Raw genomic sequence first — 121,896 nt, forward strand, 5'->3', positions numbered from 1 at the left:
AGGAATCCAGTCCTGACCGCAGGCATGTCCCTCCCTGCTCCCTGCCTTCACACCCCCTCCCCAATCAGGAGGATTTGCCCCTTCCCTGGCCCATCCCTCTAGGGTGACCAATGCCTACTGCTTTCCTTCTGCACCAGTACATCAGAGACCCACGCTCCTGGAGGGCCATCTAAGTTCCCAACTCCACCCACCACCTGCCGCAAAGTTCCCTTCCACTGGAACTGAAACAAAGGTCCCTTCATGCAGTTGATTCCTTTTCTCAAATGACCTACTTTGTTCATAAAGATATGCTCCATGCCAGATGTAGAGCTAAAGGCTGAACGGCGTGGTTACACCATTCAACTACGTTTGGTCTCCAAACGTGTTGCATATTTGGGGAAGTGCATAAGCAGTTCTGTGTCAAGCCAGCTAGCCATATCCCTGGCCATTTGGTTATTGTTAAGTCCCCTGGCTAATGTTTGATGCAGATTTACAGTGTGGGTCATTTCAGCCCTCGGTTTCCATGGTGGTGGTAGCCCTGCAATATTGAGGTGAGTCGCACATGTCGTGTGTCAGAGAAACAGACCTGGAAACTTTGCCACATGTGTGCACAAAGAATTTATAGTGCATCAGTGTGTGCCGGCCCCCAAAGAGATCTCTGCAACCTCTTCTGGCAGGAGGGGAATCCAAATCTGCCACAAGAGATGGCCACCATCCATCTGTACACTGGTCAGGCTTTGGGTCAAGATAACAGACACTGACCACCACCAGCCCCAGATGGGATGCAGAGCCACAGTCCCATTCCTGAACCTGCCATGGAACAGAGGATGAAGATGATGAAAGTCATTTGAACAAAATACTCAGGGCGGTCCCATTCATTATAACAAGAAATTAGACGCCTTTCGCACACTTCACTATGAGGGAGTGACCAAACAAAATGAGGATCCGTCCACATGATGGAATACCACAGGGTCTTGAAATGACAAGATAGTGGGCTTTGCCCTGCAAATGCCTGTGATTTGTGCTAGCTGTGGATCCCGGGCTAGCTGAAAGCAGGACATTCAAAGGCAGGGCAAGCACCCCCACAACCTTCAGCCAGAGAAAGAACTGGGTTCAGATCTGGGTTCGTCCATTCATGAACCTGAGTTGTCCCATTTTCAGAAAGAGAACAGTACGGGGCTGGGGCTGTAGCTCAGTGGCAGAGCACTCACCTAGCATGTGTGAGGCACTGGGTTCCATCCTTAGCACCACATAAAAATGAAACAAATAGGGCGGGGGTTGTAGCTCAGTGGTGGAGTGCTCACCTTGCATGTGGAAGGTACTGGGTTTGATCCTCAGCATCACATAAAAATAAAATAAAGGCATTATGTCCATCTACAACTAAAAAAAATATTTTTAAAAAATGAAACAAGGGCCGGGGTTGTAGCTCAGTGGTAGATTGCTTGCCTGGCATGCGTGAGGTACTGGGTTCGATCCCTGGTACCACATACAAAATAAACAAACAAAATAAAGGTATTGTGTCCATCTATAATTAAAAAATATATATTTTTTAAAAATGGAACAAATAAAAGAAAGGCATGCTGTCCTTCTACAACTATGAGAGAGAGAGAGAGAGAGAGAGAGAAACAGCACCACTATTCTAGTGGTGTGGGAGGCTAAACCAGGCCACAGATGTGAAAGCCAGTACTTAGTGCTCAGTACTTTCAGATACTTAGTAAGGAAAATGCCCCCTGAAGGCAGGGAAAGTCTGTTCAGTTCCTTGGCCCATTTATTGATTGGGTTATTTGTTTTGTTGGTGTTCAGCTTTTTGAGTTCTTTATATACCCTAGAGATTAGTGCTCTATCTGATGTGCAAGTGGTAAAAATTTGCTCCCAAGCTATAGGCTCTCTATTCACCTCACTGATTGTTTCTTTTGCAGAGAAGAAGTTTTTTAGTTTGAATCCACCCCATTTATTAATTCTTGATTCTAATTCTTGTGCTATAGGGGTCTTATTAAGGAAGTAGGGACCTAATCCAATATGATGAAGATTTGGGCTTATTTTTTCTTCTATTAGATTCAGGGTCTCTGGTTTAATTCCTAGGTCCTTGATTCATTTTGAGTTGAGTTTTGTGCATGGTGAGAGATAGGGGTTTAATTTCATTTTGTTGCATATGGATTTCCAGTTTTCCCAGCACCATTTCTTGAAGAGACTATCTTTTCTCCAATGTATGTTTTTGGTGCCTTTGTCTAATATAAGATAACTGTAATCATGTGGGTTAGTCTCTGTATCCTCTATTCTATACCATTGGTCTACCAGTCTATTTTGGTGAAAATCTGGATATTTTGGTTAGGAATGTGAATGTTTTGAAATCTAAGTTTTTTGGGATCCTTTTTGAAGAGGGAAGGAAGGAAATAAAAGAAGTAGGGAGAGAGGGAAGAAGAAAGGAAGAGAAAGAAGAGTATAGTGTGTTCACATTTGTGTGTGTTTAGGAAGAAAGAGAATCAGTCTGTGTATAAATGTTATTTATTTGAAAGATATCATGGTAACAGGATAATGTCCTCACCTATATCCTAGTCCCAAACTCTGGGATCATGTGTTACATGGTGAAGGGACGTTAAGGCTGCAAATGGAATTGAGGTTGCTAATCAGCTGAACGTAAAAATGGAGCAAAGCTGAGCCAGCCTGGTGTGCCCAATGTAACCACGAAGGTCCTTAACAGCTGAAGAGGGAAGCGGAAGGCAGGATGAGGTAATGTGGGAGGGACTCCACCTGCAGGGACTGGTTTTGAAGATGAAGGAGGACAGCCCCAAACCACAGAAGCAGGCAGCCCCTAGAAGCTAGAAAAGGCAAGGGGAACCGATTCTTCCCTCCAGGGTCCACAAGGACACACCTCAGTTATAGCCCAGTGACATCCACTCAGGGCTCTGGGCTGCAGAAACATAACATAATAAACGTGTGTTGTTATATTTGTAGTAATTTGTTGTAGCAGCAATAGAAAACTAACACAGATCTACAAGAAATTGTCAGTGGCAATTAGATCCAGCAAGTGGTCTCAGGAGGATGGGGTGCAGGGGGTCTGGAGGGGAAGGGGAACTTGGGAACGCATTTGTACCTGTCAATTCTTTTGCATTGATGGAATTTTTTTTTTTTTTTTTACAATTTATATAATAAAGATCCTCTCCACCTCCCTCCCTCCCTCAAAAAAAAAAAAAAAAAAGACAGGAAATGGTTTGGAAAGAGATACTCTGGATTCTCCATAGAGGATAAGTTGGTGGCCCTTTGAAGCCAGCTAGGCTCTGGAAGATTGGAGGGAGAGGGAAACATAATTCCCCAACCTTTCCACTCCAGTCCCTCAAAGAGGACCAAACCCAGACCTCAGTCAATGGACATGAGAAATCCCAAGCTCAGTCTAACATGAGAAGGAAGAAACGTCACCCCCACCCAGCACATTCCCTGGTAAGCAGATTGGAACCCAGGAGGTACCTGGGCTTTGTCTCTCCAGAAAGAGGGAAAGAAGGCAGAGAATCAGAGACAGAGACAGAGGGAGATAGAGTCAGAAGCAGTGGGGGGACACACACCCAGCTCACTCCTCTTTTGGGTCCTGTTGTCACCTCCTGCCTGCTGAGGTGGGTCAGGGACTTCTGGCTTTGCCAGTCCGCTCCAGGAACAAGAAAAATAAAATAATTAGCTCCTGCTCCACCGGCTGGCTGCCTGCGCCTCCTCCTCCCTCCTCCCCCTCCCTTCTCTTCCTTCACTCCTCCCTCTTCCTCTTTTCTTCCTTCCCCTCCTCCTCTCCCTCCTCCACTCCTCCCTCCCTCCCACCACCATCTCCCAGTATTCCCTCAAAGAGAAGAGAGGGCTGTGCGTGCAGGGTAATGTAAATCCCTTTCAGGACTATTTCTGGCAGGGAACAGAAGCCTCCCAGTGAATCTGCTCTTCTAGACCCAAGGATGAAACCTGAGTGGCCCTAACACCCAACGAAGTTGCCCCTCCTCATTACCTGAGGACCCTGTGGGACCACAGCTTCCCATCCCCCCCCCTTCCTCCAACACCACATTTTTTCCCCTCTGAGGAGTGGGAATGGGTTAAGATAAGCTGAGGAAGAAGGGAAGGAATCTTTTCGAGGGGACATTAACCATCACTGTCCTCCTTAAGCAGCTCATTCTGGAGAGGAGAGATGGAGGAGGCAGCCATTGTGAGGGAACAAAGCAAATCCAGAGATTTGGGGGGAAAAAAAATTTGAGCAACTGTCCACGTCATTGAGCCTACCTGCCCTCTGCCCACCACTGTCCACACTGGCTTTACTAATCCAGGAATTCGGGACAGCTCCCTTCCGCTCTGAGCCCACTCACCCTCTGCTCCAGGAAAGCAGCCACTGTGCGGCTTAGTAGGTGTGTCCCCTGCTGTCCTCCCAACTTGTCCCCCAGGACACTTTTTACCTGATGAATCAATCGATGAGCTGAGAAAAGCAGTAGGAGTGGGGAGTTGGGAGGCCACAAAATTGCCCAAGTTCCCGTTAATTGACCCTCCAGACGAGGCTTGAATTCACAGTTCTGACACCATGACCCCTAGAGGCTGCCTGTCCACCCATGCAGGAGGTCCTTTCAGCATCCCATCTTGCCCTGCTCAGGGGAATCCCACTGCCACCTACCACTGTTCCTGAGACAGAGGGTCAGAAATGGATATATGGCACCCATACACACACTCCTAGTGCTCCCGGATGGGAGACCGCCTTCACGGTCCTTCCTTTTTCAGCCCTGGTTGCAAGCTGAACCCACTCACCTGGCTGGTTGAGTGGGCAGGGAGGGCTGGGATCGGGGCCCCAGGTTCCAAAGAGACTGCCGGGAGTGACCAGATACCTTCTCCTCCCCACACCAGCAGCCAGGAGTTGCACACATCAGTAACCTCTGGGGCACACACCTGTAATCCCAAGGACTCAGGAGGCTGAGGCAAAACGATCAGAGGTTCAAGGCCATCCTGAGCAACTCAGTGGAACCCTGTCTCAAATAAAAAAATAAAAAGGGCTGGGATGTAGCTCAGTGATAGAGCACTTGCCTAGCCTGTGCAAGGTCCTGGGTTCAATCCCTGTAACTGTAAAAAGAAACATTTAAGATAATCCCACATACACACACACACACACACACACACACACACACACGGAAAAAAAAAACAAAAAACAAAACCTCTAGGGTAGCAATCCCTCTGGGCATAGACTCAGAGGAAATGACATCATCAGTTCATAAAGACAACTGCATGCCCATGTCCACTGCAACCTTATTCAAGACATGGAGACTTGGGGGCTGGGGATGTGGCTCAAGCGATAGCGCGCTCGCCTGGCATGCGTGCGGCCCGGGTTCGATCCTCAGCACCACATACAAACAAAGATGTTGTGTCCGCCAATAACTAAAAAAGAAATAAATATAAAAAAAAAAAAAAGACATGGAGACAACCTAAGTGCCCAACCACAAGTAAATGAATATAAAACTGGAATACACGCACACATGCACACACACACACACACACACACACACATGCACACAATGGAGTATTATCAGCCTTAAAAAAGAAGGAAATACCACCTTGTACCACGACATAGATGAACCCGGAGAACATTATAATAATAAAATAAGCCAGATATAGAAAGAAAAATATTGCATGATCTCACATGTAGAATCTTAAAAAAAAAAAAAAAAAACAGTGGTGCACACCTGTAATCCCAGCAACTCAGGAGGCTGAGGCAGGAGGATTGCAAGTTCAAGACCAGCCTCAGCAACTTAGTGAGGCCCTAAGCAACTTAGCAAAACTCTGTCTCAGGATAAAAAATATGGCCTATGGGTGTGACTCAGTGGTAGCGCACTTGTGTGAAGCACTGGGTTTGATTCTCAGCACCACATTAAAAATATATAAATAAAGATATTGTGTCCATCAACAATTTAAAAACATTCTTTTAATTGTAAACATAAAAGGCTGGGGATGTGGCTCAATGACTGAGTGCCCCTGGGTTCAATCCCCGGTACCAAAAATACACACACACACACACACACACACACACGTGTGTAGAGATAGAGAATCAAACAGTGGTTCTCAGGATGAGGGGAGAAAATGGTCAGAGGAAACGAAGTAGCAGATTACGTGGGGTAATCAAACCTAGAGATTTAATATGCAACATGAGTGTTATAGGTAATAAACTTGTACTATATTTGGGATTCTTCCTAAATGAGTAAAACTTTAGCTGCTTTTGCCACAAAAACAATAATATAACTATGTGAGGCAATAGACATGTTAATTTACTTTAGCATAAGCACCATTTTACTACCCATGTGTACCTCTAACATCAAATTGTGTACCTTAAGTATACACAATAAAACTTATCTTGTATAGGCTGTAGCTCAATGGTAGAGCACCCCTGGGTTCCATTCCCAGTGCCACTAAATAAATAAATAAATAAATAAACAAACAAAACACACAACCTCTGGGATAGAATCCAGCTGTATTGTTATTTTTCCCCGGGTTGTTCTGTAATTTGACAGCAGGAATTAGTTCTGGTGAGGGAGGAATTGGAGGGCAACGGGAGGAATTGGAGGGCAACGTGAGGAAGAGTGTACCCCCAAAGGGGAATGAGACCCCCTAACTTGCTCAGCTCCCAGCCCAGAGTCAAGCAGGGAGAAAGGGTGGATCCCCTCTCAGCTCTGAGAAAGCTTTATTTTTTGACTTCCCTAAGGCCTCCTGCTGGCCTTCATCTCCACACCTCCACCAGCACCTGAGTTCCAGCCTCATAGGCCTCCAGGAAGAGATTCCCGATGTGACCTGCCAGGGTGCAGCACATATGTGTGACATTCACCTGAGCCCAGGCAGCCCGTGAGAAAGATGGAGCACAGTTGCTGGGAGCGTTGACACTGGCATGTGTACCCCGATTTAAACAGGCACTTCCCCTCTGTATTTGCAGCTCATAAAGCCCCCCCTTTGGCATTACTGAACCCCACAACCAGGTCTCAGGGGCACAGGGCAGATGTCATGAACCTATTTGTCAGAATGAGGAACCCAAGGTTCAGGGAAGGTGAGAGATCTGCTCAAGGTCACATGCACCAGACATAGTGATAATAATAATACTGCAAAATTCATAGAAGTTCAACAATTATTTAAAGCCTGGCCCCCAGCTAAGTGCCTTCCATGTACCTAACATTCACAATAATCCCACAAGGGGGGCATTGTTATCTCCATCTTACAGATGATAAAACAGGGACTTAGAGATGGTAGAAGAATTGGGAGGCCACTTCCCCAAGCCTCCCAAACTGACTCTGGAAACTTCTGTAAGGGAGGTATCTTGTTTATCTAGGCCCCCCAAGTCCCAGCAGCCAGACTGGGGCCTGGCCATGTGAGGTGCTGGCTAAATATTTGTGGAATATTTGTTAACTGAATAAGTCTGTCCCCCTGCCTTCCTCCTCCACTTACCCCTCCCAGACCTTTCCTGCCCAACTCTCTCCTGATTCTTCATACCTCTCCAGCCAGCCACTTGAGGCCTCTCCGCTGGGAGTTCAGAGTAACAGGTTCCCTCCAAGGGAACTGGGGAGTCAATCCACCACTCCATTCCCCATTCCCAGCAGCATTCAGAGATCTGTGCTTTGTTCCTGTGTCAGTCAGCTTGCTGTTGCTATAATAAATGCCTGAGAGAACCAACTTATAAAGAGAAAAGGTTGGTTTGGGGATGTAACTCGGCAGTAGAATGCTTTTCTAGCATGTGTGAGGCCCAGGATACATCCAACACCGAAAGAAGAAAGGAAAGAGAGAGAGAGAGAGAAAGGAAGGAAGGGAGGGAGAGAGGAAGGAAAGAAAAAAGAAAGAAGGAAGAAAGGAAGGAAAGAAAAAAGACGGAGAGAGGAAGGAAGGAAGAAAGGGAGGGAGGTGGGCAGGCTGGTTTATTTTGGCTCACAGTTTTAGAGGTTCTAGTTCATGATCAGGTGAACCAATTGCTTTTAGACCTCTGGTGGGGTTCCAGATAGCAATGGCAGGGAGTTAGTGCTGGAGCAAACTCTTTACCTCAAGGCCAGGGAAAAAAAGAGACAGAGACAGACAGACAGAGAGGAAGAGGACGGGGCCAGGGTTCCACTACCTACCCCTCTTGCGAGATCACCAGTGACCTAAAGACCTTACATTAGGCCCCGCCTCTCAGTTTCTACTGCTTCCCAGCAGCCACCCTGGGGATCAACCTTTAACACATGGACTTACAGGGCACATTCAAGGTCCAAATGACAGCAGTCCCATGCTTCCCCGTGCCCCAATGTCCCCACCTGCACTAGATATGAGGGAAGTAGGCCCACAGACTTCTGAAAAAGAGGCTCTGGGGCAAGTCTACCCAGTCCTTCCCTCTGTCCCCAGGGGGGTGCTGAGAATTCCTTTCTCTCCTGATCCCACCGAGTCCCAGACACACAGAGAGGGGCCTGCAGGGGATGAGATGCTGGAGCAGCCAGGCCCCGCTCCCAGATGTGCACTTCTAAATAGGAAAAATGCTAAAATCTAAGGCAGGGTTCTCTCCAGCAGGGGCCCTGCAGGGTGAGGTGTCAGGAGGCCCTTTTGGAATGCTGCCAACCCCAGCTGCCTCCAGCCCTGGGCGTTCATCAGTCAACAACAGAGAGTGTTTGAGTACTGATGGGACCTGCAGGCAGAAGAGACCCGAGATGCCGCTGCCACAAACTCACCAAGCAGGAGGGACGCCTCCTGTTTGGCATACTGAGTACCCTGCAGGGCATGATCTTACTCAAGCTTCCCAACTACTGAAACCTGATGTCATCATCCTCACTTCACCAAGAAGGAAGCAGAGGGCTAAGGGACTTGGCCAAGATCATATGGCGGGGATGCAGCTAAATAGGGACAGAAAAGCCTAGGCCTTGGGGTCCTAGGCCTGTGTCCTATCCTTGGGGCAAAGCAGGCTCCTCACCAAGACTTCCTTTAATAATAGCTGAGAAGTTATAAAGGAACCGCCCCCCAGCCTCTTTGCTCAGGCTCCAAGGGCAGGTATCCCTCCAGTGGACCCTGGGTTCACAAGCCTGGGCCTTGGTGGCCAGTAAAAGGACAGTTCCCATGCCCTCGCTCAGATCAGGCTGCTCAGCCAGTCCTGCAGACGTGGCCCTCCCTCCCACCTCCGGCTCTGATCTCCCTGTCGCTCCCACTGCTGTTTCAGCCCCAGCCAGTAGGGACCCCAGAAGTGACCAGCAGCCATGGGTGGGAGGTGCACAGCCTCTGATACCTAGCCTGGCATGGGACATCCTGATGCCCTTCATCCAGCCCTACCCCTGAGTATCAGGTCCAGTGACAACAGCCTCCCTTCAAAGCCACCCTGCCCTCTGGCCATAGTGCAGCCCCAGGGACATGAAGATTGACCAATACCAGAGCGCCACCTAGTGGGCATAGAGGAGACCCCCATTGCCGGCCTGTTCATTCCATCCAGGGATGGGACCTCTTAACTGAAGAATGGAGTAGAATAGAGGGGTGCCTAGTCTGGGACTCGTCTTCTATGAAGACATTCAAGTCTAGACTTCTGGCATAATGTCAGGGTGACACCATCCCTCCAATCACAGACTCCAGACTCCAGTGAGGACAGTTCCCTCACAATTTGATGAAAGGTTTGCTCTGTCACAAGCAGGGGCCTGACGTAACAGTAAGGCTTAAAAACGACCTTTCAAATAGCCCCATCACATTGTATTAGTGTTCATTGGTGAAAAAGTAAACTTTCTAAATTGGCCACAATTTGGGTAACCCCTTTTGTCAAGTCTTCCTCTTAACTAGAGCCTCAAATAGGGATGGCTCCCACCTCAGAGAGACACCACTCCTGCTCTTCCCACCCCCTCCCTCTCTCTCCCTCTCTCCTTGATCGTCCCACCAACTGAGGAAGTCAGATGCGCACTGAGCACAGACAGGAAAATCAGACAGATCTAGGTTTGCATCCTGACGCCACATCCGTTGTGTGACCTTGAGAAAATCACTTCAAGTTTCTAAGCCTTCCCTTCCCCATCTGTAAAATGGAGCAGCATCGCATGAGATACATGTGACCCTCTCAGCTGGAAAGTCTCAGCCACTGGCCAGAGGTTCAATAACTGCCAGCCTCGTCCTCCTCACCTCTCTCGGTCTCAGCACCGATCAGCCTACCTCTTGCAGCTCCATTTCCTGTAGATATGTCCCTCGGCTCCTGCCCCACTCCACCCCTGACTTGGAGCCTCCTTGAGGTCCTGTCCCTGTCTTCTCCTCTGGAAGCCCTGCCTAGGGCTGAGGCCATGGCAGGTGTGTGTCCACTAGGGCAGCCCATTCTGCCATCCAGTGGTAGGACAGACTCAGGCCTCTAATCCTGTTAAAAAATACATTTGGGGGGTGGATCCTCTGTTTTCTCACCTGTAAAATGGTATTGAAGCTTCTGGCTTGCACAATTGGTCCAGGAAATAGATAGAGGACGTTTGCAAAGGCCTTTATAAGATTGGAAAGCATAGTAGATCCTCAATAAATAGATTTAGCATGATGATAGCTTGGAGGCCTAATTGGGTCTCAAAAATATGCATAAGGAAGACAAAATGAGTAGAACCTCTCAACTGCGCAACCTCAACAAAGACATTGCTTAGGTAAGGAGGCAGAAGATGAGAGGGCGAGGGGGGGCATGGTCAAAACTGGCAAAGCGTAAAACCCAGGAAAGATCGCAGCCCACAACTTATTGAAGAGTGCAGATGCCACCGGCCAGGGTAAGAGGCTGGGAGAAGCTGCTCTTGCCCCGGGTGGGGAAGGGAAGCAGGCCAAGCGGGGTGGGGGATGAGGGGCGAACAGCCTCTTTATTAACACAATTATTTTATTTGCCGAAAGGTAATCATCCTAAGTGAGGTCAACGCGGCTGGCACGGGATCGGCCCTGCAGGCAGCTGGCCCACGTAGCCATGGCAACGGAGCCCAATCACTTCCAGCAGCTTCTAGGGCTGGAGGCTCCTGAAGAAGGAGACCCCCAGATTGCCTTTCCTCCCCCAGAGAGGGCTGAGTAAAAGCCGGGGGCATTTGTATTCCCGCTCCCAGCCTCCAAAGAGGCAGACCAAGAGCACCTGAGGGAATGTTCGAGCCCAGTTTCACAGGGGGTCCATCCATCCCAGGATACAGGGGTCTCTGCTGCCATCATCTAATTCATCCCACAATGACTCTGTCAAGAAGAGACTAAGCCTTACCTGACCATTTTACAGAAAGCTGCGGCTCAGAGGGCCCCAGGACCTGTCCATAGATGCACAGCACATGAGGACTTGGGAGCTGAGATCTGAAGTCTAAGGTATCATTTGTAGTTGCCTTGAAGCCAGGGGATGTGACAGTGACAAGAAAGGATTAGACCAGAATCTCCAATGATCAGAAAAACTGGCATGGAAGAAAATACACCAACCTGGAAATCAGAGAGGCCTGGGTTAAAGTCCTCTCCCTATCAGGCCACAGTACCTACAGCAATTGCTCTGAGCCTCAGTATACCCACTGCATTCAGTACCCATAACTCGCCCATCTCTGTGAGATACAACCATGACCAAGGTGAGTCTTCCATCCATAACCTGGGCCAGCTCAGCCTTGCCCTGGGGAGCAAGGACCTCAGGGATGACTGGCAAGTTCACTGCACCGCGCCAACGTCAGAAGCTAGTTCCACCATTTTCATCCAAATCTCAAACATGTGTCCTCCCTGTTAATGGGACACAGCATCCCCTGTCCCCACATCCTCTCACCTCGAAGTCCAGCAGTGAGGACCCCAGGGGACAGGATGGGCACAGTGGCATATGCCTGTAATTCCCGCGACTTGGGAGGCTGAAGCAGGAGGATCACCAGTTCAAGGATAGCCTCAGCAATTTAGTAAGAGCCTAAGCAATTTAGTGACACCCTGTCTCAAAATAAAAATTAAAAAGGGCTGGGGGTGTTGCTCAGTGGTTAGCCCCACCTGGGTTCAATCAATCACTGGTTTAAAAAAAAAAAAAAAATAGAGCAAAGGCAGGAGGCCCAAGAAGGGTTGCAGCCAATCCTGGGTCCATTTGACTTTTGCCTGCGGTGTCTATCGCCCTCTGGTGGAAGAGTCAGACAGTGCAAGGGACTGCTGTGCAACCAGGGAAAGCAAAATGGGGGTGGGGGTGACACAACTAGGAACATCAGGGAAGTTTGGGGAAGGGATCAGATTGTGCAGGAAGGCGGATGTGGGGATAGGAGCAGGAGGGAAGGCATTTCAGGTCATGGAAACAGCTCTAATAAAAGCTCTTGGATGCTACAAGATCTGGAATGACATTTGAGGGGTAGAGCAAAGGGACTTCAAGAGGTCCAAGAGGAAATGGGAAGCAGACTGGGGCCGACTGCAGACAGCTTTGACCATGAAGCTAAGAAGTCTGTGCTTTATCCTGGAGGCACTGGGGACCCACTGAAGGTTTCTGAGCAGGGACAGGAGAGGATCCGATTTACATTTGGACCTGTGGGGAAAGACAGCAGAGTAGAGGTGACTGGGAGCCACCTCCTTCCTGCATGTTATTGTTATTCATTAACGATAGCAGCCCTCTGGCCTCAAAGATGACCTTTACTAGACCCCCTTCTTACCTCTGCATACCAGGCCTCCAGCAGATGGGTTCCCTGCCTGAGTGCAGAAGGAAGGAGAGCAGTGGGTACATCTCCCAACTCTGAGTCCAACCATGGCATCCTTCCTGCCAGGGCCCAAGTTTTGATTAAAAAGTTATGCAGATCCGGCATGGTGGCACACACCTGTAATCCCAGCAGCTTGGGAGGCTGAGACAAGAGGATCAGGAGCTCAAAGCCAGCCTCAGCAAAAGCAAGGTGCTAAGCAATTCAGTGAGACCCTGTCTCCAAATAAAATACAAAATAGGGCTGGGGGTGTGGCTCAGTGGTCAAGTACCCCTGAGTTCAGTCCCCAATATCCAAAAAAGAAAAAAAAAATGCAAGTCCACCTGCAAGGCATAGGACTGGGGAGCTGGACAGGAACAGGGAGTGGAGGGAGAGGGGCCTCATAGTGAGGGCCTCTTCAACTCCCAGCCCTTCTCTAGAGGTCTTTGGGGGTGAAAGGGCAGTAACTCTGCAGTAATTATCCCTGTTCCACAAGAAGGAACCAAGACGTGACACGGTTAAGAATAGCCCAAGAGGGCTGGGGTTGTGGCTCAGTGGTAGAGCGTTTGCCAAACAAGTGTGAGGCACTGAGCTCGATTCTCAGCACCACATAAAAAGATAAACAAGTAAAATAAAGGCATTGTGTCCATCTATAACTAAAAACATTTACAAGAAGAAGAAGAGGAGGAGGAGGAGGAGGAGGAGGAGGGGGGCAGAACACAAAAGCCAGGCACAGTGGCACATACCTGTAATCCCAGTGGCTTGGAAGATTGAAGCAGGAGGATCTCAGGTTCAAAGCCAGACTCAGCAACTTAGTGAAGCTCTAAGAACTTAGCAAGACCCTGTTTCTAAATAAAATGTTAAAAAAAAAAAGGGCTGGGGATGTGGCTCAGTGGTTAAATGCCTCTGGATTCAATCACTGATATATAAAAAAATATATATGTATTCGATCCCTGATATTAAAAAAAAAAAAGAAGAAGAAGAAGAAGAAGAAGAATAGCCCAAGATCCCAAGGTGCTTCATACTGAAAGCAGGAAGAAACTGAGGCCTCAAAGAAGCCTCCACCTCCTGTCAGAGGGAGGACCACTCTGGCCCAGAAGCCTCGGGAGACATCCTGGAGGCCCTGTCCTCCTCCTGCACCCCCTCCCTGCAGTTCTCTTGACTGGCCACAGCAGGGTCCTAGCCTCCAGTGACACACACACTGGCACACCCACCCGCTCACTCACACTCGCTCCGAGTTGAGAGCTCTGGGTACCTCTGACTTCCCATTTTGGATTCATCAACTTCATCTGATGCTGCCAGTCAGAGTCCCTGTCCTGTGGCAGATGACATTGAGCAAAAACAGGAGGTGGCATGAAGGCATCTTAGGATTGGCTTAAGGGACCCTGTAGGGATCCCAGAGTCAGGAGAACCTCAGAGGCAAGGATGGGTGGAGGAGGGGAGAGTTCTTGGGGTCCCTCCCTCCCCGCAGCAGGTCAAATAGAGACCCCTCTCAGAGAGGGCTCTTGAAGGGTGACAAGGACAGGAGGTCTGAGAGAGGTTTCCAGGACAGGATGAAGGACAGTGCGGAAGGAGAATGTTCACAGCGGGGCTTGGCACTGGTTCCCAGGTGCCGGCCACACTCCAGCCAGGCAAAGAGCCCAGCTCTGTCTAAACTTGATCCCCGAATCTCAGGCATGACCACGAATGACAGCAACAAAGATTAGCAGAGCCTGGAAGGGGCTTGGGAGGGAGGCCCCGGGGCACAGAGGGTGTGCATGGGATGCATGGATGGCAGGTAGGGTGAGATTCAGCACCCCTTCCCAACCCTCTCTGCCTCAGTCCCAACAAGTCTCAAGGTGAGACACCAAGAAGAACTTACCAACCAGCAAGAGGCCTGAGCAATGGCAGCTCAAGGTGCTCACACCACCCTTTGCTGGAGAGGGGTCTCAGCTGAGGAACAGGAGAGGCCCCATTCTTCCCTTGAGGCCCAGCTGTCCTGAGGGAAGAACTGAATGGGTCACATCCTCACCCCCCAAGAGCTCTGGAGAAAGGGTGGGAAGAAGGCAGGAGGCGAACCGGGTATCTTCAGCCCCATATAACTTATTAGCACCCAGGCAAGATTAATCAAGCCCAGAAACCTCGAGCAGACCCCTAATTAGTTGCTGCTGATAACTATATTTGTCATGCTCTCCAATTATTCCACTGTAAATTTCAGAGTTTAATTGCACCTTGTTCTTCATTGAAGTGTCACTGTTTGCACACGCTCCCCTAATTCTTTAGCAAATTTGACAAAATTCAGCATTAAATATAGATTATCTTTAGATTTCCATAATTAACACAACCAAACTGTCTCAGGCCTAAATATTTCTCCCAGCACCATAAATCTGGCCTGTCCCTGGAACCCAGAGAGCTGCTTCCAGCTCCCAGGCAGAGGCTGCCGGGAGAACACACATGCACATCCGTGAAGTTGCATGACGCACCTGTGCAGGCTGGGCAGGAGGCGGGCTTGGCTCCATCGATAGCACAGACCTGGAGACACATCCCATCCCCCAGACTTATAGAAGGTTCCATCAAGATACTCAGGTGGGTGTGGAGCCTCTCAGCAGTGTCCAGGGCTGAGACCAGTCCAGCACCACAGCTGACCTCCTGCCCTCACAGGGGTCTAGAGACAAGTGGTTCAGCCTATAGCCAGGCAGCAAGCCTCCCCACCCCCACAAAGGCCTGACTGTGATTTTCTCTCTATTAAGGCTGACCTTGATGTTTGACACTGCCCCAGGAATATCACCACACCCCCCACACCAGCCCCTCCACAGCCTTCTTTCTCCTGGGCCTCTCCTGGTCCAGTGAGGCACAGGGAAGGAATTCCTAACCTCTCCCCCTCCGGATTGGAACCTTTTCCATCAGACCTCAGAACGCCAAATATAATGCTTGTTGTCTTGTTTCCAAGATGACACAGGGACAGGGATGAGTGGGAGGGGACACAGAAGCCTGAGCCCCTTTAAGAGCACTACCCAGTCTTTGGCCCCTGGGAGGGAAACAGAGCCTGGGTTCATCCCAAGCCGAGCGCCAGGCTCGCTCTCTCGGGGCATCAGAGCGCCAGAGTCCACGGCTAGCCAAGCCCCTGCACTCACACACAGACAGGTGTCCAGAGACAGACAGAGACCACACACACACACACACACACACACACACACGGACACACATACAGATACACCCAGGAATGCCCACACCTCCGCCCAAGTCCTGCAGGGAGGGGAAAGCCAGACAGGGACTCAGTCCCCAGAAATCCAAGACATATCCAAGGTCTTGTCACCAGGGGGCAAGGGGAGCTGGGAGCTCCAGCAGACCCCCATCCCCAGGCCCTCCACACCACTCCCCAGCCCTGGCAGTGCACAGTATCCCCAGCGACACTGCTGTGACAGTTGGCAGGGGCAGGGGAGCTGGCAGTGGGCAGCAGTACACTGAGGAGCCTCAAAGTATACTTGCTGCAAATTTGGAAGAAAATCAATGGAGTTTAATGAGATTTGATTTTTCCCCGTGATGGGTTGGGCTGGTAGCTATGTGGGAGATCTTAGGGTGCAACGTTCAAGAAAATGAGTGAGGCGCATAGGTAGCAGATTCAAGGATAGGTGGAGACAGAGGGACATCCTCCCCCTGGGTCACTGCTTCATCCCATGAAAACCATTCTGTAACTTGAGTACCGTGATCTCTGTCTCCCCCAACCCCACCACCACCGCTGGGAGCCTCCAGTCTCCTGGCCAAACACCTTTATTCCCTCAACCTTTGCAATACCCCCCCAGTTTCCTCTCACTCCCCTAAATGTGTTGGCAGAATTATTATCAGCATAGAGGAGTAGGTAATGGCAATGGGTTTGTATGGATTTGGAAATGATTTCTTGGCTATGACACCAAACATATAGGTAACGACAATAATAGACAAATGGGATTCCACCAAAATTCAGCACCACAGTGCATCAAGGGATACCATCCACAGGGCAAAAAGGCAGTCTACAGAGTGGGAGAAAATATTAGCACAGCATGCCTCTGATAAGGAGTTAATACCCAGAATATAAGAAGTCCCTAGTAACTCAATGGCAAAACATAATAACCAAACTCAAGAGTGGGCAAAGGTGCTGGATGGACCTTCTTCCACAGACGATATACAAATGGCCATCAGATGCTCATTGCCACTGATCATCAGGGAAATGCAAATCAGAACCAGGATGATTCTTCTCGGCTGCTCATGGAAATCTTCTCCAAAACAGATCATGTTCTAGGCCACAAAGCAATTCTTAGCAAATACAAAAAAACAAATTGATATAATTCCTTGCATCTTATCAGATCATAATGGAATGAAATTGGAAATCAACATGACAAAACCCTACAGAAACTATACAAATACACGGAGATTGAACAATACACTTTTGAATACTGAATGGATGATAGAAGAAATCAGGGAAAAATTTAAAAATTCTTCAACTTGAAACCAGAATGAAGGTCTAGGGGTGCAGCTTAGTGCTAGAGAGGCCCGGGATTCAATCTCTAGCACCAAAATCAAAAACAAAACAAAACAAAAACCCAAAGAACATTTACTGAGAGATCATCTCACACCCATTAGGATAGCTACTATTTAAAAAAAAATAGAAAATAACAAGTATTATAGTAAGGATGTGGAGAAATTGGAACTCTTGTGCACAGTTGGTGGGAATGTCAAATAGTGTCACTGCTGTGGAAATTCCTCAAAAAATTAAAACTCAAACTCCCATATGATTAGACATTCCCACTTCGGGTATATAGCCAAAATAATTGGAAGCAGGGTCTTTTTTTTTTTTTTTTGTACTGGGGATTGAACTCAGGAGCACTTGACCACTGAGCCACATCCCCAGCGCTGTTCTGTATTATATTTAGAGACAGGGTCTCACCGTGTTGCTTGGCACCTCAATGCTCACTGTTGCTGAGGCTGGCTTTGAACTCACGAGCCTCTTGCCTCAGCCTCCTGAGCTGCTGGAATTACAGGCATGTGCCACAGCGCTTGGTTTTAAAGCAAGATCTTGAAGAGATTTGCACACCCTGTTCACAGCAGCATTATTCACAATAGCCAAGCAGAGGAAGCAACCCAAGTGCTCAGCAATGGATGAATGGATAAATGAAATGTGATGTGGACATCCAACAGGGTGTTACTCAATCTTAAAAAAGAAGGAAATTCTGACACATATGACAACATGGATGGACTTTAAGGACATTATACTAAATGAAAAAAATCATAAAAAGATAAATACTTACGACTCCACCGGCAGGAGGTATTTAAAGTTGCCACACTCAGGGCTGGGGGCATAGCTCAGGGCTAAGACATGTGCCCACCACATTTAACCCTCAGCATCAATAACAATAATAATGATAATAAAGTTGTCGAACTCATACAAACAGGAAATAGAGTGATGTTTGTTAGATGCTGGGGTGGAGGGGAGCTGCTATTTAAAGGTGAGGCCCGGCATCATTGCACACGCCTGTAATCTCTGACTCAGGAGGCTGAGGCAGGAGGATGGCAAGTTGGAGGTCAGCCTCAGCAACTTAGCAAGTCCCTGTCTCAAAAATAAGATATAATAGAGTTATATAATATCAGTTTTTTAAGGTGAAAAAGATTACAGATCTTAACTCTAGTCGACTAGACACTTAAAAAATGGTTATACTGAGTGGTAACAACAGCAAAGACTTTGGGGTCAGACAGACTTTGGTTTGTACTGTAGCTCTGTGGTTTCCTAGCTATGTGACCTGGGACTAGTTGACACACATCTCCAAGTCTCCCCAACTCATAGGGTTGTTGTGATCATAATGTCGCTTAAAAAAGCAGGTGACCTGCCTAGGACATAGACAGCAGTTTTATGAAATTCTATCATGTTCTAGAAAAAAATTAAAAACAACATGTGTAGGGGCTACCCAGGTCGGAGCCCAGGGTTGGGGCAGCTGCCCACCCTGAGCTGACTGACCAGCCCCCTGCCACTCTGTATTCCCACTACCTCTCTGCCCCATTTCCTCCCACTGTTCTACCCTCCCCCACCCCCTTTTTTTTTTGCCGACTTCCTGCTGTATCTGCAACACATAGTAGGTGCTCAGTAAATACTTGTTAATTGACAATATGAGCTAAGCCTTGCCCTTCTGTCCTCAGAGGCCCTCTATCCTCAACCCTACTCCTATCCTGATGGGGTCTGCCACTTTAAGGATCCCCACTCCCAGGTCCTGGTAGGGGAGGGGGAGCCCCACTTTCCCTGCAGCCCCAGGGTCCCCAGCTGTCACTCCACCCCGGCCTCAGCACCAATTCTGTCCATCAATACCAGCCTCTGGCAGCCACACTTGGACGCCCACCCCAATCAATAACCAGCGGCTGCCATCGATCAGCCCCCAGGGCAATGGGAGCTGGGGAAGAGGCAAGGAAAGGGACAGGCAGGAAGTGCAGACAGGGCCCAGAGAAGGGGCAGCCACAGGGAGCCCCTGTGACCCAGCCAGGCAGCAAAACTCAGAGGCAAAGATGAATGAATGAGGAGACCCCAGGCATGAGACGAGAAGGGCAGAGCAGCAGCCTCGCCTCGGAGGAGGGCTCCTGAGAAGGAGGAAGGAGGGACCAAGGGAGGGTTGGTGAAGGCCTACCTCAGACCAGGGACACCTTGGGCAAGCTCCAGGGCCACCCTGGGAGAAAGCAGTTCCTGGCTCCTCCTTACAGGGGGGACACTAAGCTCAGAGGTTAAGAAAACTCATGCAAAGCCTGCACCTGGAGGGTTAGTATCAGAGCCAGGATTTGAACCCAGGTCTGGTGTCAGGAGTCGAGACTCTTGGCAGCATCCCACAGGAGCCCTGAGCGGTCACGGCCATTCTCCCAGCCTGGCCCCCCTCACCCCCATGCAGCCTAGCAGGAAGCCCAGCACGCCCCCATGCCCCACTTAGAGCTTGTCAAGATGGCTCTGGGGAGGAGGGCTGGGTGGGGGATGCAGAGGGCCTGCATAGGGAGGAGTGGAATGGGTGGGGATGCAGATCTGCTTGGTCTCAGCAGCAGCCTACTAGCTGGGGCGATTCTCTCCCCCCACTCCACTCCCTGCTCCCCTGGGCAAGTCACACATCCCTGCTGAGGTAAGTTGGTGAGAGCGCCTACTCCAAGCATCCCAAGGATTAAGTGAGATACCATGGGCATGTGGCCAGTACATAATAAATGCATGTCCCATCATCGCCATCATCATGGCCATCACCAAATGGCTTCCCGGACTCATACCCACTAAGGTGACATTGTCTTAAGCATGTGTGTCAGCCTGGGGGGTCAGGTTTAGACAATCCAGCCCTGTGTGTGTAGCCCCATCTGTGGGAGGAGCCCCGCAAGGTCTGGGTGCAGATGGTCTCAGCAGAGCCCAGGGGCTGAGGGGGGTCTACAGAGCATCCCCTCAGCCCCCAATTAGCTCCCTTGTTCAGGAGAATCAAGAGCAGCTGTGGCTGCTGGGTAATTTGACGTGCCTCCTCTGATGCTGTCTGGAAGTGGAAGGTCAAGGCCAGCTGGAAATGGGCTGAGAGACTTCCCCCTCCAACCGGATATAGAGAGGAGGAGGGCGATTCCATTAGTCCTAACCTCAGGATTCACTCCTGTGTCCAAGTGTCATTTTTAAACACGGGATGTGAGCCCAGCCATGTGCTGGGACCTGGGAAACTGATTCCCACCTTGATAATGGGGCTGGTGTGTGTGGGCGTGGCTTATGTGTCTGCAGGGCCTGAGCGGTAGGGGGCCTTTTAGACTAGTTATATGGAGGGACCAAGTTCACTGTCTTTCCATTTTTGCTTTTTTTTCTTTTCTTTCTCTCTTTTATTTTTTTTTTCGGGGGGGGGGGCGGTGGAGTACTGGGGATTAAACTCAGGGGCACTTGATCACTGAGTCACAACTCCAGCCCATAAGTTTGGTTTTTTAATACTGGGATTGAATGAAGGGCACTTCACCACTAAACTACATCCCAAATGCTTTTTATTTATTTATTTTTTATTTCTTTTATTGGGTACTGGGTATTGAACTCAGAGGCACTTGACCACTGAGCCACATCCCCAACCCTATTTTATATTTTATTTAGAGACAGGGTCTCACTAAGTTGCTTAGGGCCTCACTTTTGCTGAGGCTGGCTTTGAACTCATGATCCTCCTGCCTCAGCCCTCCTGAGCCACTGGGATTACAGGCATGCACCACTGCACCTGGCTTCCATTTTTGCTTTCTAAGGGAAACGGTTCATGGACTTTATTTGAGGTCTCAGATAAACCACAAAAGGTACTCTTTCTCCTGGAGACTCCCTTCTGACACCCACAAACCATAGCAGAAAAGCTAGAAGCCTGAGGGGTCAGAGGTGCAGAAGGCCCAGGTACCACCTGTCCTCCCTCCCCAACAGCTGGGGAAGTGTGTCCTCTGAAAGTAATATCATGACAGCTGGGCAAGGGCAGGGGTAGAGGACAGGCGTTTTCATAAAAATCCTTCTTGGAGTGTAGTTCAGAGAAACCTTGTTTAGAAGCAGCCCCTGCAGAGCCCCAGGTATAAATCTCCTGGTCCCATTCAGCTCCTGGCCCCTCTTCTCAATATGGGAAAGAAGCTGGGCTGATCACTGGGATCGGAGCTCATGCCTTCCCTGCTTCTCGGGGACTTGCTAATGGTCCTCCTCTCTAACCCTGCCTCCCCTCTACCACCCCAGGCGTCTAAACAAGTTTCTGCATTTTAAAAGATGTTTCTGATTGCAGTTTGCCATAGTAAAATAATTGTTATCAGTTATTGAGGATTTACAATTTGTAGGGCACTCAGCTAACCCCTGAGGTACAGCATCAGCATTTTACAGAAAAGGCAAATTAATGTCCTAGAGGATAAGCAACTTGCCATCTAGGTAGCAAGAGGTGAGAGGGGATTGGAACCCAAGACAGGCACATTCGCACTATGTCATGCAGCCTTCCGTGGCCGGGTTGGGATGATAGGACCCATGGACAGAACTCGATGAGGACTGGTAAAGGATGGGCCACGTGCGGAGGCGCGGTCCCTGACCAGGCCTCTAGGACCCTCAGAAGAAGGGACAATGATGGCTTCCTGGTCAGTAGCTGCCTCTCCTGGCATAAAAACCCCTCCATGCACATCTGGAGCATAGACCCCAGAAAGTGAGGGACACTGAGCTCAGGGCTGGGAGGGAGGCAGTTAGAACTTTCTGGACGCCTCTCCTAGCAGGATGAGCCAAGACCACCAGGGAGGTGTTAATGAAACAGGGAAGCTGTGAACAGACCCAGGAGTGATTCCAATCTGACACCTCTACCCCAGCCCCCATCAGTAATGAGCTGGGACCTGCCCTTCTCCCCAGAGAGGGGTGAGGGAAGAAGTCCATCTCTGTAGATTCAGAAGCACTGACCCCTCCCCCACCCATCACCATCATCTTCATTATTACTACTTGCACTGCAGTAAATAGCTCACATTTATTGAGCACCTACTAATGTGTCCCAGGCACTGCTGATCTTTTTTATAATCCTATTATTAATCCTCACCTATAAACCTTAAACCTCTATGGTAAATAGTATTCTTATCTCCATTTTATGGATGAAGAAACTGAGGCTCCATCAGGTTAAGTGACTCTCGACTAAAGCAGAACAGACACTGGGACCCGGGACTGACTCAGAAGTCTGTGTTCTTTGTGCTTTTGGTAAAGCCCCTGACACACGCCCACACGGACCCCACAAGGAAGGCACATCTGTGTGGCTCCATAGCTGGAGCTGGAGTGGTGGGGAAAGGCAGCATGTCCACTGTGTGTCCCCCATCTGTGCTCTCAAGTTTCTTTTCCACATGTGTGCAGTGAGAATTGGGGTGGGGCGGGGGACTCCAGTTCTGCCCACTTCCGGGAAAGCAAAGAGAGAAGGGTTTTGACTGGGGAGGGCTGAGGAAGAGGGCAGGGGCTGCTGGGCAGATGCATGCCTCCCAGCTGCAGGAAGGAGCCAGGCCTCTCTATGAGTGGAGCGCCATGTTTGTAAACATCATTAATCAGGGATTAGCAGATGGGCGTGCTAATTGCACCTGTGCAAGTGAGAGACCTCAAGGTTGATTACATTTACAAACTGTGGGGCTCCCTGGCGCCTGACCCTGCGGGAATGATGTGTGTGTGAGAGGGTCTAGTTTAGCCTTCTGGCAAAAGATCCCAGCTCTGGAGGGGGCTCAAGGTGCTGGCCCCTCTTCAGCTGCTCTGAGGATACCAGAGGCTCTTCTCTTGGGGGTGGGGAAGTGATGGTGCATTTTGGCTGAAATGGGCCCCACCGCCTGGAAGAAAAGCACAGCTGCTCCCTGACCTCAGAGTCTGCATTTAGGTGTCCCAAGGAAAAGCTGCCATCCTCCTCCAGGCTTGGGGTGGAGGGCTTTCTGTAATGACCTCTTTGAATCCAGACCAATTTGAAGTGGATACTGTTGTGATCTCCATTTTTGTAGATGATGAAAACAAAGGCTGCCAACTGAGGGGACTGTCCACATCTCCATGACTGCGAGTCAGAGCTGGAACTCCAACAAAGCCCTGTTGAACAGCCATTGCCCTGCTCTGAACCAACGCTGTTCTCTCTGATTTTATCTCAGCCAACTTCTAGGTTCCGTGTGGGGCTTGGTCAAGAGAGCAGAGCGGACTTTGTACCCCACAGGGAGGGAGCACTGGGATATCTGTGTTCTTTTTTGTCACGTGTATGGCAGGGTTCTGCAGAGAAACCAACAGGGTGCATGTGTACCTGTGTTTAAAGAGATTATATGGAACTGGCTCATGCAATTATGGAGGAGGGCAGGTCCCAAGATCTGCAGGGTGAGTCAGCCAGCTGGAAACCCAAGAGGTCGATGGCATAGCTCCCATCCAAAGGTCAGTAGGCTGAAAAATCAGGAGGAGTTTTTCCCCCTGAGTCTGAAGGCAGGAATTCTTTTGCCTGGGGAATGGTCAGCCTTTTGTTTTATTCAGGCTCTCAACTGACTAGATGTGGCCCACCACATTAGGGAGGGTAGTCTGCTTTACACTGCTGATTCAAATCTTAATTTCTTCCACAAACACCCTCATAGAAACACCCAGAATAATGTTTGACCCAAACCTGGGTAACCCATGCTCCAGTCGAATTGACACAAAATCAACCATCACATCAGAGTTTGTACTAATGTGTTAGTCCTGGGTTAGTCCTGGGGTGCCCAGTCCTTTAGCCTACAGATCATCTTTGTCCCCCCTGGTGCTGGGATCAAACCCAGGGCCTAGCACACTCTAGTCAAGCGCTCTACACCCCAGAACAATAGGACATTTTTACTGATAACTTTTATTTCTAATTTCCCTCCTGGGAAAGGGGTAGAGAGAGCTGGTCGGAATGGCACCATCCCTAATCTACAGATGAGGAGTCTGGGAAGCTAAGTAGTATGTCATGGAGCCGAGACCGGAAAGCACATCTTCCAAAGACCCTAAGGGACAGATGAAGCATCATCCTGGCCCAAACTTTCAAGCATGAGCTCAAAGACACAGGCGTGAACATGGAGCATTGCTTGGACATGAAGCGTGGTGCAAAGCGCAAGGGAGTCTCAGACCCCAGTGGTACACTATCAACTGGGAGCTTTAAGAAATACTGAAACCTGGTTCCTTCCCCAGAGATCGTTTCTTAGAGGCTGGTCCTTCTGGGTATTTAGAATGCTAAGAGTTCTCTCTCTCTCTGGCCCCATGGCTGCAAGGTTCCACCAAAGTAAAAAAATTTTAAATAAGTAAAAATAGTAACTTAAAAAGTTAAAAATCACTACACCTGGCTCTTGGTCAAGGGTGCAGGGGTGGCAGAGGCATCCTAGTATCTGCTGCGCTCAAGCTCAGCAGAGGTCAGAACCTGTGTGGCAATTAGGATCAGAAAGTTCCAGAGGGGACAGATGCTAGTAGGGAAGAGTCGAGCTTATGAAGGGGCTTTGTCCTCTTTCTTGAGATGAAAAACTATGGGCTGGGCATGTGGCTCAAGCAGTGATGTGCTTGCCTGGCATGCATGGGGCGCTGGGTTCAATCCTCAGCACCCCATAAAGATATTGTGTCCATTGAAAAATAAATATTAAAAAAATTCTCTCTCTCTCTCTTCTCTCTCCTCTCAAAAAAAAATTAAAAAAGAAAAACTATGACTTTAAAATGATCTTGGGAACTTTTTAAGGAAATTCAAATCTTGTTCTAAATTGGCATTGCCCTCACAATTGCAAGCTAAATCCACAGCAGATGGGAGTCCAGAAGAAAAAGATGGAACTATTTATTGAGCATCTACTACATATGAAATACTGAATTCCTGTTGCTCTCCATATCCTCTCAGGAATCCAGCAAGTAGTATTATTTCCATCATGGAGGAGTTGACTGTTGCTCAGGTGTGTAGGGAACTTGCCTCAAATCACAGTGACCAGGATTACAACTTAGGGATTGCTGCTCTGCCAACCTGTGCTCCAGTGCAGTGGTTCTCAACCAGAGATGATGTGGAGATGTTGAGACAGCTCCGTTTTCATAACAGGGGACAGGAGGGCAGTGCTACTGGTGTCTAGTGCCTAGAAGCCAGGAATGCTGCTAAATGTCCTATAATGCTCGGGACAGTTCTCACGGCAAAGAATTAATTATCTGGTCCCAAGTGGCAGTAGTGCCAAGGTTGAGAGGCACTGCTCTGGTGGCCCTTAGCCATGGCTGCAAGTTAGACCCATCTAGGGGCAGGGGGACAGTTTAGAAAGCCTGATGATCAGGATGCAACTAGACCTCTGAACGGGTACTCTGGCAGCAGTGTTGGGCTTGTTTCTTTCTTTCTTTTTAAAGAATTTAACCTTTATTTATCTGTTGTTGTTTTTATGTGGTGCTGAGAAGCGCATTCTGCATTACTTAGGCTGTGGCTTCTGCACCACTTGTGGGGCCTCGGTGAAGGCACACCAAATCTGTCTGGCTTGCACAATAAGTAGCAATCCCATCCCCACCACCCCACACTCAGGGCAGGGGCGTTGCTTCTATGAGTGGTGTGTATGTGTATGGGGGAGGGGGTGTCACTGCTAATTTTTTGATTCTAATGGAACTGCAGCCGGGAGTCTCTCCAGGTGGCTGCAAAAGCTTTCCAGAACTGTGGACCAAAGAGCGAGGCTGCCACCTAATGGACGAATTGGGACAAATCAGCCCATTCATGGAGTGCTTAATGGATGATACCAGGTGATGTTTTATTTGCTCCTCACAACAACCCTGTGAGGTAGGTAGGTGCAGACCAAGGTCCTGGGCACCACAAGATGAAGACATGTACTTAAGGCCCACATGGGGACTGTCCTTGATTTGTACTTCGTCTATCCCACAGGAAGGCCTCGGCCTCCCTCCACATCCTCACACTCAACATTCACCACAGGCAACACCTGGTCAGGAGCAGTCAGACCCTGGACTGGGCTGCCTGATTCCCTTCTGAAGCCTCAACTTCCACTCGACTTTTGCCATAGCCCATCCTGGAAATCACCAAACTACATCTTCAACTGCAGGTCCACAGCAAAATAGGAGACTGAACTCCTCCGGTCTTTACTGCAGGGTCCCCGGCCATACAGTTAATGACTGACATCAAGGAACAGGGGCTTGGGTGTACACTCCAGAAGAGGTGCCAGCAGGCCAGACCTGGGGATGTGTGTGCAACTGTCCTGGCACCATCACGTGCACTTCGTGGACAGCCCCCTAAGCCCCCATTTGCCTCTCTTTTTCTGATCCTGAAGACGATTCTGGGTGCTGAGCGACTCAGAGTCCTTTGGACATAGCTGGTGGTTCTTGTGGGTCTTTGAGGGGCTTCTCTGTCTTCTCCACTGCATGGAAACCTTTCCTCTGGCTGCAAATGGAGTGAAGAAGAATTCCTGCACCGACAGACGAGGGAAAGAGACTGAGGAGAGGAAGGTATACGTACGGGGAGCCTTGACCCATGCCAGGCTCTCCCTCACTTCATCCCTAAAGGAAGTATTCTCCCCATTTTGCACACGAAGCAACTGACACAGAAGGACCAGGTAGCTTGTTTAGAATTCAGTCAGAAAATGGTATGGGAGAAAAGCAGCACTTGTGTGGTTAGAGGCCATCAGGAAAGGGAAGAAGCTGACTCACCTGCAGCCACGGACACATTCAAGGACTCGAGTCCGGGAGGCAGCTGGCGCCCTGGCAGAATGGTAAGGAGGAGCCGACAGGAGGCCTGCACCTCCTGGGACAGACCAGAACCCTCGTTCCCTGCAGGGCACAGGGCAGAGGGTTAGGCAACCCAGCTAGACACCAAGTGCTCAGGAAACATGCATTGGAGCAAGAAGAGCAGGGACATCTACCTACCCAGCACGAGGAGAGTAGGCTGGTCCCAGAGGAACTCTAAGCAACTCATGATGGGGGTTTGGGAGGACTGCGAAACCTCAGGCCCCGGGCAGCCCACGGTGCCTGCCACAAGCCAGCCTTGCTGGGCTTTGGCCTGAAAGAGAAAACACTGTGTTTTAGCTCACAAATCTTCATCAGAGCCCTGGGGAAATGGAGCCCAGTCTTCACCACATGTGCCCTTGCTTAAAGATGCATTCAGTTCTGTCAAGTTATTAAACACCTCGATCTGTGCAGGCTATTGTAGGCACCGAGAATGAGGCTGTGAACAAAAGAAACAGAACAGAATCCCAGCCTGTGGAAGGCCTTGTTGAAATGACATGTGAGTGTAGACCTGGAGAGGATGAGGGGCGCCACGTGGACATCTGGGGGAAGAATGCTCTGAGCATTCTAGGAATGCAAAGGCCCAGAGGCCTTGCTTACCTGCACATGTGAGGAACAGTAAGGAGGCCACAGAACAAGGCTTACGTAAGGGAGGACCTTGAAAGCCACTGAAAGGACTTGGGCTTTTACTCTGAGATGCAAAAGCTTTGAAAGGTTTGGATAGAAAAGTAATATGGTCTGACTTACATTTCAACAGTATCACTCTGCCTGCCATGCTGAGAATCAGAACAGACGGAAGACCAGTGAGGCTTCTGCAATGAGTCAAGAGACAATGGTGCAGCCGGCAGTGGTGGAGGCTTGGGAGGCTGAGGCAGGAGGATCATGAGTTCAAAGCCAGACTCAGCAAAAGTGAGGTGCTAAGCAACTCAGTGAGACCCTGTCTCTAAATAACATACAAAATGGAACTGGGGATGTGGCTCAATGGCTGAGTGCCCGAGTACAATCCCTGGTACAAAAACAAGAGAGAGAGACAATCGTGGCCTGGACTATGGTAGCAATGGAGAGTTTGAGCAGTGAAACTTTCACTGGCAATAACTCCAAGATAAAGCCAATAGGATTTGGCCACAGGTGGAATGGGGGCATGGTATGAGAGCAGGAAGTCAAGGATGGCACCATGGTTTCTAGCCAAAGGGATGGAGTTGCCACAGTTGGACTGGGTAAGCTTCAGAAGGAAAGATACTCAGTTTTGAACATGTTGTTTGAAATGCCCACTAGGAATAAAAAAGAGCTTCAGAGGAGACAGGTAGATGAGTGAATCTGGAGTTCAGGGGTGAGAGCTGGGCTAGGGTACACATCTAGGAGATGGTATTTAAAGCCATGAGACAAGATGAGATCAACAAAGTGAATATTCAGAAAGGAGATCCAGGGACTGAGATCTGGGAAAATTTAACGTTTGGGCACGAGGGAGTTGAGAAGGAATCACCAAAGTCAACTTCAAGAAAGAGCACAGTAGCCAAATGCAGTGGTGCACACCTGTAATCTCAGCAGCTGGGGAGGCTGAGGAAGAAGGACCGCAAGGTCAAAGCCAGCCTCAGCAACTTAGAGAGGCCCTAAGCAACTCAGTGAGGCCCTGTCTTTAATAAAATATAAAAAAGGGCTGGGGATGTGGGTCAGTGGGTAATCACTCCTGGGTTCAATCTCCAGTACCAAAAAAAAAAAAGAAAGAACACAGTGATGGGGCTGGGGTTGTAGCTCAATGGTAAAGCACTTACCTGGCATGTGTGAGGCACTGGGTTTGATTCTCAGTACCACGTATAAATACATAAGTAAATAAATTATAAAGATCCATTGACAAATAACAACAAATTAAAAAGAAACAAAGAACACAGAACAGGAGAAAAATGAAATAGAATGGGCTGGTGGTACGGCTCAATGGTACAGCACCTGCCTCACATGGTGAGGCGCTAGGTTCAGTCCTCAGCACCACTGAGCATTTTAAAAGCCTAGGTGAATAAGGGGAGGAATATCACATGGAGGAAAGAGTGGTCATCTGTGCCAGATGTTGCAGATGGCTTATGTCAGATAAGGACTGAAACAGACCCTTGACTATAGCAACATGGAGGACACCGGTGACCTTGTCAAAGGCTTCAATTCAGCATGGGATTGAGGTCAGGAGAGAATGAGAACATCTGTGAATGTGACGAGAATGAAAGTGAGAAAATGGAGAAAAAAGAACTTGCTGGAGCAGTGTCTTTTAAGTGGGCAGGAAGGTCCGGGGCCCAGCACGGCCTTTGCTTGAGGCACCTCCAGTTCTTCCATGGTGACAGAAGGCAAGACAGCCCTATGGGCCAAGCTGCTGGTGGGAGGAGGCAGATGTCCTGAATGGAGCTTACGGAATCAGAGTGTTTGTGTTTTTTCAAGAGCTACTTGTTGAGAGGCTGGGGGTGAGGAAGGGAAACTTCATCTCCTACTAGGCTTGGCCAGAGTTCCTCTGAAGGGGACTCCCTGTAAGAAGGAATAGCCAGAAAACACTTCTGGGGATGTGCTGTTCAATGTAGTAGCCATGAGCCACATGTGACTACTAAGCAATGGAAATGTGACTACTCCAGGTAGATATGTGCTGTATGTGAAAACTGTTAAATGAGATGTAAAATATTAATGATATTTAAAATGATAATATTTTGGATATAATAGGGTAAGTTACTAAAATTAATTTCACCTTTCAACGTGGCTAGTAGAAAATATGAAGTTACTACGTGGCTGGCATTGTCTTTTTATTGTGCAACTTTGTTTCAGAGCTCTCCTTTTCAAGAGGGAATTTCTCACAGGACGACCGTCAGAGGGGCTGCCAAATGCAGTGCAATACTGCCCTCTTGTGGCCAGCAGGGGGAACAACTGAAAACGGACGGATAGAGGGACCACAGAAGTTCCTCCCTCAAGTTTACCCCTTCCTAGAAATCAAAGGCATACAGGTCCCCTTGTTCAATGATCCTTTCAAGCTGTGCCCCTACTCAAGGACCACAAATCTCCTGTTCCCCAGCTCCCCAGGGCTAAACAGCAAGCATCGCTTAAGACCTACATAGCAATGAGACACTGAAGTACCCTTAAAGAAGCGGGAAAGAAGACTGCCTGGGGAAGCGTGCTGGAGATTGAACCCAGGGCCTTGTGCTTGCTAAGCAAGTGCTCGACCACTGAGCCACATCCCTAGCCCAGGAGTGCAGCAAAGGGAACGATGCCAGAAAGCCCCTAACTTCAGAACTTTTCTTTTGGTGGTTTTGAAAACTCCAGGACCCTTCCCTTCCCAATGGGATTTAGAAGGCCGTAGGAATCAATGCGCACACGCACCCTTCTCTCTCCTTCCACCACTCACTGCTTAAAAACGGTGGCTGAGCTAAGCTCATCTCTTTCTTTCCCGTTCCTTCCCCCTCTCCATTTACCTGTAAAAAACCTGCCAGGTCGTCAGTAGAGAACACATCCATCACCTCCATAGCCCCCGCACTGGCCTTGCTGACTACTGGAGTGAGCGGGCAGCTGTAAAGATTCCCGGCCCCAGCATTAGGTTGGTCAATCTCAAACCTGGCGCCCCACCCACCCCCGGGCTCCCAAGGGCTAGGGGTGCAAGTTCTGGCAAAGGGGAGGAACCACCCAAAGGCCAAGGTGCTTAGGAACTCGACTGCACCTCCAAGTTGGGTACATGGGGAATAAGGAGTGCCCGTGCCTGTTTCTCTGGCTTATAATGACTTTGTCCACTCCGAGGAAGTGAGCGGAGCGCAGGACAGCACCAAGATTCCGGGGATCCTGGAGCCCCTCAAGGACGAGGCACAGTCGCTGGTGGTTGTCGCCTGGGCTTACTTCCTCCGCTTCCCTGCAAGGCCGGGGCCGCAGCGGGCTCACCTCCATGCAGACGCCCTGGTGCACGTGGTGGCGGCACAGGGCGTCCAGTTTCTGCCGCCTGGGCCGCAGAACTGGGATGTCCCGCGCCTCCGCTTCCCGGAGCAGCTCGGCCCGCTCTCCCTGTAGTCCAGCCCTGCCGGCTTGGAGCAGGAGCCGGGCCACTCGGCGGCGGGCGGCTCGCAGAGCCAGGAGACACGGGGACAAGCCAAACAGCAGCTCTAGCCGCGGGGTCGGCGCCAAGTCATCCAGCCTCAGGCGGCTTAGTTCCTCCCCGCCAGGCCGCACCCCACGGGAGAAATGACGGGCCACCAGACGACCAGAGCAGTAACAGGTAGCGACCGTGAGGGTCGAGAGCAGCCCCATTGTGCGGGCCGTGCCGGGAAGCCCCCAGCTGCGTCCTGGCGAGGAGTCACCGCCACGTGCAGGTGAAGAGGACACAACGGCTGCTCTCAGGGACGAACAGACCCCACTACCAGCTCGAGGACTCCCTGAACCCGACAGCTGAGCCACACAGTGCCCGTCCACCCCCCACCCCTCCGCGATTTCCACGTGGGTCCTGCGCTTCCGGGTTCCGGCAGCCCCACCCCCTGCCCCACGACGCACTGCGCATGCCGGATCGCCAGGACGTGCCCACAGCGCTCTCTGCAGGGCTGGATGAGCCGAGAGCGCTACCCACAGCGGAGAGCTGGCGGACCCGCAGTGAGGCTGAGCCGGCTTTGCGGCTGTCCCCCGATAAGTCCCAAGAGCGCGGGGGGCCGGCGCGTTCGGCCACACACTAGCAAATGAGAATTCACGGAACAGGTTGGCCTTCCTCCTGTTCAACCAAGTCAGTCTTGATGCCTCTCTCCCCACATCCAGGCGCGTCCCATTTGGGGACTTTTCCCAGAGGCTTCTCCTTGTCAGACCTCATCACCAATTAATAGGACCCCAACCATACTTCCCAAACCTTGGCCGCTCATTCTCTTCCCAAGTCATATCTCGGCCTCTCATGTCCCTGATGACTAGCCCAACTGATGCATTACTACAGGTAATGGCTGGACTCCTTTGCTCAATGCTCAGATCCCTAGTGACCCAGGACACACCTCTTCTCTCTCTCTCTCACACACACACACACACACACGCACGCACGCACACAGGACCTTTTTTTCTCATTAATTTTAGTCTTGCTGTGTTGCCCCGGCTAGCCTCGAACTCATCTCCTCCTGCCTCAACCTTCCATATATTCATTCAGTCCCATCTTGCTCCTACACTGTTTGTTGTTTCGTTTTTGATACCAGGGATTGAACCCAGGGGAGCTTTACCACTGAGCCACATCCTCAGCCCCTTTTATTTTTTGAGACAGGGTCTCATTGAGTTGCTCAGGGCCTTGCAAAATTGCTGAGGCTGGCCACCAATTTGCCATCTCCTGCCTCAGCCTCTGGACTTGCTGAGATCACAGATGCTCCCACTACATCCGTCCTGTTCTTAGTTTTTAGCGTGCTATTCACACAGCACTGCACACCCTGTTTGTCTTCTCTTTGTCTTTAGCAAACTCCTCTCCATTTTTAAAACCCAACCCAAACTTCTCCTGCTCCCTAAGGTAATCCACAGTCCAGAAGTGATGTCCCACATCCACCCATGTGAAAGAAATTCTGAGACACAAACCATTTGGATCACAGAGGAGGAAGAATTGAAAGACATTCCTGAAGTTCAGGTTGGTTGTGATTTTCCTTTTTTAATTATCACAGTGAAATCTACTGGGAGCCAGGCCCTGGGATTCTGCTCTTATAGTCAGAGTGGAGGGATGGTCCCACTCGAAGCACAGAAACCTAGATTGGGCTGGAGAGCTGGAAAGGGGAAGGGAAGGGGAAGCAGTGGGGCAGGGAGAGAAGGAAAGCTGGAGCCCTGGGTAACCATTCAGATGTAAGGTGAGGGCCTCTCTCTGCCACTCCAACCTTGAAGGGCAGAGATTGGGATGCAAGAAGATGGGGGAGCCCCCCTTTTGGCCATATCCCCTTTGCCAGTTGAAAGGGAAGCCTGAGGAGAGCAAAGGTGAAGGAGACCAAGGAGGAAACTCACAGCGTGTTAACAGGAAAAGCAATGAGGGCCCCCACCTCCTCTCCCCAGCCCATTTTTCACATTTGCAGTGGAAATGATTTGACAAGATATTAAAACTTCAAACAAAATTTCTAGCCCTTGGGGTAGAGACAGAAATCAACACCTAAAATCCAGAGGCAGGAGCCAAGCCATCAGGAGTAGGGAGGGAAGGAAGAGCTCCCACAGGACACTAGACCACCTGCTCTGTGGGCCTCATCTGGATGTCTCCAATCTGTGGAAGGCACAAGGCTTGAGGCAGCCAGGACACTCCCCACCCCTTAAAGCCTCCCTGCTCCCCTCCTGTGGGGATGGATGGGCTCTTCCAGGGGGTGGACAGTCAAAGCCAAACTCACCTGGACATGTGGGGGGCTGCTGAGGACATAGATGACAGCCTCAGCCACATCCTCAGGTTTGAGACACTGAGAGTACCAGGGGAAAGGTTGAGACAAGGAGAGAACGGACCCAAGTTCTTTCCCACCACTGAGGTCCTCTCCAGTGTCCACGTTCCCACCCCAACCCTCCAGGAGGGGTAACAAACTGGACCGAAGGGTGGAGACTGAGGCCAGGGTTCCCTGTCTTAGGGATTGGGTGCCTTTACCAGGCCCAGAGGGAAGCCCACCTTCATGACTTCATAGGTAGCAGCTGCTTTTTCAGGGTCCTTGTCATGGAGTCTGAAGGCAAACTGGGTCTCCACCACACCTGGAGAAATGCACTGGGCCAACAGAAGGGCCTAATCAGAGGGTGAGCTTTTCAAGGCCTTGGGGAGGTTGGGAGGAAAGGATGGAGGTCGCAGGGCCCCAACTTCCATGGTGATGGCAGCCCAGTGTCCAGCAAACACACCCTCCCTCCAAAGGTGCCACTGTCAAAGATCACATGTTCCCTACCATGAACAGAGCCCTTCCTATATCTCAGCTAAATGACTGACAAAATGGCATTTCTTAAAGGCTCCTAAACATTAGGTGGAAAGAGGGAAGGAGAAAGAGGAATGAAACTCCACATTTTACAAATAAGACTGAAGCTTGGAGAGATCCAGTGACTTGCCCAAGATAATGTAGCCTTCAAGGAAAGAGCCTAGAGTTGTGGCATCCAGCCATTGTGTACCTGGTTTCCCACAATCCCTGGCTTTCCCCTAGTTTCACTCAAGCATGTTCCCAAGTCAGCCCTCTACTGGTTACTGGTGAAATGAAGAATCTCAAGAGCTGAGCAAGGCCATGCAAGGAGCAACAGAGCCCAGGGGTTCTGTACCCAGTTCACTCCCACAGACTTGAAACACCCACCCTGACCATGAGCTTCTGGGCAGCATGTGACAGGAGGGCCTCTGCCCACCCCATCCCCACCAAGCCTAGGCCACAGCCTCACCGTGGCTCGAATGTGGGTCTGGGCCTCCCGAAGCTCTTGTCTCAATCCCTCAGTCAGCGCAGTGACGGTGTATTTGGTTGCACTATAGAAATGGGTCGCAGAGTTGGGTGGGACTCGGTGACCAGACATGCTGGGTGGAAAGAGGGAAGGAGAAAGAGGAGTGAAACTCCACAGAAACAGGCAGTGAATGCCCTCTGCCATCCTGGTCAACCCCATACCCAGAGGCCAATGGGAAAACATCTAAAGTGGAATTCTGTGGTAACCCCCACAGCCCACTGAATCTAACTTTTTTTTTGGCAGGGGGTACTAGGGATTGAACCCAGGGGCACTTGGCCACTGAGCCATATCCCCAGCCCTTTTTTGTATTTTATTTAGAGACAAGGTCTCACTGAGTTGCTTAGCATCTCGCCATTGCTGAGGCTGGCTTTGAACTTGCAATCCTCCTGCCTCAGCCTCCAGAGCCTCTGGGATTACAGGTGTGTGCCACCATGCCTGGGTGAATCCTGGAATATCTCCAGAAGCAGGAATAGGCCATGTCACCACTCAGGATGGGGTCTCCCCAAAGGTTGAGCCTATGTAGTCTTTCTCTGTGCCACCTGCCACCTGTATAGGATATTCATCCTAGCACCTGAAGACAGGATGTGTGCAGTCCCAGGAGAGTTCCGGGGTTTGGCTGCAGAGGGAAGGGGCTAGACTGCCCATTCTGGCCAAGCAGGGACTAGCACTTTCTCTCATTGGAATTGCACCTTCTGGATATTTTCCCACCAAGGAAACTGAAGTCCAAAGAGGTCAAGTGAGCAGCAGCAGATCACCCACCCTGGAGGGCAAGTGATGACTTCAGTTTTCTGTGTAGGCCACCAGCCCTCACCTGTTGATGTTAATGATGTGCCCGTCATCCACATTCCGCTCCTTCATGGACTGGTAGGCTTCCCGTGTACAGATGCTGAGAGCCAGCACGTTTACCTGTAGGCCAGGGAGGGCAGTGGGGTATCTCCAGCTTGGGCCTGACAAAGCAGGTGACAGAACCAGAGCCCAATGGCAGGCCAAGGGCACCCTATCTTCTCCATAGGTTCCCCTCCACTAAAAGCTGCCTCCCGCCAGACGATGGCAAAGGTAGCTCCTCTTGGTTGGCCTCATCACCCCCAAATGTAAATCCCTCAAACCCATCCAGACCTGGGAGACCATTTTGGCTATCCCTGCTGTACGAGAAAGAACCTGCCTTAATAATCATTTCCTTTTCTTCCCCCAAATAGCCAACCTTCTCAGGGACAGTGTCCCTGTCCCTGCTCCTTCCCCAACCAACTGAAAACCTTCCTAAAATGTCTTTAAACTCTCTTTCTCCAAGAAGGCACCCCAGCCTTTCCTGCCATCCACAGCCATCTTCCTCCCTTGAGACCATGAGTGTCAAGGAGAAGCCCGCCTTTTATACCTGTCTTTAACCTGGGTCCCATCCCAGAGCCCAGGTGCAGAGACTCTTCAGAGGGTGGGGTCACTGCCACTCCTGCTCTCTATGGCAGAGGTGACCCCAAGTCCCCACTTTCATGGAGCAGAGGTCTAAAGCAGTGTCTGCTGTGGAGCGCCTGCCTGACTCCACCCTTTAGCTTCATCCCCAGGACAAGCAGAGTTTTCAGCAACTCCTCACACCTCCCCTCTTGCACAGAAAGGGAACAGCTGACAGATTTCTTTATCAGGTGTCTGAGTCAAAAATCAGGACAGACCACCCTTAGTGTGGACCCCCCTTGGTGCTTAGGGCAGCAGGAGGAGTTGGAAGCAGGAAAATCAGCCTTGTTTCTCCCCTTCTTATAAGTGTGGGGTTGTGGTTTAGATGGAGGAGGAAAAATGGATTCCCTGGGACCATGTGAGGAAATCTCCCAGGTCTTTGGGTTTTGGGGCAGGGGAGAGAAGATGCTTTCTTAGGATGATCCTAGTAAACTTAGGCAATCTTCAAGTTGAAAGGGACCTTTGGGACTTAATAAGTCCCTTCTTTAACAGATGGGCAAGTTGAGGTCAAGGTTTAGAGACCCACTTGCTGCAGGTTAAGAGCCATGACCATGATCTCCCCGGAAGACTCTGAGAACAGGGCTTCATTTTTATTGTTCATTCCTTCATTTCCAGATCCAAGCATCTACTAGATACTAAACCTATTGATACCAGACGTGGAAAGGATTGTGGGGGAAAGAAGCATCCTGTTTAGACATTGCTTTCAACTTCTCCAAACACTGTCATATTCTAATGTCATCCCATAACATCACTCTTACTACATAGATATCCTATCCCCAACAGCCCTCCAGCTCATAGGCCCCTGGCTCTGGCTCTCCTCCCTACCCAGACCCCAGGCCTGGACCCCTTACGTTGAACATGTTCTTCCAACCGCTGGTGCTGCCTGAGAGCAGGGTGTCAGGCCGGGCCAGGCCAGCATTGTTGATGCAGATGTCCACACCACCATGCTGAGAGCGCACAGCTGAGAACATGGAGAGGATGTCCTCCTCATTTGACAGGTCACATCTGTAGGGGATCAAAGTCCCGGGGTAGCCTGCACTCTTACATTCAGCAGCCAGCTCCTATGAAACCCAACAGGGGTCTCACTGGGGTGAGCTGCACATTCCCATACCCCCCCACCTGGAGTTGTACCTCCCTCCTTGTCACCACTCATAGGACTCTGTCCTTTGGCAGCCACCTTTTGGCCACATAGATGGGCTGCCCATCCCCCAAAGCTTGTCCTCCTTGGTCAAAGTCCAGAGGGTGAGGGCACTCCCTGAGTGAGGGAGGGGGAAAGTTGAGTGGATCATCAGAAGAAGGAACCTCACGTATAAACTCAAGTTTTCAATTCTAAGGAGGAAGAAACAAGGCAGGGATCCTAGGAATGGGGTGGGGAATCCTCTTTTCAGCCTCTTCACAAGAATACCTCCTCTGCCCGCAAGTAGGATGCACCTTTTGCCCTACTTCATGCTTCTTCCACAAGTCACTGAGCTGGCTATCCAAGGTGTCAGTTCTCTCCTCCCCACTGATATCAATCGATCCCTCTCAGAAAGGCTCATCTCCGAACCATTACCCTCCCTTGCAGTCAGTTTGGCAAAACTCAAAGGTGTGTTCTCACACCTACACCTTCCATTGAAGCCCAGCTGCCCACCTCCTCTTTCCCTCTACCTCCAGAAGGGGTAAGGATGTCAGGACAGATTGTTTATTCCTCTAACCCCTGGTACACCTCCCTCTACCCCCATGTTTCCCTGGAGATTATGAGGCAAGTAGGTGGCAGGTGGTAGGTGACAGGTGACACAGGGCACCCTCTACGCAACTCCAGAGGATGTACCTGAGAAAGCAAAGCCAGTGAAAGACAGCTGTGAGGGAGTTGGTATTCAGAAGAAAGAAGAAAACAGGCTGGACGGCCTAGAAGGCATTTGAGATTTGTGAAGGTGACATGTGGTGGGGGTAGTGGGTACCTAGAGGAAGGCCAGCTTGGCCAGCTGCCTTAGCCTGGAGCCCCTTCCTCCTCCCAAACCAAGCTAGGAATAAAGGGTTGAATCAGGTGACTGGAGAAATTCATTTCTGCTCTTTCTGTGAGTCTTCTGGGACTCAAACACCCTCTCTGCCTGATTTTATTGCTCAGAACCACCTCAGGAAATAGAGTTTCTCTTTGAAGAAAGCCAAAACCCAAAGTCTGCTCTAATATCCATGAATTAACCAATCAATAAAAGCAGACTATGGGTAAGAAAGCCTGGAATTTGGGGATCCTCTTTAGAAAAGTTTCCACACCAACCCCAAACCTCAGTCCTGGGTCAAACATTCAAAACCTCTAGCTCCTGCTCAGCAGAGGACCAAAGGAAGCCAACCTGCCCCAGCACACAACATCCCCCTTTTTTCAGGGGCTGAGAACTGATTTCTCTATTGCTGTCTTCTCACTGCGCCTCCTTCACCTACTCTCAAAACCAAACTGAAACCCCTCACAGCAGGAGCATTCTCCAGTCATGATAGAGAGTCATTCTTGGAGCTGCATGATCAACCTGGGGATCCTCTTGGGATTCAGGGTTCCCCTTTCCTGCTAGCTTGGGGTATATAAGAAAGCAAGAATGGCTTCAGAATTAGGGGATTCTGTTCAATCCCTGATCTCTAGGTTCCAAAGCTAGGGCTGGGCCCTGAGCTTATTCTAAGAAAAGAAAGGGAGAGGCAGAGTGGGGCAATGATGGAGCCAGGTGACCTTAGGATTATCTGGGAGGTTATAAAAAGTACCTTTGATCAGCAGCAGGGGAGGGGAACCTTCCTTCCTGTATACCTTCTCCCTCTGTCCCCACCCAAGGCCTCCTGATCTTCTTTCTACCTGGAGACTTTGAGCGATGGTGGAGATAGTGTCCTACAACTAAGCACTAGTCCACGCCTTGAGAGTGGTCTTGCCAGGGCAAATCCAGATAACCTGTAATGGAAATTTCTCGTCTCCTTCCTCCCTGCCCCAAATAGCCAAGTTCATTTCCTTTCTGAGCCCTTGTCACTCATAACTCTGGGGGTTTCCAACCCCATGTTAAGAGAAAAAACAGAAGTTCTGCTGGATCTACATTGTTTTATCCCCTCAGAGTTTACATATTTGACACCCTGTTTCATCTACTCAGTCCCACCTGGGGAACTTAACTGGAGAAAAGTGTACCAGTAAATATTGCATTCATCCCTCTTGCCTGTGGGGCATGGGTTAACTTTCAGACTTGGGGGAGGTAGGGCGTTCTTCAGAAGAGACCCCACCCTAATCCTCCTCAGTCCTGGATCAAACTTTCAAAATCTCCAGCTCCTGTTCTTCTTCAGGCCAGCACTTTGCCTGGTGCGACGGGTGAGGTCTGGAGACCAGAAGCCAACCAGCCACTAAGGTTAGAAAGCTTGCTATTCTTCTGCCTGCCTACCTAGCCCCTGACCTCAGGCTTCCCCCTTCCCTCAGGCCAATATTCTGGGCCGGAGGGTGCCCAGGAGGGGATAGCAGAAGAGAATACCACGGGTGGCTCAGACTCGGTACAATGGAGCAGGGGGTTGTTAGGAGTAACTGGCCCCTTTAAAGACCGGACTTAGAAGGTAGAAGCCTCCCATTAGGCATCTGAGAGACCTCTTCTACCAGGCAACTCCTGCTCCCAAGCCTGTTGCAAAAGGTCCCTTGATTTCAGGCAAGTGAGGATAGGGTCATAGCCAGGCTCCGGCTACTCCTCTTCACCAACCCGGAGTCCTACCCCGCGGAAACGATGTCCTCCAGAGTCTCCGCTCTCCGGCGGGCCTTACCTCAATGTTGCCCACGGTGCGGGCACAACCCACCACCTTCAATCCCTGCTGGACCAAGGCCCGGGCTACCGCTGCGCCGATGCCCCCAGAGGCTCCGGTCACCAGGGCCAGCCGGCCGCGCCACCGCTCCATGCCGGCTCTGGCCATAATCCCTAGCTTCCCGCCCACCTCGCTCGGGGAACAGGGCACTAGAATCTCTGAGCTTAGTCCCGCGTCGCCAAGGCTCTGCCGCTCTTCCGTTATTGCGGCGGTAGCCGCCTCCAAGCTGCGGGCGTCGGCGCCGCACTTCGACCCACCCCCAAGCGGGCCGGCCGCGGGCCAGGACTCCGCCCTCCAGTCCTCAGCTCCCGGCCACATCCTGCCGGAGGTCGGCCGAGGCCTGGTCGCCCCGCCCTTCCTGTCCCGCCCCCTCCGCGGCCTCCGGAAACTGTACGTTCCGCTGTGCGGGCGGGCGCGGGAGGGTCTTGCTTCCAGTGTGAGCTTTACCCGCTTGCGTCAAGAAAACTTAAGCCAAACGGGGAATTTCTCTAGACCAGAGGACACATACATACATGGCCTCTTGTTCAGTCTTCTTTCCCTGTTCCTGATCCTGGGAAAGCCAAAATGAGGCTATAAGAGCGCTTGAGGTGACTCCAGCACCCTTCCCAACAGTCTATGACTGATGGAGATGATGGAGTCCCGGAAAGGTCAAGTGTCCCCCGCTACCCGATACCTTGGCTTTATAGCCAGGGAGAACTAAATGATTAAAAATTGAAATAACCGCAAGGGCCACTTGGGGGATTTTGCTCCCAAGTGGCCCTACTGTCTCCAACTGTCCTGGAACTGCCTTCCCCACATTGTAGCAGTTGTCAAGATGCATACCACAGATTACAGCAAGAGATAACAACTGTACTGAATGCTTACTGTGGCAAATTTTTAAAGCACTTTAAATATATTAACTAATCTGCACAACCACTCTGAGATAGTACACACACTACTCAAAGCCAGGGCCTCATGCATGCCCTGGACCACTGAGCTACATACATTTGCATCCAATATCCTCATTTAAAAATCTTTTTTTTGGGGGGGTGGGGGGGGCGCAGTGCTGAAGATCATCAAACCTAGAACTTCATGCATGCTATGGAAGCATTCCACCAGAGCTACATCACCAGTTAGTAAATGCTTTAAATTTTTTTTTTTTTTTTTTAGTTTGTGTATGGACACGTTTTTTTATGTGGTGCTGAGTATTGAAAGAACCCAGTGCCTCCCTTGCCAGGCAAGTGCTCTTCCACTGAGCCACAACCCCAGCCCCAGTAAATGCAGTTTTTAACCAGGGTGTCCCTATGTTGCTCAGCCTTCCGAAGTGGCTGGGGTTACAGATGCACACACCTGTTTCCCATGTCTCCTTTTTTGGGGGGTGGCAGGGTTGGTGGTACTGGGGATTGAATTCAAGTGCATTATTGCTGAGCCACATCCCCAGTCCTTTTTTTTTTTTTTTCTTCTTTTTTTCAGAGAAGGTCTCACTAAATTGCTGACGGTGGCCTCAAACTTGGATACCCCTGCCTCAGCCTCCTGAGTCACTGGGATTACAGGCATGCACCACTGTACCCATGCGTTATCCATTATTTTAAAGATAAGTATATGGATAGAAAAAGGGGTAAAGCATGATATAGACCACAGCACTGTAATCTCAGGCCAGTGTACTCCTAAACCTTCTCAAGTTGTTGGTTTTATTCAGAGTAGAGCTCACTTTGCTATCTGCTCACTCAGGGTACTCCACCAAAGTTCTGAAAACTGCCTCATTTCTGCATTCTTTATATCCTTCCAAAGAAAAAGGGTCTCTGGGGCCCAGGATGTTGCTCAGTGGATTGCCAAGCATGCACAAGGCCCCAAGATGATCCCCAGCACTGCAACAGAAAGAGATAAAGAAAAAAGATCTTTGAATATTAATTCAAGGAACATTCATTTGCCTATCCTGTGTTTTGCTCCAAGGACAAATATTAAAGCAAAACCAGCCATTGCTTTTAGAGATCTCAAAAGGACACCTAATTATAATGGTGGTGGAGAGGGGATAGGCCTCAGAGCCAAGTGCAGCCTTCTGATCCCAGTCACACATGTTGAGTAATTACTTATTATATAAGCCTTAACTGAAATTCTGTCAAGTGTTGTTTTCTTACTTTTGGGTCAGTAAGAACCTCTGAATCTAAGAGGTGTTTTCTGTTACCACTTAGGGGATTTTAAATAATAACAAAGTTTTATGAAAAAGATGCTAGCCAGTATTTAAAGGTATTGCAGCAAATTTATTCTTTCAGAGCAAAAGACTAGAAACTGCTTTTCTCAATTGCCAACTCTGATCAAGGGAAAATTTTGTCTTCAACAATCCATATATCTCTATCCTCATATGCATTTCATCCTTACATAAACACTGGCCAAGTACCAAGTACAGGCAGCAAATATTAAAGTACTGCCACACATGAAGTAGAAACATGTACACCACATTCTACTATGCGTATTAATAAATATTCTTTATTTTAAATTTTGCACATCGCGCTTTAACATTACATCCAAACATTTCGCAAGTGGATGTCTACTTTGTAAAACCATATATTCAGCTCATTGTCATTTCTGTACAGAAGTATAAGTACAACATTACTTTTTGCCACTAAGTTGCTTTAGTAAGTCTCACAGGAAGAGAAACATTTAATGAAAAGAGATGGCTTAAATCATATGGCAGGCCTGCGCAGCCACAAAACTAAGGACACAAGCCTGAAGAAAGAACAAACTAATGAAGTTACCTCCACCATCTCCCAAAACAAGAAAGAATCACATTGATTTAAGATAAAATTTTGCCATAAGTCACTAAATTAAGTTTTTTTGAAAGAGAAGGCGCAGTAGTCATCTTGAGTGTTTCATTGAAAGACAGAGCTATTTTATTTATTTAATTTGCTCCAGCCGTTGTCAACCAGCCACTACAAATGGGCCTCTTGTGGTCATTTAAGCGGCAGTATTTGTTAAATTTCTCCTTCAGATGCTGTCGGTATTGTTCTCTATTGCTGTAGAAAGACTGATTATTAGCCATAAATGACTGTATTTCATCTTGTGAGATAAAGATTTCCTCATCTGAAGTACATTCAGACTCATCCTGCAAATTAAAGCAGTAGTTAAGATCATGACTTTAAGAATGCAAAATGCTATGCTGACAGACTAGAAGGACAGCTGAAAATTAAAGCTTTTTAGTTTCAGTTCAGTCACACTAAGTCTTTAGTTGGAGTGTTTAATAAGCATCATATTCTTCTGTCTTAGAAAGTAATAAGTGAGAATAAAATCTATCTATTTAGAATAAAACCTAAATTCTATTTGGTTTGAAACCCCAAATCTACAATTTATCCTAGATGCCTCTGAGTCCAGAGTATCACCATAGGTATCTGCCTTTGAAAAAAATGATTAATTAGAGATGGTTGCAACAACTAGTTAAGCAAATCTGAACCAAACTTGCCATGCATGTGGGACCCCCTCACCGACTCCACCCCCATCACTTATGGATCTGGTATAATTAAAATATCAGGAGTTGATGTCAATTATAAAGAGTTTTCCAAGCTCAGTTCTGCTTTTATATCACATGACACCTAAAGGAAGTAAACTAGAATGCAAGCTCTAGTTCAGATTCTATATTTTCTTTTCTGATCTCAAAGGGTAGCTACTAAAAATTACCACTCAGGTGGAATTTGCTTATAGAACACTTTACGGAGGCAGTTCCTAGATTAAATGTTACCTCTATCCTGTTCTCCTCCCAAGTAGTCTCTCATAACTTTGAGATGAAGAAGAAAGTGTGCTCTACAGCAGTTATGTAAAACACCAATGGGAGAAATAGTCACAAAATAATGGAATATTACCCTACATTTTTTAAAAAGTGTCTCTCTATGCCCCACCTGAAACCCTGAAATACTATCCCCTTATCCACAATAAGGCATAATGTACTACTTACAAGGAGTTCAACTAAGCTCTTGGCACCTTTTCCGGAATCAGGACCAAACAACATTTCTGTGGGTTCTGCAAACTGTGGTACATTTTTCCTATGCTCACACCAAGGCAGTGGCTGCCCACCCTTTTCAGCACTGCAACAGCTTTCAGGATGTGCATCTTTGGTCTTGTCGCGGTGAAACACTGTGTGCACGGTATTTCCTGAGGTCTCTCGATTACCTGGATCTGTAATACAGCTTCCAAGCTTTTGGATCTGAAACCACAACAAAAGATTTCCCAAGTAAAAAGGCAGAGAATAGAGGCTAGGGTTGTGGCTCAGTGGTAGAGTACTTGCCTAGCACACGTGAGGCTCTGGGTTCGATCCTCAGAACCACATTAAAAAAAAAAAAAAAATGAAATAAAGATATTATGTCCACCTACAACTCAAAAAAATCGAACCCAGGACCTCGCATGTGCTAGACAAGCACTCTACTGCTGAGCTACAACCCCAGCCCCGGTGTTAAATCTTTAGAAGGAAAACTCAATAACAGCAACAGCTGCCAATTACTAAATACAACATATCTTAGATGCTATGCTAATCTGCCATATAATCTCATTTCCTCTTCATAGACCCTAGAAAGATAGAAAATAGAAACTATTACCCAATTTTACAAATTAGAAAAAACTAAACAAATTTCTCAAGACTACATAGCTAATAAGTGAAAAAGTATTATGAAGAGAATGAATTAGATTTATAATTTGTAGACTTGTGGACAAATACCCTCATCCCCCGCTTGGCCCATAACCCTTTCATACACACACAGACAACCACAAGATGAGCAACCAATGGAAGTGCATGAAATACTCATTCTTAAAAAAAAATACAATTCTATACTCAGCCATAAAGAAAAATGAAATTATGGCATTTGTCAGTAAATGGAAGGAATTGAAGATTATCATGCTAAGTGAAATAAGCCAATCCCCCCAACCAAAGGCTGAATGTTCTCTCTGATAATATGGATGCTAACACACAATAAGGAGGGGAGTAGAGAAGAACAGAAGTTCTTTGGATTAGACAAAAAGGAATAAAGGGAAGGGAAGTGGGAGGGGAATAGGAAAAAGCAAAATGAATCAGACATATGTGAAAACACCACCAGTGAAACTCCATATCATGTACAACCACAAGAATGGGAAGTTATACTCCATATATGTATAACATGTCAAAATACATTCTACTGTCATATATAACTAAAAAAAAAAAAACAAATTTAAAAATTTTTAAAAGCAACAAAAACAAAACAAATCCTAGCAGCTAAGGTGTACATTTACTTCAAGGAAAACAGATCGTTCAACAGCAAAGGTTTAAAATTGCAATTTATGACACTTACATGTTCATCACATTTCAACAACTTGCTTTTCTTTTTCTTCTTTTTATTTTTTCCTTTTGTGTTGTTCTCTTCGGAATTTGCCCAACATTCAACGCAACTATCACCATCATCTTCTTTGTCTTCACAGTGATGAACACAGGAGTCATCACCTGCAAAAATCAATAATCATTCTTATTTATGTTCTTAAGTCAGCCATGTAGAAATAATTGGGAAGATTAATCTGAACCTACCGTGTTCATCATGATTACAAATGCCTTCAGTGCAGGCAACATCTGAACCCTCCCGGGAACCTGTTTCACTCCCCTCCATGCTAGATGAATATCCACAATCACTACCATTACAGTGTGGAGATATGCCTGAGAAAAAAATGAGAGTTAAAATTAATATACCAGGATTTATATTAGGACAAGGAAAGAACCAACTGGGAGCCACAGAAGATCTTCAAAATTGGTGGTATATTGAAAATGAGTGAATAAATGAAAATGTGATTAGGGATTTACAGCTTTGTGCTTGTGTCAAACAATAACAAATTAAAGAACAAAGAGAAAAGAAATATTAAGCATCTGAATAAAGTATATGCTTTCAGCAAGAATATAAAGCAATTTTTTTCTTGTTGTTTTAAATTTTGAGACAGGTCTTATTAAGTTGCTTAGGGCCTCTCTAAACTGCTGAGGCAGGGGCTGGGGATGTGGCTCAAGCAGTAGCGCACTCGCCTGGCATGCGTGCGGCCCGGGTTCGATCCTCAGCACCACATACAAACAAAGATGTTGTGTCCGCCGAGAACTAAAAAATAAATATTAAAAATTCTCTCTCTCTCTCTCTCTCCCTCCCTCTCTCACTCTATCTTAAAAAAAATAAATAAATAAACTGCTGAGGCTAGCCTCGAACTTGCAATCCTCCTACCTCAGCCTCCTGAGCACCTGGAATTATAGGCATGCACCACTATACATGGCTATAAAGCAATTTTTAAATTCTGGATTCCAAAATCTCTAAAAAGTTCTTATATTTAGGGTCGGGGTTGTAGCTCAGTGGTAGGAAGCTAGCCTAGCGCATGTAAGGCACTGGGTTCCATCCTCAACACCACATAAACATAAATAAAGGTACTGTGTCCATCTATAATTTAAAAATATTTCTTTTAAAAAATTCTTACATTTAAAAATATTTTTTGGTGGTATTAGGGGTTGAACCCAGGAGTGCTCTATACTGAGCTACATCCCTAGTCCTTTTTATTTTTATTTTGAAATAGGTCTTGCTAAGTTGCCCAGGCTGTTCTTGAACTTGTGATCCTCCTGCCTAGGCCTCCCAAGTAGGTGAGAGTACAAGCATGTGCACCACCACATCCAGCAAACTCTTATATTTAAAAGAAAGAACAAACTCGGTAGATTTTTTTCTTGGGGGGGGCTGGGCAGGGGGAGAAGGGGGCACTACCAGGATTGAATCAAGGTTGAATCAAGGGGCACTCAGCCATTGAGCCACACCCCTAGCCCCTTTTTTTTTTTGTATTTTATTTTGAGACAGGATCTCACTGAGTTGTTTAGGGCCTCAGTAAATTGCCTAGGCTGGCCTTGAATTTTCGATCCTCCTGCTTCAGCCTCGTGAGTCACCAGGATTACAGACATGTGCCACTGTGCCCAGCAAGAGTTAAATTTTAAAAATAAATTATTTACTTACCTTTTTTTATTTTAGGGGACCCCAAAAGATTGCCACTGCTAGGACAGGTACATGATGTATTTTCGTTGGTAACAATTACTTCTACACAACTATTACCATCTTCAGTGCTGCCACAGGCTTTGCAGCTATTTTCTATGAAGTCTGCTTCCTTTAAGTATGAACATTAAGAGACGGTAAAAAGATTAATCTCCATAATGGCTACATTTCAATTTCTTTTACTAATTAGGAGTTACAAAGTTACCAATTGAAAATATTCTTCTCATGAAAAATAATCAAGCCACTTCAAGACAGTAAACTATCAGAGAATAAGTTAAGAGTTAATAGTACCAAGCAAATTTAGGATAGCAGCTATCTCAAAATGTGGTCTACTGACCTGAGGGCGGTTCCCTAGGTCAAAACTATTTTTATTATTAATACTTAGATACTATTTGCATTTTCACTATATTAACACTTATACTGACATATTAACACTTATACTTTTGGTGTCAGTACACCAAAGCAGTGGTGTACTAAAAAGTACACTAAAAGTCATCATATTCTTCACTTGTCATGTACTTGCAGCAAAAATAAATAAAAGATATTTCATTTATGGTTTTTTTTTCTCCCCCCATCACTGGGGATTGAGCCCAGGACCTACCACATGCTAGGCAAGGACCCAACCACTAAGCTAAATCCCAAAGTCATTTTTTAAATTCTGAGACAGGATCTCACTAAGTTGCTAAGATAGGCCTTGAATTTTTAATCCTCATGCATCAACCTTCTGAGTAGCTGGGGTTACAGGCATGTGCCACTACACCACCTTATGAATGTCTTTGATGAAGCAGTAAAAATATTCATTTTATTAGATATCAACTATGAACAGAGGTCTTTTATACACTCTACATGACCGATGAAAAGTATGCTTAAAGCACTTATGTTGCATACCAAAGTACAATGGCTACCTCAAGGAAAGATATTTGTGCAACTGAGCTGCAAGCTAAACTAGTTGCTTCTTTCCTGGAACCTCAGTTTCACTTGAAAGAATGACTGAGAGAACTATGGTTATTCAGACTTGGATATTTAGCAGGTATTTCCTTGAAAATGAATGAAGTCTGTTACTTCAAGGAAAACAATGAAGGGTCTATTATTGTCAATGATAAATTTTAGCCTTTGAAATAATTGTCAGAAATTTAAAAATCTGCATATAATGTTGTAAACTTGAAGCTTCCTAATACAAAGATTTCTCTTTTTTTGTGTGTGTGTGTGGTGGGGGGTGTGGGGAGGAGTACTGGTGATTGAACTCAGGAGCACTCGACCACTGAGACTCAGCCCTACTTTGTATTTTATTTAGAATCCGAGTTGCTTAGCGCCTTGCTTTTGCTGAAGCTGGTTTTGTACTCGCAATCCTCCTGTCTCAGCCTCCTGAGCCACTGGGATTACAGGTCTATTTTTCTCTTTTGAGATGGGGTCTTAGCATGTTTCCTATAGGATAGTCTCAAATTTGTGGGCTCCCATGATCTCAATTCAGCCTCCAAGCAGCTAAGGCTACAGATGTGCACCCCACACAGCTCTACTACTTAAACACTTATCTAATGAGGTAAGTAGTGATTTTTAATATATGTGATTATCCAACATTATGTAATGAAATGTCAGTATCTGGATGGTCTGTATAACTCAATGAACCAGTATCTTTCAAATGAATTCCAATGCACATTACATGCATGAGTAAAAGACCTATTCAAAGTGTAACACAGTCCAAAAGATTTTAATTTAACAGATTATGAAGGCTGGGGATGTAACTCAGTGGTAAAGGACTTGCTGAGCATGCACAAGGTTCAATACCTAGAACCACACAAAAAAATAAAAGAATATGTTTTAAAGGGCATTTATAAAATGTCCAATCCACATTACAACTAATCTTTCAGAAACGAATACTTCTTGAGTTGAAGTATCAAAGAATATATTCAACTATATGAAAAAGCTATAGTAAAATAATCCTCCTATTTCCTATCATACACATATGTCTGTGTGAGACCAGACTTGATTCACATGCTTCCAACCAGGCTAACAACACAAACCAAGTGAATGCAGAGGCAGATAAAACAACTTAACTGATCCTTCTAAAGATATTTGCATTGAAGATATTTGCAAAAATATAAGAATATTCTTTTTTCCCCCCAAATAGCTATTAAAAAAAAAAAAGTCAATTGATTAACATACAATGGGCTTATGGTTTTTTGTTGTACTAGGGATTGAACCCAGGGGCACTCTACCACCGGGCTACATTCCCAGCATCTTTTTCAAATTTTTAATTTAATTACAGACAATGACTTAATAAGTTGCCCAGGCTGGCCTCAAACTTGTGGCCCTCCTGCCTCAGTCTCCCTAGTCACTGGGATTAGAGGCAAGTGCTACTACCCTAGCAAGGATTATGGTTTCTAAATTAATAAATAACTTAAAATTTCTGTTTTACTTTCTAATTCAGTAAGTATTATTAAGTATTTTTTAAAAAGCTCTTTGAGTACCTTAATTTTTAAGACTATAAAGGGATCTTGTGACCAAAAAGTTGAGAACTGCTCTAGATCATACACAGAGCTAACATTCAACATTTTGACTTTGATCTAACAGCACAGTAAAGTCAGGTAAAGAGATAACTATTCAACATTGTATAAAACAAATGCAACACATTAAAAATTTGGCTTACACAGAAAAAGCCAACACACCATCTGCAGGAGCTCACATCTGGAAAAGCACAGTAAAAAATGTCCAAATCTAGCCAGGGATGGTGGCGTACATCTGTAATCCCTGTGAGTTGGGAGGCTGAGGCAGGAGGATCACAAGTTCGAAGCCAGCCTCAGCAATTTATCAATACCCTGTCTCAAAATAAAAAATACAAAGGACTGGGGACAGTCAGTGGTAAAGTGCTCCTGGATTCAATGCCCAGTATTAAAAAATTTAAAAATGCCCAAATCTAGCAAAAAAACAATACTTCTATCCAAAGCAATATCTATACACATATGAATTGGTACTAAAGAATACTACCTTCTCTGGGCTTACTTCCTTTTCATCTGCTGTTTGTAAAGGAGTAGGAATATCACATACACACTTATTTTTTCGTCTATTCTTCCGTTTTTGGCGTTTCTTTTCTTGCTTGAGTTCTCTTACTCGTTCCTCTTCTGAAAATTCCTCACAGAGTTGTTCCAAGCGGCTAATACCCTGTACTTTTTCCACAGTCATCTATTATAAAAATAATTTGAGAGTAAATATTGATCATAACTTCATTATTCCATGGGAATTCCCATTTGTTAAATTTCAATATCACACACATACAAATAATATTTCATGCTGCAATTTTACCAGTTTCCATAAAGAATTTTAAACTTTAGTACCATTGTTTTTCCCTTTTGCAGTGGTAGGGATCAAACACAGGGCCTTGGCCTTGTTTTAATATTTTAAATAATGACAGTCTTAAAAAACCATTCAGAAAGTCAATGTACGACTAATCCCTCTTGGGAAGTTATACTTAACATAAACTCCTATTCCAAACCAGCAATCTCTTACTTTTAAATTTCAGAATTTCAATGATGTAGAATGAATAATAGTTCATTTCTTTACACAAAGAAAAGAGTATTTAACCTAATTAGATGATCTAATCTCTTAAGACACCAAACATTCAGAGAAAAAGAACTAAAAATCTGTTGCACGAAAATTAGTATGAATCTCAAACTCTCCAGAACAGGGTGCTTCAAAGTTCATGGGCTTGTGGAATTGTTTCCATCCATTCTCAAAAGGAACTAGTGAGCCAGTTAAAACGCTACAACTATGCTTTGGCATATACAAAATATTTGCTAGCCAAATACGTATGTTGTATTAAAAAAAACATTACCAAACACAAGTACTAAATTCAAGAGTAGCATTATAAAAAGCCTTCAGTATGCTTCCAAAAATATTTATTTTGTGTGTGGTACTGGAGATCAAACCCAGGGCCTTGTGCATGCCAGGCAAACAGTCCACCAGTGAACTATATGAACTATACCTTCAGTCCCTAAAAGTTGCATCATGGCATGCATATTCCATTTATTTCAAACAACTGGACATCAGACAAACTGGAACTCATTAAAGGTTTCTAATTTTGTTGCTTACTATTTGTTGTTCTTAACTTTTCATTAGTTATTTTTCATAGTAGCATCTTTTTAATCAGCCACTTCAGTTTCTAACTCTAAGAAAGTCCAAAAACCAAGGCTGGTGAAATAACTGGATTAAAAAAATAAAGAAAAATCTACAAACTTCTAAATTGCAGTTCCCTAGGGCCCCTCTCTATTCAACGCCAAGAAACTTCAGAAGTGGATCAAAGCTCTGAGGCACAAGTGATTTAAGATTAAGATTAATTAAGATTCAATTAATTAATTTTCAATCCAGTAACTTGACTGAGCACTCTTGGACATGGAAGCAGCCTACTATTCCTTTATTTTATTTTTTGGTACAAGGGATTAAACCCAGGAGCTCTTAACCACTGAGCCACATCCCAGGCCTTTTTAATATTTTATTTAGCAACAGGGTCTCACTAAGTTGCTTAGGGCTGCATTAAATTGCTGAAGCTGGGCTTTTTTTTAAAAAAAATATTAATTTTTTAGTTGTAGTTGGACACAATATACTTATTTATTTTTATGTGGTACTGAGGATCGAACCCAGGGCCTCCCCACATGCGAGGCGAGCACTCTACCGCTGAGCCACAACCTCAGCCACTGAGGCTGATTTTAAACTTGCAGTTTTCCTGTCTCAGCCTCATGAGTTGCTGGGATTATAGGAAGGCACACCTGGCAGTCTACTGTTTTTACCTCAAAGCTTTTGCGTAAAGCATCAACACCAAGATAGAAAAGCATCTGCCATGTCTGTTCTTCTGCCCGTAATTTTTGCCAGATTCGATGCAATCTTTCATAAAGATGAATTCCCAAGCAAGTTAGAACTTCTTCTTGAGCTATATCTATTGTCTTAGCATGCCTTTCTCTTCGCCTAAAAAGGAGAATAAATCACACATTAATTCCTAACACCCTTAACTAAAATAATAAGAGATGAATAATACATCTTCAAGTTTAGATTTAAACAAAATCTACCAAATAACAAGACAGTTACATGTTTAAATTCAATATAAACATAAATACACAAGCACGCAAGAATGTAACCAACAAGAAATATATATACAAGTAGAACACAATCATAATATTGCTAAAAATAGTAATTCAGGAACTGGCTCTAAAGAGATGAGTTTTAGGGCACAGAGAAGTCATGTGAGTGTCTACTTCACAGTAGACATGACAGTTCCTTTCACGTTCCAATTGTAGTAAAAATGCCTATTTGTTGTTTGGTTGGTTAGTTGGTTTTGTAGGAGAATAGAGAAAGGCAATGCCAAGGTGATTTAATCAAGGGCAAAAAAAAAAAAAAAAACCCTCTAGGCTAGTCTCAATAGAGTGTTCATAGTACTACAGTGATAAAAGAGGTCTCTGAATTCTAAAATGCCTGGTTGAAAGTAGGCACTCAAATGAGGTTTCCTAGACCACAGATATAAACCACACAAAGGATTTGATTTATGCTATGAACAAGTTCTTCTGATTTTATTTTCACAACAAAGTCAGATATGACATGTTAGAACCTAACATATAAGAACCTTATATAATTTAACAATAATATAAAGTACACAGTTCATGAATTACATTCAATAAAGCATTTCTTAACCCCCTGCTGAAAAGATCTTACTTCTATGCAAACACCATAGTGAATAAAACCTAAACAAGTGAATAAAATCTAAACATGATAATGCATGAAGAAAAAAATCCTTCTAATCATTTTCAAGTGAAAATGATAATTTATAATAATGATAGCCAAAAGAAGCGGAGGGGGGGGCTGCCTCCCTTCCCTTCAAGCAAGGAGCAGAGGACTAAACCACACACCACAGTTTTTCCATACTTTCACTCAATCAATTAAGAAAGCACAATCAATATAGGCATACTTCATACATATATGTACTGAGGCAGAAGATGAGGGAAATAAACTTAGTAATAAAATGAAGCAAAGCGCTAGATAACCCATTCTAGCAAACTACATACTCATACCCTCCTGCGAACTCTGGCTCGGCACGACCCAAAAGATGAGCAATGAAGTCTGTTTCACAGCAAACATGTATGTGTCGCTCATGTGGACAGCACCGCAAGCCTTCATAAAGTGCAGCACAGTAGCCCTTTTCTTTGCTGCAATCAAGCTCACCAATAAGGATATTGTATGCGCGAAGGACTTTATTTTTGCAATCAGTGCAAAACCTGTTGAAAATAAAAACCTCGAAATTAAGAATTGGCTATGTAATTATTTCATGCAGCATATAACAGTATACTAGATGATGGCACTCCCCTCCCAGATATAAAAAAGCCTCCATACACACATTAAAAACATACACACGGCTGAGCACACTGGCACATGCCTGTAGTCCCAACTACTCAGGAGGCTAAGCAGGAAGATCGTTTGAGTCCAGGAATTCTAGGCCAGCCTGGGCAACATAGCAAGATCCCATCCCAAAAACCAAACAAACAAAACAAAACAAAAACATATACATGTAAGATAAACACAAATTTGGGATTACATGAATATAGCTAGATTGTCATTTGGTAGTGATTTTTTTTTAAAGTAAAGAAGCACATCGCCTAAAAGAATGAGGCAGATATTTACTTATTATTTCATAAAATACATGCCCAAAATGTATTAGTTACCAAGGGCTAGCATATCTCTCTTTCAAGGGCTATTTGTACAGATCAGAAATAAAACAACAGAGGCAACAAACCAATGACTCTTAGCCAAGTTCTCTCTTCTTCCCATCTCTTAAAATAATTAGTTATCTTCTGCCAATAAACTTTGATATAAATTTTTATTACAACATTTAAGCACATCACTAGTTAAGCATTTGGAGGTGAGGCTAGGGATGGAGAGAAGAATGACAAAGTGTTACAGGCATTTCAAATTTTACTTATAATTTCCAAAATGTCAAATTATTTCTTCCAAAAATGTATATATCTCCATACACAGACATAATATAGAGAACATATACACAGAAACGTGTTTAAACTTAAGTGTATATAATGTATCAAAAGTACAGAAGAATTATGTCAATTTAGAGGAGAAAGAATGTTTTCACATTTATCAATCAGAAATAAAACAATAAAGCCTGGTTTCTTCATCTTTGAATTCCTGAAACAAGAACTTGGTTTAATTAAAAAAAAAAAAAAAGAAAGAAAGAAATCAGGCTCACAATATTACTAACTGGCTCTCTAAGAACAGCTGTGATAGAACTAGGAAATTTTGATCTTTTTGACTTAAATTCATCTTCCAAGTGAACTCAACAACTCCCATGACTTTAGCCAACATGTCTATAATGACTCATGACACTATAGCTGTGTTCAAGTCTCTGTTCTTGCCTGAAGGCCAAACCCATATTGAAAATAGTGAGACAGCAGAGATAGGAAATACTGTCTGTTCTGTGTTCTCTCTTGATCCCTCTTAAAAGTCAACCAGTCTAGAAAAACCTCAGTTAATTCTAAATTCTCCCCCAAGTCCGCCAATTAAGGGTGGAGTCAATTAACATTCATTCTGTCTTTTCTACATCTCTTGTAAGTCCCTTCTTTTCGATTCCCTCAGCCCTGGTTTTAAAAGTTGAACAAGAAGAAAGAAAACAGTAAAATAAAAATAAAAAGCTTAACTGGCTTCCTTGATTCCACTCTTCCTGGTGCTAATGCATTTCTCACACCAAAATAATATTTCTAAATATTATTTTGTTGTTTATTAAAGTGTTGTTTCTCCGTTTGAAAATGAATTCTCCGTTTTGCTCTGAATTCCTATTATTTCTGTTTTGTTCTTTTCTTTTGTGGGAAGGGTGTAGGTAATGGGGGTTGAACCCAGAGGTATTTACCACTGAGCTACATCCCCAGTCCTTTTCAATTTTTATTTTGAGACAGGGTCTTTACTAAGTTGCTGAGGCTGGGAACTTGTGATCCTCTTGCCTCACCCTACTGAATTGATGGGATTAGAGGCATGTGCCACCTGCCCAGGATTTTTTAAGAAGGAAACAGGGTTTTGTTACATTGCCCAGGCTGTCGCCAAACACCTGAACTCAAAGTGATCCTTCTGCCTCAGCCTCCTGAGTAGCGAGGAATAGCTAAGAGTACAGGTACACACTACCTTGCCAGTCTGCTATTATTTCTGATTTATGCTTCTTACTACAGTATTTAGTCTTATAATTGCCACACATTACTTTGGTGCATATGTCTTTCTGACCTGATAGTGGATAACTGTGCTTCTTTAAATGTATACAGGTTAAATTAGAGGCCCCCCTGGATAAACAGAGGCAATAATGCTGACAAGCAACATTAAATCATTTTATTTACCTAACACTTTAAAAATGAATATAGGTGCAGTGGCACACACCTATAATACCAGTGACTTAGGAGATAGAGGCAGGAGGATTGCAAGTTCAAGGCCAGTCTTAGCATATTACATAGGGCAATGATTTCTTGTATATGACACCAAAAGCAGAGGTAATTGACACAAGACAATAGGGATTTCCTCAAACTTTAAAATTTTTGCACAGCTGGGAGTGGTGGCAGGCATATGGTCAGTAATCCAAGCTACTCCTAAATGCTAAAGAAAGAGTACTGCAAGTTTCAGGTCAGCCTAGGCAACTTAAAGAAACCCCGTCTCAAAAATAAAAAGGGCTGGGAATATAGCTCAGTGGTAGTGTTTTTGCACAGCATGCACAAGGCCCTGGATTCAATCCCCAGTGCCACAAATATTAAATAAATAAAGGTTAGGAATACAGCTTATTGTTAGGAATATAGCTTATTGGCAGAGTACTTGCCTAACATGCAGGAATTCCTGGGTTCAATCCCCAAAACCACTTCAACAACAAAAAAAGACTTTGTATAAGAAAGGAACCAATCAGCAGTGTGAAAAGACAACCACGGAATGGGAGAAATATTTGCAAACCATATATTGGATAAGGGGTTAATATATAACTCTCACAATTCAGTAAAAACAACAAAAATCAAATAACCTGATAAATCATAATGGCAGAGCACTGCTCTAGCAACCCTATAGTACTAGAAGTCCTAGTTTTGGGGTTTAATCCTCAGCAATGAGGGGGAAAAAAAAAGATAAATGAATTGAACAGACATTTCTCCAAAGATGATATACAAATGGTCAACCACAATTAGAAAAGACCTCATACCTATTAGAATGGGTTCTATTAAAAAACAAAAAATAACAAGTGTTGGCAAGGATGTAGAGAAATTAGAATCTCTGCACAATATTGGTGGGAATACAAAATGGTAGAGCACCATGGAAACCACTATGGAGGTTCCTCAAAAATAAAACTACCATATGATCCAGCAATCCCACTCCTGGGCATAAGAAATATATGCAGCAGTATTCACAATAGAGATTTGGATCCTATCTCAAAGTTTTAAAAAAAAGGGCTGGAGATATGGCTCAGTGGTTAAGCATCCCTGGGTTCAATCCCAGGTACCAACAACAAAACACAACAACAACAAAATTTGTTAGGAGGGTAAATTTATGCTTTTTGTTCTTTTATAAAGAAAGAAAAGGAAATTTTTCCTTTCGGTGAGGAAAAATGAACACAGAAAAAATAATACTTCTGCATTTTTCAGGTTAGAAATGGTAACTTTAGTCAAGTAAACAAATAGAATAAAACTTGAAATATTTCTCCCCTATCTTATTGCCTTAAATCCTCAGAATAGTTTAATAGGTTTGATTATACAACTATAATTAAGTATGCAGCAAGTGCTTATCCAACATCAAAAGGCCCTGGGTTTATATGGGACTTGGGGCATAGTTCAGTGGTAGAGTGAGTGCTTAGCATGCATGAGGCCCTGGGTTTAATCCCTCACACACACACATCCCCCCCCCCCAAAAAAAAAGAAAGAAAAAAATTATGGAAGCAGAAATGAAAGTGATTTTTCCCATATGCAAAAGAAATATTGCCCATGAATTTTAAAACTTTTAAAGCAGAGGGTTCAGTTTCCTAACACCTCATTTCTAATGATGTACTATCATAATACTTAACTAGCTAAATGGTGTTGTTAAATCTTTATTATAAAGCTCTAAAAAAAAGTACATACTGCCAACAAAGTATATTAGACATTCTGAAATGTCTAAATGATGATGGTGATGATTATATCTGATTATACCTCAAAAACTCAAACTGTACCTGAAACAGGAACTAGAAATAGGAATGATAAAGATCTGCAAATCCAGCATGCAAGCGTTCACTGATAATTCTTCCTACATTGTCAGATACCATTCCAAGTAAACCTTACTATGTATCATCTATCCTGACAAATTCAACTTAATCCTATAATAAATTCTATAAGATTAATACCATAATTTTTATCTTAAGGAAGAAAAAAAAAACAGGCAAAGAAAAATAACTGTAGAAAGTTAAAATGGATAGAACTCAGAATCAAATCAATCTCCCTTACTCTCTTACCATACTTTCTCTCCATCCTGAAGATATTTATAAAATAGACTCTACTTTCTTATGAATATAAAACACTGCCCCAAAATACAGGAAACTCTAAAACATTAGTTCTGAATAGTAACTTATCACAACCCACCAAAAAGCTATCTTTTGGGTAAACCAAATCATATATAAAGAGGAAGGATGTATGTTTTATGTCTCTATATAGTTTCCCCCAGCTCCAAATAATTGACGTATGCTTTACTCTTTGGAATATAACCAAAGAAAAAAGCAAATAAACAAGGAAGTTTGTAACTGAAAAAAGAAATGAACTTTAGTATGTAGGTTAAGTCATTAGCTCATTGCCATATCAAACACCAATCTTGATAACACCAGTTGTTAAAAGCATTTACCTATGTTTTTTAGAAGTAGCCCCAAAGTAATTGTGTGTATCTGTCCCAAAGTCAAAGAACACATAACCACAAACCCAACATGTGACAAATTCATAACAGTAGAACTCCCCCCAAGAATGCCACCTCTAGATGGCTCCCTTACCAGTTTCCTTTCCTACTGCACTCTCCCTCCCTACGAATTTCCAAATGTTAATGACACTTAGAAAATTCCTTTGTAAAAGTAGTATTCTAAAAAGAAAAATCTGAAGTTACTTTTATAGTACATGAAGCACATGAATTCCAACTCTACTTAAAGGTATTGGCAAACAATTATAGGAGAAATACTTCAAAATATTACAAAGTAAAAAGTACTAACTTAACTTTAATTTTGAAAATGCCATCATAAAATGATTTTATCATAAAAACAAGTGATTAAGTATACTTTGATTCAGTCAATCTGTGTTTCTTGAAAGGCTGGTCCAGAACAAATAGATAAAAAGTATAAAAAAGGAGACACTGGGTCAAACAAGGCTAACACTAAAGTCATCTCATAAAAGAACTGCCTACCCTAACAATAAGCTCCGCCTACTGCTAGGTATTAAAGGGAAGGCTGGAGTGCTATCATACAAAGGAGGGCAGTGACAGGCCACTCTTGATGACTGACAGCTAAGGCACCTTCCACACTATATCACAAGGACCTTTAGACTTACCTGTGTTTTCGCAGATATGTTTCTAGTGTTTCTAAAAGACAACTAGAGTCAATTAAAACTACTTCATCCCTGCATTCTTGGGACATTAGTTCCCATACATCCATCCAACAACCTCTGCAGAAAGAACAAACATATTAGTGAAAAGGAGGAATACATAAGGGTAAAACGTTAAAAAAGGCAGAATAAAGGATTGCTTGATTTTACCTGGCTGTTCCCTGGAAAGGTCCATAATGGAAAATGATCCTACACTTGCTGTCCTTCCTGTGGTCTTCACTACTTCTCTTATCTGTACTTAACTTCTCTGAACTGACACTGCTACTGCTCCCTTCACTGTAGTACAGTATAGTACAAAGCTTAGTGACACTGAGATAATCTGAAGGAATAATTTCTACAGTCTTAAAAGCATGAACTCATTAATATATTTAAGTATTAGTAAGGTACATTTACAAATTTGTATAATGATTACATACTTAATCATATTAAAATGTTATTTAAATATGTGCTCACATCTTTATATAAAAACTTGAGCTTGACTATAGTTTACCTAACATAAGTTAACAACAATATTTACAGTCATCAAGATAGCAATTGGTTTATAAACTTAAGCATTTTATGAGCAAATATACTTGGTATGTTCTAAAGATGAAAGGGCTGAAAAAATTATATTTTTACCTATAAACATGGATCAACCTTCCACAAATTGAAAATTCTAATAAGTTTTAATCTACTTAATGTGATTGAATTTTTTTAAAAAAGCTAGTCCATGACAACAAAACTTGTATCTACTTTCATATTTACAATTAGAGGGAAAGTCATAGATTAATTTTATTATAGTAAATAAGCTTTACACTTATTAAAATAAAGATGGTATACTAAGATGAATACTTTACATAGTCTAAATTAGTACTATATGATAATTATTTTAAAATCGACTTAAAATTTCCCCTCCCCCTCCCCCACTGGTTTCAATGTAGTATCTGGTCATGAACTTTGCTTTGTCACATGTGTGCATTCCAAGAGAAATGGACGTCTTATATTCCACTTAAGGAGAATCGATTTTTCTTGAACAACTAGCAACTCTTCTGCAGGACTTGTTACAGTCCTATTTCTCAACCCCCAGCCTAAATCAGAAGCACATTCAGCACATCTGACCAGACCACCTTGGAATGCTCTAGAAATTCATTGCCTAGATACTTATGATAGAAAAACCTCTGAATATGTATTTACTTAAACTACTTTATATAGCTAAATAGGTATTTCTCAACCCCCAGCCCAACTAAGTTCACACAAATAATTCAGCTCCCTACTCCCTCACAAGGGCTCAGGCCAAGGTTCAACAAAAACCTCAACTCCTGCTCTACTTTCTATGTTAAATCCTTCTACTCACAGCCCTAATATTTCCTCTTTTTCTAATTATGTTTTCGTGAACAACAGCTCAAATCAGGAAATTAGCCATAATCTCTCTATTGTGTCCTATGAATTCAATTCTTCAAGATCAAACTTTCAAGCCAGGCATAGTGGCACATGCCAGGAATCCCAGCAACTCAAAAGACTGAGAGCAGGAGAATCATGAGTTCAAAGCCAGCCTCATCAAGTTAGTGAGGCCCTAAGCAACTTAGTGAGACCCTATCTCAAAATAAAAAGGGTGAGGATATGGCTCATTGGTTAAGCAACCCTGGATTCAATCCCCTGTAAAATAAATAAATAAATAAAATAAAACTTTTAGAAAAAGTAGTCTTCTTTCTACTTTGTTCTATTCTTATCTTTTCCATTCACAGCTTAATCCATCACAAGCTCACAGTGTATTCACTTTTCCACCTACACCAATATAGACTCTGCTTTCACTCAACCACTGCTCTTCTTATCAGTTCCCAAATCCAGTGTCTACTTTGGGGCCCTCAATGAATCATTTCAGCACAGCTGACCAGACCACCTTGGAATGCTCTACCATTTAGCTACATCCTCAATACCTTCACTTTTAAATTAATTTATTTATTTAATTTTGAGACAGGGCCTTGCTAAATTTCTGGGACTGGCCTTGAACTTGACATCCTCCTGCCTCAGTCTCCCCTGTGCCTCAGTCTCCTCTCGTGCCTCAGCCTCCCAAGTGGCCAGGATGTACATAGATATGTACCAACCCACCTGGCTCTGGCCACTCTTTCTCTAGTTTCTTTACTAGCTTCTTCTTTTCTACCATTAAATCAAATTCCCTGATATTCTTTTCTCTTAACCTACTCTTTCTCCAGGTGATTTTACATATCATTCTCTAAGATAATCCTCAGCTACAGACATACAAGAACTCTGGACTAAACCTTTCTTTAAGATCTCAAACTTACTCCCAGATAGACAATAACCTGGTTACTTGCATGGATATGAGAACACTCTCAGAAAAGATGACATAGATTGTTGCCATTTATTACGCTAAAACCTAATGAGTCATATTATACTTTCCCTGGAGAAAGCATTAAAAAAATCAGGGAGGTATAACAATGAAAATACATAAAATGATGGTGACCAACCAAAGTAGAGAGGGTGACTTGATTAAAGAGACTATACTCACTCAATGGCCTGGTATCCACATAGCATGTTAGAATAACTAAAAAACTACCTGAGTGGAGAGATTTTGCTTAAGATCAATTAATTCTATTCAACTGATTCCATACTTAGCAAACAACTTTCAAAAACATCTGACTTCCCATATATTGAGGATATAGCTAGAGGGGGATATGAATTCTGTGGAGATTTTTTGTTTATAAGCTAAAATATAGGAAAACAGCTATATGTCAATTAAATAAAAGATTAACTGACAAAGCAAAGTCACTGGAGAACAAAAGAGTAGATGAAATCCAAAGCAAAACTGGAAAGACTGGTCTTTAAAGGAAGGCAGCAATGAGTACAGATGTATAAGATATGGGGTACCTGTTGCTTTTTAGTTCCTCAATGAAGAATATGCATAAAGGGGCTAAAGTGTAGCTCAACAGTACAGCACTTGCCTAGCATGTGTAAAGCCTAAGGTTCAAAAACCAATATAATATGCATTTTAAAAAAAAAGAAGCAGAAAGCAGGCTTTTTACTATCCTATACTACTCTGTTCCTTCAGTCAAAAGATCACTCTCTACATGAGAAAACGTTGACAAAATTCTGCATTTAGAAAATCAAAAATTCTCTAAAGATATTGATAAATATGTAAAAGAACAAGTATCCTTAGGAACTACTTTAGGCTATATAAAGCTTTGCTGCTTTTAGCATATTCCCATGTTTAGATAGCATGCAATGTGTAGTCCTTATATGGATACTGATTCAAACAAACCAAAGCAAAAAGACACTTAACAATACTAAGGGAACTCTTGAGTACTGACTGCATAATGTTAATTCCATGGGTATTATAATGGCATTGTGATTATAAAAGAAAATGTCCATGTATTTGGAAATGCACATAGTAAGAGCCGAGTACCATGATGCCTTGAACTTCCTTTAAAATACATCAGCAAAGGAAAAGGTATATAAATGAAACAAATGTAGAGTTTGGTAACTATTAAATCTGGGTGAAGGTACAAGGGTTGGGGAGTCTTTGTACAGTCTCTACTTATACTGGGGAAACTGAGGTGGGAGGACCACTTGAACATATGAGTGTAAGAACAACCTACACTACACAGAGAGCCCATGTTTCAAAAAAGAAAAGAAATATATGGTACTACTTGTATAGTCTTCTCTTCTGAATTTATGATGGATTTCATGATAAAAATTTAAAAACTTTTCATTTCCAAGTATAGAGAGAGAAAAAAAAAAAAAACCTAATACAGATCAGGAAGAGGAAGGAGGGGATAAAAGTTACTGAGGAGTAAAATTAATCAAATTATGTCATATGCATGTACAAATGTGGCATAACAAATCCCACTATTATAATGCACCAATTAAAAAAAAAACTCCTAATATACTATATAAACATTACTATCACCTGACCATCCAGGTCTTTATATTAGAGAGGAAAATGTCTATACAGTAGTACCAATGATACTGAGATATTAAAAACTTAACTTCAAAAACTAACTCAGAATCAGAATTTTATATCATCCCATTCTCTCCAAAACAAAAAGTTACTTCTTAGAAACTCCCTTCAAATTCTGTGTCTCCTCCTTAACAATCCCACCCCAAAGAATTTAGTGAGAGACAACTGTGCTAATATGCCTGGAGATAGGGGGTGAAAGCACCATTGGATGAGGTAGCATCCAACACCATGAAAAAAAGTGCACATCAGTTACATAGATATATACTGCCATAACTGTCGTATGTGCCATAACAAGGCACATTTTTAAATTCTTGACGCATTTATTAGGGAGATATAAAAACAAGATAGGAAAAATAATTTATACATTATGACTGTTGATCAAAGAATGATACCACTATGTTGAGAATCTTAATATTAGTTACAGAAAATCCCTCAAAAATCTCAATCTCGTTCTCCTAAAACATATTTAATGTAAGGAAAAAAATTTTAAAAATCAAAACTACAGAGACACTATATGGTTTCAATGCAGAAAGACCTACAGAACCAGAGGACATACTTATTTTGACAAATATTAGAGTGTAACCAATTAATGAATTGAAACTAGCAAGGTATTTACTCTTTCTACTAAATATAATCTACATTTATAATATTAACAATGATGAAGCACTTTGGTATTTAATTCCACTTACCCCAAAGGTTTTGGTTTGTGCGTATCTAAGGAGTGCAACTGACATCTCTTGTTCTTCTTACTTTTTGGAATAGCATCTATCATGTCATTTAGTTTGGACCTAATGAAAAATAAATGTTTAAAGGTTAATAGTCATTTTTCTTTCAAATTTTAGAAATCTCTACTTACTTCCATTTCATAATAAGGGCAATGTGAGAGATACTTTCACTTACTCTGAAAATTTCTCATCAAACATATGCTAGTCCAAAAAGAGTCTGTACACTCATTTTCCCCTTTCCATTCCCAGCCAGTCAAAATGTTGAAATAAACCTGCTCTATTCAATGCTTCCCCCAGACTATACCTGTTTTACTTATCTAGCAATGTGCTTGGCACTCCAATATTTTATTACTGCTACAACATGACTCTCAGCTATCTTCCTCTGTCCAAATGTTGTCTAAATACATAACCTAAATGAAGATCCATCAACAAAAATTTTATGCAAATACAGAATGTATCTCTAATGTAATTTACAGAATGCCAGGTAATGCTACTGTGTATACCCTACCTCCAACTTGTCAACTAACTTTTAAACCTATCTAGAATTCTAATACTCCCCCTATCCTTGTCTAACACACCCACCTCTAGTTTATCAACTGCAAATAGCTGGCCTCCTAAATGGTCTACCACCTTTTGCCTTTTACATTCTAGGTTTCACTTAGCAGCCAGTGATCCTTTTCAAACATAAAATCAGATTATGTTGTTCATCTGTTCAAAAACTCTCCAAAGCTTCTTTGGAGAAGAAGTACCCACCACCATCTTCAAACAGGAAAACCTTAGGGTTTGGCCTTCAGACCTCTTTTCTCACTAATGACCCACTATTATAGCTCTATACCATCTCTCTGTATGTGGATATCCAATTGTATTTCACACTTAACAAATCCAAAAGTGAGCTCTCATCAAACTGTTCCTTGCAGACTTGCCCATCTCAGTAAGGGACACAATCAGTCAGTCCTTACATGCCCAAAGGTCTCTTCCAATTAATCTATCTTAAATCCTGCTGACTATTTCCTCAAAATACTGCCAGGATCCTACCATTTCTCACAATCTCCATTATTACTACTGTAGCCCAAGTCACCCATCATCTTTCTCATGAATTATTGAATAGCCACCATTTCTCTACTTCTACTCCTACCTTTGTACCATACCCCGACATATACACTGTATTCTCAATAAGGAGGTCACAGCAGGCCAAACTTCAAGTCAGACTACGTTGTTCATCTGTTCAAAACCTTCCAAGGCTTTCCACCTCACTAAAAGTAAAAAGACCTTAGGATGATCTACAAGGTACTACATGATAGGACCTTTTATTATTCTTCTGATCTCATCTTTTATTTTACTGTTCGTTTCATTCGACTGGTTGCTGCCACAGTGGCTTCTTTGCTGTTCCTCAGACATGACAAGAAAACTCCAACCTCTAAACCTTTTTATTTGCTATTCCTTCACTTCCTTCCCCTAGATATCTATATGGTTCCCCCACTTCCTTCATTCAAGTCCATACTCAATGCATTTTAGCAGAAGGGCCTTCCCTAACCACCTTTCTTAATAATTCTACATACTCATTCTCTATCCCTCTCTACTGGTTCTACTATGTAACTTATAAATTGCAAATTATATGTTTATTGTATCCCTCTCTTAATTTCTGCCCCAACCAAATTTAGGAAAAAAGCTACCATCACTGTTAACAAATTGTTTAGAAGTTAACAAAATCATTTCTCTTAATTTATTATACTTACCCATGTACATAAAATAATGTATATAGCTTCTTTGCATCAGTCATGCAGCTTCGAGTTACAGATAGGACTCCCTTGGGTCCTACTGTCAGGGGTTCAAGGGCAGGATTTCCAGACTCTACAAGCTGGGAAAAGAGGCGCTCCACACTGCGACGACAACCAACACATGGGACAAGCTGAGAAAGTGCACTCAAGACTTCACGTGATGTTACAACCATGGCAATACTTAGATCTTGTTGCTTAAGCATACTGTGTCGCTAAGAAAAAGAAAAAAAGTAAAGTGAAAAATCCTTAAGACATAAAATGTACTCTTTCACCACTACTGGGGTTCCTATCCTTGTACAGTAAGTACAACCTGCCAAGGGCTTACCACTTTTATCTACAACTGAGTTATAAAGGCAAAGTGATCAGCCTTGTCTGTGCTGCACAGAATTTGCTCCACAAACCACTCTGCTCTAGAATCCAGAGTGAAAAGAACTGAACTCAATCTACAGTATAAAAACGGTAGTATACAAACTTCTAAAATACCATTGAGCAAGTATGCCAAGGTTAAGGAGTATGCACCCTGACATAACAAAAAGAAGCCCTGCATCTGCTGCATCTGGAAATTGAGGACTTGTTCAGTGAATATTAAAAATAATAATAATAAGAAGAAGGTGACAATGCAGCTTTACCATATCTTCTCTTCAACTTTAAACAACACACTATGTTTAGCTATAGGAGTCAAATTAGCATGGTGATCATGAAGAGCAGCAATTCACAACCTGGAGGTATAGACACATGTGTTATGAATTAGTGGGAGAGAACAGGACCATCTTACTTATGAGGGAGCCTGCAGTAATATGCTGGTGCATACGAATATTATCTGATGATTATGACAAGGTAGAAAAACGATTAAAAACCACAGCTGTTCAGAAATGGGCAAAACGCTAGTAAATAACTTCTACCAAATGGAGTGAAGAGCTACTCTACAATAACACTTTCAGATTTACCAAAAATAGATGGAGGGGTAAGACAATTAACAAAAAGCACTTTCTCACATTTACCTTTAACTTTTCATTTAAAATTTTCTCTAAAGGTAGAAATCGAGTTCTGAAGTAAACTAACAAGTAATCTTCCATTATCTTAATTATATGTTATATATTTAAATGCATTTATAAAATATCATATTTCCTAAGAATAAAAATCAGAAAGCTCATTATAATAGGATTATTTTTTAAACTTGAACAAAATAATCATACAGAAGAAACCCTACAAATTCTTTTTTTGTGTGTGTGCAGTGCTGGAGATTGAACCCAGGCCCTCATACATCCTAGGCAAGCTCTCCACCACTGACCTATATCCCCAGCCCCCAACAAGTTCTTGATGAAAAGCTATGTACCCTATCTTTAAAAACCAGGAAAAGCTGGGCACAGTGCCACACACCTGTAATCCCAGCAGCTGGGGAGGCTGAGGCAGGAGGATCACCAGCCTCAGCAAGAGGGAGGCACTAAGCAACTAAGTGAGACCTTATCTCTAAATAGTGGTCTAGTGCCCCTGAGTTTAAAAAAAAAAAAAAAACAGGAAAGAAGGCCAGGTGAAGCAGAACCTTACGGACATGTAAAATGTTAGCACCACAGTGTCTCTTTCACATGACAGGCACATATATCAGTTATGTAAACATATTCACCACAGCAATAGTAAAAACTAAAACATTTCAGTTTAACTATAGGTAAAACAAAACTTAAACTTAGTTTAATTTTATTTATTACAGCTAAATTCTAAATGATTCTTTAAATACACACACTACTGAAAACATCGATTTTAAAAACTATTACCTGAATGAACTGCTTTAGTTGTGCACCATTATTCTGATGCCCATCGAGATTTAACACATTGTCAGGAAACTCCATCACCATCTTAAAATGCAAAAAGAACAGGAATCAAATATTTTATTCTCTTCAAACACATTATACAGCCTTTTTTATAAACTCCTAGACAGAAATAAGACCTCAAAATCCCATCCCACACAAAGAGGTTTTTTAAAAAATCTAAATATACTACCAGCTTGGTGGCACATGCCTGTAATTCTAGCAACTGGGAGAATAAGGCAGGAGGATCACAAATTCAAGGTCGGCCTCAGCAACTTAGCAAGACCCTATCTCAAAACAAAATTTAAAAAAGTAGAGCACTCCATGGTTCAATTCCATGCACAAAAATAAATAAGTAAATAAATCTCCTCCCCGACCCCTCAGTTCCAGAGATTGAACCCAGAGACTTTTAACCACGGAACTATATGCCTAGTACTTTTTATTTTGAGACAGAGTTGCTGGGATTACAGGCGTGTACCACGGCACCAGGCAGTATACAAACTTCTAAACCCAGAATGGTATATACCATTAAAAGCATGGACAATGAAGTCAGACAGACATGAGTTCAAATTCAAGCTATGTCACTTAACATTTATTTTATAACTCATGAGTTAACCTGATTCTTAATTTCCTCATCTGCAAAAGAAAATTAAGTAATAATTTCCAATATTTATCTCTCACAGAATAGTTGTGAGGTTAAGTTATATTTTAAAGTGTTTGTAGCCATATAAGATAGTTCATGCCAGTAAAACCCAACAACTCAGTTCAAGGCCAGCCTTAGAAACTTAGCCAAGACCCTGTCTCAAAATTAAAAAATAAAATGGGGGCTGGGGTTGTAGTTCAATTGTAGAGCACTTGTCTCGCATGTGGTTCAATGCCCAGCACCAAATAAAAATAAATAAATAAAATAATGGCATATTGTGTCCATCTACAACTAAAAATATTTTTAAAAATAAAATAATAAAATAAAATGGACTGAAGGTGTAGCTCAGTGGAAGAGCATCCCTGGGTTCAATCCCCAGTATTGCAAAAAATTATTGTTGTTTTTGCAGTAGCCAATAACAGTACTTAAAAGTCAAATTACCTGATGTTTTTAGTTAACTCCTCATGATTATGAAATAAATCTTTTTAAATACTTTAAAAATATATATATATATCAGGATTCAGATACAGCTCGGTGGTATAGTGCTTGCCTCACATATGAGAGGCTCTGGGCTCAGTTTCCAGTAGTGAAAAACTGCCCGCCTCCTGTCCACAAAATACCTTATATAGGGCTGGGGTTGTAGCTCAGTGGGTACAGCGCTTGCCTAGTATATGTGAGGCCCTGTGTTTGATTCTCAGCACCACATAAAAATAAGTAAATAGGGGCTGGGGTTGTGGCTCAGGGATAGAATACTTCACATAGTAGTGCAAGGTGCTGGGTTTGATCCTTAGCAGCACATAAAAATAAATAAGATAAAGGTATTACATCCAACTACAACTAAAAAAAAATATTTAAAAATATATAAGGATATTGTGGAGCTAGGGTTATGGCTCATTGGTAGAGCACCAGACTAGCATGCATGAGGCACTAGGTTCAATCCTCAACAGTACATAAAAATAAAATAAACATATTGTGTCCATCTACAACTAAAAAAATATATATATTAAAAAAATACCCTACATATTTTAGAACAGTATCTGATGCATAGTAAATGCCTGCTCTAAACATGAACTAAAAGCGTACACTGAAGTAGTTACTCAGATATCAAAATTTGGCAAGGCATGGCAGTGCAGGCCTGTAATCCCAGCGATATGGGAGGCTGAGGTGGGACAACTGCAAGATTCAAGCAACTTGGTGAGATCCTATCTCAAAATAAAAAATAAAAAGTGTTGGGGATGTGCTCAGGGGGAAAAAAAAAATCAAAACACTAACAGGGGAAGGAGGATATAAAGCTTAAAGTTTAAGGATGTTTCAGTATGTCACATAAAGGGAATTAGTAATTAGTAAATTCCACTGTGCTGTAATGCTACACATTTCAAGAAGAATCACAGTTAATGTACAACCAAGAGTCATTTAACTGTTAAGATGTCATCAGTTACAGAAGCATCCCAAATCCAGAGACACAATCTGGATAAAACTTCTACCTTCATAACAATGAAATAAAATAACACATGTATATCTTAACTAAAACAGCTTTAAAGATATCGAACATACTGTGCTAGAACAAACTATTTCCAGATGACAAGGGCCTCAAACTGCTACATACCCAAAGAGTGAAATCAGGACAGAGAGACCTGTTTAAGGCAAAACCAAAAATAAAAACAACAAAAACAAAAATCCCACTTGGCTGCATGTGGTCTTCTCTCCCTTCTCCATCCAACACCATGAAAACCTGCTTCTTCAGTGGACGAGACCATTCTCTTCCTTCCACATTAGAAATAAAAGATTTAAAATATACCTGTTCTAACAATAAATAGGACCTCATCAACAACAAAGGAAAATGTAAGCAATAAATACAAAATCTTTTCTTGAATTGCTAAGGAATGAAGAAGACTGAAATAAGTGGATTCTTTTTTTACCCCTCCAGTCCTGAGAATTGAACCCAAAGCTTGCACTTGCTAAACAGATACTCCACCATTGAGCACTAGCCTGACAGTGCATTTCTAAGTACAGTATTTATTTTGTTTTGTTTTGCTTTTCCTGTACAGGGGATGGAACCCAGGACATTGCACGTGCTAGGCAAGCGACCATTTTATTCTTTGTTTTAACAGGGTCTTCCTCCTGAGTTGCTGGGATTAAAGGTGCACACCACACCTGAAAGAATGGACAATAATACAAACATCAATTTAACAATCCAAAAGATTATACTATAATTCATAGGATCAAAACCTGCATGTATAATGAGTCATTTTTTATATGTGTATATTTTATCTTACAGAGAAAGAAAATAAATATATGTGATTAGATAGTAGGCCAATACATGACTTTTTTCTTTATGTGTTCTAAATTCACTACAATGCACATGTACTATTTATTATTAGGGGAAAAATCAGTGTTCCAGGCTTCCAATTCTGTAATTGTTATCCCATGTTCAGAGACATGTTTCCATCTCAACAGATTTTACTGTTCTGGAAGTTTCTTCTTCAATACATATAGATAAACTGTCCAAATCTCACTATCTGAAGAACCAAATATCCAATTTTCAGGCTTATCAATCCCAATATGTTGTTTCTAGATTTCTTTCTCAATCTTCATTAACACCTCCGAAGGATGAAAGTAATAATAATACTTAATACAGCTTCATACACACTAGGTATGTTCAAGCACTTTCATGTATTAGTTTTACCAAAACCAACACTATCAAATAAAATTGAAGTCACTAGTGTAATCCTCTAGCTCTAAATATTCAGGAGAGGAAGACTGAATAAATAAATGGTCGAAACAATACATTGTTCAATGTATTTATTATAGGTAACAACCTACTCAAATTTTTTAAAAAATTAATAATAGTGGTATTAGAAATCCCGGTCCAAGGACTAGGGATATAGCTTAGTAGTAGATCGCTTGCCTAGCATGTGCAAGGTCCTGGGTTCCATCCCCAGTACAGGAAAAGCAAAACAAATACTGTACTTAGAAATGCACTGTCAGGCTAGTGGCAAAGCACCTGCCCAGCATGTGTGAGCGCCTAGTTTGATCTCCAGCACCATGAAAAGAAAAAAGAAATCTAACTATAAAGTCATAAAAAGGTGTAGGATAAGCCAGGTATGGTCCAACTACTTGAGAGGCTGAGACAGAAGGATCATAAGTTTGAGACCAGCCTCTGCAACTTTAATTTTTTTAAAGATTTTTTTTAGTATTTATTTTTTAGGTGTAGATGGACACAACACAATGCCTTTATTTTTATGTGGTGCTGAGGATCGAACCCGGGTTCAACCGTGCTAGGCAAGCGCTCTACCACTGAGCCACAAACCCAGCCCAAGCAAGACGTTCTTAAAAGAAAAAAAAGAGCAAGAGATTAAATTCACAGAACCATATAACTCAACAGAACATACCAAGTCACTCCAAACCTACCATTTAAGCAACTAACACTTGTTTTGCATTTTCACTCACTAAATCCAAATATATACCATTTCAATACAAACCAATTGCAACTATGACAAAAAATTTAAGACAATTACCTACACTATTTTAACATGAAAGTCCCATCAATTTAAGAAACAAAGAATATTACTTTTTTAACCAAACTGAAACTTCTCTGGCCGGGTTGTAGGTATAACTCACTGGTAGAGTGTTTGCCTACCATGCATGAAGTAGTATTTGATCTCTAGCACCCACCTCACAAAAGTCTCTCCAACCTGTTTTAAGTGAAATTCTAACTTTAGATTTAGTATAAATGAACTATTTCTATTCCGATCAACTTTTTTTTATTATTTTAAAAATTATAGGTCAAAGAACACATCTAACATATTGAGACTTATCAGTTGACCTTTAAAGAATTACAATTACATGGATAATATCTCTTACCTTTGTTAAGAGGTAAGAGTTAAAAAAAAAAAAAAAAAAAAAAAAAAAACTCATTTCAGATCACTTTATTTTCACCTAACTAGTATGAATATCCAAATCTTATCTAATACTATGTGTCTCACTTGGGTTTCATTGGCTTGAATAATACCAAATATTCTCTTGTTCTTGAACTTACTCTATACCATGCTGGCTAGAGACTCTGACCTAAATAATTGATCTGTCCTTGCCTTTCAAATGTTTAGGACAATGGCTTTTTACCTTACTATTTTGTAGTCAATCACTATATGCTGTTCAATGGCTTAAGAAATGACAATAAGAAAACAGGGAAGGCAAAGAGACTAGTAGCACTATTTTTCTTCACTATTTAAAACTACTTCCTTGACTCAATCTAAGATTCTTGGTTACCTAAAGGAAAAGTGTCTTGTAAAGTATTTCAGGTGTGGTTTCACAGAGGAATCACTAATATTCAGCTTCATGATGAGGTTGCCTATCCTAGCTAGCCAAAAATAGAACAAGTCATTGGGCTGCAATTACCGCTTTGTAAAGTTTATTGAATCCATTACCCACTTTCACTCTTAAGTATCTGTCCTGGTTTTTCCTGACCATAAAAAAAAAAAAAAAAAAAAAAATCCGTTTTTAGCTCATTCTCACAAGCTCTAACCAATAGTATTTAAGTTTGTATTTATCAAAATTGTCACTTTGATTTCACTGTTACTTCTGCATTCACAAACATTTGTAATATCCAATACCTCTGGTAAAATTAAATATTAAATCAAGTGTTGAAAAAAATTAACTACTAAACTTTTAACAATTGCCAAACACCTTATCCCCATGACTCCCCATATGCTACCCTTCTTTTAAAGTCTCAGACAGTTAAAAAATTCTTATCATGGTTTTTAGCCTATTTAGACTGATTTGAATTGGAATGGTAAACTGTTTTCCAAAAATATTATAGCACCAGGACAATATGCACCCAGACCTTGTGTTCTTATCCTCCAATCTAGTAATTCTGCTTCCAAAAGCCTAAGGGGGTGGGGGGACTTTAATGCAAAGATTTAACTCATTATTTCTATCCTTACAGTATTATTCATAGCAAAAACTAGAACCTCTTCTATGTTCCATAATGGAATGATGATTAAATTATGGAATATCATACAACATATTACACAATCATTAAAAATGTTAAAGAAAGCTGGGTATGTGGCAAACACCTGTAATCCGAGCAACTTGGAAGGCTGAGGCAAAAGGATCACACGTTCCTGGCCAGCCTCAGCAACTTAGTGAGGCTCTAAGCAATTTAGTGAGAATCTGTCTCAAAAAAAAAGTTTAAAAATGACAAAAAGCCTAGTGTGATGGCTCAGCCTATAGTCCCAGTATTTGGGGGGCAGAAGTATCACTTGAATCCAGGAGTCTGAGATCAGCCTGGGTAACACAGCAAGACCTCCATCTCAAAACAAAAAAAGAATGAGAAACTACAGTGCTCTCATTATTACATTTAGTGAAAGAAAGTTACAGAATGTTACAAAAGATAACTCTGTATCTATATTTCATAAAAGTGAAATTATATCAAATGCTGCTAATCTCTGGGGAGTAGGATTAAGGGTAATTTGTGGTTATTTTTCAAGATTTTATAAGGAGCGTGCCTTTTGACTACATTAGTTCTTTTAAAACTATTTGCTTAAGAAACTATAATTCTTCAAAGGTATCTCTAATCAGCTAGTAACACTGAACAGCATTTGGCTACCTACGTCAACACTTTCCTAAGCATTCCACCAGTTTACTTACTTGGGATTTTTCTCCAATACATTTATATCAGTACTATACTCAAGTGTTCAAAACCACTAAACTACCACAGGAATCTTTTTAATGTGGATATAACATAAAAGAGGAGACTTCTTCATACACAAGTTTCTTAATTTCATTTTATAAATACAAGTTAAAAATCACCAGTTTATTAAGGCTAGAATTTTCAGCATGCTGGTTACTAAAATGATAAAATTTGTAACTGCCTGTAATCTGTAAACATTGTAACTAGAATAACATCTAGCTGTTAACAAGAGTCTAAGACTACTGTGCTTGAAATAAACACAATGTTTCCTCAGTGCATTACCTCTAGACCCTAGGAACAAAGATCAAACCAAACATTAAATTCAGGCACACACTGCCTTCAAACTATCAACGGGCCAATGCAGAGCATAAACCTCAGGCGTCTTCACTTCCTCTTCACAGTTCTCTACCAACAGGTGTTTTGCCCTGCATTCACTCTTTATGTGATATTTGGTAGAATGGTCCTGAAAGGAACTTGTTTTCCTAAATACCATGTCCTTGACAAAAATGTTCCCTAAAATTCATTTACCAACAGCACTCAAAGACTGTAGAAGTGTCCAAGACAAATAAAATTTAACTCATTCCCTAGGGATAAAAACCTATTCAAAAAATAATTGCCCAAAATAAAATATCATTTTTATAAAAAGCTTAAAATTTATTTGTCTTGGCTACAAGTCCACAGAACAATAAAAGCAAAACTCAACCATCCAGTGCAATGTGAAGTAATCATCATACTAAACCACAGTGCAAGGTTACATCTTTTTTCTACGGAAAATTTTGAAATTCATATCATTATGGAAAATGCATCATATATATTGGTTACTTTAAAGTGCTAGATGACAGGTGTATTAATGTGCTGCACTCACATTAAGAGTGATCATAAGGAGAGAACAGTATCTTAGAATTTTATAAATACTCAAAATTTACAATATTTTTCCCCATGTTTTAACATTATATACTCAAGATACCAAAAGAGTATCTTATATTTAAGTCCATAGGATTTAAAAAAAAGTTTTTGTTTTTTTTTAAAAGCCATTCTGGGAAATAAACCTACAAGGTTCAAACTGTGCCTCTGAAGTGTTTATGTTGAAGAGGGCGATTAGGGAAAAAAAAATTATCAACAAATAAACTCTTGATGTCAAGAGTTTTCACACTGAGAAAGGCATCATTTAATTTGATCAAAAGTGCTATTTTTCTTTTTTAACTATTTAAAATACAAGTCCAGAGCTGGCAAGGGTGAATGTGCCTGTAGTCCCAGTTACTCAGGAGGATTTCTTTAGCCTATGAGTTTGAGACCATCCTAGGCAACACAATGAGACATCCAACTCAAAAAAATAAAAATAAAAAAAAAAGAATAAAATAAAAGTCCATTACACTCCTAATGCAAAAAATGCAGAAACCATCATAACCAGGACATACAAGTAATTTCTAAAGCATCAACACAAATTCTATTTACTTTATGTCAGGCCAAATCATGCTTTCTCCATGAAGGGAGGGGAAAAAAAAAGGACTTGGATAATTATAGATGCTTTTGCTTGAAAAGTTCTAACAAATTAAAGTCATTCAATAGCTCTTTTAAAAGTACTGCAGCTCTATCAAGTCTTAATTGATATTGGCAAAAAGAAAGGCATAGACTGGCATCTCTACAATGACTTGCATTTTATATAAAATGTGAAAACCTTCAGTAGATAAGTGCAAAAGAAAAAAAAATATTTTTCCAGGAAGAAAACTGATCAATTGCCCTTGAATGGCAAAAAAGTCAAAGGTGCTAAAATAAGGAGTCTTATCAAAATAGGCAAATGTTTAATTCAAGGCTTCAGCATCATCAAAGTGCAGATTTCAAGAGCTATTCAGAAAAGGTTTATTTCATTTCTTAATAGTGACAAGCAACTGCACTCATTTCCTGTTCAGATTCAATTCAAATTTCTGCCATTTCCTTTTAAAGGAAATAGTATAGAAATAGAGGGCAGAGGGTGGGCAAAGCTATACCACCAACAACTCCTATTAAAAAAAGAAAAAGAGGAGAGGAAAAAAAAAAAAAAAAAAACCACCTACCCAGGACCGAGTCTTTATACTCCAGATAAGCAATCAGCTTTTTTTATATTAGTCTTATGCTTTAAAAAAAAAATTTTTTTTTTAATCTACCTGTAAACTAAAGAACTAATGCCAAGAAAACCCATTTTGAAGAGTCATGGCCTAGCAACACAATCATTTCAGGAGTTTTCATGTATCAGGCAACGAGACTACTTACAACGACATCGAATCATTCTAGTGGAATCTACACTGAGTAAGAGCATGTCAGTCTGCCCTCGGTAATTATGCTCATATAGTGAGAGCTATGGTATTAAAATTAAAAAAATACAGGTAGCAATGCAGCTGCGACATTTCCAGATAATTAAGTCTCCCTGAGGGTAGGTGGTTTCTGTAAGGGATAGGCCCTAAACACCTAAGATCCTTCAAACCCTCTGTAAGGAGCGTGCTTTGCCAAAAGCAGCGTCTCCTGAAAGGAAAGGGTAACGCGAGAAGGTTCAAAAAGGAAGGAAAACCTTGGAAGAGGGGCTCCAAATGCGTTCGGAACACTAGGCTTGGGGCAGGCAAAGGGTGCCAAGAGACCCACTGCAAAGGCGAGTTTACGGGGCCTGCCGGAGAGAAGGCCTCGCCTAGGAGTTGCAACACACTCTTTCTCCAGTGCGCAGCGCTCGGCCTGGGGGAGGGGAAGGAGGGGAAACAGCTGCCAGGGGAGCAGCGGGCCCAGCCCGGCCCGGCCCGCTCACCGTGAGTGTGTCGTCTATGTAGAGGGGAATCTGCCTCCTCTCGAAGGGGAACTCCTCCTCCCCGTCCCTGCACACTGCCACCAGTCGCGCCATCGTCCCCGACGCTGCCGTTGCCACCGTCACCACCTCCTCCCAGCTGCCGCCGCTGCTGCTCCTGCCGCTGCCGCTGCCGCCTCCGCCTCCTCCCAGCTCCTGCCTGCAACAGCCAAACCCCGCGAGCGTAAGCACCCGCCGCCGCGCAGCACATTCGCCACGGGGGGGAGGGCGCGGAGCTGGAGGGGACCGGAGAGCCGCGCTGCGTTTCCCATCACCCGATTCCACACGTGCTCAGCCAATCAGCGCCAAGTAGCACCGGGACCCGCCCCCTCGCGCCGCTCTGCCTCCCTCCCCCCCGCCCGCCGGCCTCCAGTCAGGGTCCAAAGGAGAGGCGGAAAGGATCCGCTGGCCCGGGGGCTTCCCTGCCCGTCACTGGAGTCCAGGCTCCAGGACTCTTAACACCCGGCTTCGGCTCCACAGCCCACTCCCCGCTTCCCGCCGCAGGGATGCCCTCAGCCCACAGCTGACCCTTTCTCCCCTCTCGCTGCGCCCCGCCCAGTCAGTCCCCAGGCTGCAGTTGCCCAGCGCGACCCCGCCCCTGGGAGGGGTCGACCCCGCCTCAGCTCTGCGGAGACGGGGTGGGGGCAGGCCCAGACCCTTTCCTCACCCTTCACGGAGGAAGGTTCCCGGTTCTGACCTTCACCGTTTTCGCGGTCGCCTCCCTGACCCCCACTGCTCCCCGTTACCGGCTGACGAGGCCCGCGTCAGGGCCGGCCGGGGAGGGAGCGCGGCTCCGAATGCCGTTTCCTCTCCAGGCTCAGTCAGCCGCTCGCGCCACGGGGAGTGGGGGAGGAAGGAGGGGGACATGGGGAGGGTGGAGCAGGGAGGGGCCCAGAACTCCGGGCGGGGCCCCGCCTCTTATCGCGAGACTACAGGCCGCTGTTCTCTGGTCGCTGCCTTCGAAATCCTCGCAGAGGAGACGATATGAGACGGTGGGTGCTCCCCGAGTTTAGATACTTAAATAAACCCAAAATAGTGCTGGTACGAGGATTATGTAGATCTAAACCTCAGTCCCCTTCTGCGCGGTACTGGGAACAGCTCTCCCCGGGGCCTGGAGTAAAGGGAGCCAAATGTAGCAGACTCCAGGCCGACCCACGGGTCGAGACCCAGTGAGGACTTGGGTAAGTGGTAAACTGAGGCTTCCTTGGCCAGCAAAAGCGGACAACGACAGTGAGGGAAAGCAAATGGGCGCTCAGAGACAAACTCTGGCCTTGGTTTCCAGGCTCTTGACCACTAGGTCGCCTTCCACGACAGGAAGATTGGAGGAGGAAAGGGCCCTGCCAACCCTGATTCATCCCGGGCAGCCGCATTACTATTTCACGGACTCATCGAAATCCTGCCAGGGGGTGAGGAGTAACGAAAAATACTCATGTGCTGACAGGTTTTTTGTTGTTGTTGCACTAGAAGCATATTAGACTGGACAGTGGCTTTTGTAGGTGGCCTGGCCAAAGGAACTAATTAAGCTGAGTTAATGTTAACTTAGGGATTCCCTTGGGCAAAGTACCGGTGATGGCCAAAGGCCCTTCCCTTACCATCTTCCAGAAGCAGCCCACTGCCATGTACTCAGTTCCTACCTTGCAGTCATTAATGCTTGTTGTAAAGCCAGAATAGTTGTTGGGAAGTATCTTGCCTATGAAAGTCTTGATGATTTTTAAGGATAGAGCCATTTGCTACAATTACAACTGATTAATCTTTAGGACAGATCTATGCGTCCTGGTAGAATGAGCTAGAGCTGTTACTGATCTTTAAAAAGTATTTTGGTCATCACACGAAGTCTAAGAAATTCACAACAATAAAAATACCCCATAATGCATCCTTAGCCATGTTGACTTAATGACATTGTGTGGTCACTGTTAAGGTAGGTGACATAATAAACTGGAAGAACCATTGTTAAGTCCCAAAGGTATTTTATACCTTCACCATGTTAGGAAAGAACAGTGGATCATTAGCTTAAATCCATTAAGCATATAGGATGTGAGTGTGGCTTCAGACAGTTAAGAGTACATAGTCAAAATTTGGACATTTTTAGAGAATCGTGTTTTATGTAAAAACATTCAAGAAAAATATTGTGGCTTTTCTAGAAGTGCTCCTTTAGACACTACCAATTAATGTTAAACTTCATTTGGATTATGTTTGAGAATGAAAAGCTGAAGATGTAGTAGCCAATTTTAATTATGTTCATTACTAAACACACACCAGATACTAGCAAAAAAAATGATAGTTGATTAGAATACTTTGTATTGTTTTCACTGATATCTACATTGTTTGATGTGGTAGTAAATGTCAAATACATTTAAATTACTAGTTGTCCAATTCTGAGGATTTATAAATTTTCTTTTTCATGAGCTGACATTAGGAGGATATCCTGTCAAAAATAGAAACACATGCAGGGTGCAGTGGCAAATATGTGTAATCCCAGCTACACAGGAGGCAAAGGCAGGAGAATCACAAATTTGAGGCCAGCCTCAGCAAATTAGTGAGACCCTTTCTCAAATTTTACAAAAGGGTTGGGGATATAGTTCATATGCTAGTGGTAGAGCACCCCTGATTGAATCCCTGGTACTGCAAAAAGGAAAGAAAGAAAAGAAACAATTTCCCTTAAATAATTTTTAAGGAAAATAATATTCACAAGTTAGAATGTAAGCTCCTTGAAGGCAGGGTCTTTGTCTTATTTTCTGTTTGTATCATAAGCATCTATCCTGATACATTAGAACCCAGTAAATCATTGCTGATCTTTTTCTTCTGTAAACTAGAATCAGGTATGTGGCTTTGCATACCAATTCTCATTTTTATAAATGCTATTTCATTAGCTTTTTCTTACATGACTTTCAGAACTGAAAGTGTGGTGGAAAAAAACAGTACACTTTGTTCTTGTATGATTCAGTATATGTAACAACCAAGATGTAAACTGAAGCCAGAGACTGAGACAGGAGGAATGCAAGTTCAAAGCCAGCCTAAGCAACTCAGTGATACCCTGTCTCTAAATAAAATATAAAAAAAGGACTGGGGATGTGGCTCAATGGTTAAGGGACCCTGAGTTCAATCCCCAGTACCAAAGGGGAGAGGGGAGACCTAAACCTAGAGACATGTAAGAGCTAGAAAAGTATGAAGGACCAATTAGTGAGAAAAAGAAACAGACCAATTATAAAACATACTCATAAAGTTATAACTTACTTTAAATTACTTTTTCTAAATGAGCAAATAATATGGTTGAGCATTTCTCCCCTCCTCTGATTGCTTGAACAGATAAATTGTGGAGTATTGGCTCTGTGACATAGTTAGCAGGAAAACCAGTCCCCTTTCCTAGTCCTGCTTAATTTACATACTGTAATATTGTTGATTGAACTTCAAAAGTCTTACTTTTTAATTGAAAATAAAATCTGGTTTTTATTTTAATAGCTCTATAACTATTCCACATACTGATTTCTTTTGGGGAAAATTCATCTCAATAATACATTAACTCCAAATGTAATCGGTTGTAATTAGCAAATATAAAGTGCCACCTTAATGTTAAATTAGCCATACATGTAACAATTTGAAATGAACTAATAGTATGATAGTCACATTTAAAACATATATTAAAATAAATTTGGGGACTGGGGCTATAGCTCAGTAAGAGAACTTTCCTAGCATTCAAGAGGACCTGAGTCCAATCCCAAGCACTGTAAAACATTTTTTAACTAATTCCAGAAGCAACAAATTAAAACAGTGATCTAAAATTTAATATTAGGGGAAGTTCCAGCTGTTCTACACTATATAAATAATCCAAATTGCTTACCAAATATAAACTTCTTTCTGACCATCCCTTAGCTATTTTTGTAGTAGTCAGATTTCTACTTGAAAATGGAATTATAGGCAAATTGTAATTGATTTTTTGCCCCCTCTAAATGATATACATAGAACATTAGAACTGGAAACTAAGGATTTTTAGGATTCTTAAAATTTTAGATTTTGAGCATAGGTCTACTTGGAGTAGACTTATGAACATGACTCCAAATCTCAGACATTAGAACAGTATAACCATAGTTTTACTAAAGTAAACCAGGCAGTTGATGACTTTCACTTTTCCCACTGGTTCTTTTCCCTTTAACATAGTCAATGATCTTCCTTGCTACCTTCTCCAGCTCACTGCCCACATCTTCCCTTTTCTTGAGTTCCAGCCTTCTTTCTATTGATATGCTGGATTCCCTCCTCCTCATGGACTTTTGCTGAAAGATTCATCCTATCTGGAATACTCTCTGCTGTTTTACTGTCCCCCACACCAACCCCATCCCTCAGACACAGATAAATTTATCCCACACATCAACTTTGATTCCGTACTAAATGGGTTCTTGGTTTGATACTCAAGGCCACCTATACTTTTTTTTAAAATCACTTAACAGTTCAGTTGTTTAATGTGTTTTCCCCAACTACATTGCAAGCCCCAAGACACCAGGAAATGTTTTATCATTGTCTCCCAAGCACAAACTAGGCTAAAATATTTGAAAGCAAAAATTGTTTCATAATTATGGTGCAAGCTACATCATACAATATAGTCTATTCTTTGGAGCATTTATTTTCTGATTTCATAAGTATTTGATTTAAACTTCTTATTCCTAGGCTTTATTAAAAGACTAAAGTTAAGCAGTAAAGGAGTATTGACAGTCCACAGCTCATACTGAAATATTTTAATGTAAACATTTCAATTAACAAACACTATAAAAAGTAGTACAACCAAAAATAGACTGGCAAATGCGAAGTTTTTGGAAAATAAAAGTTCTCACTGTCCAATCTTCCAAGCGTCAAAACTGTGAAGTTTCTTTAAAATACTGGCATTTAATAAATAAACTCTAACAAATCAGAAGTCTGTATTTCTTCCTCATTGGTGTTTTATGTAATTTTGAGATGCATTAATGAAGCAGCCAGGTGCAATGGTACATGCTTATAAACCCAGCTACTCAGGAGGCTGAGGCAGAAGGATCTCAAATTGGAGCCCAGCCTAAGCAACATAGAAACCCCATCTCTAAAAAGTACAAATAAAAAAAATATAAGCCAGGCATGGTGGCACATGCCTATGATCCCAACTTGGGAGGATGAAGCAGGAGGATCACAAGTTCAAGTTCAGCCTTAGCAACCTAGCAAAACCCCGTCTCAAAATTTTAAAAAGCACTAAGGATGTAGCTCGGTGGTAAAAATGTCCTGGGTTCAATCCCCAATACAAGAAAAAAAAAAACTTTCATAGAGGATTGGAATTCTTTATAACAAAGTATGATTAAGACTGGGTTGCTAACAGCAGATTTTCTCCACACTTATTCTTCCCTATTAAAATCATGTTGCTCAAATATCATCCTGTCACTACTGATTACCAAAATTTTATAGTTTTACCTTGCAAATTAAGTAAATATATAATTAAACAGTTAGTAAACATATAGAGTTTGAGTAAAAATAAGGCCCATGAGGTACTGCTGTGTAATGTATCTACTGTTAGGTTGATCAGACCAGTTGTTATATTTGACAGCAAGAAAAAAATCAGCTGGTTTCTGTTCAGAGCTGTGATTAAACAAAGACTGGATTCTTTTCTTTCAGCTTCTGGGACTAGAGAGTCTGAATGCTTTTTATTTGTAGAAGATGCTTGGGTAAGTTTCCAAGAACATGGTACTAGAGCCCCTTTAACTAGAAATTTGGCAAAACTCAAAATTATATCACTCAATACTAAAGAACTAAGAAGGATCAGGCTAGAAGCAACTATCCACACACAAAAGGCTAAATTGGCCATTCTTCGGGACACTGCTTCTACATTTACTTGAAGTATGTAGAGAGAGATGAAGAGGCTAATAGCTGCTAGTAGAAGACAACATGCTACTTTGAACCAGTCTTTTATATGTGTTCTATTCTTAAGAATATGTAACCCTGTTTGTACGCCAGCCATATATATCGCCACATACCCCAAATTAGAGATTATTCCTTCTCGGTTGGCATTTAAGAAACCAACCCTTGAGCCACTGCCATCAGTGCCATATAAAATTAACCTCCTCAGGGGGGTAAAGTCAAGGGCTAGCTGGTATAACATGGCAATGCTGACTGCCACCATCCAGGATTTATTTAGGGGAATAATCATTAAAAGCAATGATGTTATCAGTTTCACAACTATTATGGTAAAGAAAAAGTTCCAGTGAACTCCATACTCAGTTAAATGTTCCTGATAGCCTATGGATTTTATAACAATTAACCGTCCTAGTCCCAGGAAGAATAATGGCCAAGAAGAGTACAATGATTTTGTAACATAATAAAATCTGGACCCTTTGGTATATTTTCTCCTGACCTCTGGACAAACCATTGCAGTCCCAAAAACAAAGCTGCCTACTCCCAAATCCATTGCCCCTGTTCCATAGAGCTCAGTTTTGGCAAATCTTCTGGGAAAAAGTGGGAAGTCCACAGCCAGAATGGCAATAGCTGTAAATATACTGTTAATTACACGGTAATAGGTAATGGCTGGATTGTATTCTGATTCTAGACTGATTTTCATGAATTTTTCAAGGATTTTCTGGGCAGGCATTCTGGCATAGCAAGTTCTCCTTTGGTAAATTTGATAGAGCAGCAGCCCTCCGCAACAGATCAATATAGTGATATGCTCAGGAAGGATAATTGAAGGCAAAATGGTCAAAGTGTACACCAGGGGAACTATTAAGACAACAAAGTCAATGAAGAATCGAGTTCTCCAGGTATGTGAAAAGGAACACAAGTGCTGTGAGAAAATGAGCAGAAGCCCTCTGCACAGGATACAGAATGCAGGAAAGCACAAGCCCTGGTTGATTTCCAACACGCTGGTTCCATTGAGGTTACTGACAAAAGCTTCTTTCATCTGTTTTTGAGACATTTTTCCCTTCCTGTGAAAACAAGAGCAAAGATATAGAATTGTGGAAAGCAACATTCTTCAGAAATCGGCATACATATGTACCCAATTTAATTTTACTCATTTCCAGATTTCAGAGCCAAACTTTAGGCCCTAGTGATTTCAAATCAGGTGCAGAACCTAAGACTTGTGATGATTCCCCTTCCAAGGACTGTGGTAAGTTGCCAACATGGATGCAGTAGGATAGGCATGTCATACAAGAGAGAAATTATTGGTGGAAAGCTCTTCTCAGTATACACTCACAAAGGTGAACTGGGGATCAAACTGTAAGACTGGCATCAAAGGCAGAAATTTCTAGGACAGCGCATAGTACTCTACACTGTTTAATGAACATTGTATACACATGACTAATCACTTTAAACCACAGGAAGAGGGAGAGAAGCTGTAAGTACACTTTGTAGTTGAGGTCACTAGTTTCTGTTGAGAACCTCCGTACCTACAGCCTCTGGAACAAAGGGCGAGACTTCCTGAGCCCCAGGTTGCTCCTTCCCTCATTTAACGGGCAGCCATATTTTCAGGTTAAGATGCATCACGCTGCATATACAAGGGCTAGCTGCTGCTTTAAAAAAATATATATTTTTTAGTTGCAGGTGGACACAATACTTTTATTTTATTTTTCTGTAGTGCTGAGGATCGAACCCAGGGCCCCACACATGCTAGGCAAGCGCTCTACCACTGAGCCACAACCCCAGCCCTAGCGGCTTCTTTTTAAAGGCATAAAGAACACCTCTCTGCCACTTATCAACGTCTCAAAGGTGGCACACTGGAAGAACACTTTTGTTCGCCAAACACGAACCATATTAATTAAATGGTTATATGCGCGCATTAAAGCCTGTCGGGTCCTGCAACAGTATCACCTTAACCGGTCCGAATCGGTCAGCCTGCACAAGTCCTTTTCCTGAGAGACGCCCGCCACCGCCATGCCCTGCCCTTTTACCTCACCTGCTCCAGGTGCTGCAGGCGTCCCTGCAGGAGGGTCGTCCGCGCCGCCAGAGAAGCAGGCTCCCATGGAGCCCGCTGCTTCCGCCTTCCGAGCGGCGCTTCCGGCCGGGGCCTACTCTTCCGAGCGGCAAATTCCGCGCGGCCCAGCCGGATGTCGCATGTTTCCCCGCCCCGCCGGCTCCCTACGCCTGTCCTCTGTAGGGCTTCTGTAGCCCAGACACTCGAGTCGTGGCCATGGGCGGGTCAGTGAGAGGAGCGGGAAAGGCGCGTGATGCGCCTCATCCCGGCCCCTCAGACCCCACAGCGAAGCCCTGTCAGGGAAATCGGGTTCCAGGAAACCGCGTGACGCTTGGCTACGGCGACCTCCACCAAACGGGCCCAGGCACACGTGTTCCCCATGCCCAGACCCCCGGAACGGAGGCTGCCGTAACACCCGCTTCTACTCTAGGGTCTCGAGTAGTCCCTGGTGGAGCCCGCAGGCGGGACCCCCCAGGCCACGTGCGCCCCGCGTCGCGTGTGCGCGCCCCGCCCCAGGGGAGGAGCCGGCGGGCTCCCGGCCACTTAACCAGAAGAGCCGCGGGCCGGCTGCGATCCGGCGGTGCGGACTTTCTCTCCCAGGCTTTTGCTCCCGGCTTTCCTCCCTCCCGCTCCTTCCTTCCCTCCCTCCCCTCCCCTCCCCGGGATCTTCCCGCCAGCCCGCCCGTCCTTCCAGTCGGCCCGGGCGGGGTCTGCACGCTCGCCAGTCGGGCCGTGGGATCGGTGAGTGCCACCCCCAGCCCAGATCCGAAATCTCTAGCGGCCCTGAAAGGTCAGGGAGGCCAGTTTTTCCTACAGGGCCATGGTAGAGGGGGCATCTTCCCCTCTCCTCTCTAAATCGCCGTTTTCTTTCCATCTTCCCTTTTCTTTTTGACATTCTCGTGTCCCAGGAGGAGGCAGCCCAATTCTCCCGGTCCTTGCCTAAAACAAGGACCTTTCACGGTCACTTTCCACCTTGCCTGCGCGGGGCGGGGGAGGAGTCCCAGCACTGGGTCCCGGCGCCTGCTCCTCTCCCAGCCCTATCCAAGCACTGGGGAGGGGCGTTTGGTCCCGGGAGGGGTCAAGGGAGCCACGCCCTGGCCGAGGTTGCGTCCACCTTCGTGGGAAGGACACACTCTGCCGGTGCCAGGTGCTTTCGGCGCGGCATCTTAGCCGTGGCACCATGGGCATATTGGCCAGTTCCCGCCAGGAACCTGGGGCGGGGCCAACTGGTCTCTCAAGACCCTTACTCAGCTGTTCTCCGCGGCTGCCCTCCCACTGCTCTTGGAGCCAAGAAAGAAACTGAGGCTGGATAGGAGGAGGAGCTGGTGATCAAGTTGCCACTTGCCTTGACTTGGTGTTTCACCTATTCATTACTCCCTTCTGCCCACTGTGGTCACGCCCTTTTCAGAAATTCGTGGTAACCACGAACTGAGCGAGCGAGCTGAAGCAGCCCGCAGAACTGGAGAAAACCGCTCTAATCTGACGACTCCAGCTAAAAGCTGACGCTACATGGTAATAACCAACATTTGCTAAGTGCTCTCATAGGTAGTAGCTTATTTGAGCCTTAAGTTAGCACTGTGAGGTCTGGATATTATTATTATTTCATTTTGCAAATGAAAATAATAAGGTAGCTCTTGTGATCTGCAGTAGTGGGGTTGTGAGCTTTGGATTCCAACCCCACACCCTGGTATGCTCCCCCAATGGAGCTCTCTCAAGATGAGCTTTCAGTTTAGGGAGCTTTGTTCTCCTTGAGCCTCTAGAGACCTGTGCCTGGCTGTCTCTTGGAGGGGTACTGTCAGTGTTCAGAGTAAAGGTGTCCAACATAATCATGCTGCCCCTTTCTACCCCTTTTTCCAGTTTCCAAGGAAGTCTCTATCTCTAGGTTCTTTGAAATTTAGATGTATCCAGAGCCTTCAGAACTCTCTACCAGGATTAATCCTTTCCAGGTGCCCCTTATCCTCATCTATTCTTGTCCGAGGTATTGAGGCCTGGGAAATTCCAAATCTGAAGATAATTTACCTTTCTTCAGAGACTGACATAGGCCTAGCCTTATAACACTCCTCTCACCTTGAAGTTGACACTGATTCCACCTGAATTCTACCCAATTAACATTATCAACCCTCATTTGCAGTGCTAACAATATTTATCCTCTGTGTGTATTCAGATTTGCACTTTGAATGGTGCTTTCAAACCATGATTTTATTGACCTTCACAACCACTTGTGATGTATCCCTATTTTCAAGTTGGGGGTTCCAGGTAGGTATTATAGTTTACCCAAGGTCACACACCCAATGAAAATGGCTGAACTGTGATTTCCCTTTCACATAGCAGCTTTTCTGGAGCTTCAGGTGTTGACTCCAGTCTCTCTCCTCCGTACCAGCTGAAATTGGATGTTTCCATGTAGGGTGAAGAAAATAGGGCATGAGGCTTTCTGACACCCACGTATCTTCATCCTCTGTGGCATACTTACCCAGAAGATTTACATCCCCACCACAACTCTAACCCTAAAGCTGTAATAAAACTGGCCCTGACATTTTACTAGAAAGGAAGCATCAGCAGTTAGCCTGGGGAATCTCTGGAGGCTCTCATCAAAGTTTCTCCTGTTCCCTAATTGGCAAAAGGAAAGGACAGACTCTCACTCTCTGCCCAGACCTGCCCTGGTTCTCATTTGATTCCTCCTCCTCAGAGGGAAGAGAAGGAATGAGTCACCCTGGAGAAGCTCTCATCTGTGCGTGGCCCTTGTCTTCTCTCTCATGCCACAGACTTTGGGATGACTTCTCTGAGATCCCTCCAGACCTGAGCCCTTTGCTAGAGCCATGCTGGTGGCCCAGTGACCAGGTGATTAGCACTCCGTGTGCCTGCGACCCAGGACCCTGGCTCACCACAGTGAAGCAGGATGCTCCAGCAGGTAAAACCTCAATCTTTTGTAACCCAGGCCTTTGCACACTTAAGACACCTTCCCATCTTTTGTTTGCCCAAATGAAGCTTCCACTGGCCTAACCTGGAAAAACAGGAAAGATCCCTTGAAGGCCTTTTTTCTTTTCTGTCTTCAGATAGTATTCTAATGCTTTTCCTGATAACTCATTTGAATCAGTTCTGTTATAGTTTTTAGTTCTTTTCTTTAGGGACTCCTTAGGCATTTTGGTGAACAGAGAGGGAATCCTGAGAGATGCCTCTACCAGCATGTATTGTTGAAGAACAGTGGAAGCCTTAGGCTTTCTCGGAGTGTTCTTTGAGACTGAGTCTTAATAAGAAGGAATTAGGTAAGTGGAAAAGGAAAAGAAGCAGTCCAGGCAAAGGGATTAGCATGTGTAAAAAATGTGGGCAATGACTGTGGATATACAGAAGGATTCTGATTAATGGATCATGGGGTGCATGAAACCTCTTACTCCAGGCCTCTGCTTCTCTGAAAAAGCTACTGTCACCTCTGGCCTATAGGATTCCAAATCACCCTTCACTGTGAAGCATCTTCTCATACTAGTGTCATTCTTCATATATAGTTCCTGATCAGAGAGAATGACAGAATATATTTGCTGAAATTTTGTTTTATTAAGTGTTGCACAGCACTAGACTGAGGCAGATGTTTAAAATGGTACCTGTTCAGGAATTTATGGTCTAGTGGTGGTCTAGGTAGATAAATGCCTGAGACTCAGCAATATAACCAAGTGTGGGGCAGGCCAGCCAAAGAAGCTGTAGTAGATACTGCCATTTGACCTTTCTGCTGTTTGGCTCATGAAACAGGCTTGAAGTTTGAAAGAAGCAGGCAGGACCGTTGTCTGCTCTGGGTTTTTAATTTTTTTTTTTTTTCCATTATTAAAAAGTAGTAATGGGCCAGGCACAGTGCTGCATACCTATAATCCCAGCAGCTCAAGAGGCTGAGGCAGTTCAAAGCCACCCTGAGCAACTGCAAGGCACTAAGCAACTTAGGGAGACTCTGTCTCAAAATAAAAATGGCCAGGGATGTGGTTCAGTGGTTAAGTGCCTCTGGGTTCAATACCCAGTACCCCCCGCCAAAAAAAAAAGGAGTAATGTTCACTGTAACCATTCTAGCATCTGCCCTGTGTTGAGCCGTTGTTGTGTGCTCAACACTTGTAGGCACTGTGCTACATGCAATTTTGTTTAATTCTTAATAACATCTCCATGAGAAAGATATAGTATTATATACTATACAATGGTATTGTATCCCAATTCTGGTACTAAGACTCCAAGAAGTTAAATGTCTTTATCAGAAATTTGGAAAATAAAGATAAGGAAAAAGAACATTAAAATTGTCCATAAGCTTAGAGATAATTAACATTTAGAGACTGTTCTAGATTTCCCCCTCAAGTATATATATATTTTAAAACTTATAAGGTATTGTGTTTTCTTGTAACCTGCTTTATTTCATTGTATGGTGTTCCAAAATTTAAGCAGTCTACCCTCTTGATGTTGTGATTACTGTCCATTTTTTACAATCATAAATTCTAACTAGGAATGGTGGTACACGCCTGTTAACTCAGCAAATCCCTTTCCTTCACTACGGCAAAAGAATTGCAAGTTTGAGGCTAACCTAACCTCAGCAACTCAGAAAGACCCTGTCTCAAAATTAAAGGACTGGAGATTCAGCTCAGTGGTAAAGTGCCCATGTATTCAATCCTCAGTACAAAAAAAAAAGAAAAAAAAAAAAAAAGACATGTATAGTTTTAGGGCCCTTGCTCTATTGCCTAATTAGAAGACCAACCTTTATAACAATAACAAATGTGTCATATTTCAGATGCCTTTCTAAACACTTTTCTATGTTTATCAGTATCTATGAGGTAGGTTCAGTCCCCATTCCATTTTACAGATAAGGAAAATCAAAATGGAAAAAGTTTAAGAAACATAAGATTGTATAACTACTAAGTAGAATCAGGATTCAGACCCAGGTGATCTAGCTTTCAAATGCAGGCTCTTGATCATTTTACTCCACTGCCTCTGGTTGGATCAGAGCTTCTCATAACTTATAGCTATGTTTGTGAGTGAGGTTTTTTTGTTTTTCACTAGAGAGAGGGGTTTGCATAGATTCAGCTGTGCTGACTATGTTACCCTAGAGGGAATGAAACTGCCTTGCAGATTATGGTGGGCCCAAAGTTCAGAGAACTGGCAGCATCTTTGGAAGAAACTCATTGCTGGGCTTCTCAGATGAAACTTGCCACCATGGCTTGACTCCCTGAGGGATCTGAACTTCTGGGGCTCACCAGTCTCATTGGAAACCCACACGTGTCATGTCACAGACCTTGTCCTTCAGAAGCAGATTTCAGCCAAGGGTCTGTCTTCTCCTGCCACTCCATCCTTTCTATTCCATTCTTACCACCACCCTCCGCCAGGTGACAAACAGGAATGACAAGGGAGGAAAGTAGGGAGATGAAACATGGAAAGTGTTGGCATCAAAGATAGGCAAAGATAGAGCCTGTTCCCCTTGGTGCAGGTTCTTGACCTGTTGCAGCCTTCTGAGCCAGGCATCTGCTCAAGCAGACCCAGGTTGGAGGGAACCAATTCATTGACTAGGCCAGATTTAGTCTCAAGAGGCAGGTGACGAAGGCATGAGGCTACTTTTTTGAATGGTCTCTTTAAAACAAGGTCCATCCATGTTCATTTGTCTTTCCATACTCCTACAGCAGCCCCTCTCTGGCTTCTCCAAACAGACTCAGTAAGTCTGATACCATAGAAGCTGACTTGGCTAAAGCTTTTAGCAGAGGAGATAGCATAGTATTTATTGAACATTTACTGTATGCAAGGCCCTGACTAAATGTATGTCTCCTCTTCCCCAGAGCCCTGAGTTTGTTTTACATTATCTACAAATAAAGGTTTGGCAAGGTTAAGTAAATTACCTAGTTTCATAGGACCAGTAAGTGGCATAATTGAAATCTGAACCCTGCTAGACTCTGATTGTAGAGTCCTGTTATTTTTCTACTCGGGAAGCTCTCAACATATTAGCTGCTAGCTGGTCTGAGTCCCAGCTCTCATGGTCCTTACATTGTTCTTTTCCAGTTGAATGGCCACAGTTCCAGCTCTCATGACCAAAGCAGAGTGTCCCTCAGAGAAGACATACAAGAGTTCCTGAGTGGGGAGGCCCCACTGCACCAGTTAGATGACCTCACCAAGGTGAATCCTGTGACACTGGAGACAGGTATGGGCCTCCCTCTCCTGTAGAGTGCAGTCTCCAATGGGCAGAGGTGCAATGAGAGTATCCAGCACAGCTTCCCCAGTTCAGACCAAGACAAGCAAGGCTTCTGACCTGGAGCCAGGCAGGCCACTCCAGACTTCTGCCCAGGGGAGCCTGGCAGCTACACCTGGGCTCCCCAGGGCAGGCTTGGTCCAGATTTGGGGCTCGTCTTAATTAGATCTTGTACCTATTCATCAGGGAGTTACTAGGATCTAATAGAACTTGATTAATCACAGAGGGAGGGCTGATAAGCAGATGTGGGTCTGTCTATGTGTGTGGAATTATCTGTATTTGAGGCAGACTTTGCTAAAAGTATCTCCACGTCAGTTCTAAGGTGCCTGCAGGCCCGGTACATGGTGGACACATTCTACACCAATGCTGGCTGCACCTTGGTAGCTTTGAATCCCTTCAAGCCTGTCCCTGGGCTCTACTCTCCAGAAATGATGAGAGAGTACCATGCTGCATCTCAACCCCAGGTAAGGCTCAGCTGTTTCCTATGGCCTCAGGGCTCCTATGAGCCTATCTGCAGATAGGCTCTTAGACCTATCTGCAGATTCCCCATCCTTATCTATCTATTTACCAGCCATATCGTCATTCAAAACTGGGTGCCATGGCTCTGCCCAACAGGCACTCTCAGAAATTTGGACACAAAAGAAATGACTATTGAAAGAAGGTATGAGTTGGGGAATAAATATTTAGCTAAATTTGGAACCTAAAATAGGCATATAGATTGGAGGATGTTTTTTCCCTTAATTTTGGGTTTATTCATAGGAAAGGATTTTCAAAGACATATATTTAACTAACCATCTTTTTAGAAAAGAATAAAATCATACACAAAAGGATTGCCCTAGAAAATTCAGCCCATGTTTATAATAATAAATTATTTGGGGAAATGGAGGGGTGGGGGTGTAAACAGAGAATGGGCTCCTTGTTGTTAAAGTATTTGATATGTTCAGGGAGAGGCAAGAACAAACTTACTGGCAGGAGGGAGGCTGTGGGAGAGAGGCAGTAGATGAGAGTAGGACTAGGAGAAAGTGGGGACTGTTTGTAAAGAGTCTGAAGCCCACAGCAGGCAGAGTCCACATGGCTGCTTCATCTGGGTGGAGGTAAGACTGCAAACAGAGCCCACTGGGGAAGCAATTACTCTGGGAATTGAGTTCAGGAAGGTGACAGGAGGCAGAGAAAACAGTTGGAGGCTTTGTAATAGTCCAGATGAGAGGTGGCTGGGACAAAGACTGGTGGCTGATGATAATTCTGAAAGCATCCTCAGTGCTCCTTCAGGAGGCTGTAAGTGACCATTGCTGGCTGGACTGGCCAGGCATCATGTAGATGGCTAGGCTCTCCAGAAGTTCATGCATGGGGAGTCATCCAGGTAGAATCCAGGGAAGTCTGTCCTGATATTAAATACTGTCATCGTTGTCTCAAAGGGAAAAGTCAGGTCATGGTCTGTTCTGTTTCCCCAGTACCCAGCACACTGAGGAAAATTAATAGTTGTTGAAGGAAAGGAGAACAATGGTTTTGGAATTCAAATCACATGGAAATACTTACTTACTGAATGGCCTTGGAAGGTTATTTAATTCCTCTGAACCTCAGATGCCACATCTATGAAATATTAGCTATTCAATCTTACTTATGTACAGATTTCTTAGTAACTTGTAAGAAAGTTTTTTGGTTTTTTTTTTTTTATAGATTACAAAGTACAATAACATAATAAGCAACAGAATAAGACAAATAAAACAACATAAGGGCCAGGTGAAGTGGTGCACACTTGTAATCTCAGCATCTTTGGGCGGCTGAGGCAGGAAGATCATAAGTTCAAAGCCAGCCTCAGCAACAGTGAGTTGCTAAACAACTTGGTGAGACCCTGTCTCTAAATAAAATACAAAATAGGACTGGGATGTGGCTCAGTGATCAAGTGTCCCTGAGTTCAATCTCTAGTACCCCCCCCCCAAAAAAAATAATAATAATAATAAGATGGGAACATAAAGTGTCAATGTCACTGACTGCTAACTGCTTGAGACCAGCACTGCTTCCAGGCAGAGAGAATGTGAATGAAGTCACTATAGAAGTTCCACAGTTGGACTTAACACTGTTAAATCCAGGAAGTTTTTCTGGAGAAAGTATCCTGGCATTTCTGTTGGCAGCCTCCCCATCTCAGCCATCATTGGCTCAACTACTTCTTGAAAACACATGACCATTCCCTTTTTGATGTTTCAGAAACTGAAACCCCACATCTTCACTGTGGGTGAACAGACCTACAGGAATGTCAAGAGCCTGATTGAGCCAGTTAACCAGTCCATTGTGGTCAGTGGAGAGAGTGGTGCTGGAAAGGTAGGAGGACCACTTTTCTACCTTGTCAACTCATAACTGTAGAGAGGCAGTGGTCTTTCCTTGTGGAGTCATTTGCTGCCTTGTCATTCACAGATAGGCTGGCCAACACAGAGAGTCAGTATACCATAGTGGGTAAGCATTGGGCCAGAATTCCAGAGACAGGTTCCAATGCAGGCTCTTCTACTAGCTCTGCTGTCACCTGGGGTAAAATACTTTCCCCTTCTTCTTGAAGTTCTGTGCTAGCACTGAAAATAAAGTAAGCTGATGGGAATTCCAGTATAATGGTTATGGGCACATCAGAAAGGTTCTTAAGCCAAACTGGCATGTTGGCGCTTGCTTGTAATCCTAGCAATTTGGGAGGCTGAGGCAGGAGGATAGCAAGTTCAAAGCCAGTCTTCTCAGCAATTTAGCAAGGCCCTGAGCAACTTAGTGAGATCCTGCCTCAAAATATAAAAAGGGCAAGGGTGTAGCTTAGTGATAAAGTACCCTAGATTAAATCCCCAGTATCAAACAAAAAGGTAGGGGGGCTTTAAGCCAGGCATGGTGGTACATGCCTATAATTCTAGCTATTTGGGAGACTGAGGCAAGAGGATCACAAATTTGAGGCCAGCCTCAGCCATTTAGCATGGCCCTAAGCAATTTAATGAGACCCTGTCTCACTAAAAAGGGTTAAAGAGAGGGAGAGAGAGAGAAAGAGAGAGAGAATTTTAATATTTATTTTTTAGTTTTCGGCGGACACAACATCTTTGTTTGTATGTGGTGCTGAGGATCGAACCCTGGCCGCACACATGCCAGACGAGCGCGCTACCGCTTGAGCCACATCCCCAGCCCCTTAAGTCACAGTTTAAAAAAAAAAAAAAAAAAAAAAACTTTCTACAAAGAAAGCTTCAGGCCCAGGCAGCTTTACTTGTATTCACCAAACATCTAAGGAAGAAATGTTACTAAATCTACCCAAAGTCTTTCAGAAAATAGAAAAGAGGGAACATCTCCAGCCTCATAGAAAGATCTAAAGAATTTGCAAAAAACAAAAATCACTACTACAGCTAAAAAATTATAGAGAGTTTAGTGAAATGATAGGACATGAGGTCAATATATAAAAATCAATTATATTTCTATGTCCTAGCAACAAATAATTGGAAATTTAAAGTGAAAATTTACCTCATTCAACTGATTGAAACTAAAGAATTTTTATACTTGGGCTGCCTGCATTTAATCAGAGCTCTGTCATTTACTGATCTTTAATAAATTAAATTTTTTTTAATTCTGCAGTTTTATCATTTTAAAAACATGTGCATAATTATATCTGTCTCTTTAGGGTTTGTAAGAAAACACAGAAAACCGCTGTAGTTCAGGGCCTCCATGGAGTATTCAATATTAGCTGTGACACTGCCCAGGTCCCCTCATTCTTAGTGCATTCTCTGGAACTGAGATGCACCCTCCCATTTCACAATTATAATAATGCATTGCCAAGGCCAGAGCTGAATTCAGTAGTCATTCATTTGGTCAGCAACACACATAGTGGTTCTTAGAAGAGCATTCTTCTTCTTAGAAGAGCCTCAGGCAGGCTTGGTAATAGGAAAGAACATGGACACAGCTCCCATGAGCCTGTTTTTTCCTGCAGACATGGACGTCCCGCTGCCTGATGAAATTCTATGCTGTCGTAGCTACCTCACCCACTTCCTGGGAGAACCACAAGATTGCCGAGAGGATCGAACAGCGGATCCTGAATTCCAACCCTGTCATGGAAGCTTTTGGTGAGTTTAGCAACCTCTGTACTATACTTCAGTCCCATTTCCTCTCTAGGGTTTGCCACCTGGCATGAAGAGGAACACTGCTCTAAGACCCTCTCTGGGGGTTGGAGGATGAGTGTATTCTTCACTGCCTTGGACCCCCAGCCTTCTCCCAGTTCCCCCCAACCTCCTTCCAATAAAGGGGATGTCATTTGGTCATCTTGCCTTCATCCTAGACACATGTAACAGTGTTGAAGAAGACCTGGTGACTCATCTAGTCCAAATCCTATCTTTCCATTCAGTCTCCAGATGGTTTAAAGGAGATTTGTCTAAGGAAGCATAGCTATTGGTGTCCTTGATGAGACTGAAGCCCAGATGATATATCTTGCTGTCTGAAGCCAATAATGACAGTGTGTTGTTTTTGACCTCCCTTCAAACAAAAAAAGTTCCTGATGCGTACGCTTGCTCATTCCACCTCCTTGCCAGGAAATTCTAACTCTTCTGCATTTTGCTTGCCAAGGCCTGAGTGCCCTTTCCCTAGTCCTGTCCCCCATGATGTAGAAACCAACAAAAGGGCTTTTAGGTGACTTGAGGATGGGCAGCCATGCCCATCCTTTTGTCCCTTTGGGAACTCTAAAACCTAGGGGAGTTATGCAAACATAGGTGTTATTTGTAGGGAATGCATGTACACTGAGGAATGACAACAGCAGTCGCTTTGGGAAGTTCATCCAGCTCCAGCTGAACAGGTAATTACTGTTGCCTCCTTGGCCCTGGTGGTGGGGGGGGTGAGGGGACTGGCCAGGGTTTGGAAACTGCTGGGGCTATCACCAGCCTTGGCCACCTCTCTGGGCAGAATTTATCATGTATGTGTATGAGAATATTTAGGATCAATAAACTCTATAGTGATCTTTGAACCTTGAGAATCATAGTTGCTCTCACCTTAGGAACTGGAGTGGTGTTCTTGACATGGCCTTTGTATTCCTTGGCTTATAGCCTTGCTCAGGGACTTCTAAATAAATTGCTACCTCTTTGGGCCATAACCCTGAGCTTTAAGCTACAGCTTCTGCTCATGCCTTGGGATGGGACAAAAGCCATATACAAAAGCCATGGCCCTGCCCACCTAAGCTAGATGCAGGGGAAGTTCCCAGAATACCTAAGGACATTCTAAGTGGTTCTCAGCCTACTAAGAAGAATAGGTTGGCAGGGAGTTGCTAGGTGGCAGTCTGGTACACGTTAAGTGCTGAATAGATGGCTATTGAATAAATAGACAACTAATGGGCTCCTACCTTTTTGTGCCAGGGCCCAGCAGATGACAGGAGCTGCAGTCCAGACCTACCTCCTAGAGAAAACTCGTGTGGCCTGCCAGGCTTCCAGTGAGAGGAACTTCCACATCTTCTATCAGGTCTGTGCCAAGAGGGACCTATAGTGCCCACCTGCAGGGCAGGGCTGGGTCTGTCTCCAGGTCTCCATAATGTTCCATGCCTGGCTCCTTCATCTGATTTTTAGTAGTGCTGCTTATTCCTCAACTTTTTCTTTTTTTTTTTTTTAATGTACTAGGGATTAAACTCAGGGGTACCCTAATACTGAACTACATGCCCACCCCTTTTGTTTTTTTGTTTGTTTGTTTTTTGTGTTTTGTTGTTTTGTTTTTTGAGACAGTCTTGCTTAGTTGCTGAAGCTGGCCTCAAATTTACAATCCTCCTGAGTAGCTGAGATTATAAGCAAGTGCTACTGTGCCCAGCTTATTCCCATAAACTAATATGGAACACTTCTGCTTCATATGAGACCTGGGCTTCCAGCACAGTTTTGGCTGAAGAGTATGTTCTGCCTCTTTGTCAGACTAGAAGATTTCAAGGTAGTCTGTTTTTAGGGAACTGTGTCCTTTACTAGAATGAGGCTTCCCTAGACTTGTGCCCCTTTACTAGACCCCAAAGTATGGATTGGAAGTCTCCTTGTTTTAAGAAAGGGAGCATCCTTAGGTAGAGAAGTACCACTCCAGTCAAGATAGGGGTTCACCAGACAGGAGCTGTAGTTCTTCACTGAACTAAAGGCTTTCCCAGAGCAGGATTTTTTGTGTGTGTGCATCAGATGGGAGATATCCAGGATGACATTTGCTTCTTCTTTTGTTCTCATTCCTACCCTGGGCTCTCTCAGTTTTGTGACATTATATCCATTTCTCCTATTATCCCAACCCCAGGCCTGTGGAGCCTGGGCTACCCTTGCACTCCCAGTTCACCTACCCACCCTTCCACAGATATGCAAAGGAGCCAGTGAGGAGGAGAGGGTCCAGTGGCACCTCCCCAAGGGATCCACCTTCTCCTGGCTGCCCAACCCAGAGAGGACTTTGGAAGGTAAGTGGAGCTTCACTCCACACCCTGGATTAGCCCAACAGCACATGCCCACTCTGCACAGGGTCTGCTTCCCTTGCCCTCCTGCTGCTCCTGCTCATCACTGGGTTTCTTTTTCAGAGGATTGTTTTGAGGTGACCAGAGAGGCCATGCTCCATTTGGGCATCGATACCCGCACCCAGAACAACATCTTTAAGGTCAGAAGAGAGCCATGCTGCTCATATTGGCAGAGGTGCCAAGCAGCCCCTTCCATAGCATCCTTCCCTGGACTTGAAACTCTTGCCTTTCCCTGAACATCTAGGGCTTTGGGCCCTACCACATAGTCTCCAAGGAGCCAGTCGGTCACCTCTCCAGGGAGATGAGTAGTGGGGCTAGATGGCCATAGAGGACAGGATAGTACATAGTGCTTGAGTACAGAACATAGTACAGTGACCTATGTGACCTAAGATGGCTTGGGTCAGTTATTACTGCAGTTATGAGAATAGAGAAATAATCCTACCACATGTTTGTCTTAACAATTTAAAATTTAAAAATCATAATCATACTTCTTAGCTCACTTGTTTTTTTTCAACAGTGCCTTGTGTGTGGAGATTATTTTCATTTTACTCTTAAGAAAACCAGAGAGGTAAAATGACCTACCTAAAGTCAATATCACTCTGTAATAGAGTAAATTTGTTTTTTTGTTGTTTTTTGTACTGGGGATTGAACTCGGGGGGCACTCGACCACTGAGCCACATCCCCAGTCCTATTTTGTATTTTATTTAGAGACAGGGTCTCACTGAGTTGCTTAGCACTGCGCTTTTGCTGAGGCTGGTTATGAACTTGCGATCCTCCTGCCTCAGCCTTCTGAGCTACTGGGATTATAGGCGTGCCCTACCTGTCATAAATTTATTCAGACATAGTAATTCCAAAGTCCAGCCTTTGTTTTCCTCTCCTCTCTCCACTCCCATCTCTGCTCCTCCCTCTTGGTCATGTGCTAACCCCATGCGTATCCCCACAGTGGCTTCCTCCTACGTTCACCTTTGCTGACAAGACTGACTGCCTCCCTCCCCCTCACATCCTCAGCCCCCAAAGCAAGAGAACAGGCTAAATAGGATAGGGGGACAGCAGGGACAGAAAAGCTACTTCAGGGAGATGACAGTGCAATGGAAATTGACTACCTCCAGATGGGGGCTGCTCAGACAGGGAAGGTATTATACCCAGTATGGACACTGCCAGGTAAGAGGCTGGAGAGAAGGACATCATATGGGAACAAGACCAGGAGTGGACAACACTAGGAGTCCAGGCAGGAGTGCTGCTGGTTTGGGGGTGTATCATATCACCCTCTACCACAGCCATACTGCCCACTGGGCATAACAGTTCTCACCTGGATAGGTTGTGGCCAGTAGTAAAAGGAGGTGACTTGCCTAGGAACGGCAGAAAGGGCCCTTTTCTTCTAGTCCGAGGGTTTTAAAGTTGCTGGGCCTGGAGGGGTTTTCTTTCCATAGCTCCTGTGGGTTTGTCCATGTATTTGTGTTCAAAGGCAGAAGGGTGGCACACACTATGGAGACCAAGATCTCAGCTGCTCTCCAGGATGGGAATCCTAAACCCTACAGGGCTGAGAAAGGGCCCCAGGAAGCCAGAGCCAAGCCCCCAGCAGACACAGAAGTAATCCTGGCCTATAACTGACAATCAGTTTTCCCACACAGTCTGGTTTAGAGAGTGGAGGACAGAGGGACAGGTGGTTGGTACACATGGGGGCCCACTGGCTGCTCTGTGAAGCATCTGAAGACAGACGCCCCCCTGGGTTCTAATCCTGCCTTTCCCCCTCAGAGTATCCTTGGGCTTAGGAGTCAGCCTCTCCCACTCCATCTCTCCCATCTCCAGCACATGCATCATCATAGCACATGCCTTCTAGGGCACTGGGAAAATGGAGGTGATGCATATACCTTGTACAGATCATGGTTGGGTGTAGTCGAGAGCTATTCTTCAGTCTTGTCCTGATTATATTCAGAAGGAGGGCTCACTTCAGTCCTCTCCTGTTTCTGACCAACCCTTTTTGCCCCCTCAGGTCCTAGCTGGACTGCTGCACCTTGGCAATGTCCAATTTGCAGACTCAGAGGATGAAGCCCAGCCCTGCCAACTGACGGAAGAGGCCAAGTGTGAGGGGCAAGGGAACAGGAGAGTAGGGTGGGCCCTGGCTAGAAACTACAACATTGGGGGTTAGGAGGGAAACTAGAGGATGGAAACTGTCTGCTGTAATCTACTCCTCACCCTGTCTCTGGGGAGGTGGACATGATCATATCCATCTTACGGATGAGAAAACGAGAGTAAAAGGGTCTAATAAAGTCATTGTTCCACAGATGGCAGTGTGGGTGGGGATATAGAAGTCCTGGGTTCATGTCCTGTCTCTGCCACTTATGGAGGCCTTTGGCAAGTCTCTTTGCCTGTCAAAGCCTAGGTCTCCTCTATCCAGTTGGGTGAGTCATGGTTCCACTGCGAGGACTTCACAGTGCTTCGTAGTTTGAAGAGTGGTTTGCCTAAGGAGGATTTGCCTCTCCCAGGCTCTGTCAGGACATCAGCCTCGTTACTGCAGCTCCCAGAGGACATGCTGCTGGAGACATTGCGGATTAGAACCATCAGGGCAGGCAGGCAGCAGCAGGTGTTCCGGAAGGCCTGCTCCCGAGCTGAGTGTGACACCCGCAGAGACTGTCTGGCCAAACTGGTCTATGCACGGTGAGCAGTTACAAATGTTGGACCAGACACTGGTGATAGGCAGTAGATGCAGGCACAAGGTTGGGGGGTGTCAGATAAAGCAGACTGGTTTCTCAGCAGGGAATGCCTCCCATGTTTTTTCACTTCTGTTTCTGAGGGTTGAAGGAGAGTTTGCCATATTCCTGACCTCAATTCAGCTACAGGAGCTTGCTTTGTCATGGGCAACAGGCAAGGAAAGCCTGCTTAGCTGTCTGCTGGCAAAGCGGGCCTCAGAGGTGAACTGGCATCTTCACAGTTCTAGGTTTAGAACGTTGGGTGGATAGGTTCCACTCTCTTCTTGGACCCTGACACTTAAGACCTTGTGTTACTTATCTGGGGAGCTTGATAGATGGTGGTAGAGCCAGAGGCTCAGCCCACAGGTGTGGGCAGCACAGTGGGGAAGGTGGGCTCCTGGCCTTTCCCAGTGTGTTACATGAGCATCCCCAGTCCCGGGCCATGTGGTCAAGGACGGTCTCACCTTAGGCTCTGAGAAGCTTCAGGGTGCCTTGTAAGTTCTTCCAGGGACCCAGAATCCTCTGAGATTATGGAATGAATATATATATATATATATATATATATATATATATATATATATGCACACACATGCATTTGGGACCTCAGGCAGTCTTCTGGAGAGAGGGTCCCTGTGCTTTCCATGAACTTCTCAAAGAGCCAAGAGCCTGAGAAGCACTATTGAGGGAAAAGATCCTCTGAATTGAAAATGGTCCCCAGTAGCTGGGCCTAGACTAAAACCATTTCAACAAGAGACTCAGATACCACTGCCTCTAAGAGAATTTCAGGTCAGTGATTTTGAAAACCTTTGCTTTACTGCAAAATGAGCAGTTAAAATGTGAAGGTCACAAAGTGAGCTCCTAACCATAGAACATTTTACACATAGAAACCATCAGTCATTGCAACACTAGGTTATTCATTTTTAGCAGCTCAAATGGGTGTTTAAAGCCCTGTTGTAAAAGAGGATCTGTTTACTGAATTGGGGGGAAAAGTTGCAGAGCAACTTTTAAGAAAAACTGTAAAGAAGAAACCCTGAACAGTGTTGTACATGCCACCATCTTCTACAGTAACCTTACCTTCTCTGGGTTGGTGATGGTTCCAGAAGGAAGATGCCATTGTTGGCCTTAAGTCGCTCAGGGTCTGCTTGTGCAGGACTGAGCTGAAGGATGTGGCGGGGTGTTGAGTTCTTGGCTCTGCAGGTAGACTTGGAATTCTATGAACTCAGTTCTTAAGGAAGCCCACCTTGGCCTGCCCAATGGCCCCTTCTAGTCATGACACCAACTGGTGTCAAGACATGTGACTGATGCAGACTTGTGCCCTGTCTGTCCTGGAACCTAGCTTGTCCTGTGCTCTGTCTACTGGGAAGACAGGCCAGGTCTGTGTGTACCTGGGAACATGCATGTCCAGAGTCTCTATCTATAGTAGGTCAAGACAGGATATGCAGGAAGATGATTTTTAGCCTTTGGTCTATTGGGCTCAGAATACAAGGCCCCCTGAGGGTTGGCTCCCTGGCTGGAAGAGCAATTTTGTCATCCCCAGGCTCAGCCTCAGCCCCTCATCACAGTCCAACTCTTCTCCCCTACAGGCTGTTTGACTGGCTGGTGTTGGTGATCAACAGTAGCATCTATGCAGACCCCGACTCATGGACCACTTTCATAGGTAGCAGCAGCTTACCCTGTCAGGAACCCTCCAGAAAAAAGCAGTAGAGCCATGAACAGAGAGGCTTGGGTCCCCTGTGAGGCTCTGAGCAGCCCATCCCTTCTCCATACTCCCATCTCTTCTTTCATTCATCCAGCGTTTGGGTGAGATCTGTACTTTCTGATGCTCACATCTAACCATTCATGTCTTTCCAAACAGACTTGGTTGGTGTCTTGGCTGTAAGGGCCCCTTTTCTTCCAGACACCCAGCTCTAATCCCAGAAGAGAAGTGGGGGATGGGTGAAAGCTAGACCAGGGGACCTGACAGGTCAACATCATTCTAACCCTGGGTGGATAGTCAGGGAATGGAGGAAGTAAAGCCTAGAGGTGCCAGTGCACTTTGCTCGTGGAATAGTGGTGTTCTAGGCACCAACTAGGTTGGTGAGACTGAGGCCTTCTGAATTAAATTTGACACTGAAAATGTTCCCTGGTACCTGGTTTCCTCACAGAAGGTGCCTTTCAGAACCAGAGGATTCAGACTCAAAAATGGGCCTGATGCCCTCTACTGCTCCTCATATTTCACTTGGCTCTTTGCCTGCTCTGAGAGCACATGGAGTAGAGCTGGGACCACCCTGGGTGGGGTGCAGAGAGTAAAAGTGGTGTTCTTAGCTCACCAAGAAGGTGTCAGGCTCACTTACCTCATCCCCAGGCTACCAAGTATGAGGCCTTATCAAGGACCCAATCACCTTGGGGTCTTGGAATCCCACTACTCCTGCAGTGACCGCATGAGTTCCCTCCTCCCAGGTCTGCTGGATGTGTATGGATTTGAGTCATTTCCTGACAACAGTCTGGAGCAGTTGTGCATCAACTATGCCAATGAGAAGCTACAGCAACACTTTGTGGCACACTACCTCAGGGCTCAGCAGGTGCGGCAGGGCAAGGTGGGCGGTACTTCTTCTGGGTCCTTCACTTCACCTGGTCCTTCAGCCCAGCTCTGACTGGGAGCCTTTTATTCCTCATTTTGTTTTTGACAAGTAAAAGTTATATATATGAAGTAGGATGTGGTGGGTTTTGTTTTTGGAACCCAGGAGCTCATGTGTGTTAGGCAAGTGCTATAGCACTAAACTACACTCCCAGGCCAATGTAATGTTTTGATAGACTCATGTTCCTTCTTTGGTGCTGTTTTGGAACATGCTGAGGTACCAAGGCCAACTGTGGGAGGCCTTCTTCTATCCTACTCCCTGTCTGTCCCCTAGGAGGAATACGCAGTGGAAGGCCTGGAGTGGTCATTTGTCAATTACCAGGACAACCAGACCTGCTTGGATCTCATCGAGGGAAGCCCTATCAGCATCTGCTCCCTCATAAACGAGGTGGAGAGGGTCCACTAGAACTGAGCACCAGAATTGGTCTTTGGGCTTTTCTGTGGTTTTAACTATTCTGTGCTCTCTTTCTGCCTCTATCTCTCCATCTGCCAAATGGGTTTGCTGATTCTTCTATTCTCCCTCTTGGGGTCACTATAATTCCTGTGTGACAACCCTGCTGCCATGGAAGCCGGACAGTAGGGACTATGAGGGTTATGAAATCCTCTTGTTTTTGTGACTGACTGCCCACTCCCAACCCCACAGGAGTGCCGCCTAAATCGGCCAAGCAGTGCAGCCCAGCTCCAGACACGCATTGAGAGTGCCCTGGCAGGCAGCCCCTGCTTGGGCCACAATAAGCTCAGCCGGGAGCCCAGTTTTGTGGTGGTGCATTTTGCAGGGCCTGTGCGGTACCACACAGCAGGCCTGGTGGAGAAGAACAAGGTGAGCTCAGCCTGGACCAGAGTCTGGAAGAGATGGTGCATGAAGCAGGACACTGTGCTTCGTGCATGTGGTTTCCCATTAGGCATCTTTTTTCTCTCAAATGTCCACCCAGAATCCAGGATCACTATCTGGGTCTCTGCAAATCCAGCCTGACCTGCCTGGAAATGACCTGTTGCCCTGGGTCTGGGTCTTTGGTTGGCCTGGACTCAGGCCCTGCCCTCCCGGAAGCCCTGCCTTGGCTTGGGCATCCAGGGGGGCATATGGACAGCTCTACGAAGCCGTCCACCTGTTCTCACCTGCAACCCTTGCCCTTTCTCTACAGGACCCCGTCCCCCCTGAACTGACTGGGCTCTTGCAGCAATCCCAGCACTCCTTACTCACTGTGCTGTTTCCTACTGACCCCAAAGAGAAGACCCAGGAAAAACCCTCTGGCCAGAACAGGACCCCTGCATTGACTGTGGTGTCCAAGTTCAAGGTGGGTCTGGTGGTTCTGGCATGATAATCTCAAATGTTTATTGAGCCCCTCCCAAGACTGGAGCTATCTGCTTGGAGCAGTGGTGCAGTGATTTGCTATATGTCAAACAGATGTGGTCTCTGTTCCCATGGGCTTTATACTTCAGGGTAGAAACAAAGACAGGACACACAGGCCATCAGATGTAATGATATGACATCTTGGGGGAGTGGAAGGACTCTTGCTCACTGATGATAGGATGCTAACATGAGAACAGTAGTTACGTGAACCTCTCTGAGTGGGTCCTGCTCAAACCTGTCCTCAGCAGGCACAGGCTTGTCATTTTTCTCAGTATTGTCAGTTTTCTGCTATTGCCCTTGCATGTACCTTCCTGGGATTTTTTTTTTTTTTTTTTTTTTTTTTTTTTTTTTGTATCAGGGATTGAACCCAAAGGTGCTTAACCACTGACCCACATCCCAGCCTTTTTACTTTCTGTTTTGAGATAGGGTCTTGCTAAGTTGTTTAGGGCCTCATTAAATTGCTGAGACTGGCTTTGAGCTTGCAATCCGCCTGCCTCAACTTCCCAAATTGCTGGGATTATAGGCATACACCACCACACCTGACACCTGGGATCTCTTGACCACTGCCCTTCAGCTCCCACACCAATTTTCTTAGTTTGTTTCTACTCATCCATCAAACCTCTGCTCTGTCATTGAGGAGAGAGCTCCTCCTTGAGGAGGCACCCTGTAGTACCCAGTTTGATTAGCATTTTTCTACCCCAGCTTCAGACACCACAGAGGGTGTCCTATATGTGTGTGGCCCCTGAGACTAAGCTCTGAGACAGCAGCAGACTGCCTAGGTCCTGGTCCCTGCAAGCCTCCATCACACAGGGCAAGCTTAATAATGGCAACTATTGCCTAAAAGAATGGCAGCGGGGGTTGGGGGGGGGTTGAAACTGTTCTCTTCCAGAAGATTGCTCTGGGGAGATGGGGCAAGAGAGGAAGCTGAGATCAGATGTAGGCAAACTGATCAGATGAAGGTCATAGTTCCAAAAGTTCCTTGGAGACGAGGGTGAGGAGCAATAGTAGGTACGAAGGGGGTGTGCTTTGAGAATGGCCTTGTAGAGACCATTCATATCAGTGCTGCTGTCTTCCCCATTCAGTAAGATCCTCCGGTAGTTGTCACCAGGGCACATGAGGATCTTGGTCTCAAGGCTGAGAAGGCTGCTGGAGGCATTGGCTACAGTTACTAACCAGGGCTTGGCTTATGGCCCTGAGCAGCCCCAGTCCCTGTCTAACCCTACATCTCTCCCATCTTCAGGCTTCTCTGGAGCAGCTCCTGCGGATCCTGCAGAACACCACACCCCACTACATTCGATGTATTAAGCCCAACAGCCAGGGCCAGCCGCAGAGCTTCCTCCAAGAGGAGGTAAAAACACTGGACCAAAGCTGCTTTGCACTGATCCCCATCTGGCAAGCCCTGGGAGGATGCAGGGCAAGACATCTCCAAACAGAGTGTCTGGGAGTCTCAGGCTGGGCCTAACATTAGGGAGGGCTGCTCTTCTCTGCTGGGGCAGGGCAGTCATGTGCAATTGTGTGGCTGTGTGGCATGTACTGTGCAGTGGCTTAGGCGAGGAGGCAAGTAGGGATTCCAGTGTCTCTTGCTCTCTGTTCATCAAGTTAGGTGCCTTGAGGAGGGATTGAAGGATTGGTAGGTATCTTTTGTGACTAGTTGAAACTCTGTGTCATTTTAGTCTATGTACAATGTAGCCATTTCTGACTGGAGTATCTTTTTTTTTTTTTTTTTTTTTGTCTAATCTACGCAAAAGCACTTTGGCCAGCAGGTGCCCTTTTTGCTCAGGGTACCAGGCTCTGAGGGCTATGGATGAGGTGTGAGTGCTGGACAGAGCTAAAAAGGAACACAGGGTCATCTGATAGATGTGGCCTTGGAGTTGGTAGCCAGGACTACTTGGCTGTGTGATAAAGACTGGAATTCAGACTGTGGGAGAATCTTTACAGTATGACCTCCAGCCCCTCAGCTGTGAACCACTCTGCTACCTGCAAAAACAATTAGAACTAGAAATCTGGTTGGGCTGCATTCTGAGATAGTGAGTCTTCCCCAAAGGAAGGGATGAGACAGCCAGGACCATCAAAGCCCTAAACTGTATCAAAACTCAGGCATCTGGGGAGACTTGGAACTACCAGGGCCCTCTTTCTACAGAGGAAATTTTTTCAGGGTTCCTTGATTTGCCACCCCAAGGAGATACCCTCATCAGCCAAGGCTCAGGAGAGCCTCCAGCACCACACAGGCTAGGGCCCAAGAAAAAGCCAGAAGGAATGGCATTTCTGGTCCCACAAGTGCCTACCCTATCTTCCCACCCTGTAGGTCCTGAGCCAACTGGAGGCCTGTGGCCTTGTAGAGACCATTCATATCAGTGCTGCTGGCTTCCCCATTCGGTGAGTGAGTCACACCACCACAGGGAACAGGGCATTGCTGGGGTGAATTACAGGACTTGGCCCAGACAGGAGCCTGCCCAAGACAGAGCTGGAGGTAGAGATGAAGAAAAAGAGGCAGGTCTATAGAAGTCCACCTGGAACTCAAGGAGCAGCACTTAATTAATTTATTCATTCATTTACTGTACACTGTTTTGAACAATAAAAATTACCAGCATTGTTTCTGGTAATGTATCAGTGAATAAGGAAGGTGAGTCTCTCCCTCTTGGGGTATACATTCCTATGGAGTCAGGAAAAATAAGTGCCACTGATGCTAGGAAAGAAACAGAAAAATGCTAATTAGATAACCCAACGGGGAAGGGCCCTTCTAAGCAGCTCAGGCCTATGAGAAGTGAAGGGTCAGGAATTGAGAGATGCTGAAGGAACTGAGCCCTGAGTGATGTACCTGGCTCACGGATGAACTCATTCTCTTTCACCTGCTTTGGCTTGCAGGGTCTCTCACCAGAACTTTATGGAACGATATGAGTTACTGAGAAGGCTCTGTCCTCGCGCATCCTCAAGCTTCCATAACCCATATTCTGCCAAAGAGCACTCTGGTGAGTGGGGGCCCTTTGTTCAAACACAGGTCACTGAATACAACATAGCCCTGCCCTTATGGCTCCTCGTTCAGTACAGGGAACAAATTCAAAGACAACTGTGGAATGCAGGAAGGCAGAGCTGTGAGCAGGATGCTGTGGGAAGTGCTGGGCAGGTGTGAACTGGGGAAAGCTTCCTAAAGCAGGTGGTAGGTGAGGGTAAGTTGGGTAGCCAGGTGAATAGGCTAATCTGAACAGAGGCGTGAGACAGCAGTGTGGGTGTGAGGAACTTCAGGCCATTGCAGTTTTGCTGGCTCATCAGGACAGTGGTGACAGGTGATCTACTCAGGGAACCTAGACTTTTATTCTCTGGACAGAAGAGGTGGCACTGCAGGGAAGAAAGCCAGCAGCTCCATCAGCCGGGGGGCCTTGTGGAGGTCTCGGGAGTGAGGCTGCAAAGCTGCCAAGGGGAGAGAAGCCAGAGAGGTGAGAGATGTGTGGAAGAAACTGGTCAGCCTTGGTAGGCGTTGACTGGTATACAGACAGGAAGAGCCAGAGAGGTCTGGGGAAGCTCAAAAGCCCTCCAAGACTGACGAGCTCCAGGTCCCAAGAGTTGTCAGAAGGCACTTGGGCAAGCTTTAACCTCAGGGGAAGTCTGGCCCATGGCCGATTGTAGGTATCTGGCATGTAGACAGAACCAAGGCTGCAGGAATAAGGAGGCCAGGAATGGGACCCAAGGTCCCCAGCCACAGCTACTCCCCTAGTGCCCATGGTACTTCATAAGACATTTCTGCTTTGTTTTTCTCCCCTCTTGGGCAGCTTCATCACTTTCTTTTCACTCTCTCATTTCTTACTCCTCTGTCTGGTTAGCTCTCCTGTTTCATGTTTCTTGCCCAAGCCCCTGTGGGCCGTTTGATTTTGCGGCTGTCTCTGATCGCTGGCATCTGCTTTGGTAGCCTGTGTCTCCAGGGAGGCCCTGAGCAGCTAAAGGTGTTCAGAGCCCTCAGGTAAATCCTCCTGCACAGGAGTTAGCCCCGTAAGACATGGGAGGGCAACAGTGGGACCTGTTGGGCCTTTGTGGAACTGGAATTTGTTCTATCTTTTTCCATAAAAATGGCAAGCAGTAAGGGGTCAGGAGCTGCAGTAGTGGCCCAGCTGCCCTTTCTGCCTCTCAGGATGTTGGGACCATGTAAATAAATGCAGGCTGAGTGGCCTGGGGTGCCAGGTTGGAAGGAGTTGCTCTACTGGCATCACCCCCTTTGCTAGCCTGTCCAAAGAGACCTGTGGTCATGGAGGCTGCAGGATACGCTAGGGCATAGCCACAGTGGGGACTCCAAGACTCCTCAGAACAGCAGGTCCCTGAGAGACAACAGAGCCACTGCTTCTGGTCTCCCCCAAAAAATGGGAGGAGGGAGGAAAGGCTGGAGGTAAGAAGAGCAGAAAAGAGGCTTGGAAGATGCTGAAGAGACCAAAGCCAGTTTTTTAGGGCTACCAAAGCATGCGGAGTGGACCATGCACTGATGGTCTCTCTATTCCATCCCCCAGAACAGCCACCACAGGGTGAGGCGGCCACACTGCAGACTCTCCTCCAGGACCTTCTCCACATTCTGCCAGCACTAACTGGGACAGCAGCCACACCTGTTGATTCAGCTGAGTGCACACCAGCTCCACTGCAGTGTGGCAGGACCAAGGTGTTCATGACTGACTTCATGGTAAGCTGGCTGAGGGATGAGATTATGCCTGCCAGCTTCGGGCTGTCCACAGCAGGACAGTCTGGGCCCTCCTGGGGACAGTGGGAGGAGAGGCTGAGGACCTCAGTGGACGTAACTCCTTCCAGCTAGAGCTTCTGGAAAATGGACGAACGCAGGTGCTGGAGCAGTGTGCCCGCTGCATCCAGTGTGGCTGGAGACAACACCAGCATAGAAAGCAGAAGAGGCAGAGGCGAGCTGCCACCCTCATTCAGGCAGGTAGGTGGATGGCAAACCCTGGGTGCCCTAGGATTTGAACCCCCTGTGCACCTCGCCCAGAGTCCGCAGGTTAATGGAAACCAAATCGTTCCTACCTAGGCTAAACGTTTGCCTTCAGTTCCCTTTTCTCAGCCAATATAGCTGTTTATGCCACTGTCTTTTTCGCTCCTTTTTCGTAAATCAATACCTGCTAGGCTGCAGGGCTTGGAAGAAGGTAAAAGTGACAGCATTTGATTCATCAAAAGAAAAGATTCATACCAGTCTTATTTTGAAAAAATGGTAGAAATAGCCCAAATGGCTAAATTATGGATCATCCCTATGACACAGCAAATGTTTTTGAGGACTATTATACACTTATTGGAACACCACTTCCTGGATATTAAACTATAGATTAAGGATGATCCCTTGTAAGGTGTGTTTATGTATAGAGGCATAAAAAGAACTGTAAAGGTAAATAAATACTGTAGAACTCTCTGGATTGGGGAGATAACAGGTGATTTTTATATTTGTCTTTAAAGTTTTTTTTAATGCTATTTAATGGAGTATCCTTTGTTCTCTATATAATCATACCAAAAGAAATTAGAATATGCTGAAACCAGCCAGTAATTAATTTTATCAGCATTTGGGCATATGATGATGATGTATCTTACACTCAAAGCAAGCAAGAAAATTTGAGGATTTTTTTAAAAATGTATCCATTTATTTAGTATAAATAAGTAAATATTGATTGAACCTGGGGCAGTTTATTACTGAGCTACATCCCCATCCATTTTCATTTTTTTGTTTTGAGACAGTCTAAGTTGCCAAGGCTGGCCTCAAACTTGTAATCCTCCTGCCTCAGCCTCCCAGATCACTGGGATTACAGGCATGTAGTACCATTCTCATTTTTTTTTTTTTTTAAAGAGACTTTTTTTCCTGTTTGCAGCACCAGGGATGGAACCCAGGGCATCGTGTATGCTAGGCTAAGTGCTCTACCCTAGCCCAAAACAAATATTTTAAAAGGTACAAATGATCCAAAACCCTCCCATTCCTGGCATTGCCAGGGATTGAGTATGAGATGGAGGTGATCCTTCTGGGCCTGGCCAGTCAAAGCCTCCCAAGTATCACTGAGTGTGTAGGCTCTAAGTATAAAGTTTTTTTTTTAATTCAAATTAATTTATTTTAATTAGGTATATATGACAGCAGAATGCATTTTGATTTATTGTACACAATTGTAGCACAACTTTTCATTTCACTGGTTGTACATGATGTAGCATCACACCATATGTGCAGTCTAAGTAATGATATTTGTCCATCTCATTCCACCATTGTGTAAAATGTTTTTAAAAACCCATTTTGAGCCAGGTGCAGTGGCATGTGCCCATAATCCCAGCCACACAGGAGGATTGAAACTCTAAACCAGCTGGGCAATTTAGCAAGATCATGTCTCAACATTTAAAATTGGGCTGGGGGCTGGGGGCTGAGGGCTGGGGCTGTAGCTCAGTGGCAGAGCACTTGCCTAGCAAGTGTGAGGCACTGGGTTTGATCCTCACCACCGCATAAAAGTAAACAAAGGCATTCTGTCCATCAACAACTACAAAAAAAAATTTTTAATAAAAATAAAATGGGGTTGGGGATACAGCTCAGTAGTAAAGTACCCCTGAGTTTAATTCCCAGTACTAGCAGGGAAAAACAAGCCCATTTTGCTTCATGTGTTGACTTTCATATATTCTATAATACATGGTAACCAATACTTCAGATAAAACGCATTTCTGATGTTTTGGCACAGCCAGGTTGCCAAGTGCTCTAATGACCATTGTTGTCTCTCTGCTGTTTCTGGGCAAACCTCTTAGCCGTTCGTTCCTGGTTAACTCGGAAACACATCCAGAGGCTGCACACAGCAGCCACAGTCATCAAGCACGCATGGCAGAAGTGGAGAGTGAGTACGACTTGAGAAGTCAGGGTGGGCAGCTCACAGATTCTGGCACCTGACCCAAGTGGGTGGGAATGGGGGTGGGGGCCAGTGTCGGAAAGGATGTTCAGCCTCTCAGCCTTGTGTTCCTCCTGTGCAAGACAGGCAGAGGCAGCTCCTCCCGTGGTGGTAGTGATGATAAACAGTGGCATGAGTTTAACTCCTGGAACATACTAAACCATGAATTTGTGTACTTTAAATGCATAACTTCTATGGCCTATCAGAAAGGCTGTTGCTTATGCAACTGCCTTACTTTCTGCCACATGGACCCCTTCTAGTTCTTGGCATCCAGCTGTTCACATCAGGTACCTTCAATTCATCTTGTTAAACTGATTTATTAAAAATAGTTTGGTTTGTATTTTCCATTAAAAGAACTAGAAAGCCAGCCATAGTGGTGCACGCCTGTAATCCCGGTGGCTCAGTAGGCTGAGGCAAGAGGATCCCAAGTTCAAAGCCAGCCTCAGCAACTTAGCAAGACCCTGTCTCAAAGTATAAAGAGGGCTAGGGTCAGTGGTTAAGCACCCCTGGGTTTAATCCTTGGTACCCCCCCACCGCTGTCTTTCCCCCCACCCCAAAAAAAAGGACTAGAGAAATCTAAAGTTTAAAAAAAGTTTTTTTTTTTCTTTTTAAGATCAGAATGGCCTTCCTTGCTTCTAAAGAACTGGATGGTTTGGAAGAAAAACACTTTTCCCAAGCTCATGGTTCCCCGAACTCCTCTCCACTGCCCCCAATGCAGACCAGGCTCCTAGGGGCAATAATCCGGCTTTGGCCTCTAGGACTAGTCCTGGCCAATGCAGCTGTGGGTATACACAGCTTTCAGAGAAAACTGGTAGTCCATGCCTGCCTCCAGCTTCCCTCAGGCAGCTCCAGCAGCTCCAGTGTCCAGACAGCACAACAAGACCAGGCTGGTGTCAGGTCCATCCGAGCACTACCTCAGGTAAGATGTGTGATGGGATAGCAGTCCTACTCTACCACAGGTCCAGCTCCTCACACCTGTCTAGGGAATGCAGGGAGACTAAGCCTGGGAGGAGACCCTTCCCTAACCCTACTGGGTAAACCCCGAAGCCTGAGCTTCCCAACCAGCTGCAAGTTCTGATTATTTCCGTTATTGAAACTGGGAATCTATCTTCCAGAACCTTCACTAGTCCCCACCCCTTATGGTACTAGAAATTGAATTCAGGACCTTGCTACTGCTAGGCCAAGTCCTCTACCACTAAGCTACGTACCCCTAGCCTTTTTTAGTTTTTGAGACAGGGTCTTACTAAGTTGCCCAGGTTGGCCTTGAAATTTTGATTCTCCTGCCTCAACTTCCCAAGTCATTGGGACTACAGGCATGTGCCACCATACACAGCTTGAATGTCCTTTTACTTAATCCCAAGTGGGACTGACTTGTCACTTCACAAAACACTGGATTTGGCACCATGTTTTCCTCATTACTTGGTTCATCTCTCCTTTTCCAGCTGAGGAAATGAGAAATGGGTATTAATGGTCCAAGTCCTCTTCTTTTATAATATGAGCAGCTAGAGAAGAGAGTGAGCCAGCATTCAGGAAGCCCATGTCACACACAGCTTTTTAGTTCACCCTAGCAAGCCTAGCCTCATAAATCAGCTGAGGAAAGTTGATAGGTGTGTTAGCGCTCAGAAGCAGAACCTCAGGATCTGGGTCTTGGCTCTGCCCCTTTCACTGGATGACCTGGGTGAATCTGAGAGCCTCCATTTCTTCATCTATAAATGGTTAATACTCTGTTGAATGGGCCACAGCAAGGAGTAAGCGAAATTGTTTCCTTCCTTCTGCTTTGTCAATTTCCAAAGCAGAGGAATTACTATAGGCCATAATCTGAATAAAATCTCCCATGAAGCTGGGCATGGTGGCACATGCCTATAATCCCAGTGGCTCAGGAGGCCAGCCTCAGCAAGAGAGGCACTGAATAAATCAGTGAGACTCCATCTCTAAATAAAATACAAGAAAGGGCTGGGGATGTGGCTCACTGGTTGAATGCCTGAGTTTCACTCCCATGAAAACTCACAGGCCAGCATAAATGTAAACAGAAGTATAAATGTTTTGATCTTCCAGCTGGAAGCAGTCATAGGAATGTGACAAGTGATAACTTCTACCCCTTCCTAGGGTTTCCTCATCTGTCCCATACTGAATGGATGTGAAATATGATATTGGACTCTATTTCAGAATTAAAAAACAAAAAATACATTAACGAAGTCCTGCCACTGGTATGGCCCTCAGACCAGTACTTGTCCACACCTCACATTTCTAACATTGGCACTCCTGGGAGCTGGGGCTAAGCTAAATCTCTTTCTCCCCAGGGCTCGATAAGGTTTCACTGCAGAAAGTCTCCACTGCGCTACGCCGACACCTGCCCTGAACCTTCACCCTTTAGTGTTACTGGCTTTAATCAGATTCTGCTAGAAAAACACAGGCCAATCCATGTGTGACCTCTTCTCACCCTCTGCTTTTACCTGGCTAAGTGATCTGTAGTGCCTTTGTTTCCATGAGGCCTTTTCCTGCCAGATGCCTTGCCAAAGACATTTAATCAGCACACAACTGCCAAACTATCCCACAGCAACTGTAAATGTATGCACGTGAAACAACTCCAGGCTGCAAGGCCCAGGTCTGTAGCCCAAGCACTGAGAGGTGTGAGGGTTGCTAGTGATTAAGCCAGGATTCAGGCCACAGAGAACTTACCATTTCACTCACTACTTCATGGATCAAACTCTCGGTAGCAGATGAGGCTGTTTTGGAGTTTGATCTGTCACTACAGTGGGGCACCCAATCACCCACAAGCACTTTAGAAAACAGGCAAACTTAAACTAACATGGGCTTTAGAACTTTGGCTGGGAAAAACTGCATTTAGTTCCTCAAAGGAACAACCTTATTTAATAAGTTGTTGACTTATTTAATTTCAAACAATCAAATCAGGGACCAAGGACAATGAACAATGCAATGTACAAGAGAACCACCATATCTTGATTTTACTTAGTAATGCTGATCAGTTTTCAACTGAAATAAGTATGAAACATGACAAATAAGTTATGTACCAAAAATAAAACATTTGAAAACAACCCTATGAATGTCAAGCTCTCTTCATAAAGGATTTGCTACATTGAGTACTCCCCATGGCCTGAAACATACACACCTGTCAAGAAACAGATACCTGCACAACCTCAGCAGTCAGCTTGCATCTGGGAAGCCACCTTCCATGTTCGAAGGCCAACAACGTTAGCCGCTTCCTGACCCACCCCCCTGCAAAGACTAGGTAGTTGTGGGAGTCAGGCATGTGCTTGACCAAGGAGCACAATAATGCATTTTAAGAATCCTCATTCTGTGGTGGTTCCACGATTCTTAAACAGCAGTCCGCAAACTCCACAAACAAGGGCTCCTGCATGTAGGCTCTCATGAGCTTTGCTTTGTTGTCACCCTGATCGAGGTTGATCATCAACTGTCTAAGGTGTGGATTGAGCAATAAGTTTTTTAATGTTGCAGATTCCCCTTTAAAAAAGAACAACAAAAAAGCCTAAGTTCAAGTAGGAACATGTAGAGATGGCTGAAAGCTAAATGTTTTAAATGTAATAAACTCTTGCATCCCTGTAAACCATTATGTCATACCCCAAGCTCCATAGGTTTCTCATCCATGGATATAACTAATCAGGTTGAAAATGTTAAAATTTTTCGGTTACAAAATTTTGCCTATACAAATATAGACTTTCCTTGTCCTTAAACAATTCGGCATAACAACTTTATCCAGCATTTACATTGTATTAGGTAATCTAGAGATGTATACTTATTGTATTTAGCCTAGAGATGATTTCTGCTGGAACCAAACCCTGCCCTACAACTGTCTCATCACTACAGTGGTATCAAGTGCTAAGGCCAACCCATTAGCCTGACTGACTGGAAAGAATGAAATTAATTATACATAGAACTCATACAAATAGTAGACTAAGAAGTACTACAAAAAATGTGCTATTTTTACATGCTTTTTGCATGTGTATAGTCCTGATGAACACATGGCCTCACACATGCTAGACAAGTGTTCTGCTGAGCTGTATCTCCAGCCCCCCAAAATGTACATTATTAACACCTGTTTCCCCCCTGAAAATTTAATCTTGTGATTACTAGCCTGCACTAAGGAATGGATTATAAATCCAGCACAGGGAAATACTGGTCCCTGCCCTACAAATTGATGTATAAGATAAAATATGAGTGGTACATTAACTGATAAGTTCAAGGCAATATGCAAAGACAAGTGCCTAATTCTGAGAGACATGGGTCAAGAAAAGCTTAGTTGAGCCAAGAAAACTTAAACTGTACTTTGAAGGAAGGACAGAATTTTGCCAACCTGCAATACCAGATTCTAGACAAAAGAAACAATGGGCATTGTGGACAGGCCAGGAAATGTGAAATCATTCAGGTTTACAGAACTGTACAGCTGGAAAGGAAAGGAAAGGCCCTGTATGCCACACCATTTTTAATAGCTTAAGTCATATTTCAAAAAATAATAAGGAAATTAGGGCAGGAGGTGTAGCACAGTGATAGAGTGCCTACCTGCATGAGTGAGTCCCTGAGTTTGATCTCCAATGCGTTTTTAAAAAGGGGGGTAGATGGTTGGGGATACAGCTCAGTTGGGAGGGTGCTTGCCTTGCATGCACAAGCCCTGGGTTAGATCCCCAGCACAACCAAAAACAAAAATTCTATACAATAAAATTATCTCAATGATTAACAAGGAAATAAATACAGAACAGACTTACCTAAATTCTTCAAATTCTGCAAAGAAACTCTGTCTTCTTCCTCATCACTATCAAGAAAATCGGCTATAGAGGAGTCATCATCTAAGAAACACACAACATAATCTGTTTAACAGTCGAAGCCAGTTCATCGGACGTTAACACTCCCAAAGGAAAAAAAAAAAAGTGCATACCCAATAGTGATGGGGTATACAAGTAGTTATAAATAAAAATATCTCTGGAATTCACAATTATACTCCTCTTGTATAAAAAAGGAAAAGCAGGTGAAAGAAAAATTGGTGGTTTTACTTAAATGTATCCTAGCACTTAAACTATGTTTCCCTCTGGTCTTTGAGCTTGGAACCTGGTGTTTTAATTCTTAACACCCCACCTCCATGGGCCAGTGAACTAGCTGATGTGTAAAAACCTGCCAAACATAAGTCCCTGAGCTTCCACGTAGGCAGAAATTACCGGCCCTTCCTAAACCCAACTAGGAAGTTTCCCAAAGGGCAGAGATGGCCCATCCATCTTCAATACCTCTTTAGTGGAACCAGAGGCCTGGAACAATGCATAACCCAGGACATATGAAGGAAATTCTACATGGATGGATAGGATAGATGGAATGACAGCCCATTACCACAGCAGGAGGAGTCCCAAGCAGCAGTGAAGTGACCCAAACCAAAGGAAACCACCTGCCTCAGCCTAGCTCAGGTTAACTGAAGGCTCAGGCAGGGAAACCCAAAGCTGTGACAAGAAAAGGCCTCTACCAGCAGAACCCACCTCACATTACTATACCACAGTCATGGCCTTTCTCCCCACTGACTCCTGCTCCTGGGTTTCCTCCCATGAAGGAAGTGTCAGGCTGCTCTCTCACCACCCATGACAACTCATGACCCACTCCTGGGGTCAGGGATGAGAAGACTGCTGTTCCCTAACAAAGTCATTCTGCAGCCCATGTCTTAGATTCATTTCTTTCCATTAGTTGTCTTTGAAAACTCCTCTAGGTTTGTTTGAAATCAATCATCCAAACAACACACCTTTGTTTTCCTCAGGCTGTGTAGTTTTCACAGGAGCAGCTGATCTTTTATTCTTAATGGGACGAGTTTCAGGGTTGCACTGCTCTGAAAAAGACAAATCTCAGACATACACACCTTCCATTTCAGTGATAAGGCTGCACCTCCTCACCAAGCCAAGGGAGAAGCATGTGTACTGGGTGGAAATGGATGTGGAAGAAGGGAGACATCAGAGGGACAGGATGAGAAAAACCCTAAGCCTAACAGAAGGGCTTAAGGATGCTGTGTTCACACATTTCAAGAACATGTTCTCATTCTCCTTCCCTAATCTACAGGGTTTTCACCTTGATAAGTGGCTCAGTGTCCTCAATAAGCATCATGATTTTCTCAGCAATTTCAGATGTTAAATTTATATGTACCAGTGCCACTGAGAATACACAGATGAAAGTCACCACTCCCACCTTTGAAGGCTTTAGTCATGGGAGATAGCTAGACACAGAGAAGAAGGGTCTGGTCTAAGTCCACCTGAGAAAACCAAGAGACATCACCAAGATGACTCTTAGAGAAGCGTTAGGAGGAAAGAAGAGCATTATTGGCAGAGGAAAATGTCTATGCCTAGGCAGAAAAGAGCAGAGTCAGGAATTAGGAGATAGTGATAAGCAATTGCCAGCTGATTGATAGGGCAGCCTGGCAGGTACTTGGAGCACAAGAGGAAGCCAGAGCAAAAGAATGCCCCCCACAGGAAGTCTGTCTTCCCCCACCAATGTCTCACTATTTAAAAGAGAGAAACTGGGGCTGGGGATAAAGCTCAGTTGGTAGAGTGCTTGCCTTGCATGCTCGCCTCCCCGGAACCACAAAAAAAGAGCGAGAGTGAAACATTCTAGTTAACCTGAGCAGAGAAGCTTCTGCCAAACGGTGAGAGGCCACGCTAGCATGCTAAGAACAGCTACGTAGGATTTTGCTACGAAAGCAGTCTAGGGGGTTTTGTTTGATTTTTACTTAGAAAAGGTTTATTTAGATCACAATTTTGGAGATTTAAAGCAGTCGACTCTTTTAAAAAGAAAACGACAGTGGGCACGTAGGAATAAAGCCAGGATAGAAGTAGGTTGACTGTTAAAAACCGAGAAAGCATTTACAGGGGTCCCCCCACACAAGGAGAGGTACAGGACACTAGAGACAGACTGAGGACGCAAGGCTCTCACAGAACAAATGGTGACCCGAGTGAGACAGAATTGCCTGGGAGGTCTGAGGAGCTCCGGGCGGATCCGGCGCTGCAAGGCCTGGAGGAGGCGCAGCCTGAGGCCCACGTCCCCCTGAAGGCACTGGGGTGGGGTGGGGGGTGCCACACACGAGGAGGCCAGGTGCTAAAGCGGGGACACCCGGGCCTTACCTTTGTGCTTCTGGAAGCAGGTCACCGAGCAGCTGCAACGACAGAGACCACAGCCCGAGTCAGCCCAGAAGGCGACGGCCCCTCCCGCAAAGCCCGGCCCAGACCCGGCCGGACACTCGCGCTCCCCGACCCCCAAGAATTTCCCACTCACTAGGGCACGCAGCAGGCCGGGCAGCGGTACTTGGGCTTCTCGGAGCAGATCACGCACACCACGGTGCTGCATTTGAACGACGCCATGGCGCCAGACCAACTGGCTCACGCCCCTCTCACGCAGCAGCTCCTAGCGCACGCCCTTCCGCTCGTTTTCTAAACCAGAGCCAATCAGCGTTCGGCACTTATTGGCAGTCAAAAGCAATGGATGGATCCTGCTCACTCGTCCAGTCCTCATTAGTAGAGCGTCGATATACTCGATGTGCATCAAGTAGCTATCACCAGGTCTTGTCTTGATTAGGTCTCGTCGTCAAAGAACTTATTATCTAGCCCTATCCCTATCCTTACGAGGCTGTGTGGCTTGGATCAAGTCACCATCACTCTATAGGATTGTTGCACGCGTATAAAAAGAAATAGAACTAAACCTCCTACACAAACATTGGGTTCTCCTGTCCATCTCATCTCTGGCAATCAAACCGGAATCGACTGGTTCATGTAGCACACAGGAAACTGCCCTTCCCATCCTAGGACACTCTTCCTAAAGGAATAAAAGACATTTCTTGAGGCTTGGCCCTGAAAATTGCTTATTAGGGCTCTAAATGTGAGACCTTCTCTGCGGAGGCACTGAGGACCTTCAGAGGTTAGAAGACGGTCTCTGTTCCCTAGGAGCTTAAGGCCTATAATGAAGGCAAAACTGGGGGAAGGAGAGAAGAGACTCATTCTTGGGTTCCTGCCTCCTCTGATCTGCATTTGCACGAACCTGAGAATTAGTGTTTCTGAAATTTGCCCCTCGACTCCTCTCTTGCCTCACCCCAGTCCCAGTGTAGATTGACCAGAAAGCAGATGACCTCTAGCCCAAAGGAGTGGATGCTGGGAAGTTTAGTCTGGATGGATGGACTATGATGGGTCTTGAATGCCATCACAGACTTCAGGTAGAGACAGTCATGGGGTTCTTTTGTTTTGTTTTAAGAGCCTGGGTCCTCTTCCTCAAAGCCAGTGTGAGCCCCAGCCTAACCATGGCTCTCACCTTAATTTCAGATTGGCCCTCCTAGGGCTTTAAGTCACACTCATCCCCACCAAGGGACTTTTCTTCTATGTTGGCTGTTCAGCTTCTGGTGCCCCCCTTAATAAGGAATTCTCACCATAGTTTGCATGTGTGGGGATGGATCTGGTACAACTTCAGCAGGTGCTGAAGTTTTCTTGGTTCAAACTTGTCCTTGGCTGTGTGACTTAGATGGATTGGTTATTCCCTCTGTGCTCCCTCTTCTATTAAAGAGGATGTTCAGGCTTACTTTCTTGAACTATGTAAGGTAAAGAGATCGTGTGTAAAAAGTCTTGTAATTTGAAGCACTCTAAAGTGTTATTTATGTGATACCTGGAAAGAGTCTAACTCCCCTGGATCTCCAGACCAAACCCTATGAGCACAGGTGACAGGGCCCAACTCACTCACAGCCCAGGTCCTGAAGCTCCAATCTGCCTTCTACCTCTGAGTGGGGAGTGATGATCTTCAGCATTATGGACTTGCTGTGGACGCTGTCCAGTCTTCAGTGCTGAAGTAGCATGACCCCTCTGGCAGCCCAGGGTTCCCTGCCTCCAACCCCCACCCAAGAACCACTGGGAATCCAAGATGCTTCCACGCTGACCCAATAACTCACAGTTCCTCATGTCCCTCAACAGTTGAACAACTGCTGGTTTGAACCTGCAGCATCCCAGAAGATCCAAGTTTATCTGGGTCAGAGAAGCCCAGTGACTTGTCCAGGGCCACACTTGAATCCTGTGTCCTATAGGCACTTGTTGAAATTTGCCTGCTAAGAAGATATTGCTTCTTCTTATTGATGCCTTCAGATTTTTCCTATGATTTATGTGCAAAGACTGAGGCCAGGGAGAATCTCCATAATTTTCAAAGGCTTGACCACACCCCCCAACCCACATACAAATCATGACTCCTCTATGTGTCAGTCTACAGATGGTGCAGAAAAAGAGAAAATTCCTGGAATTCCTCCCATACTTATCCCCTACTATGAAGATATCCCTCCTTCTACTCTCGGTGTCCCCAGTTTGCATTGACCTCTGTACCCCTCCTATTCCTCCAATGTCCAGAAGAGGAGGTGGGCTCAGCTGTGATGGCTTTGAGGTTGGGGGATGCCAAAAGCCCAGTACAACTCCCCTGGGTGACAACCAGTTCAGAAAAGAAAGACAAGTATGACTCTAGGCCCAGCAATTACCTGCTGCCTAGGTAGTCCTTGGCATCAACCTGAGATGTAATATGGCATCTGAAGAGAGATGAGGTTTTTCAGAGCTCCCTGGCCTGGCCAACAGAGGATTCTAGGGAGCCAAACCCAGAGCCAATACCAATTCCTGGAAATGGCCATGGGTCCCAGGCCCATTCCCAGCACCACCAGAGGGCACTGCCGGTCAACTGGCTCTGGTAGAGAGACTGCTGGAATGTAGCCCAGGTGACACACCCCCTTGTGCAGGTGACTAGGTTGTCTGACCCACAACTGTGGGTGCTGGCTGGCACCTCGAACATCACCAGGTGGTGAGAAAGAGCATCGAGAGTATGAGGGCAATGCTGGTGACCTGATAGGCAGGGATGCCTCCTGAGAGAAAGCAGGCAGTGTCCCAACCTAGAGCTCCCAAAACAAATGGCTGTCCAGGAGCAGGTTCCCATGGTGCCCCACCCTATCACCTTGAGTTACCGTACAGTCCCAGGAGGGCAGAGGTTCAACTGGAAACTGGCCCCCCCACATTAGCCTAATAACAGTTGAATGTACTTCAGGAGCCTTTGGGTTAATAACTAGGGCACAGTCAGAAGGTACCAGTGACTGGTACCTTCACTGTCGCCCTGATGGGGAGAGCAGATGGTTCTAATCTCCCTACATATGTCACAAGTGTTGCCCTGATTGGAGGCCAGGGATCGATAAGGCTGAGCCCTGTTAAATTTCAGTTCCTTTCTGCAGTTACAACACCTCAATCCCTCCCAGGATATGGGGGAGCCCAGGATCAGCACTAGAAGTGTCTGTGATGGGTTCTTAGTGACTGCTGACGTGTTCTCATCTGGTAAATAAGAGAGATTAAAGTGAGTAAGGATGTTGTTGAGGGACCTGAACTTCTGGTAAGGTGGACTCAAGTAATTGATTTCCAGCTCCTTGTGTGTTTTTTCATAATCATGAAGTTATAGCCATCCTCCAACTCTAGACAATGACAGCATAACCTACAGTTAGACTTGAGAGGGAATTTCCAAAAGATGAAAGAAATGGAGAATAATTGCATTCTCTACCACTCCAGAGATAATAGAGGTCACCATTGGTTCCTGAAATTTTCACACTTTATCTGTCTTACAAATTTATATAGATCTCCCACCTACATTCCCTAGGCCACATAGGGGTCAAAGGAATCAGGAATGTCCCAACACGTCTCCAAAAAGACTAAGGGTCCCAGGTGGATTGGGAGTGGAGCCCCAGGCTTTCCTGAAAACTTAACACAGCTCTACCTCCACATGGTGGAGATCCACAGAAATTTTGCTAAGAAAGGGGAACCGACAGCCTAAGCTTCCTTTCCACTTCTTTTAAAAATGAAGACAAAGAAGTGCACATGTTGGGCTGGGGTTGTGGTTCAGTGGTAGAGCGCTGGCTTCGCATATGGAAAGTGCTAGGTTCAATCCTCAGCACCACATACAAATGAAACAAAGGTATTGTGTCCATCTACAACTAAAAAATATATATTAAAAAAAAGAAGTGTACATGCCTATAATCCCAGAAACTCAGGAGACTAAGGCAGAAGGACTGCAATTTGAGGTCAGCTGGGCAACATGGCAAGATTCTGCTTCAAAATAAAATAAGAAGGGCTGGGGATGTAGCTCAGTGGTAGAGCACTTGCCTAGCATGCACAAGCCCATGGGTTCAAACCCAGTACTTTGGTGGGGGGGAGAAAGAAAGAAGAGACAAAGACTTTGAAGACAAAAGTCACAAACCTGAAGAGGAGTGGTTCAAAAAGAATAAAAGGAATGGAAAGAAGAAAGGACACAGGCTGGCTGGGTAGGGAGTGGAGAAGGCTTGTTAGGGAGCAGCAGCCCCCTCAACCCTGACCCCAGGAGTAAGGCATGAATCACCAAGGGTGGTGTTGAGGGTTCAGCCTGACACTTCCTGCAGGGGAGGAAACATGGGGGCAGGAGGCAGAGGGGAGAAAGGTCATGGCTGTGGTCTGGGGGTGTTGAAGTTTCCTCCACAGTTCTTCATGAGGAAAAAAAATTTGGCAGTACTGGAGATTGAACCTAGGGGTGCTGTACACTGAGCCACATCCCCAGCCCCTTCTAGTTTTTATTTTGAGACAGGGTCTCACTATGTTGCCCACACTGGCTTTAAACTTGTAATCCTCCAGCCTTAGCCTCTCAAATAGGTGAGATTACAAGTACCTGCCACCAATTACAAGTACCTGCCTGTCTTCTTTATGGCTTAATGGCTCATTTCTTTTTAGTGCTGAACAATATATCATTGTCTAGATGCATTACAATTTTTTATCCTAAGCTAAGCTTTTCTTCCCTCCCCCCTCAGTACTAGGGATCGAAACCAGGGCCTCACACATGCCAGGCAAGCACTCTGTCACTGAGCCACATTGCCAGCCCTAGACTATGAGTTTTTAAAGGTCTCAAATACCTTGGCATATCACACAGAGGCCATCCTGGGCTGCCCTTCTCTCCAGTCAAACCCTTTTTTCACATGCCAGTCTTCTACAATCCTTTTACCTCCCTATACTCTATTCCCTCTTCCTGGAATTCTCTTATTTCCTTATTGGGTTGAAAAATTCCTGCTCCTCCTTAAGTCTTAGTACAAGCTTCATGTCTTCAGGGAAACATCCTATAATTTGTCCTCTCGGGCAAAATTAGGCACATTTTCTGGATTCTGCATGTTTATTACAACTCCCTACAATTCATAGTAACTTGTATCTGTCTCCCCCAGTAGCTATAGGGAAGAGACCTCCATCTATTCCCACATCCCCAGTGCTCATCTCAATTGGCTATCAGCTGAGATTGGTAAACACAGTATTTTCTTTGAGACAGGCTGAACCATGGAGCTTTGCCCCAGGTCCTGTTAGTGGCTATTAAAAGACTAAGGATGGAGATGAGCAGAAGATATTTTTAGTTTGAGACACATAGCAAATAGTGTGAACAT

General features: G+C 44.6%; 6 protein-coding genes and 1 long non-coding RNA gene across 25 annotated transcripts; 2 read left to right on the top strand and 5 right to left on the bottom strand.

The window, feature by feature from the left end:
• Window positions 1-25,711: 25,711 nt before the first annotated feature.
• On the bottom strand, window positions 25,712-32,210 carry Mrm1 (mitochondrial rRNA methyltransferase 1). 2 transcript variants are annotated; one of them, XM_027950334.3, is made up of 5 exons: window positions 30,437-32,210; window positions 30,156-30,249; window positions 26,860-26,992; window positions 26,644-26,763; window positions 25,712-26,402 (listed from the first exon to the last, which is right to left on the bottom strand). In XM_027950334.3, exons 1-5 carry the CDS (start codon window positions 30,973-30,975, stop codon window positions 26,290-26,292), a joined length of 999 nt encoding a protein of 332 aa, XP_027806135.2. In that variant the 5' UTR covers window positions 30,976-32,210; the 3' UTR covers window positions 25,712-26,289. The 2 variants fall into 2 exon arrangements, with proteins under 2 accessions (XP_027806135.2, XP_027806134.2); XM_027950333.3 differs by having other exon boundaries at window positions 30,398-32,210.
• Window positions 32,211-32,306: 96 nt separating this feature from the next.
• Window positions 32,307-39,612, bottom strand: Dhrs11 (dehydrogenase/reductase 11). Of its 3 annotated transcripts, XM_027950260.2 has the most exons (7): window positions 39,298-39,612; window positions 36,399-36,608; window positions 34,916-35,010; window positions 34,048-34,177; window positions 33,308-33,400; window positions 33,042-33,107; window positions 32,307-32,920 (listed from the first exon to the last, which is right to left on the bottom strand). In XM_027950260.2, the coding sequence occupies exons 1-7, from the start codon at window positions 39,442-39,444 to the stop codon at window positions 32,879-32,881; spliced, it is 783 nt and encodes a 260-aa protein (XP_027806061.1). In that variant the 5' UTR covers window positions 39,445-39,612; the 3' UTR covers window positions 32,307-32,878. The 3 variants fall into 3 exon arrangements, with proteins under 3 accessions (XP_027806061.1, XP_027806062.1, XP_027806060.2); XM_027950261.2 differs by lacking the exon at window positions 33,042-33,107; XM_027950259.2 differs by having other exon boundaries at window positions 32,307-33,107.
• Window positions 39,613-41,774: 2,162 nt separating this feature from the next.
• On the bottom strand, window positions 41,775-76,192 carry Ggnbp2 (gametogenetin binding protein 2). Of its 5 annotated transcripts, none has more exons than XM_027950280.2 (15): window positions 76,018-76,192; window positions 75,315-75,510; window positions 66,174-66,254; window positions 64,360-64,613; window positions 62,588-62,686; window positions 58,094-58,219; window positions 57,890-58,003; window positions 52,385-52,588; window positions 51,113-51,287; window positions 49,317-49,511; window positions 46,296-46,443; window positions 44,855-44,980; window positions 44,625-44,773; window positions 43,262-43,510; window positions 41,775-42,418 (listed from the first exon to the last, which is right to left on the bottom strand). In XM_027950280.2, exons 2-15 carry the CDS (start codon window positions 75,405-75,407, stop codon window positions 42,215-42,217), a joined length of 2,217 nt encoding a protein of 738 aa, XP_027806081.2. In that variant the 5' UTR covers window positions 75,408-75,510; window positions 76,018-76,192; the 3' UTR covers window positions 41,775-42,214. The 5 variants fall into 5 exon arrangements, with proteins under 5 accessions (XP_027806081.2, XP_071459751.1, XP_027806079.2 ...); XM_071603650.1 differs by having other exon boundaries at window positions 49,377-49,511; window positions 52,379-52,588; XM_027950278.2 differs by having other exon boundaries at window positions 52,379-52,588.
• A 62-nt stretch (window positions 76,193-76,254) lies between these two features.
• LOC139702440 (uncharacterized) lies at window positions 76,255-77,914 on the top strand. The gene is made up of 2 exons (XR_011705055.1): window positions 76,255-76,342; window positions 76,633-77,914. It is a non-coding gene; the product is annotated as an uncharacterized lncRNA (long non-coding RNA).
• A 2,148-nt stretch (window positions 77,915-80,062) lies between these two features.
• On the bottom strand, window positions 80,063-114,270 carry Pigw (phosphatidylinositol glycan anchor biosynthesis class W). Of its 2 annotated transcripts, none has more exons than XM_071603561.1 (2): window positions 114,197-114,270; window positions 80,063-82,276 (listed from the first exon to the last, which is right to left on the bottom strand). In XM_071603561.1, the coding sequence occupies exon 2, from the start codon at window positions 82,264-82,266 to the stop codon at window positions 80,752-80,754; it is 1,515 nt and encodes a 504-aa protein (XP_071459662.1). In that variant the 5' UTR covers window positions 82,267-82,276; window positions 114,197-114,270; the 3' UTR covers window positions 80,063-80,751. The 2 variants fall into 2 exon arrangements, with proteins under 2 accessions (XP_071459662.1, XP_027806088.2); XM_027950287.2 differs by lacking the exon at window positions 114,197-114,270 and adding an exon at window positions 83,245-83,706.
• Myo19 (myosin XIX) lies at window positions 83,795-112,510 on the top strand. Of its 10 annotated transcripts, XM_027950270.2 has the most exons (26): window positions 83,795-84,003; window positions 84,671-84,774; window positions 86,025-86,170; window positions 89,272-89,410; window positions 89,774-89,922; window positions 91,664-91,777; window positions 93,399-93,531; window positions 94,184-94,253; window positions 94,807-94,909; window positions 95,762-95,858; window positions 95,976-96,052; window positions 97,906-97,996; window positions 98,399-98,570; window positions 100,186-100,259; window positions 101,042-101,163; window positions 101,494-101,607; window positions 101,863-102,039; window positions 102,362-102,514; window positions 103,811-103,918; window positions 104,876-104,946; window positions 105,436-105,539; window positions 107,064-107,230; window positions 107,356-107,485; window positions 109,318-109,403; window positions 110,068-110,373; window positions 111,755-112,510. In XM_027950270.2, the coding sequence occupies exons 3-26, from the start codon at window positions 86,159-86,161 to the stop codon at window positions 111,881-111,883; spliced, it is 2,898 nt and encodes a 965-aa protein (XP_027806071.2). In that variant the 5' UTR covers window positions 83,795-84,003; window positions 84,671-84,774; window positions 86,025-86,158; the 3' UTR covers window positions 111,884-112,510. The 10 variants fall into 10 exon arrangements, 6 of the variants coding, with proteins under 6 accessions (XP_027806071.2, XP_071459658.1, XP_071459660.1 ...); XM_071603557.1 differs by lacking the exon at window positions 84,671-84,774; XM_071603556.1 differs by lacking the exon at window positions 83,795-84,003 and having other exon boundaries at window positions 84,302-84,774.
• Window positions 104,992-116,911, bottom strand: Znhit3 (zinc finger HIT-type containing 3). Of its 2 annotated transcripts, none has more exons than XM_071603562.1 (5): window positions 116,727-116,911; window positions 116,576-116,607; window positions 115,210-115,293; window positions 114,197-114,277; window positions 104,992-105,256 (listed from the first exon to the last, which is right to left on the bottom strand). In XM_071603562.1, the coding sequence occupies exons 1-5, from the start codon at window positions 116,810-116,812 to the stop codon at window positions 105,123-105,125; spliced, it is 417 nt and encodes a 138-aa protein (XP_071459663.1). In that variant the 5' UTR covers window positions 116,813-116,911; the 3' UTR covers window positions 104,992-105,122. The 2 variants fall into 2 exon arrangements, with proteins under 2 accessions (XP_071459663.1, XP_027806072.1); XM_027950271.2 differs by lacking the exon at window positions 104,992-105,256 and adding an exon at window positions 112,388-112,937 and having other exon boundaries at window positions 116,727-116,879.
• Between the last annotated feature and the right edge of the window lie 4,985 nt (window positions 116,912-121,896).

This window comes from Marmota flaviventris, chromosome 17 (genome assembly GCF_047511675.1).
Source record: "Marmota flaviventris isolate mMarFla1 chromosome 17, mMarFla1.hap1, whole genome shotgun sequence".
Lineage (NCBI taxonomy): Eukaryota > Metazoa > Chordata > Mammalia > Rodentia > Sciuridae > Marmota > Marmota flaviventris.

What these genes read in the sequence shown, in the direction of transcription:
- Mrm1 (XM_027950333.3), bottom strand. Translation starts at nt 30,975, where the DNA reads ATGGGGCTGCTCTCGACCCTCACGGTCGCTACCTGTTACTGCTCTGGT. An exon ending in ACCTGGCAGGTTTTTTACAG is followed by an intron (nt 26,993 to 30,155) that starts GTAAATGGAGAG and finishes TTTCTCTTTCAG; the next exon opens with GCCAAAGCCCAGCAAGGCTG. An exon ending in GCCTACTCTCCTCGTGCTGG is followed by an intron (nt 26,764 to 26,859) that starts GTAGGTAGATGT and finishes TGTGCCCTGCAG; the next exon opens with GGAACGAGGGTTCTGGTCTG.
- Dhrs11 (XM_027950259.2), bottom strand. Translation starts at nt 39,444, where the DNA reads ATGGCCAGAGCCGGCATGGAGCGGTGGCGCGGCCGGCTGGCCCTGGTG. An exon ending in GTTGGAAGAACATGTTCAAC is followed by an intron (nt 35,011 to 36,398) that starts GTAAGGGGTCCA and finishes CCTGGCCTACAG; the next exon opens with GTAAACGTGCTGGCTCTCAG. An exon ending in AGACCCACATTCGAGCCACG is followed by an intron (nt 33,401 to 34,047) that starts GTGAGGCTGTGG and finishes CTGTTGGCCCAG; the next exon opens with TGCATTTCTCCAGGTGTGGT.
- Ggnbp2 (XM_027950278.2), bottom strand. Translation starts at nt 75,407, where the DNA reads ATGGCGCGACTGGTGGCAGTGTGCAGGGACGGGGAGGAGGAGTTCCCC. An exon ending in ACATAGACGACACACTCACG is followed by an intron (nt 66,255 to 75,314) that starts GTGAGCGGGCCG and finishes TTGCATTTTAAG; the next exon opens with ATGGTGATGGAGTTTCCTGA. An exon ending in ACATATCTGCGAAAACACAG is followed by an intron (nt 52,589 to 57,889) that starts GTAAGTCTAAAG and finishes TATTTTCAACAG; the next exon opens with GTTTTGCACTGATTGCAAAA.
- Pigw (XM_071603561.1), bottom strand. Translation starts at nt 82,266, where the DNA reads ATGTCTCAAAAACAGATGAAAGAAGCTTTTGTCAGTAACCTCAATGGA.
- Myo19 (XM_027950270.2), top strand. An exon ending in AGAGCTTCCTCCAAGAGGAG is followed by an intron (nt 103,919 to 104,875) that starts GTAAAAACACTG and finishes CCCACCCTGTAG; the next exon opens with GTCCTGAGCCAACTGGAGGC. An exon ending in ACGCATGGCAGAAGTGGAGA is followed by an intron (nt 109,404 to 110,067) that starts GTGAGTACGACT and finishes TTTCTTTTTAAG; the next exon opens with ATCAGAATGGCCTTCCTTGC.
- Znhit3 (XM_027950271.2), bottom strand. Translation starts at nt 116,812, where the DNA reads ATGGCGTCGTTCAAATGCAGCACCGTGGTGTGCGTGATCTGCTCCGAG. An exon ending in CCGGCCTGCTGCGTGCCCTA is followed by an intron (nt 116,608 to 116,726) that starts GTGAGTGGGAAA and finishes CTGTCGTTGCAG; the next exon opens with CTGCTCGGTGACCTGCTTCC. An exon ending in GCAGAATTTGAAGAATTTAG is followed by an intron (nt 112,938 to 114,196) that starts GTAAGTCTGTTC and finishes TCTTTTTTAAAG; the next exon opens with GGGAATCTGCAACATTAAAA.